General features: G+C 41.0%; 4 protein-coding genes across 5 annotated transcripts in view; 2 read left to right on the forward strand and 2 right to left on the reverse strand.

Moving 5' to 3' along the window:
* The first annotated feature begins 8016 nt into the window (after positions 1–8016).
* Positions 8017–25532, forward strand: LOC127632045 (E3 ubiquitin/ISG15 ligase TRIM25-like). Of its 2 annotated transcripts, none has more exons than XM_052110512.1 (6): positions 8017–8669; positions 12442–12537; positions 12626–12859; positions 13047–13206; positions 13296–13352; positions 24203–25532. In XM_052110512.1, coding segments are annotated over exons 1-6 (1137 nt in total). In that variant the 5' UTR covers positions 8017–8081; the 3' UTR covers positions 24205–25532. The 2 variants fall into 2 exon arrangements, with proteins under 2 accessions (XP_051966472.1, XP_051966471.1); XM_052110511.1 differs by lacking the exon at positions 24203–25532 and adding an exon at positions 21303–23488.
* A 7567-nt stretch (positions 25533–33099) lies between these two features.
* Positions 33100–68859, forward strand: LOC127632043 (mediator of RNA polymerase II transcription subunit 17). Its single transcript, XM_052110509.1, has 13 exons — positions 33100–33175; positions 39485–39741; positions 39830–39993; positions 40310–40529; positions 59360–59496; positions 59604–59685; positions 59850–60002; positions 61926–62056; positions 62156–62340; positions 62615–62752; positions 66541–66658; positions 66745–66904; positions 68421–68859. Exons 2-13 carry the CDS (start codon positions 39507–39509, stop codon positions 68627–68629), a joined length of 1932 nt encoding a protein of 643 aa, XP_051966469.1. The 5' UTR covers positions 33100–33175; positions 39485–39506; the 3' UTR covers positions 68630–68859.
* Positions 68860–68990: 131 nt separating this feature from the next.
* LOC127632049 (V-set and transmembrane domain-containing protein 5) lies at positions 68991–78442 on the reverse strand. The gene is made up of 4 exons (XM_052110514.1): positions 78178–78442; positions 72124–72450; positions 71703–71846; positions 68991–70548 (listed from the first exon to the last, which is right to left on the reverse strand). The coding sequence occupies exons 1-4, from the start codon at positions 78248–78250 to the stop codon at positions 70517–70519; spliced, it is 576 nt and encodes a 191-aa protein (XP_051966474.1). The 5' UTR covers positions 78251–78442; the 3' UTR covers positions 68991–70516.
* A 17120-nt stretch (positions 78443–95562) lies between these two features.
* The window catches only part of mfrp (membrane frizzled-related protein), a 79436-nt gene continuing 30819 nt past the window's right edge, over positions 95563–144179 (reverse strand). Inside the window, exons 5-13 of the mRNA XM_052110510.1 lie at positions 131882–132101; positions 116483–116613; positions 115902–116027; positions 115730–115806; positions 100443–100591; positions 98207–98337; positions 97947–98081; positions 96415–96542; positions 95563–96299 (exon numbers count right to left, since the gene is read on the reverse strand). Of these exons, the coding sequence (XP_051966470.1) occupies positions 96075–96299; positions 96415–96542; positions 97947–98081; positions 98207–98337; positions 100443–100591; positions 115730–115806; positions 115902–116027; positions 116483–116613; positions 131882–132101 (1322 nt within the window). The 3' untranslated portion in view covers positions 95563–96074. The remainder of the gene's footprint in view (positions 96300–96414; positions 96543–97946; positions 98082–98206; positions 98338–100442; positions 100592–115729; positions 115807–115901; positions 116028–116482; positions 116614–131881; positions 132102–144179) is intronic.

Here is a 144179-nt window from a genome sequence, read left to right on the forward strand (position 1 = left end):
GGTGATGTCATCATCCAATGCCGGAGAGCTCGAGGGACCGGACGGTAGGCTGTTAAGAGGACCGCACTAATCCCGAGCTCGGAGGAAGCAGGCAAGCGTGCCGGGGAGGCGGGAGGTTTTCGAGGGGATTTACCCGGCGAAAGCATCCCGTTATTCTCCCCAGATCGTTCTCCATCGCCCGCGGCGCCTGCCTCAATCCCGTAGGAAGGAGGCGAGGAGCGGGGGGCGGCTGAAATGGCTCTCTCTCACTACAAGAGAAAACAGAGATCGCAACGCTGCCGCGGTTATGTTCTCACACTGAAAACATAAGCCATTGGAGAGAATGCTCATCCCGAGCTCGGACGGAAACAAGCAAGCATGCCGGGGAGGCGGGGGGTTTCGAGGGGGTTCACCCGGCGAAACGGAGCCCGTCACTATCCGTAGATCGTTTTCATCGCCCGCGGTGCCTGCCTCAATCCCGTAGGAAGGAGGCGAGGCACGGGGGGGCGGCTGAAGCGGCTTTTTCTCACTACAAGAAAAAGCCTACGACTGCAATGCTGTCATGGCTATGTTCTCGTACTGAAAACATAGACCATTCATAAAAACGCTGCCTGCGTATGATCGCAACCCAGGAATGCAAGGCAGATTTTATGGCCGTCAGAGGTGGGGAGAATCAACGCATCCAGAAACTACACAGAGGCGGAAAATCGTCTTTAAAAAGACGCGTCCTGAGAAGGACGTTCAATGCCGCTGTGTTTTGCTCTTTCGAGTTGTCTGTGCTGTCGAAGCGCCCAGGGGCAAGAATGCACAGCCATGCACGAATGAGAAAGCCACTGTTATGCGCCGTCAAATCCAACAGCATGCAGAGCGTCAGAGGATTAAACAGGAACTTGATGTGTAACTCGCAGCAGACTGCATGCACGACCATCGGCTCCGAAGAAATTTTCTGAATGAACTCCCGTATTTGCGCCGCTTAAATACCCGTATGTCCGGGGCGGGACATGCAAATACTGGGTACCAACTCTCACTGGCCTTTTTTCATAGTTCAGAGGTGAATATCGGCGCTCAAGAGAGACCCCTAGTGTCGCTTCTCTGACACAACGTGGAGAGAGCGACAGAAGGGGAACCTTTCGTTTAAATCTAAAATTATCGTTTAAATAAATTTTTTGTCAAAAACATTCTTTGGAAAACGAAAAGCACACCCAAGCAAGTAAAAAAAAGACTCCCCAGTAAAGCAATTACTTAGTTTACTCATTTTAAACTATATCGTGCACTACACAAAAATAACTAATATTAGCATATACTGTATATTCATGTTGTTTAGTCAGAGGGGAACTGGCCCCCACAGTGAGTCTGGTTTCTCACAAGGTTATTTTTCTCCATTAATCAACATCTTATGGAGTTTTGTGTTCCTCGCCACAGTCGCTTTCAGCTTGCTCACTGGGGTTATTAATACAATTATTATTTAATTGTTTAATTATTTTACACAATTTACAATCATATTTAATCAAACTACACAATGGTGACTCTATAGATATTACAGTTTCATTTCCTGTAAAGCTGCTTTGAAACGATGTGTGTTGTGAAAAGCGCTACACAAATAAATATGACTTTAAAAACGACTGGACATGAGTGTAACATAAAAATCATGGAAAAATGCACCCAATAATTAGATCCAGTATCACAAATGACAGTGACTCATCAATCACGACACGAAACTGATCAGATACCTCTTGACCTCGCTGCCTCTGGACAATAATTTACACATAAATAATGTGAATTGAAAATACACAGTAAAGAGTAGAAATACGATTTATTACTTAGACCCATCGAACCAATTAGAGACGAGATCTGTACCATAAGCCCCGCCTTACATATGTTTATGACCAATCAGAGCTCACCGACGGTTGCTGTCAGCAATATTGTCAGACAAGCGCTTGTTTGGACAGTTTTAATTCAAACATGTTGAATTGCTGTTGCTGGGGCAAATGTCAACACACTCAAGGTACCTTGACAGAATACGAGTGGTCACATTTTATCCTTTTCCGAAACCTAAAGCTTTCCTTGACAAGTGCTTGTTATGGATTAAACTGTGTGGCAGACTGCATTCACAGCTCAACATATCTAACGTCAGTAGTAACACCTACATCTGTTGAAAGTTAAGATTGTTTAATCTAATTTCATTCATGCATTTGTTGTACTACTCGTAGTAGTGACGTTTCAAAGGGGCCATTCACACAGAACGCATTCATGAGCTGAAAACAGCTTGACAGAACAGAACGCAGGGGAAGCACTTTTTATTTTATTGGTTTTTTTATTATCTACAACGGGCGCATCCATTGATGCAACGCTTCAGGCTGTCTACATTGGACACGTCAAATCAAGTGTTCTAAACCTTTATTTGTCTTGCTGGCAGAATGGAACATCTGTGTATGGAGCCAAATATCTGCCAAAACTAAACAAAGAAATTTTGCAAATAAACGCAATCCACTTCGTAAAGGAAAACTCGACTGTCAAACAAACAGAAAACGATGTGCAAATACAAAAAGGCCATTTGAGAGAAAATGAAGGGAGTTCCCAGATAGCAAACCGAAACAACGTAGAATTGAGTTCTCTCGGCACCGAAACAACGTTGATCTCTGGCGTTGATTCAGCATCTTTTCATGATCGCTAGCATGAGAATCCCCAGCTGATGTTCGAATAATTCTCGGAAGTGAGTAAAGAACATGTTGACTTACTGGGTAACTGGACTTCCTTGTCTCCAGATTGAGCCGACATATGCGATCTTCTATCGGTCAGTGGGAAATCGGCTGGGCTGTATCTCAAATGCCAGAAAATATTGGAGAAGGAAGCATTACACTCATCTGTGGAACCACGACAGTACATCAGTGTAACCAGAGGGTTGGTTTGCGATGGGACTGAAGGAGGATCAGATGTGGAAGCCCCTGGTGTGAGATTCATTCTCGCGTGGTGCCGCTGCGGTTCCAGCTCTGTCGTTTGATGCGGGAGTGGAAGAGGTTAGTGCCCATAACACAGAATCTAAGGTGTATTGAATTTGTTGCAACATATCCCCATGGCTTTGTAACAGCTGTTCGTGAGCAGTGAGCGCTGGCTGTGATGTATCGGGTCCTGCTGGGTCCATTTAAACTGTCTAGTCTTCTGTCAGGAATGAAGACCGTGATGGTCAGAATTGGTAACCCATCTGCAAAAATCTTTGATGCAGATCAGCAAGAAGGAAAATAACAAGGAACATGTGAAATAACACCACACACTGAAATAGAAATAATGATAATGATAATGTGTTCTGTGTGAAGAGCATCATGGTCTGAATACATAGAGACGAGACTAGACAATGTGTGTTTGAACTAAAGGAGGGTATGTATAGAGTCCTTAATGACGATGATACTGGACACAGGTGTAGCTGATAATTGAATGATTATGGAGTTAGAATGTTGGCGAGTTAGAGCGGGTGATGGTGGATGATGTGGAGACCGACGGGGGTGTGAAAACTGAAAAGCGCTCTATGTCTATTACAGTTTTTTGCAATAATGTCAGAGAAATACTTTGACCTTAGACTTAGATACTTTCACTGCCTTCTGATATTTAAACAAATAATCACTTAATATGTCATAAAACACCTGAAGATTGTCTTTTTTCAGTTTTTGTTCTGATGTTCTACAGACCTGTGACAGAGTGACCGTGTGGTATCATTCACCCATATCTCATCCACAAATAAAAAATCCAAGCTATGAGAGGTGAGAAAATCATTCAGAATAAATGTCTTATTTACCAGTGATCTAGCATTAATCTGAGCCATCCTGATCAACATCGGATCATTGGCGGGCTGTGATGCATGACACAGTGGACGAACATTCCCTCCAACTCAACAGAGATGAGTTGACTTAAGTATGGAGAATTGGACTGATGGGGTTGGAGGCAAAATCCATTGGTATGGTACTTTAAGGGAATGCAATGACATGAAGCGGTCACAAACCAACTCTCGAACAAGAAAACCCAGACGAGGCTGAAACACAGATCAAGATGCCAGGCAAAACATTAGTTTGACGGCTATGCCTCCTTGTTTTCTTCATCTTCTGGGATGTTTTCTCCAGAGAAGAGTACACGGCAGTCAGCGAAGGCATGCAAGTATATCTGCCAGAAAAAGAGGGGGACAAAAGTGTGGTCCGCTCAGATCTTCGTTTTGAATGTTGAGGAGCATTTGTCGATCATACACCAGCATTGTATATTATTTTTAATTATAAGACACATAAAAAAACATAAAAAAAGCAAGCCAGGCAGCAGGCGGCAAGTCACACACACCAGCGCCATCTTGTCCAGATTACCTTCAAGTCACTAGTCATACCATGCTAGCTCTAACTAAATATGAGGATAACATATGATGAATTGTGAGATTTATATAGCTGGCAAAGTCATTGTTGAACACTGTCCATTTTTTCTCTTAAAGGATCACAACATCCCATGTTTCAGCACAATTGAGTTCTCACCACATTTTCAAAAGACGCAGCCAGTGCATGCCTCCCAACCCTTACAAAAAGTTCACTGCAAATTTGCCACAAACTTGCCGCAAATTCTCCATAGTTAATTTTCACAAGAAAATTAGCTTTGAGGGAAACTTGCGGTATATTGTCCATTGTTGGCAAAGGTTGTCTACCGGTGAAGAGCTGCAAACTTCTGGCAAACATTTATGGCAAAACACAAGCTCATTTGCATGTGAAAATAACAAGCTACAAATCTGCAGCAAGTTTGTGAATAGTTAAGATTATTTTGTAAGGGAACACTCCTGATTTTACAGGGCTTCAGGTATCTTCAAATACAGCTTGACATAAAGAAAATGAGTCAGTCAGTTTGTGAGTCTTTTTTAACGGTTTATTAAAAGAATCGGTTCACACGAGTCATTTGTTTGTCAGACTACACTGGCTGCTGTGTCTGTTTTGATTCACTACAACGAATCGGTTCATAAGAGTCATTTGTGTGTGAATTAGAATACACGCGCTGGAAGTTGTTGTGTTCTGCCTGTGAGGACAAAGTCATTTGTACGAATTTTGTCTTTTTATCTCCCCAACATTCAGTTGAGACTGTAAAGGACATTCACAACTCAGGAAATATGATTTATTTTGCCGTGGGGCTGTAGATTCTGCAGTTGGGGGGCACCACTGCTGGAAAACAGTGCAAGAATGTGCCGTTTCACATGAAGCCGAGAAGTGCAGCTTCTGTTTCGTGATGTTTTTGAACAAGGCTGTGCTTGAACGTTACATCATCCATCTGCAGCACTGGCGCAGGCACACTTTGGTCAGACTGGAAGAAATATGATTTAAGCGTCTACATGCCAGTATAAAGCGATAAAAGTAGGAGTACTCCACATATCTTACTGTGATTATCATTTCTCAGATTATTAGCATAATCACAATATTCTGTTTACCCCCCTCCCCATAATCAAATCCCACCCATCACATTTCAAGCCTTCATTCAGATAATTATTGCATTCAGCGCCTTTACTATATTAAACATTAACCTCTTGTTTTGAGCACAAGCCTAAAAGGAAATACTCAAAAAACTATTCTAAATACAGAATAGTAATCATTATAAAATAAACATTATCTTGTACATATATTTTATACTTCCAATCATGATTGAGTTAATATAGCAGTGTGTGTTCAATCATATAATGGGACAGAAAGCAGATTATTGGCAGGTGAAGATGATAGCAGGTGTACAGCTCTTCTGCAATTACAGCTACAGAACTGTCAATAATCATATACAAATACCAGAGACTGCATGGAAATAATAGACAAACCATATATTTTTTATTCATCTATTTATTTACAATAAGTCTCAGCAGTCAACTGATTCATTTTATGCTTGATACATATTTTATCCTACTATGGGATGGGATGGAGAGTACCTGTCATATATTTTGACAAAGAAATGAAATTGTGCACCTTCTAACTTATGAAAGAATTACAGCATGTCAGCAGATCATATCACATAATTTAGTATAAAATGGACATAAATAATATTTAACATTTCAACAAATTAACATTTCGATAAATGTGTTAACCGTTGGACTAAATTTTCTATTGGATGTTGTTCTCTGAAGCCTGCTAAACCAAATCATATGGAGATTACATCAAGACATGCGTCTTTATAACAATTTCATAACTCTTGATTATTTTATTTTTTTTCTCCCCAATTTGGAATGCCCAATTCCCAATGTGCTGTAAGTCCACATGGTGGCTAGTGACTCACCTTAATCCGGGAGGTGGAGGACAAATCTCAGATGCCTCCATGTCTGAGACCGTCAATCCACACATCTTTTCACGTGGCTTGAGCGCATTACCGCAGAGATGTAACGCGTGTTAAAGCTTCATGCTATCCTCTGCAGCATCCACGCACAACTCACCACGAGTGTGAACCACATTTCAGTGACCACGAGGAGGTTACCCCATGTGACTCTACCCTCCCTAGCAACTGGGCCAATTTGGTTGCTGAGGAGACCTGGCTGGAGTCACTCAGCACACACTGGATTCAAACTTGCAACCCCAGGAGTGATAGTCAGTGTCTTTACTCGCTGAGAAATTACTCAGACAGTAAAATTTCTATTGTGAAACACTGGCTATTAGTATTAGACCTTTCTTATGATGCATATGTGACTGGGTCTGTGTGTAAGAATTCACTATGAGAGCAGGTGGATTGTCTCTCAAGGCTTCCTCTTTTATTGGACCTGGGACAATACAGTGGTTCAATGTTGCTCAGTCATCAACAGCGAGAGATATGAGGCTCTGCACATCTCACAGCTTCACATTTTGATAGTGATCATATAGCGTTCAGAAATACACAAATAAAATAAGTATTTAAAAATAAAATACAAAAATTTGCATCTTTTATTCCCTCATTACTGTTATAGCAATATAGAAACATATTCTAATACAAGGCATCAAAACACAGTGAATGACCATCATTTTATATGTAGTTTTTCTATAAAAGGAAAAATAGAAAAGAAGAAAGATACAACCCTGCGACTGTAATGACGCAGTCATGAGCACAGCACGTGCAGAGCAATCTACATGTGCTCATTAGCTCTATTTTGATTACATTGGGAATTTCTTAACACAGAACATGTATACACTTCATAAAAACACATACCTGGGATACACATACATCTTGAATTTATCTCTGCACATATTACATATTTGACCCGACTGACAGGATCAGAATGATCACAGATTAATCAGATACATTCTTGTGTGACTTAAACGTCGAACTTGTGTCTGCAGATGAACATAATTCATTTTAATAACGGAGCAATCATCAGAGCAACTTACCAACAGCGAGAGATATGAGGCTGTGCTGTGGATCACGTAGCGCCACCCCACTATGTAACCTATGCAAATACATGCAAATATGCTGCCGCATCAACCAATGGCGAGATGTCCCAATCTTAGCATGAATTTAACAGTCATTTGAACACCGTTACACATAGTTAGTCACGAATAAATAAGACTTGAAATGTTAATAACATACAGTTAATGCAAACAATTCCAATCAGAAGATCGCCGGCGATACCTGCCATTGAAGGAGATAACCAGTGAGGTTGAGGTTCACAGTCCTCTTGAACTCTCTTCCAGATTTAATTCCACTTCACCATTGGCTGATTGTGTGTCTAGGACACTGTGATCACAGTCTGATAAACTGAAGGTCCGAGAGTTCTTGACAAACTGAACTATCTTAAGGGATTCTGTGATTGGTACAGTTAAATTGAAATGAATAGGTTTAGAGCAAACTGAATCCATGAAGCTTTACAGCATCAGAACTAATATGCTCTTAAACCTGAACTACATCTGTTGATTTAGTGAAAAACTACAGATGGACATGAGAACTGATTACAAACAGAAATGGCAGTAAGATCCAACGTGAGTCTGACACCTAGTGAACATTATCTGTAAAGACACAAACTTGTTTTGCACACGCCTCTCAAACATTGAACCAGGAAACTGTGTCAACTGATCATTTCAGGGAAACAGAAACTAAAGTGCTGTCGAGCTGTTGTACGTGTCTCTCTGTCTCAGAGTACATGCAGTAAAATGGCAGAATATATTCCAGTGGCTCATGAGCAGTTCTGCTGTTCTATCTGTCTGGATATACTGAAGGATCCAGTGACCATTCCCTGTGGACACAGTTACTGTATGAGCTGTATTACAGACTGCTGGAATCAGGATGATGTGAAGGGAGTCTACAGCTGTCCTCAGTGCAGACACACATTCACTACAAGACCTGTGTTATATAAAAATACCATGCTAGTTGAAATGGTGGAGAAACTGAAGACGATGAAACTCCAAACTGCTGTTCCTGCTCACTGTTACGCTGGAGCTGGAGATGTGGAGTGTGACGTCTGTACTGGAAGAAAACACAAAGCTGTCAAGTCCTGTCTGGAGTGTCTGAACTCTTACTGTCAAAATCACCTTGAACAACATGAGAATCTCTTCCAAGGTAAGAGACACAATCTGATGGACGCTACAGGACGATTCCAGGAGATGATCTGCCGTCAACACAATAAGCTTCTGGAGGTTTTCTGTCGTACTGATCAGAAGTGTATCTGCATGTTGTGCACGATGGATGATCACAGAAATCACGACACCGTATCAGCTTCTGCCGAGAGGACTAAGAAGCAGGTATGAATTGTATAGGGTGTAGTTCTAGCATCTACCAGCAGGTGTTAACAGGGTCCTGCTAACCCACAATTCCTGACCCCCTGGTTCCAACTGCAGGATGCCCCACATTATTGACAGATAACATGAGCTCCACTGCCTGCACTTTATTGGTAGTTGTTGCATGGGGTCCCTGCTCATATTTACATAAAGTTATTCTTAAATGCTCAAATTTTCATTTTCATTTCGCCGGTTAGCCAATCATTTTTATCTGGACCTCCAACTAATTTTGATAAAATCGCATCGCGGTCTAATAATCAAAGCACTCTCTGTGCAAAACTCAGCAGTGGGTGCAACAGGATTCACTGGTCGTCTGGTCACAGCTGCTGACCAGAGCTCATGTGTTTAATGCTTTTCTGGCCATAGTTCAGTTACACTGCCTTCCAAAACAAGAAAATGCACCGTTAAAGTGAACAAATCTAATCGTGTCTTATTCCATCAAATGTTTTCATGCAAATGTCTTAGCTGAGGAGTGCAGTAAAACCTTTAGATTTAAAAAAATAAATACAGTATGTTATCACAGTGGATGTTACGGACATTATGTCAGCTCATTTGCACAATCTAAAGGCCGAAGTTCACTTCTGTAGTCTGTTGCTCATCTGAATGTGAACATGATTATGAACATGTTTATGGCCAGATCTTAAAAACTGTTAAATGAATACTCCTGACTAATTTAATGTAATAAATGCACAGCAATAAACTCGCAGTGAAGTTTCTTGACGACTGCGCAGTTCTATTGGGTGTTCTGATGTATTTCCTGCTGAAACAGGAAGGGGGGGGGGCAAGACATATCGAATGGCTTTTCCCTTTTAAAAAAATAGCAAAAAGTCTTTAGTTCACATTGCAGCCTCAGGAAATGCCACACACACACACACACACACACACACACACACACACACACACACACACACACACAGACACACACACACACACAGACACACACAAACAGACACACACATACACACACAACGACACACACACACACATACACACACACAAACAGACACACATAGACACAGACACACACACATACACACACACACAGACACACATAGACACAGACACACACATACACACACACACACACAGACACACACAAACAGACACACATAGACACAGACACACACACACACACATACTTTTCCACTGTACTGCTCACACTGTCGGTTGGATGGGTAACTGGATCGGTCTGCTTTTCCACTGACTGAAGAACTGAATGATGATCTAACGGACAACATTAATACAAAACCAGCTCACAAATGCACACATCACAGCGCAGTCTTTGCTTATGATGAGGCTGAAGTTGTTGTGCAAGTCCAATGCAGATGAATGACAAACATGTAATGACCACAAAAGAAAATCATTATTTTGAATCATAATCAAATCACTTTATTGTCACATGACCATGTACACAAGTGCAACAGTGGGTGAAAGTCTTGTGTGTAGTTCCGAGCAACATAGCAGTCATGACAGGGACCAATTTACAATAAACAACAGAGTTACAAAACACAATTTACATATCAAATGTACACAAAATTACACAATGCAATAATAATATACAATGTACAGTAAAAAATACACACAATATAGAATGCATATACAATAAAAAATAAAGAGTATATATACAGTAGTTGTATTGTGAAGAGAATGTAATTATGACAGTCCAGTGTGAGATATAAGATTAATAAAGTGCAGGGCTAATTACTGATCCTGATAGATCAAGTGTTCAACAGTCTGACTGCTTGGGGGAAGAAGTTGTCATGTAGTCGGCTGGTGCGGGTCCTGATGCTGCGATACCGCCTGCCTGATGGTAGCAGTGAGAGCAGACCATGACTCGGTTGGCTGGAGTCTCTGATGATCCTCCGAGCTTTTTTCACACACTACCTGTTATAGATATCCTGGAGGGAGGGAAGCTCACCTCCGATGATGTTTCTGGCAGTTCGCACCACCCTTTGCAGGTCTTTGCGGTTGTGGGCGGTGCTATTGCCGAACCAGGCAGTGATGCAGCCAGTCAGGATGCTCTCTACAGTGCTGGTGTAGAACCGTGTGAGGATGTGGTGGTTCATTCCAAACTTCCTCAGCCGTCTCAGGAATAAGAGGCGCTGGCGAGCCTTCTTCACAACGGCCTCAGTGTGGACGGACCATGTGAGTTCCTCAGTAATGTGGACACCGAGTAACTTGAAGCTGCTGACTCTCTCCACCTGTGCTCCATTGATGGTGATGGGCTGTGTTCTCCGTCTTTCCTCCTGAAGTCCACTACAAGCTCCTTGGTTTTACTGACGTTGAGGGAGAGGTTGTGCTCCTGACACCAGCGTGTCAGAGTGTGCACCTCCTCTCTGTAATAAGTTCAGGTTCGGGTTTCATTTTAAAGCCAGTGAAGACCTCTATGGCACAGTTACGTGACGTCATTATGTTTTAAGATGATCAGTTTTGATTGGTGCAGCATCAGTTGTTCCAGCTCTTATGATTGGTCATGATTTAATTGGCCCCGCCCCCACCCAGCACTGGTAGTCTGTTCTCTCACATCTTGAGTTTTGCTGCAGGATTATCACAAAAGTAGTTGCAAAAGTCAAGGCCGGAAGATTTGAAGTTGCAGTGGCAGATTTGAGAGGTTTTAATGCTGATATGTGGTTGAATTCAAAACAGGTTTTTGATTATTTCTAGTGCAGATTTTAACATTCAACTTCAGATTTTTATTTTACAAGTTTTCACATCATTTCTGTTAATGTAAATTTCAACTTAAGAATATAAATATTTATTGTACAAGTTCTAAAATTAAAATCTACAAGCTCAAGAAGCTTAAAATCAAGTTTTGCAACTGATTTATCTTCATAATAAATTCACCACATCTGAAAACATTTTATGGCTTATTATCACTTATTTTGGTGAGGTAAGTGTCTTATTTTGGTGAGGTAAGTGTTTTATTTTGGTGAGGTAAGTGTTTTATTTTGGTGAGGTAAGTGTCTTATTTTGGTGAGGTAAATGTTTTATTTTGGTGAGGTAAGTGTTTTATTTTGGTGAAGTAAGTGTCTTATTTTGGTGAGGTAAGTGTTTTATTTTGGTGAGGTGAGTGTTTTATTTTGGTGAAGTAAGTGTTTTATTTTGGTGAGGTGAGTGTTTTATTTTGGTGAGGTGAGTGTTTTAATTTGGTGAGGTAAGTGTTTTATTTTGGTGAGGTAAATGTTTTATTTTGGTGAAGTAAGTGTTTTATTTTGGTGAGGTGAGTGTTTTATTTTGGTGAGGTGAGTGTCTTATTTTGGTGAGGTAAGTTTGGTGAGGTAAGTGTTTTAATTTGGTGAGGTAAGTGTCTTATTTTGGTGAGGTAAGTATTTTATTTTGGTGAGGTAAGTGTTTTAATTTGGTGAGGTGAGTGAAAGTGTCTTATTTTGGGCTTGTTTATCCAGACCAGGTTTCTTGTTTCTCTTGCGTGATCTGGCAATATTACAATTGGCATTTCATCCACCCCTCAGCACAGAGTACTGTCATTTTAAAAAGAACGTTATTAACCAATCTTTTATTTTCTTCTAATCAGTAACCTTTTGGAAAGGAGGCAGCTGATCTTCTGAACCAGAACAAAAAAAAACTATTTTCTCAGAACAAACCAAAATGAAATAAAAAATGATTGTTTTTAGTTCCTGTTTGAAATCATGTTTTGTGAAAACTGAAATATAACAATAATGATTTTGTATCATACAGTATAGATCTGAGATTTTAATGCAGTTTGTTTGATCAACAGAGTCACTTGGAGGAAACACAGAAAAAATCCCAACAGAGAATCCAGGAGAGCGAGAAAAAGATGGAGGAGGTGAGAAGAGCTGTGGAGTCTCACAAGGTGAGTTTTGAGAAGAGGAAAGAGAAGTTTGAGACTCACAGACTGTGTGAGGTGTCAGTAAGAGCTGATTGTAATGTGTGTGTAACAGCGCTCAGCACAGACAGCAGTGGAGGACAGTGAGAGGATCTTTACTGAACTGATGAGCTCCATTGAGAGAAGACGCTCTGAGATGATACAGCTGATCAGAGATCAGGAAAAGGCTGCAGTGAGTCGAGCTGAAGGACTCTTGGAGCGACTGGAGCAGGAGATTACTGATCTGAGGAGGAGAGACACTGAGCTGGAGCAGCTTTCACATACACATGATCACATCCAGTTCCTGCAGGTAACACATCTCCTCATTAATATTCATCACACTGAGAACATCAAGAACATCATAGAATAATAGCACATACAGAACAGATACAGTCAAAGTGTTTGATCATTTTCATTGAATCATCACAGTATAAATGTGACTGTAGTGGAGGTGATGAAGCTTTTTGTCTCTGTATTATCATGTTGTTTTTCTGTAGAGTTTTCAGTCTTTCTCTACACCTCCTGGATCTTCAGTCTTACCCAACATCACTGTCAGTTCTCTCCTGTCTTTTGATGAGGTGATCAAATCTGTCTCTCAACTGAAACAACAACTGGAGGATTTCTGCACAGAACACATTGACAAGATATCTGACAGAGGTAAAGTATCAGATATTCATCGAAATAAAACATAATAAATGTACATACAATGTGAAAATGACAGTAACTGTGTCTGTTTATTACCATAGTAACATGCATTGAAATTATCACTGATGAACCCAAGACCAGGAATGACCTTGTACGATGTAAGTCACTATAAAGAATCAAACAACACATGCTACTGTAAGATGAAATATATATGCATATCAATGTGAAATAACACAAGATTAACAGACATTAGAGCAGATTTGGTCTTAAAAATCTGTTCAGCTTTAAAACAGCAGAAAAAAAAACTGAGTTTCATTCTTCAGTCTCAGAATTATAAATTACATTTGAGTTATTATTAAACTTCATAGAATTGCTACAAAACAAGTTCAAATGTACAATAAATATAAGAAAAGTAAACATTTAATATTTATACATTATTGACATGTATCCAATAACACACGATAACAATGTTATTTATTACAGATATGAGTATTGAGAATACAAATATATATTCTTAGTTACAGATGCTAATATATATTATAAGTATGTCATTAAACATTGTTGCTCACCTTCACCCAATGAAACAAACACACACAGAGACATACAGTTCCCTTTACAAAAGGCTTCACTTTGATGTTGCGCTGCTAAGCGCTAGGGGAACAGCTCTTGCTGTGAGCCAAGCTGAAATAATGTGTGAAACACGTCAATGAACATTGACCGGAATTTATAGCCTCGGCTGATGTAATCATTAGATGCACCTGAGGCCAGGCTATAAATGGATACGTCACCAGGTGTCGTCAGAAACTCTTTTTTCAGAGCGATTCTGTTTCTGTGTGTTTCACACACCCTGTCAAAACTTTCTTTCCTCTGTTAGGAGATATAATCAGTTAGACAGTGTGCAGTGAACATTGTTCTTTTCTCTTCTGTTTGGAAAATATTATATATATATATATTTCTAAAAAAAGAGAGAATGACTGAAAGCAAACGGTGCGTGTTCCCCTCTTCTCGCTCTATAGCTGAAGACGGCACACATCAGTTTTTGCTGTTTGTTTGGGGGTAAGAGCACGCTGCTCTCGCGTTGCAGCAGGGTGGGTGCGAGCACTGCAATTTGCTTTAACAGGCAGAGTGCGTCGTGCTCGCCTCGCTTGCTTCCGGGAGTCAGCAGGCTCGTGCATGGATTTGGCTGAGGAGCAAGAGACGGGTTGATCCCTTTCTCACTCTCTCCCCAAACCCAGCTGGTCCTTCACATGATCTCGAGCGCGTTCCGACGCTTCTTCGGATCATGAGGTGGATCGCGATTCTCTTCCCGCCTCCGAGCTTTCCGTCCGCGATAAAAAATCTACGGAGGAATTGCTCGATGTAGTTACTTGTGCGGTTGCCAGATTGGACTGGCCACGCGAAAAAGAGACCCCCAAACGCTCCAAATTAGGGGATAGATTTTATCTTCTAGTCTAAGAAAGGGAACGCCTCATGGGTCCCTTCCCTTTCTTTGATAACCTCCATGAAGAGCTTTTTCGCTCATGGAGAACCCCCCAAAAAAAAATACAAATAAAAAAATATATATATATATATTTTATATATATATATATAAAAAATAAAAATAAATAATATATATATATATAAAATATATATATATATATATATATATATATATATATATATTCTTCCCGTGTTCTCATACCCTCGACGTCATTATATTTGACTATCGTGGGTGCTGAGGCACGGGGGTATTCAGTGATGCCGCCGGTCGAAGAGACGCTTGCGGGCTATCTCTCGCCGGGCTCGGCATCGTCACTTAAAGCCCTCTCTCCCCTCAAAGCCTTGTAGGACAACCTCCACTTTAGTGGGAAGGGCTTATCAAGCAGCAGGTCAGGCTGGTGCTGCTCTGCACACTATGCTGTTTTTCAGGCGTACCAGGCTGACCTCCTGGACGACCTGAGTGTGGGTTCTGCGCTTGACGAGCAAGCCTCAGACCCACCTCGGTCCTGACTGAAGGGAGGCTCAAAAGCAAAGCGTTGCGAGTCGTGCTCCTCCTCCTAGGGATTGGGGACAGTCTCGCCGCCCTCGCCAGCCCCCGAAGCAAGACCTCAGGACTATAAATTATAGTAAGAGAAAACCCTGACGGTCTTGCGCCTAGATTAGGGGGTAGCTCCCCTCGGGATGGGGCGCGTGCTTCACTTCACCCCTCCCGGTACCCCCTCGAAGCCCCTCCATTCCCGCCACCTCTTGGTGTTTCGGGTTGCAGAGGCTTCCGTCAAAATTGGGTGTTTTAAGCTGTTCCTGCATTTTATTCAGGACGCTGAAACACCCGACAACCCCTCAGCAGGAAGTGTTAAAATATAATACCCATCTCAGAGATCCTGGCAGCGTGGAAACTTCTGCCGGATATATTCTTTTCTGTGGGTCTTATAAGGGCGACAGGATTTAATTCTCTCGCCACTTTTCCGTGTTTCAACGGCGTGTTCTCACTACCGTAAACCGGATTTCTTTTTGTGTAAAAAAAAAAAAAAAAAACAACTCAATCTCCTGGTTAAAGGGGCCATGGTATGTGTTCCCCTTCCAGAGAGAGAGTTAGGTTATTACACTAAATACTTCCGTTTCCCGTGGAGGGTGAGGGGTGGCGTCTGGCTTAGATCTTAAAGCTTGAACTACCCGTGGGTGTTCAAGTCCAAGATGATGCCTGTCAAGACGGTCGTGTCTCAAGCCCTACAACTCGTTTGGCTGGTCACCATCGATCTTATGACGCACTTCTATACTTCATTTAGAAGTTCTGCCACAACATGGAAAGTTCCTGAGGTTTACTTCCGGGGGCGAAATCTTCCAGGGTCAGGTTCTTTCACTCAGCCTAGCCCTTTTTACCCGCACATTCACAATGCATGATGTAGCGCTGGCTCCTTGGGACTCCGGGGCATCTGCATTCTGAATTACGTAGACGACTGGCTGATCCTAGCGCAGTTCCAGGAACTGGCAGTTCAGCACAGGGACATCGTCTTAGCTCATCTGTTTCTCTGGGGTTGAGACTCAACGCCAAGAAAAGCGTCCTCTCTCCCACTCAGAACACTGTCTATCGGGGCATCGTATGGAGTTCAATCTCAATGCGGGCACAACTGTCTCCCGCTAGGATTGAGTCCATTCAGATCACCCTGAGCAAAGTCAGGCTAGGTTGCACTGTTATCAGTATCAACGATTTCCAGGTCTTAGGGCGAACGCGTCCACGGTGATCCCTCTGGACCTTCTGCTCATGAGACCGTTTTTGTTGTGGCCAAAAGCCAGGGGATTTCTTCCAAGGGCCAAAACCCCTGGGCTAAATAGGGTTACGCGCCTCAGGCTTCGTTCCCTTTCTATGTGGTTCAGACCCGGTTTTCTGCCTTGGGTCCCACTCTAGGTGCGTCTTGTTGTCGCAGACTGCTCCCTGACGGGCGGGGTAGCAGCCTTAAGTGGTCGTCCAGCTTAAGGGGATAGGAGGGTCGTCAGCTCGGTTGTCACAGTCACTGTCTCGGGTTGATGGCTGTATTTCTGGCCCTGAAATACCTCCTCCTGAGGCTGCCATGTCTTGGTGCGGGTGGACAATACAGCGGTAGCTTCTTACATAAATCATCAAGGAGACCCACGTTCTTGTCAGCTGTATTTCTGACACGTCGGATTCTCCTTTGGGCCCAGGGCAAGCTCCTGTCACTCAGGGCAATTTACTTCCCTGGACGCCTAAATGTGGGAGCAGATTTGCTGTCCAGACAGAACATACCAAGGGGCGAGTGGAAACTCCACCCCGAGGTAGTACAACAAATTTGGGAGAGATTTTACAGAGCAGAAGTGGACCTCTTCGCCTCTCAAGAGACTGCGCAATGTCCCCTCTACTTCTCTCTGAGTCACCCAGCCCCCCCTGGGTCTGGACGCGATGGCGCATACATGGCCCAGAATGTGTTTGTATGCTTTTCCCCCGGTTTCTCTGCTCCCAGGAGTCTTAGCCAGAGTTCGCCAGCAAGGGTCTTGCCTCTTACTGATAGCGCCTCACTGGCCGAACAGGATTTGGTTCTCGGAAATTGTATCTCTCCTCAACGGCTCGCCTTGGGCGATTCCGGACAGGAGGGACCTTCTGTCTCAGGCACAGGGGACGATATTTCATCCCTGGCCCGAATTGTGAAACCTTTCATGTCTGGCCCCTAAGGGTACCAAATGAGGTTCACAGGGTTTTCTCTTGAGATTATCGAGACCATTTCAAGTGCTAGGGCTCCCTCCACTTGGAACTGATCTGGGTAGATTCTACAGGGCAGAAGAGGACCTCTTCGCCTCTGTTGATAGCGCAATGTCTCCTCTACTTCTCCCCGAGTCGCCCAGTCCCCCCCCTCCCCCTTGGGAGGGGCTGAACGTAGTAACGCAAATGCACCTGCATGCGTTTCCTTCTACTAAAGTTCTTATTACAGAACCAGCTAACTGCCAGTTTGTTTCAGTTCTGGATTTTCTGTAGAAAGAACTGTCAGCGGGCACTTGCCTCGCCACTGCCAGGTTCTATGTGGCCACTGCGGTTTGCCACGGCTTGGTGGGCGGGGTGCCCTCAAAGAGGCATCCTCATTATTGCCCGGGCCTACGAGGCGCGCGGTCAAGCTTCGCCAGTAGGTTTCAGGGCGCACTCTACCAGAGGGCTCTCCTCCTCTAAAACCTTGGCTAGAGGTCTCCCTCTGCAGCATGTTTGTGATGCGGCAGGTTGTCCTCTCCGCACACATTCATTGGATTTTTATAGTTTGGATGTTTTGCCACTCCGGGCTCTTATGTCCTTGAGTCGACATCTCAGCCCATGCCTAAACAAGTTTGTGATGCGGCAGGTTGTCCCCTCCGCACACATTCATTGCACCTTTTTAGTTTGGATGTTCTGCACTCCGGGCTCTTATGCCCTTGAGTCGACATCTCAACTCATGCCTGAACAAGTTTGTGATGCGGCAGGCTTGTCCTCTCCGCTCACATTCATCAGTTTTTATGACAAGTTTGTGTTGCGATAGGGTTCTCTTCGCACACATTCATCAAACTTTATGGGCTAGATGCTTTGCTACTCCGGGCTCTTATGCCCTTGAGTCGGCATCTCAGCCCATGCCTAAACAAGTGTGTGATGCGGCAGGTTGTCCTCTCCGCACACATTCATTGCACCTTTTTAGTTTGGATGTTCTGCACTCCGGGCTCTTATGCCCTTGAGTCGACATCTCAGCTCATGCCTGAACAAGTTTGTGATGCGGCAGGCTTGTCCTCTCCGCTCACATTCATCAGTTTTTATGACAAGTTTGTGTTGCGATAGGGTTCTCTTCGCACACATTCATTGAACTTTATGGGCTAGATGCTTTGCTACTCCGGGCTCTTATGCCCTTGAGTCGGCATCTCAGCCCATGCCTAAACAAGTGTGTGATGCGGCAGGTTGTCCTCTCCGCACACATTCATTGGACTTTTTAGTTTGGATGTTCTGCACTCCGGGCTCTTATGCCCTTGAGTCGACATCTCAGCTCATACCTGAACAAGTTTGTGATGCGGCAGGCTGGTCCTCTCCGCTCACATTCATCAGTTTTTATGACAAGTTTGTGGTGCGACAGGGTTCTCTTCGCACACATTCATCAATCTTTATGGGTTAGATGCTTTGCTACTCCGGGCTCTTATGCCCTTGAGTCGACATCTCAGCTCATGCCTGAACAAGTTTGTGATGCGGCAGGCTGGTCCTCTCCGCTCACATTCATCAGTTTTATGACAAGTTTGTGTTGCGACAGGGTTCTCTTCGCACACATTCATCGAACTTTATGGGTTAGATGCTTTGCTACTCCGGGCTCTTATGCCCTTGAGTCGACATCTCAGCTCATGCCTGAACAAGTTTGTGATGCGGCAGGCTGGTCCTCTCCGCTCACATTCATCAGTTTTTATGACAAGTTTGTGTTGCGACAGGGTTCTCTTCGCACACATTCATCGAACTTTATGGGTTAGATGCTTTGCTACTCCGGGCTCTTATGCCCTTGAGTCGACATCTCAGCTCCTGCCTGAACAAGTTTGTGATGCGGCAGGCTGGTCCTCTCCGCTCACATTCATCAGTTTTTATGACAAGTTTGTGTTGCGACAGGGTTCTCTTCGCACACATTCATCGAACTTTATGGGTTAGATGCTTTGCTACTCCGGGCTCTTATGCCCTTGAGTCGACATCTCAGCTCATGCCTGAACAAGTTTGTGATGCGGCAGGCTGGTCCTCTCCGCACACATTCATCAAAATTGAATGGTTTAGATGTTTATGCTACTCCGGGCTCTTATGCCCTTGAGTCGGCATCTCAGCCCATGCCTAAACAAGTGTGTGATGCGGCAGGTTGTCCTCTCCGCACACATTCATTGGACTTTTTTAGTTTGGATGTTCTGCACTCCGGGCTCTTATGCCCTTGAGTCGACATCTCAGCTCATACCTGAACAAGTTTGTGATGCGGCAGGCTGGTCCTCTCCGCTCACATTCATCAGTTTTTATGACAAGTTTGTGGTGCGACAGGGTTCTCTTCGCACACATTCATCAATCTTTATGGGTTAGATGCTTTGCTACTCCGGGCTCTTATGCCCTTGAGTCGACATCTCAGCTCATGCCTGAACAAGTTTGTGATGCGGCAGGCTGGTCCTCTCCGCTCACATTCATCAGTTTTTATGACAAGTTTGTGGTGCGACAGGGTTCTCTTCGCACACATTCATCAATCTTTATGGGTTAGATGCTTTGCTACTCCGGGCTCTTATGCCCTTGAGTCGACATCTCAGCTCATGCCTGAACAAGTTTGTGATGCGGCAGGCTGGTCCTCTCCGCTCACATTCATCAGTTTTTATGACAAGTTTGTGTTGCGACAGGGTTCTCTTCGCACACATTCATCGAACTTTATGGGTTAGATGCTTTGCTACTCCGGGCTCTTATGCCCTTGAGTCGACATCTCAGCTCATGCCTGAACAAGTTTGTGATGCGGCAGGCTGGTCCTCTCCGCTCACATTCATCAGTTTTTATGACAAGTTTGTGTTGCGACAGGGTTCTCTTCGCACACATTCATCGAACTTTATGGGTTAGATGCTTTGCTACTCCGGGCTCTTATGCCCTTGAGTCGACATCTCAGCTCATGCCTGAACAAGTTTGTGATGCGGCAGGCTGGTCCTCTCCGCTCACATTCATCAGTTTTTATGACAAGTTTGTGTTGCGACAGGGTTCTCTTCGCACACATTCATCGAACTTTATGGGTTAGATGCTTTGCTACTCCGGGCTCTTATGCCCTTGAGTCGACATCTCAGCTCCTGCCTGAACAAGTTTGTGATGCGGCAGGCTGGTCCTCTCCGCTCACATTCATCAGTTTTTATGACAAGTTTGTGTTGCGACAGGGTTCTCTTCGCACACATTCATCGAACTTTATGGGTTAGATGCTTTGCTACTCCGGGCTCTTATGCCCTTGAGTCGACATCTCAGCTCATGCCTGAACAAGTTTGTGATGCGGCAGGCTGGTCCTCTCCGCACACATTCATCAAAATTGAATGGTTTAGATGTTTATGCTACTCCGGGCTCTTATGCCCTTGAGTCGACATCTGAAGCTCATGTCTGAGACCTCTCGCGTTTTTGTGAGTACACTGCACAACCGTAGGGGTCCGGACAGCCCCAAGTGCGGCGGCGTGGGTATTGCGTTCCCCTAGCGCTTAGCAGCGCAACATCAAAGTGAAGCCTTTTGTAAAGGGAACGTCTCGGGTTACATGTGTAACCCTTGTTCCCTGAAAAAGGCGGAACGAGATGTTGCGCTGCTAAGCGCTAGGGGAACAGCTCTTGCTGTGAGCCAAGCTGAAATAATGTGTGAAACACGTCAATGAACATTGACCGGAATTTATAGCCTCGGCTGATGTAATGATTAGATGCACCTGAGGCCAGGCTATAAATGGATACGTCACCAGGTGTCGTCAGATACTTCTTTTTGAAGAGCAGTCCTGGGACGTCCCAGTGCGGCAAAGCAGCGCAACATCTCGTTCCGCCTTTTTCAGGGAACAAGGGTTACACATGTAACCCGAGACGTACTGTATATACATGCACACACTGACAAGATTGACTCAATGAAATTAAATGACGTGTGTTTTTATCTCATCAGATTTCCATCAGTTCACAGTGGATCTAAACACAGTGAATAAAAACCTCCATCTGTCTGAAGAGAACAGAGTGATTAAATACACTGACACACTCCAGCGTTATCCTGATCATCCAGATAGATTTGATTATTATCATCAGGTGTTGTGTAGAGAGAGTGTGTGTAGACGCTGTTACTGGGAGATCGAGTGGAGTGGTGGTTTTGGTGTGTTTATATCAGTGTCATATAAGAGCATCAGCAGGAAGGGACGGGGTCTTGAGTGTATGTTTGGACGTAATGATCAGTCCTGGAGTTTGTCCTGTTCTCCCCTCAGTTACTCATTCTCTCACAATAACATAAACACTGATCTCGGTGTCTCCTCCAGATGTTGTAGAATAGGAGTGTATGTGGATCACAGTGCAGGAACTCTGTCCTTCTACAACGTCTCTGACACACTGACCCTCATCCACAGAGTCCACACCACATTCACTCAACCTCTATATCCTGCGTTTTATATTAAATGGGGATCATCAGTGAAACTGTGTGATGTAACAAATTAGAAAAGAAGTTTTCAACTAGTTTCGCTACATGATATCAAGTTTGTACCACACAGTAATAAAATTATTTATTGTACAAAAGAGAAATAAACTCCTTAAAATCAACATTTAACATGTCATATAGGCTGAATATGATTTTAGTTTGTTTGATGGTTTTAGATGGTCTTTAAACAGATCAATTATGATCAACAAAAAAGTTTATCATGATATATATCTTTATTTTCTTTAACTTGTGTAGTTTTGTTGATGGTTTTTGAGGATGAATTTGTGTTAAAAACTGTTTGATTGGACGCACAGCCTTTAACATCAACAACAAAATAAATGGGAAGTGTTTTCTGGTACCTTGATTATTCGAATTATTTTGCTATTGTAACAATGCATTATTATTTTATTATTTAATTAAGAGTTAAGTCTGAGTACTAAACAATGTGATAAATGGATACGTGCAAACAAATTGATTATGATTGTCACATGAACTATATTCACAAATCTAAAATGATCCCAGGAGACATGTCAACATGTCTTGTTCTCTGTGACCTCTTTGATTCTGATGATTAACCCTGTAGCTCGTGCACATGACTGACTGACTTTTGTCATGAACAGACAATGGGTGAAGCTTGAAAAGAGTCGACATGATTTACTTCTCACGAGAAATACAGCGTGATTTATGTCCACTGAAGATCAAGAGATCATCATGAAAAATATGAAGAATTTGAACATTTGCACAACAAGCAACATCGCTACTGCCACAAAAGAAAAAATAACTCAATATAATGTGTAATTTAATTTATATTTACAATAAGAACATACATGCTTGTTCATTTTATAAGCATAACAATCTAAATATTTATCTAAAATATAAAAGCTTTACAATATCATTTTAACCTGTAGATTTGTTCATGTGGAAAGAAACCACTGATGACAAACCGACACAGAATTAATGTAGAATTGATGTCTCTCTCTCTCTCTCTCTCTCTCTCTTGGCATCGAAACGATATTGATTCAGCATCTTTTTGCTCATCGAAGTCACGTTGAATCTACGTCATTCATGCCAATGAAAACTAACATAAACCTGACCTGACGTCGAAACAATGTTGATTTCAGTTCACGTATTTTCTACTTTTGTTTTTAAAATCTCAAATACTTAAAAATGAGTAAATAAGCCATATTTACTATTTATTAAACACACAGCACATTCAGATACTCATTGTTTAATTTCTACAGGATATACATTTACAAATTAAGAATTCTTTGGAGTAAACTTTTTCTACAATATATAAATCTTAATAATGAACTGCATTCACAAATGTATGTATAATAACAAATTACAGGCAATTTAAAGGTAGTTTCAATTTGACAGATTTTAAGTTAGCTCATCAATCAAATTAAAACGATGAGACATGTTCATTGTGTGAAACACAAAAGGAGATATAAGGCAGAATATATCGGGAAGACATGCAGGCTTGAGTGAAGTTTAAGATGCCATTTATTTGATAAATGTAAAACAGAAAGTAATGTCTCTCTCTTTAGCGTAGGCCCCGTCCGGCGGTCCGAGGGATTTGTACCCGGAACCGTCATATCCTGCCGGAGATAGGAGGCAGGGACGAGGAGCCTACCCCCCTGCGGGACAGGGCTCAACTGGTGGTGGTGGGGTGGTGGAGGTTGCCGTGTTAGCACACTGAAACAGCAATGTGATAGATTGTGAGCAGACTTATAAAGCAATGGCTTACATGCGATTGGCTAGGAATTACCCAGCTAATGATGTGATGATGTACAGCTGCTAGTCCTACGCTGCGCTTCCATATCTTTATTTTCTATAAAAGTGAGTGGTTGATTGAAATGCAATATTGTAATATACTGGTTTGACACATACAGAGCCCCTTAAGAGGACAGAGAGGGATGATGATTTTTATAATAAATTTCTTGATTTTGTTCATAGAGGACTTTTGTATGTAGGACATGTTTTGTCCCTTATCTCAAGAATCATTTACTAGTGTAAATGTAATTACTGACATCAAAAAATGAGCATTTTAACTAGTGAAATTGAATTATAGATATCTAAAATGTATTTCATCCATTTGATTAAATGTTAATCTGGCTTGCCATAATGCTGCTGCGATCACACACAATGTTCGGTCACCTCTTTCTCTTTCAGAGTTTGGTATATTGTCAAGAGCTGAATTCTTTGAAGTTTGAACTTTTGAATAAGATGTTTTGATGAAATCGTCCACACAACCGAAGCATATAGTGATCATGGGCTGTCAAGCATTATAAGATTAGCTCATATGACTCATGCGCTACATGACATTGAATAGCACAGCATCAAATATGCCATATGTATTGATTTACACTGTTTAATGTTTACAGAACATGAAGAGGATGTTGATTGTGAGCAACATGATCTTGTCCTGTGGTGGACCCAAAGATACAGCTGCGTACATACGTTAATTCCTTGGGCAACGAGGCTACACCTGGGAGCAGCAGGGCTGCAGCTAGACGCGGCGCATACCGTCGCTGGAAGCAAAGCTTGGGAGGAATATCTGGGGTTTTACACACATGATGACATCATGGTTTAGGGATGCGTTCTGTCATGCATTCCATCCAATAGGAGTGGAGATCGATCCTTCAGAATTTCATACCTACGTGTAAAGTGAGCAAGGCTTGATGGGATCTGTAGTCTGTTTTGGACTCCTTTTGTTTGATTTTGGTGCTGTTTGTGTTATCAGGCTTTATGACTGTATGTAGGCCTGCCTTTGTCTCCTACCAGAGTACATGAGGCCCAACACCACGATGTCCTGGTTATATGGGGTTTTCTATAGGGTTGCTAGGCAGTTCTGAATTGTTGCTAGGGTGTGGCTAGACAGTTACAAAGGTAATTCTTAAATGCCCACTTGATAACTTAAATGTCTCAAGCGAACCCCCATGTCTCTATGGAATTCTGATCCGGAAATATGATCCCTCGGATTTCTTGTTAATGTTAAATCTATGGAATTTTTTTCTCCGGCTGGTTGAAAAATCATACGCTCACCGGGCAAACATTGTACTCCCGATGGCTCAAACTTCATAGCACGTCTCCTTATAAAGACAGCCGATCTGACACCAGTTCATGGGTGTACGAGAAACGGTGCGGGACAGGTTAGGTGCCAAACTTTGACCTTCGTTTAGGGATTCTGCAAAATCCCTAAACCAATTCTTCAGAGATCCTGTAATACACAAGTGCCAATAATAATAACTTTAATTCAACAAAGGACAAATTCATATATAATATTTAAATACGGTTACATGTGTATAAATAAAAATGACACCATGTACATGTCAAAATTAACTTTTCCATTAAAAGGATTTGTATTTCAGGGGCATTTTTATATAAACATACCAATTATACTATGCCATCCTTTTATTCATAAATTTAATTTAGGACTGTCATGATTATGACATTTAACTGACAGACAATAAATTGTCATAATCAAAATTATTTGTTTAAGGGAAATGAATAATTGTTATAAATTCTATTATTTATTAAGCTGTGCTTCGTACACCTCAAGTCATTTTTACATATTCAAATATTTAAATCAAATAGGGATATTTGATGAACATTCATGCAATGTTGGGAGACTCCCTTATCGTGATATATATATTCTCCATTTGAAAACATTAAAACATTTATTTAGCCTATTATTATTGTTGCTGCCGTTGTTTGTTGCCATTATTAAATAGGAATTTAATATCTATATTTTTTACTTTTAAGACTTGCACATTTTTTTAACTCTTTTGGGACCTCTTAATAAATTTGTGAGATTTTTCCTACTTGAGTGAGAGCCCCGATTCATTTTTATTTTTTTTTACATTTTAAATGTGATCGTGACGTTTTAGAAGATGTTAATTTATTTATTTAACTGCTGGAGTCATATGGAGGAAGTTTATGCTGACTGTCTGTGATTATTTGGATGAACACGATGTTCTCGCAATTACCACTTCGGAAGTGGGAAGAAGGATAATTCTAATAGCACATGAAGGCAGGATTTAGACACAGAAAAGTCAATGTGTATTTGACGGTTTACATGTTCCAGATTTTCCTGAAATGATGTAATCTCCTTTTCTGTTACTATGTGCCGCATTTGTAGGTGTAAAATAGATTTGTAACAGTTACTAATATTTGGAGATATTCATGATATTGGTCAATTTTACATCAGCAATATTATAAGGATTATATCATTAATATTTAATACATCACCAGCACTATTTGCCAGTGTACTTTAAAGCAGCTGCCTAATGAATCCCTGCTGACAGAGCACGAATGTTAGCGTTTTACAGCGAGCTGCGTGTCTGTAGCCATCTCATTAACGCTTTCATTAACCCGACAAAGCAATTGAGAGTATTTTGCCCCATGAATATCTATGAGTTTATGCCAAAATTATACTCTAATGGGGCTTTTTCTCGTCTCAACTCGATTCTGCTCCCTTTTTGGGGTTTTTCCACTGTGGATAGTACCTCATACTTTTAGTACCACCTCGGTCGAAGTTCCAAGCGAGCCGAGCCTAAATGTGACGTCAAATCCTGCAGATCACTGATTGGTCAGAGAGAATAGTCACTACCAGCGTCACTGGATTTCCAACACGGGACATCAACCCACTAGTTTTGGTATGATTTAAGGTAGAGCTGTAAAAAAGGCATTCCTTTTAATGCTTAGTGTTATATAAATGCTTATAACTTTTGACCAATAAGTGGCACTGTCACCAAATTGATATGCTATTGTAAGGGCTTGGTAAAAATGCCAAAAACTAAGTTTCATGTCAATGCAGCAAAGATTTCAAGACATACAGCCTCTGAATTGACATCTTGCCATTAAATTCATTGATGAGTTAAACGTGAATGGATTTATCCATCAAAAAGCTTTTCATAACTAAGTTTACACATGCAACATTTTGTGAAAATCGGACTTATGATCTAGGAGGATATCAGAAATGGCAGACAGGAAGTATGGCCAACCATTGGAAATGTTCTATCAACATACTCAGCATGACCAAAGGAAGCCAACACCACAAGTCTCATAACAATAGGCCAAAATATTAAAAAGTTATAAGCAAAACTTTTGAACACTAGGTGGCACTGTCACCAAACGTTTTGCATACCTTAAGGACATGGCCCCAATGACACAAACCAAATTCCATAATGATACGCCAATGTGTTTGTAATATACAGCAATAGAGACAAAATTCTAAATGGCCAATACCCAGGTACATTAGGTAAATTGGGTATCATTTGACTCAGTATGCCCAAAAGGAGTCTAAAGAGACCAGCCTCTTAATTTTAGGCCAAACTTTTCAAAAGCTAAACAAAATTAGAAATTTTTCCATATCTCCTGCCCACTAGGTGGTGCTGTGCCTAAATGGTGCAGGTACCCTCAGGTCATGGTTGTGATGACATTTACCAAGTTTTGTGTCAATAGGCCAAATGTTATGAAGATATAGCCACACATCCATTTTGCCGCGTTCGCAATTGATTTAGTTGAAGTGTTATAGGAGAGCGGTTTTGTATATCATCATAACAAATCATAGTGTCTCTAGATGTTACGTGCAAAATTTCCAGCGAATATGGTCCAAGGGGGAGGTTGAAAAAAAAATGTTTTTTTGGGGGGGAAAATTCAAAAATGGCGGAAATAGAGCAGGTTGAGCTGAAAAACAATGCTAATTAAAAGTAATAGGCCTGACACTTTTTTTTCCCCTCACCAATTTGTCATGCCCAATTCCCTATGCGTTCTAGGTCCTTGTGGTGGCGAAGTGACTTGCCTCCACGTCGGAGACAGTCAATCCGAGCATCTTATCACATGGCTTGTTGAGCGCATTACCGCGGAGACCTAGCATGTGTGGAGACTCATGCTATTCCCAACGAGAGCGAGAACCACGACATAGCGACCACGAGTGGGTTACCCCATGTGACACTACCCACCCTAGCAACAGGGCCAATTGGTTGCTTAGGAAGCCTGACTGGAGTCACTCAGCACACCCTGGATTCGAACTTGCAACGCCAGGTGTGGTAGTCAGCGTCTTTACTTGCTGACCTACCCAGGCCCCCACTTAAGTGAAACTTTGAACTGTTGGTGGCACTTGAGGGTTTGAATTAGAGACCCCAAATTTGGGTCACTTACATTCGAGTGTCCTCTATCAGTGTGCCAAATTTCATAGCTTTTTCATGTAAGGTTCAATGGGCTGCCATAGACTTTCAGTGAAAAAATAATGAGAAGAACATCAACAGATACAATAGGGGCTTCACACCTTCTGTGCTTGGTCCCTAATTAATGTAAAATGCTTGAATATCGAGAGAAAAAATACCAAATATAAAATTATCGGTCAAGTTCTATTCATAACCGTCCAGTCCGCCGAAGAAGCAGGTGTTTAGAATCAAGTTTCGGAAAAAAATAAAAACATTGATAACCGGTGACACCAGTACAAAGTTGGTGTTAAAGGCGAATGATTGGTTGCCGACCTGGCATTTCAGTGACTGGGGTATCAGGAGTGTCCTTTGCCTCAGCTTCAGGTGTACCTTCAGTGTCAAGGGTCACAAAGTCCTCTTCATGACTAGCAGACAGAGAGGGAAGAGGCTCTGGTAGACAATCATGAAAAAGGTTATTTATTTTGTAAACATAACATTTTAAAGATACCCCATCCACTGCCCATCACCCAATCATTGGCCCATGGGTTTATAATGCAATCCAATAAAACACCACCAGAATAAATAACCAGCGATCAATCAAGATCTTCCTGACAAAATCTCAACAAAAATATATCATTATATCCTTCATATACATAACATTTATTGCAGGGCTATATTGTGTTCATATTGTTAGGTCCAGACCCTGGAAATGCCAAGAGTGAAAGTAACCCCTACAACCATCCCATATGCCGTAGAGGGCTCAGTTGCAGGATTTAGCAAATTTTCTGATGTGTAAAGAGGACATGGTATGATATAAAGTCTGGCATTTCCCCACAATAGCATATTGCAGCAGTGCATTTCAAGAAAGATGGAGTTGCTTGAGAGGTGAAAGTAGAGAAGACATAGGCTTGAACTCAACCGAATGTTAGGACGTCTGTACGGGTAACTGTTTACATGGTGCAGAAAGGCATTAAATCAAACCAGTATCAGAAGCTCCAAATGTTTAAGGTTATATGCACTGATTTTAGGTGGTTAAAAATAATTGGAATATAGGCTACCTAATTTATTATAAGTGTTCTGATGCACAGTTAATTAAATGTAAGACATAATCACAAATTGTGTAATTATAATAATTTACTGAGAATTCAGTATAATCAAAACTGAGTTGAAGCAGCCAAATATGAGCAGATCTAGTCTAGGCAATGAGTGAGTAAATGGGAGGGAGTCCTTCTGATAGGCCACAGCTTTACAATTCTATCATGCTGCCTGCAACAGTTGCTCTACTTGGTTGGTTAAACCCAAAGGCCATCAATGATTGTCTACTAGAGCCATTATCTTTTAATTAACTATTTTGATCATTTTCTTAAACCATCTGTTCAGAGGCTTCCATCATATATTAAAGATTGATTTATTCAACAAGATATCAACATTAAAAAAGTTACCCAATGATGTTATTCTGGCCACCTTAGATGTGCAAAGCCTCTACACAAATATCTTCCTTGTAAGAGGTCTTGAGGCTCTTGAGTAATATTTAAGACTGCACTGAGGAAGCACTACAACCCTGTACATTTATTTGTGAGCTGATTTGGTCCTTAAACTGAACTACTTCTCCTTCATTGGAGATTTCTTCCTACAATGTAAAGGAACATTGATGGGTTCTACTTTTGCACTGGAATATGCCTACTCTGTACAGTGTATTGATGAGGCTTACCAAGGTGCATTTAAATTCTAGTTTGATCTTTTACAAAAAAGTGTAAAATAGGGTAAAAGTTACTCTTGTCAGAACACTATTCTTAAACAATGGCCTATTTTGGCCTCTGATCTGGCATAAGCATTAGCATACCCAGCATTTTAAGGATCCTCCCCTCTTTGTCTATAGGATCTCTCTTTCCCCAACTTGGTCCTAACTTATGCAACAAGCTGGTGCAGAGCTAACATTAAGGCAGGTTCTAAACAGAATATTTTATTTCCTCTAAAAGATGGGAATAATCCATCTGGCAATTGTGCCCAGTGCCAAACAACAAAGGAAAATCCTCAATGTGGACTTTGATATGTGTTGTGCTGGTATCCAAGATGATTCTTTTCTTCATCTCTCATGTACAGTTTAGGGTCTATGGTTTGTGGTGCCCCTCACCTGATAACTCTCCATTAGCCGTTTGTTCCGAGATGCTTTTTTCTTATAGATCTTTGGACTTCTGATTTATGATGGCTCAAGCCTGATCCATCTCAAATCCCCATTTACTTTGTGATTAGATTGTATTGTACTATTATAAGGGGCAAGTAAGGCTTCTAATGGCATGCATCACAGTACGCCATTCAGTACTCAAAACCTCAATTCCCAGGAAGTGGAGCCTCTGTCTTCAGAGTCTGCACATAGACTTACAGTCTATTGGCGTGCACAGATGTGTTGGTACTGCCAGTGACTGGAAAGTGATTGGTTATTTCTGCCTATCCAATGTTGAGTTATGTATGCTCTGATGAAGGTGTGTTAGACCGAAAGCTTAATAAACTGATACACTGCATAGATTTAAGTGTGCTGATATCTCTTTTATCAGTTTGGACTAATTGATGCTTCCAGCACCTTAGCAAAAATTAAGCCGGGTGGAGCAGAGGTCATCCTGCTTTATTTCTGTCTCTGAAAATAAAACATGAAAAGAGTGAAAAGACATGGATTGATTTATTAAAGTGCAATTTCAACTTTTATTTTGTATTTATATAGTTATTTATGACTGATATAGTGTATGGATTTGATGACTGTTGTCAAGGCTTCCAGGCTTGGAGACACTTCAAGATGGATTTACTTTCAACATCCTTAATACATGGCATAGTTTCTGTGTTACGGGTTCTCACTAATATATAAGCTATAAAAAACATGAGACTTGATCCACCAGATTTTTCATTTCCCCAGTATCTCCAATATGCCGCATTCGCTCATTCATACTAAACAAAAGCTTGCAGCATAATCCCGCAACCACTAGCGGTGTGACAGAAAAAGACACACCAGACACAACACCAGCATGCCGGCTGTGGCTTTTCACAGCCACATTGTTCCATCTCTGTTACTACCCATGTTCCTGGCGCAGAGGTGGATCAAATCAGACCCCCCTTTCATTTTACCACATTAATATATATAATTTATTATGTATAATAGGCTATAACTGGCTAAACACTTACTTCTCAGGTTTTAGACTTTAATTAGAATTTTAAGGATGACCTAGGAGTTTGGCACAGTAGTGTACATCTGCTGTCAGGAAAGTCAAATCAGTTACTATCTGACCTAATTACAAACTTTCATTCTAATCCTGACAGTCTTTGGAAGGCTGTACATTTCATCAAAAAGGGTAATATCACCTGTGTACATATGTCTGAGTGCTTAATGTCTAAACAAAAAGAGGTCGTTTAGATTTTAACATGCCCCATAATTAGTCACAATCTGCTGGTCAAAGCCCTAAATTAAATTAAAATGCTGAAAAAGGTTCATGTTGTTTTCCAAAGACATATACCGTATTTATACAATGGTCTGTATCCTACACCAACAAAACCAATGTTTTTTAAGATATATAAAGTTGATGAATGGTGTAAAAAGCATGAATTCCCTCTGATGTGTTTGTTTGTGATTGTGGAGTGGTGGTGGCGTAGTGGGCTAAAGCACACAGCTGTTAATCAGAAGGTCGTTGGTTTCTATCCCCACAGCCACCATTGTGTCCTTGAGCAAGGCACTTAACTCCAGGTTGCTCCAGGGGGATTGTCCCTGTAATAAGTGCACTGTAAGTCGCTTTGGATAAAAGCGTCTGACAAATGCATAAATCTAAATGTAATGTAAATGTTTACCAAAATAGGCAGTAAAGGAGCAAAAGGAGGCAATTTATCTTGATGAAAATAATAATAATAATTTATTTTAAGTCTTAAAACTGCAATCCAAATATAAAATTGTTATATGCTACACACAAAAGGAATAGAAATTAGAGGATCCTTAGCATGTTTAATAGTGGTAGGCAAACCTCCAGGCTTACAGAAATGGTTTAACCCTACTACTCAGCAGCCAATGGGAAAGTATAACAATCACCAGTTCAAACTGGACAAGTGGCCAAATGGCTCAGAATCAGGTGAAATCAACATGTTGTCACGTTAACAACGCGTTAACAACACGTGAAAAATGTACGTGTTGTTAACGCTGTGTTAACGAGTTGTCACATATGTAAGAAGTCACATATTTTTGAACTGGATGGCTTTCCATATCACACTGTTGTAATTCACTTGCGCGCTGTGTTTATGCGCTTGCGCTGTTTTGTCCAACATGTAACGGAACACTATCACAGCAAACACATTTAGAACCAATACCTGACTTATACTCGATATAATAATAAGTATATAGGAATGAGTTCCACACGACTGGATGCTGCAAAATTTCATAATAGCATACGAGTTATCTGAATGATTTACACGGTCAACATCAGCACAGATTGCTGAAAGACTTTTGTTTGATTAGCTGCATGTCAACAGTCTCTAAACGTTTCTCACACCTGCTGTTGCGTAACTTCCTCTATTCAAAACGTGCGCTGGAACGATCAAATCCAATATATTCGTTAAAAAATAAACCTATAGATTAAAAGCAAAGATAACTTAACACTCAAATTGAAAAATGCTTCCTAAATCTTTATAAAATGGTTAAATAAAACGGATTCTCCTGTAATCAAAAAGACTGTGATTGGTGCATACTCATCAACGCTGAGGAAAGTTACAGACATCACGTGTCAATGGCCCTGCTTCAGTAGCGTTCGGGATAATAATTTATACTCGAACAAACGACACCGGATACTTCAATAAACATTTAATTTAAATTAAATAGCCAAAAATTTAAATAGGAGAATAATTTATTATTATTATTTAAACTCATTAATCTTGACCAATCAGAGACAAGGTTTGAGCAGACAACTCCCGCCCATTTTACTCACTTTTTGTTGAATTACATTAATTTGTACTTATATTGGTACAGATAATATTATTACTGTAAAAACATTACACAAAAAGCTTATAAAATTAAGGAGGATTCCCTTTTGTCTCATTTCAACTTTGACCTCCTTGCATGCAGCGCCAGTTCTCGCGTGATTTGCGCAGTTATCGTTCAGTAGCAGTGAGCTGAGGCTCGAGAACTACAGCAGAAAGACATAAATAACAACACTACATGTGAGTATACAGCAGAACCTTTAATCTTTAATATCATCTCTCAGAATGACATCCTGCGCGTAACATTTTAGTGTTTGAGAGTCAGAGAGCTGCACAAATCATTAGCAGCATTGAATCAATGGATGTGTCTCTAAACCCAGTGAGCTGCCTATCTAGACAGCATTTCGGGGCATCGTTATGTTAAACCTATCAAGCTGCCTATCTAGACAGCATTTTTGTACATCTTATTCTTAAAACTTAGTGAGCTGCCTATCTAGACAGCATTTTTGAACATCTTATTCTTAAAACCTAGTGAGCTGCCTATCTAGACAGCGTTTTTGAACATCTTATTCTTAAAACTTAGTGAGCTGCCTATACAGACAGCGTTTTTGAACATCTTATTCTTAAAACCTAGTGAGCTGCCTATCTAGACAGCATTTTTGAACGTTCTTAAAACCTAGTGAGCTGCCTATCTAGACAGCGTTTTTGAACATCTTATTCTTAGAAACTAGTGAGCTGCCTATCTAGACAGCATTTTGAACATATTCTTAATACCTAGTGAGCTGCCTATCCAGACAGCGTTTTTGAACATATTCTTAAAACCTAGTGAGCTGCCTATCCAGACAGCATTTTAACATCTTATTCTTAAAAGTTAGTGAGCTGCCTATCTAGACAGCATTTTTGAACGTTCTTAATACCTAGTGAGCTGCCTATCCAGACAGCGTTTTTGAACATATTCTTAAAACCTAGTAAGCTGCCTATCCAGACAGCATTTTAACATCTTATTCTTAAAAGTTAGTGAGCTGCCTATCTAGACAGCATTTTTGAATGTTCTTAATACCTAGTGAGCTGCCTGTCTAGACAGCATTTTTGAACGTTCTTAATACCTAGTGAGCTGCCTATCCAGACAGCGTTTTTGAACATATTCTTAAAACCTAGTGAGCTGCCTATCTAGACAGCGTTTTGAACATTCTTAAAACCTAGTGAGCTGCCTATACAACCAATAGTACAACCAAGTAGACGCGCATATTTTCAGAACTCACCAACTTCCTCGCTCAATTTCCTCCAAGCGATGTCTTTTTTGTCTGGTCTCTGTACATTCCGGGTGCCCACACACCGCTACAACAATTTTTTTTCATACATTTTTCCAGATTTCTTGTGCTAATACGCATTACTATGAAGTCGCCTCTAGATGCTGCTCTCTTACTGTATAATGACAGCGCACCCTTCCCAGCCGCTCCAGCACCAGACACAACGGGACACAATGGGGGAAATTATCTGTGTTGATTTGTGCCAATAACCGATAGTTCCAGTAATGGTTATTGGTGCCAATTAATCGGCAAAACCAATATATCGGTTGACCTCTATTCACAACTACGCATCATGCGAATTAAGTGATTTTGCGTGTTCGAGACTCGTCTATTCGCAACTTTGCATTGGCTTTGTATGTAATCACGCAACCCAAAACGCTTGCTTCGCGTTGTATGTGAACGCACCATAAGATGTTTAAAAAATTTTGTCTAGATGGGTAGCTCACAAGGTTTTATATAGACAGCATTGAGACACATCTCAAATCAAATCACTTTATTGTCACTCAACCATATACACAAGAGCAACAGTGGGTGAAAGTCTTGTGTGCAGTTCCAAGCAACATAGCAGTCATGACAGTGATGAGACATACATTTACACACAATTTACAAAACTAATATACACAAAATTACTCAACACAGTATACAAATAATAATATACAATGTACAGTATACAATACACACTATATGGAATATACAGTAGAATAAAAATAGTATATAAAATATACAGTAGGTTGTATAGTGATTGTATTGATAGTCAGTTGCCAGTGTGTTAAGAGTGAATGTAATTTATGACAGTCCAGTGTGAGATAATAAGATTAATAAAGTGCAGCGCTGATGTATATTGATCGTGAGCAATCAAGAGTTCAAAAGTCTGATCATGAAGCTGTCATGAAGTCGGCTGATGCGGGTCCTGATGCTGCGATACCGCCCGCCTGATGGTAGCAGTGAGAGCAGCCCATGACTCGGGTGGCCGGAGTCTCCGATGATCCTCCGAGCTTTTTTCACACACTGCCTGTTATAGATGTCCTGGAGGGAGGGAAGCTCACCTCCGATGATGTTGCTGGCAGTTCGCACCACCCTTTGCAGGGCTTTGCGGTTGTGGGCAGTGCTATTGCGGTACCAGGCGGTGATGCAGCCAGTCAGGATGCTGGTGTTGAAATGTGTGAGGATGTGGTGGTTCATTCCAAACTTCCTCAGCCGTCTCAGGAAGAAGAGGCGCTAGTGAGCCTTCTTCACAACGGCCTCAGTGTACTTACTGACATTGAGGGAGAGGTTGTGCTCCTGACACCAGTGTGTCAGAGTGTGCACCTCCTCTCTGTAGGCTGTTTCATCATTGTCAGTGATCAGACCTACCACCGTCATATCGTCAGCAAACTTAATGATGGCAATGGAGCTATGTGTTGCCACACAGTCATGTGTGTATAGGGAATACAGGAGTGGGCTGAGAACACAGCCCTGCGGGGCTCCAGTGTTGAGGAGATGTTGCTGCCCATTCTAACCACCTGACATCTGCCTGACAGGAAGTCCAGGATCCTGCACAGCGAGCTGTTTAAGCCCAGAGCCTGGAGTTTCTCATCAAGCTTGGAGGCAACTATGGTGTTGATTGCTGAGCTGTAGTCTACAAACAGCATTCTCACATATGTGTTCCTTTATTCCAGGTGGGAGAGAGCAGTGTGTATTGTAGATGCAATGGCATCATCAGTGGAGCGGTTGTTACGCTATGCAAACTGCAGTGAATACAGTGATGAGGGCAACACTAATCTCTGATTAGTCTCTCAAAGCATTTGCTAATGATGGGGGCCAAAGCAACAGGACACCATTCATTTAAGCAAGTGATTTTGGATTGCTTTGGTACAGGAACATGACTATATAATGCATATGGGGACCACAGACAAGGAGAGGGAAAGGTTGAAAATGTCCGTAAAAACACCAGCCATGCTCCGGCATGTCCGCTCGGTGCAAGGACAACACTGCAGGTTCAATGGCTGAGTCTGGAATCTCCACAGACATCCAGTCCCTCGTCTCTTGTTGGAAAGAGATCCGCGCTCTCAGCTCACAGAGCTTATTGTCCAGAGACTGAACATATGCCAGTGGAATACTGGGTAGCGCAATATAACTGCAATATTGTGTTATATTGTGTGCTCGCAACAGAGCAGCCATACTCAACGCCATCTTGAACTCAGCTCAAACCCATCTTAGTCTTAAAACCTAGTGAGCTGCCTATCTACATTTACATTTATTCATTTGGCAGACGCTTTTATCCAAAGCGACTTACAAAAGAGGAAGAACATCAGCGAATCATCTTAGGGAGACAGTGGTACAAAAAGTGCCATATTACAAAGTTTCACTATCATCAGAATAGTATACAAAACAGATTTAAGTGCAACAAGAAATGTAAATAATTTTTTTTATTTTTTTTTTATTTTTTTTTTTTAGTGACCAGTTAAGTGCTTTTGGAAAAGATGTGTTTTTAGCCGTTTTTTTGAAGATAGAGAGTGAGTTAGCTTCCCGGATTGAGTTGGGAAGGTCATTCCACCACTGTGGTATGATGAAACTGAAAGTCCGGGAAAGTGTTTTGGTGCCTCTTTGTTTTGGTACGACAAGGCGACGTTCCTTAGCCGACCGCAGGCTTCTGGTGGGAACGTAGCTCTGCATAAATGTTTTTAGGTATGCTGGAGCAGACCCAGTGACTGTTTTATATGCCAGCATCAGGGCCTTGAATTTAATACGTGTATGAACCGGGAGCCAGTGGAGAGAGACAAAGAGTGGTGTAACATGTGCTCTCTTAGGTTCATTAAAGACCAGACGTGCTGCTGCATTCTGGATCATTTGCAGGGGTCTAATAGCACATGCAGGAAGGTCTGCAATGAGAGCGTTACAGTAGTCCAGTCTAGTTATGACAAGGGACTGAACGAGCAGTTGTGTGGCATGTACAGAGAGGAAGGGTCTTATATTCCTGATATTCTAGAGTGTAAGTCTACATGATCTTGCAGTTTTTGAAATGTGGTCTGTGAAATTTAGCTCATCATCAATGGTTACCCCTAGATTTCTGACCGTTTTGGACGGCAAAACTGTAGTTGGACCCAGCTGCACGGTGATGTTGTGTTCAACAGCCGGGTTGGCTGGAAAGACAAGGAGTTCGGTCTTGGCAGGGTTGAGTTGAGTTGAAGGTGGTGTTCCTTCATCCAGGCTGAGATGTCTGCCAGACAGGCAGCGATTCGAGCGGTCACTGTGGTGTCATTGGGCTGGAAAGACAAGTAGAGTTGCGTGTCATCAGCGTAGCAGTGGTAAGAGAAACCATGTGACTGAATGATGGGTCCCAGTGATGTTGTGTATATGGAGAAGAGAAGTGGCCCAAGCACTGATCCCTAAGGTACCCCAGTAAGTAACTGGTGTGGCTTGGATACTTCCCCTCTCCATGCTACCTCAAAGGAACTTTCTGAGAGATAAGAGTTGAACCAGTCAAGCACAGTTCCAGTGATACCCAGTTTAGAGAGGGTGGAGAGTAGGATCTGATGGTTGACTGTGTCAAAGGCAGCAGAAAGGTCCAGCAGAATCAGAACGGATGATCTGGATTCAGCTTTCGCCTGTCTCAGCGACTCGATGACACAGCAGGGCAGTCTCAGTGGAGTGTCCACTTTTGAAGCCTGACTGATTGTCATCTAGCAGCTTGTTCTGTGAGAGATAGGCGGAGATCTGATTGAAAACTGCCCTTTCAAGTGTTTTTTCCATGAATGGGATGAGAGAGACTGGTCTGTAGTGTTCTATCTGTGTGGGGTTAAGTGCAGGTTTTTTCAGCAGTGGGGTTACTCGAGCCTGCTTAAATGTAGTGGGAAACGTGCCTGCAAGAAGGGATGTGTTAATTATGTGTGTAAGTGTCGGTAGGATGGACGGAGAGATGGCCTGGAGAAGGTGTGATGGAATGGGGTCAAGGGAACAGGTTGTGGGGTGGTTGGAGAGGAGGAGTTTTGAGACCTCAGTGTCAGTTAAAGGAGAGAACATAGGGAAAGAATGGTTGCATACAGGAGCCAGGTGTTTGACAGGGTGTGGTGCTGTGAATGTATTGCTGATGGCTGTAACCTTATCAGTAAAAAATGTGGCGAATATATCTGCTGTCAGTGATGTGTCAGGTGGTGGAGGGGGAGGGCAGAGAAGTGTGTTGGATGTGTCAGGTGGTGGAGGGGGAGGGCAGAGAAGTGTGTTAAATGTTCTAAACAAGCTACGAGTGTCTGTGGTGCTGTTGATCTTGGTCTGGTAATATGAAGTTTTTGCAGTTATAACGTTATTTGAAAAAGTTGCAAGCAGAAGCTGATATTTACCTAGATCAGCTGGATTTATTGTGGGAAGAGAGGCAGAGACATCAGTGGAAGGGTGAGAGGGAACGGAGGTTACGGCGAAAGGAAACCAAAGGTGGGGTCGGTTTTACAATGGATGGGAGAATCATGTTGAATTGAACAAAGTAGTGATCAGAGACATGTAAAGGTGTAACAAGAATATTAGAGGTGGTACAGTTACGTGTAAAAATGAGGTCCAGCTGGTTGCCCGACCTGTGAGTTGCTGTGGTGTGTAGTCTTTCCAAGTCAAATGAGGCCAGTAGAGTCTTCAGTTCAATGGCCTGGGGTTTGTCTTGGTGTATGTTGAAATCACCAAGAACCACAAGTGGCCTGCCATCCTCTGGCAAGGAGGACAGCAGGACATCCAATTCCTCAAGAAAGCTTGTCAGCTGACCTGGGGGGCGATAGATGACAAGACAACAACATGTAATTTTGTGGGTTGCATTGTAGTAATGGCATGGAATTCAAAAGATGTATTGTTACATAGTGAAGCCTGTGGTGAAAAAGTCCAGTTATTATGAATGAGCAAACCTGTTCCCCCACCCCTACCAGTATGTTGAGGGGTGTGGGAGAAGGAGAAGTTGTTGGAGAGAGCAGCAGGTGTTGCTGTATCCTCAGGACGTATCCATGTCTCTGTCAGTGCCAGGATGCTGAGGGTGGACTGCGTGGCGAAAGCTGGAATGAATGCGGCTTTGTTCACAGCAGACTGGCAGTTCCAGAGTCCTACTGAGAACGAGAGTGGAGCAGGTGTTGAAGTGCAAAGCGGCCGTAGGTTGTGTGGGTTGCGTTTTGTCTTGCATCTGTATCTTGTGAACGGTCTACAACAGATAACAGGGATGTGCTTGAAGGCATATCTAGACAGCATTTAGGGTGACTGAATGTTTGTTGTCTTTGTCATTTCACAGTAGTAGTCCCGGTGTCTTCAGTATGATGTCGGGTGGTCCAGCAGTTTGTGTGAGCATTGAGTCGTCCTGTGAGCGGCAGGTACAGGAAGTGTCTCTGGATGGGTTGGAGACGTATGTCCCGCCACTGTCCATGTCTCAGAATCTGGCTAAGCTCGCTCAGAGGATCGACTTCGGCCAGAGCTCAGATTCGGATGAAGAGCGCACTGAAGGAGAGAGAAGGGATGAGTGGAGCAAACTGGAACCAGAGGAGGACGAGGGTATGTATGTTCGACACAAACCCTGTTATGTCACTGGTGCTTATTCTTCAAACAGGCCTGAAACATTATAGCTGCTCTCTGCTGACAGGTACAGTGAAGTTCCAGCCATCGCTGTGGCCGTGGGACTCTGTGCGTAACAACCTACGTAGTGCGCTAACAGAGATGTGTGTGCTGCATGACGTCCTCTGCGTGGTCAAAGAGAAGAAGTATATGGCGCTCGACCCAGTGTCCCAGGACCCCACTATGGCAAAGGTAATTTAAAACACAACCTACATCAACACAGCGCTTGCATTAAACTCACTGCTATGAAAAGCAAGGCTGTGTTTCAGGAGGAGAGTAGTCCTCCACAATCAACTGCAAACTCATTTACAGGTCTGGCTTTGTTGAAACACCTAGTGTGCACGATGGATAACATTTCGGTCCTACATAATTTTCTCTTTGATTTTCCCATTTCGTTCTGAAATGCATCATACAGTGGAAGTAAAATGGGTTGCAAATGCCCTTTTGAGGTGACTTGAAAAACTTACGTTTAATGTGTGTGTGTGCGTGTGTGTGTGTGTGTGTTTAGACTCTGCAGGTTTTCCAGTTGATCAGTAAGAAAAAGTCCTTGGCCACTGCAGCCCAGCTGCTTCTTAAAGGTGCAGAGAAACTGACCAAGTCAGTGGCAGAAAACCTAGAGCAGCGCAGACAGAGAGACTTTAACTCCGAACTGCTGCGTCTGCGCTCGCAGTGGAAGCTGCGGAAAGTCGGAGACAAAATCTTGGGAGATCTCAGTTACCGCAGCGCTGGTAATGCACTAATTTTTGTAATTCATCAGTGTGACATGCAAAACTCGAGTCTTACACCAAAGGCCTTTGCACACCAAAAGTGAATTTTCACCGCAATTTTATTAATGGATTCCATTCACACCAGGAGCGAACATTGGCGCACCTACAAAGCAAGTTTTATATATATATATTAGGGCTGCATAATTAATCGAAATAAAATCGAGTCTAGTCTATATTAAATTAGAGCATTGTTACGGTGTTTTCAGAACGGTTCTGTGCTCCACATCTCCCTCTCATGCTTAGAGTAACAGAAGTGCTCGGAGTTCGGTTCCGTTTGTTTACGTGTGCTAAACGCTTTATTTACACTAAACAGGCACGTCCTGCGTGAAGCGTTTTTTATTATTATCTGCTGTAGCAGCAAGGCAAAGATATCATAATAATATCGCAGAATACAAGATGGGGTATATCTTTATTAAATGATTGCTGGGAAAACAGCCTTAACAGTAACACTTGTAGTCCTTCCTGTTGAGTCCAGGAAAATCTCTTCCATTCTCCTGCCATTTGTTTAACTCACGAGAGAGTGTGTCGCCCTTATTACACTCCCCGCGGAAACAAGTGAAAGCGGAACTAATATTCTATCGGGAAGACTTGAGTGAAGTTTAAGATGCCATTTATTTGATAAATGTAAAACAGGAAGTAATGTCTCTCTCTTTGGCGTAGGCCCCGTCCAGCGGTCCGAGGGAGTTATACCCGGAACCGTCATGTCCTGCCGGAGATAGGAGGCAGGGGCGAGGAGCCTACCCCCGTGCGGGACAGGGCTCAACTGGTGGTGGTGGGGTGGTGGAGGTTGCCGTGTTAGCACACTGAAACAGCAATGGGATAGATTGTGAGCAGACTTATAAAGCAATGGCTTATATGCGCTTGGCTAGGAATTACCCAGCTAATGATGTGATGATGTACAGCTGCTAGTCTTCCCGCTAGAACTACGCTGTGCTTCCATTTCTATCGGGAAGACACGCAGGCTTGAGTGAAGTTTAAGATGCCATTTATTTGATAAATGTAAAACAGGAAGTAATGTCTCTCTCTTTGGCATAGTCCCCGTCCGGCGGTCCGAGGGAGTTGTACCCGGAACCGTCATGTCCAGCCGGAGATAGGAGGCAGTGGCGAGGAGCCTACCCCCAAAAAGAGAGAAAGTAGTATACTACCCCCAAAAGAGATGATCCAGTTTGGTACAAATCAGGTCTTGTGTTGGGCGTTCATTCTGGAGGAGAAAATAAGAGATGTGAGCATCAGAATTGACATGACATTTGCGATATCTCTGGTATGGTTGTGTGAAGCCTTTGCAATAGGAAAGGTTTTAATTTTTTTGGGGTGTGATTTTGGGCTCTCCGTCAAAGGCCCCTGGTTGTGCAGAATCTGCCTAAGGCGAGCAGCGTGATATGCGGCCCTACGTTAGGCCGGTGGTGCTATGCAGTATCTTTGTTGAAAGACGACATTTGATATGAAAACCCTCCGACGAGGGAAGAGTTGTTTGAGGTATCTTTGCCGAAGGTGGACAACGTGCGTAAAGCCATACGATAATGGTGACGTTGCGTGCAGTCCCTTCGTTGAAAGATATTTGATATGAAAACCCTCCGACGAGGGAAGAGTTGTTTGAGGCATCTTTGCCGAAGGTGGGCAACGTGCGTAAAGCCATACGATAATGGTGACGTTGCGTGTAGTCCCTTCGTTGAAAGACATTTGATATGAAAACCCTCCGACGAGGGAAGAGTAGTCTGAGATTTCTTTGCCGAAGGTGGACAACGTGTGTAAAGCCATACGATAATGGCAACGTTGTGTGCAGTCCCTTCGTTGAAAGATATTTGATATGAAAACCCTCCGACGAGGGAAGAGTTGTTTGAGGCATATCTTTGCCGAAGGTGGGCAACATGCGTAAAGCCATACGATAATGGTGACGTTGTGTGTAGTCCCTTCGTTGAAAGACATTTGATATGAAAACCCTCCGACGAGGGAAGAGTAGTTTGAGATATCTTTGCCGAAGGTGGGCAACGTGTGTAAGCCATACGATAATGGCGACGTTGCGTGCAGTCCCATCGTTGAAAGATGACATTTGATATGAGAACCCTCTGACAAGGAAGAGTTGTTTGGGCATCTTTACTGAGAGGTGGGCAACGTGCGTAAAGCCATATGATAATGGCAATGTTGTCGTGCAATACCCTGTTGAAGGATATCCCATTATGGTGCCAGCTTTCCAGCGGCTGACTTTTGCAATACCCATGTAAGGAACCATGTTGAGATTATGGAAGCCTTGGCAAGGGGGGTAGACATAGTTATGCGCTATCCTTGCGAACAGTGGGCGTGCTTGAGTTGAATCGGATGTGCTGGGAGAGAGCTACCAACCACCACCAGATATGCATGAGAGCTTATGGCTGATGGAGAGTTGAGCTTGTTTGATGATTTGGGTTAGGTTGACCATTTCGGGTACGATTGGGGAGATCGGCGGCCGAGCATCTTCATTGTGGATTCCAGTATACCTCGAAGGGTGCCAGTAGGTGCCAGTTTGTGGAACTCCTGCGAAACGAGGGAGGGAGACAGAGATTACATTGAAAACCCAGGGATGTGTCTGGCTGGGATAATGAAGTTGCAGGAAATGCTCTGCCATGTCAGACGTCTCATAAGGAACATGATGGTTCGAGGGGGACCAGCCTTTATTGATTTATAGTGACGACTGCGGAATTGTCGCATAACTACGATGCGTTTGCGTATCTGAAGGAAACCCATATGACGCTGGCCGTGATGGTGGGTGTGGAATAATAAAGGTCTCTTTTAACTTCTCTTGTTGATGTAGCTTGCTGTAGCATCACAAAATGCAGCTGCTCTGGGAATGTATATTCTATTCCTGTACTCAAACATATATGTTACCCCATATAGGGTAAAGAACCATTTCATTGGAGGGTATAGTGGAATGTTGTTTTGCTGGACCATATAATGAAGTGCTATACAAATAAACGTGGAAGGATTTGATAGCTTGAGTCTCTGTGTCATATCTTCCCTCAGCTGAGCCGCATCGAGACAGGGATTGCAGATCAAGAAAATGTATTAAATACATTAAATGACGAAATTACCTAACGATGGGATTCATTTCGAGAGCGGTTGGAGCGTAGGAAGCTATATTGAAAAAGTATAATTCTGTCAATTTTCCTGTGAACCATGATCCTAGAAAGTAACCCCTGAGTCCTGTGGAGGGAGCCGCATCCATGAATTGGCACATTTCATCTGGAGATTCGCGGCAGCCATCATCAGGGCTTAAAGTATTCCGGCACCGTGCCGGATCTCCGGCGTGCGGCCATGACGGAAAAAAACCAAAATAATATTTGGGAACCTGCGCATGCGGTTTAATATTTTCGAGTCAATTTATTTCAACTACCAATCATATGAGAGGAACTCTCATTACGTTACAAGCCTATCAGAAGCAGAGAAGGGCGGGTCCTGGCAACACAGTATGATTGACACCCATACGTCAATGTCACGTTAGCGTTGTCGGTGAAATGGAGCACAAGTTTATGAAGCCTGGGGATGATGTCCTAGCAATAGATAAAGGACTCAAAAATAAATGGCGCTGGGTGTGGATTGAAGAAAGTAGAGATAGCGAGCCTTTTGGCAGTTGGTGCCAGAAACTGAGAGAGCCCGGGGCTTGTTTCTGCATGATTTGCTCGAGGAAGCTACTGTATGCCAGCAGCGGTAAGAAAGTGCTTGCTCGTCATGATTTAGACTCCGGTCATAGAGCCGCTGCCCGTGCACTCAAACTTACCACGACACACCATTGTCTATGACTGACCGTGTCTGCGATTTTAAAAATACGTGTGTGCACATTTATAGCAGAACATGATTTGTCATTCAAAATTTCGCAGCCACTGGTCACCCTGTGTAGAAAACTAGCAGAAGACAAAATCAACATGCGAGTTACATGAACACTCCATCTTCTGGTCCAAATATCTTAAAAAGAAAGAGTTTGCAGGACTTTGCTTACAACCCGAAAAAAGAAAAAAAAAAGTGATAATGGCCTTTATTTTCACTTCTAATCTTCAGTTTAGCAGATCAGTTCTTTAGCACTTTGAGCACTTGTTATTTAAGCACTTTAAGCACTTGTTATTGTTCAGAAGAAAACACTTTATTTGACATAGTACTTTTAAATAAATGGTGCAAAGCATAATCATCGAAGAGAAGTGAATCTGTCCATCTCAGTCTCAGTTTACCAGTTTAAGCTGTTGGTACTGTATTTTTGATATTATCGTCAATATGTGCAGTTTCTCTTCAAACACCCCCCACCCCCCAAAAAAAAAAGTTCAGGATCAAGATTTTTTCTCACTTTAACCCCTGCATCATCGATTGATAGGTAGGAGAGGTTGTCTACGGCATGAGCTAGTGTGGGGAGGCGGGAAACGAAGGAGTGGCCTTGAGGAATGATAAGCATGGCAAAATTGAGGTGGCCTGGTAGGGACTGGAGATTGCTTATGAGGCCCAAACTGACCAGAGAACGACATGTAAATAGACCTGATCCTGTCGTGTTTCTTTAGGCAGGAAGATTGCATGTTTAGAGAATGGAGCGTGATGCCTAGAAATTCAAGAGATGTGGCCCCTTTTTTTTTTTTTTTTCCTCTTTCTTCCTTCCTCGAGCTGGAGCAAATAGAGTGAGAAGAATCATGTCTCCGCTTCATAAGAGTTTTGTTGTTGGCTGTAAAAGTGAACATGGGAGTCTCATGTACTCCCAGCGTGCAAATCATTTTACACCGGACTGCTTTGTGAATGTGTCAATACAAATCTGGATCTTCAAAATGTGATTATCAAGCATGGATCAGTACCAACTCTTCGAGTCCCAGCTTTACGTCCTAAATATGCAAGTATCGCGCTTTATATTTTGTGAATATTAGCAAATCTCCTTTCCGAATGTGCTTGATAGCTGATTCCACGGCTAATGCGCTAAGGTTACCATTGTCTCTGACTGCATTCGTGGAGACCGGAGATACATATATATTCATACGTATATGGCTGAACTCCGGTATTTACACTGTCAATCATATTGGTTCTGATTTGTTGCGGGGGCTGAAAAGGCACGGCCCTCTTCCGGAAAGGGGGCGGGGAGTGGCAGCTCATTTGCATTTAAAGAGACATGCACAAAATCAGTGTGTTTTGATTCCACCCTAAAGATACATTTATAACATGGTATAGTAAATGATCCGTGGGGTATTTTGAGCTGAGACTTTGCAGATGCATTCTGGAGACGTCTGGGACTTATTAGGTCTCCTTTAATGGTAACAGATTATATTAATGAGCTTGATTCGGCACAGGATTTATCCAGTAATTGACAGACCTACTTACCTGCTACTAAAATGTAATGTACCTGACCATGCGCATTAGAAGGGAACGGCTCATATCGAGATGCTTTGATACTTAAAAGTAGTGTAGTTGGGCTGACATGACTGTTAGAATCTGGGCTTTGAAATTTGGAACATGGACAAAGCCCCGAGTGCTTGAAGATCCCCGGAGTCAGAGGTGCGTTGTCGTGCTTGCGATGAGAATGTGGAAGTACGTATAGAGTAAGAAAATGCTGCGTTTTTGGATCGGCATTAATGCGCCCTTGGAGGCGCTCGGTGAACATCACTCGAAATGTTGTGCCGAACAAAATAAGTTGTTTATTTCACCAAGGACCCTTACACAAGGCTTTGGTGAAAGCTATATTAACCTGTTGTTACACATTTGTTCACACTCGGGAGTGACGTCACTCTGCTTACATTTAATGAATAATTTACCATCTATATATGTAATTAATGTGAACCAATTATACTTCTTTTCAAAGGTCTGAGGGTTCAACGTTGATATCCGATCTCTGTTGCGTGATAGCAATCCTCCAGAAACAGCAATTTGTTTATATAAAAACATGTTCAGCACAAAATGGTTCCATTACTATAGATTCATAGTTCTCCAACTTTAAAAAATAAAAACATATATTAATTCTGAAACTTGTGAAATAAAGCCCAAAGTGTCTTCTTTCGAATGATACTACAACTGTGTCCATACTCCAAAGGCTCCAGTAAATACAATCATTTAGGTTCAGGGTGTTATTTTCATGGTTTGTACTGAAAAAGGGGGGCGCACATCGACGGGTTAAACTGTGATGCCGTGTTCCCTCGGAATGCCCACATCATGGACTTGGTCTTTCCTAGTGTCGTGGAATATCGCGATGAATCTCTCTAAGTTGTAAGAAAACTCTCGGAGTCTTGAGTTCCAGATGCCAAAATTGTAGTTTATTGAACACCAACAAACATGAGACCGGCCAGCTGTCCGTTCTGACTGTCTTAGTCCAAAACCTCCTCTTCTATACAGTTTGTTATCTGGCATTACCTCATTTCTGTGCCCCTTTGTTATTTTTGTAACCAATGGATACTATTTGCCACCATTATCTCACAGAGCCTTTTGATATCTTTTTACTGGTAGAAACTTGGCTTTAGTCTATCTTCAAGGTCCTTAGTCTCATTATTTTGTTACAGCTGGGTGCTCTTTGTGGCCTCTGCAGCATCAACACTTTTAGTAACCTCATATGCTCTCTCCTGGGTCACACAAAGGCCAGGAAACTCATATAAGTATTTTGATATATAAGAAACATACTGAGAATATTGAAAAATATACTATATATTCCCACCTCTGAGACTTAAAAAGTCTCACACTCTATTTCCCTCAAACCAGAGTGCAGTCACACAAGCTAGCCTGTCCCATTTCATCATGTAGCCAAAGTAGGCCACTCAGTCCACTATCCAATGCCATTTTTATGGGGCTGCACTCTGCAGAACTTGGGACCAAACCTCTCCATCCACACTTAACTAGGAAGCGCTGTTCCTGGGGGTGGGTGACAAAAATCAACTCATTTGTAATAAGCATGTGCATGCAAATATGAAGCCTTGCGTGATGTAGAGCACAATTGATTATCCATTGAGTAGAAGATATATATATATATGCTTTAACAAAACACTATTAAAAGTAACATAGTAATATTTATCCTTCGTTGCCAGAGGAACTCACAGACAATTCCGTAGCCTGAGCGCTATCTGGTGGTGTGTTGGAGCAGACAGCTGGTTTTTAAACCACCAGTTGAGTCTATTTGCTCTTGCAGCCAAGCACTGAGGTGCTCGTCGCTCCTGTCTTCAAATATAGCTCTTATATGTCTTCTCTTGGCAATAACTTCACATATACATTATATGGAACCATAATCATCAAAAATGCTACTTCTATTTGGTTAGATACAGTGTACTAAAGATATACTTCACCAATAAGTAATAAGTAATTGGTTACATTGATAATAGGGGAATATGTCAAAAATAACAAACAAAACACCCTCTAACTCCTTTCTTGAGATGCTACCTATTTTGTTATGTAAAATGAAAGTACAATAGTCTTGCTGTCTCCTTACTATCAAAAAACATGAGAAAAGTGTTCAAAAATAAAATTCCCCTTACATTGTTATTTTCTTGATTGCTTCTCAGTAAATCTCATCAAGTTCATCCAATCCTGGCCCAATGGTATATTGTCTGGTTGCTACACTTGTTTGTGCTTGTCATCATTGATACGGCTACCATTTGCTTAGCCTCCGTTCTAGTCATAATTGATCTCAGAATGGGTATAATACAACATAATAATAATAATGCAAATAGGGTCAGTCCCATAACTACTATTATACCTATTTTCATTAGCCCCAACTTCCATGAACCAAAAAGATCATCAAACCATTGCCCAAACCGCTGATCTCTCCCTACATTAGATTTAACTTCCTTTCTCAGGTCATGCAGTTTCCTCATCGCCTGGGTAAAAGTTCCTTCTGGGGATGTATTATTTGGTATGTATGTATATACAGCAATCTAAATCTAAACCTAATCACATTATTATTAAAAAACATTTCATCATCTAAATGCCATATTACTGCACAATTGCCCTTAAATTGTCCTACATTCGCTTTTCCTTTAGTTTTGTTAAAGCATTCATACTCCAGTTGATCGATTTATTTTATATGATAATGTGCTTTCTTTTTTCTCATTATCCACACGTACGTCTAATTTTCTGCCTTGATCTCCCCACCCTATCATCTTATACTATTTATCATATTCGGATGACCCAAGAATGCCAAACATTCTGCTGGGCAGAACACTGTTTTCCCTGTTTTACCACAATTTTTTGGCATAATACTCAGCGCTAATGCTTATAATCATACTGATTTGGGACTACTACAAATTTTTTCAATGGAGTGGGTGAGCACATTACACAGTTTGTCATTTTTGCTTGCTTAGCTGTATATCTGGCCCATTTATACCAGTCATTTTGATTTGCATATTGTAATAGTTCCTCTGTTCCTGCTGACTCTATGGGTTCCATATCATTTTCTAAATTTATTGGCTTTTTCAGTCTTTGGGTGATTATTTTGACAGGTGTCTTTTGAGGCGGATTCTTCGGTTTGTTCTGCTTAGCCAAATTGCTTATCCAGATTCTTTGTTTTTCGGGTTCACCTTTGTTTAGTGATCCAGGCATTCGCTTCTTTCTGATTTCTCGTGCTATGTTATCTAGTCTCTGCTCATTCGGGGGAATAATATTGAAGGTCTGAGATGTCAATTGTAGGAAATTCATCATACCATAGTCGTTGTGACAGTCCTTCACCTGGAGAGTGTGGGCCTTCCTTGATCGCCTGTCCGGTAGGCCCTGTATAGGAGGCAATACCTGTCCCAAATATGTTAGTAACAGCATCATCAACACGAATACCTCCTTGAGCTTCCATTCTTTCTCCATGTGCCACAACTCTTCCTCGAACAACTGCGCTTGTTGGCCTGTTTCATTTCCTTCAGTTGCTTCTGAATCTGTTTCAGCAGGACGATCACTTTCTTCTTGTCTTTCTCCTTCTTCACCTTCTTGGTCCTGTTCTTCTGTGACATGTCCTTCCGTCTCACTTTCTATGCTTTCCTGCTCTACTGCGGCACTTCAATCCCGTTTTCTGCCGCAGCGTGCTCTTCCCCTACTTTCGCTTGTCCTTCTACTTCCTCTTCTCTTTCCTCAGATTCTGTAGCCGGTTCCTGCTGATCTTCTTCTTCCTCGGGTTCTTAGTTTTGTGCTTGCTGCTCTTCTTTGTCTGAATCTTGCCTCGTATTCATCGTTGGGAAGTCCATATTCATAGTTTCTTCAATACAGTCCGTCAAGTGCTCTGTACTTTCTTAATTCACATTCTGGAGTATTTCGTTTTAGGTCAGCTTCATTGGAAAGGCCATCCAAGATCCCCAAGGCTGATTGTAGGGAACCCACTCTGCAGTATGCTTTCTTAGAATTGTTCATCTGGTGATCCTGGTCCTTCTTGGGACGTTTCTCTGGTAGGCCCTGTATTGGGGCAACACTTGTCCCAAGTATGTCAGTAATAACATCCATATTAATATGTCTTTCTTATTCATTGGTATTGTAGGCCGCAATTGTTTTCCACCTTCTCTCCTTCAGCGGGTCATCCTGTCCTAACTTGCTTCAATGATGGCAACAGTATGACTGTTTCATTTTATATGCATAAAGAACACTGTAATCACCTCATATGGTTACATGTTTTATATTAACTAACAATCATTACTCTCTGCATTCATTTGATTAATATATTAAATGATTTCCCTTATTAGAGTCATTTGCTACACACACATTTGTTGCATCTCATTTCTAGCACTAAATAACACATGGGTCCTCTGCCTCCTCCAGGCAGGAGCCAGGCATAGCCTGACTTTGTTCCAATTAAAAACATTAGATCATCCCTTTAGTATCTATACACAACATTTTTCATGGTCATTCACAGAAAGGGTCATTCACAAAAAGGCTATAATTCTCCACAGAGGAGGTAAACTACCACAGGTGTTCCTTATCTTAAAACTCCCTACTCATTCACTTATCACATACATTTCATTTCCTCCTGTTTCCCAAGGACTCTCAATGTCTGTATCACATTAATTAATTTTCCCTGCAAGCTAAGCTGTTTTTCATAGTTTCAGACTATATCAGAGTAATTCAGAGTATTAAATCAATAAAAGAATGATCAAATATATAACATATCATTGGAGGAATCAATTTCCTCCCAGTTTGGTCTTTCTGTTGCATTGGGCCATTTACATTGATCAGTACTTCATCTGGTTTTTTATTTAATCAATGGTAACACACAATATTGTATTATTCCCCTCTCACAAATTGTTGTTTCAATTATTATACCAATTGTTGCCAACCCTGCACCCTATTTCTTAATTAATTCCATTTATATTGTTACAAACAAACAAGATAAGCAATCTTAATCTTTAGTCACCACCTTGTATCTTTTCCATTCCTCATTACTTTTAAAATGTACATGAGTTCAATTAAATCATAAGTAAAAGTAATATATCATCTTCCAGTCTAAATTCATTATCTTATAAACATTCCCCATGTTTGTTTAATACTTCTATAAAAAGTCAAGCACTCCTTTGTCTGCAACGGTTCTCAAAACTTTACCACCAAAATCAATCTATAAATAATCCTCTACACAGGGTATGATCCCCTGATAACACAGTGACAGAATGCTTAAAATGCAGTCGGGTTCAGTGGAACTTTCAATTTTTTTTTTTTTTGGGCAGGTCTCTTCTAGACCTCCCCTTTTGATGCTTCTAATCTAAGAGCATTCATCCACTTCCTTAAAACCCTTTCAAACCTTCTTGGGCGGTGACGCCATTGTCAAGTCTTACTCGTCATTGGGTCGTCAACTCTTGCCCCTGGTCTTGATACTGCTCAGTCCTCAATCCTTAATAATTTGGCATCAGTAAACAGATATTATCTTTTTCAGGGAGTATCACCAGAGAACCGACACAGCCAATGGAACATCTACAAATGCTTAAATATGGAGACAATTCAAAACATGGTTAAATCCAAAAAAGCATTATTAAAAATTCATCAATCTATTAAAATTGTCCAAAGTAAAAGTAAAATATGCTAAAATTGAACTCATTTATAGATAATTAATTTCCATTCAGATTTTATTTCTGCTACTTTAGCAAATGTTACACAAAACTATGTATCATGGTGGGGCCTAACATCAGATCAGAGCCTCTCACGCTTCTAGAAAGCTTAATTTAAAAACATCACCTTAATTCAATAATGGTCTCTAGATAGTTTTTGAACCTACATTTATTCTTTCAGATGAATTTTCAACTTAATCTGTTGTCTTCAATATAAACCCTTAACTTTAGATTGCCCTCTGAATATATAAAATCTTTAATCATTGATGAAGAGAGCTGTTTGAACTCCTTCATATCACTCTATCTAACATTATTGTCAAGGCACATCATTCTACATATAAAAAATAAAATCAAACCAAAATAAAATGAAATAAAACACTTATGAATATTTCTTCAAATTCTGCTCTTGTGTTTCTGTTTCAAGCAGACACTTATCAATTTTAGACTGAGAGTAAGAAGGGGGGGGGGGGCATTCCACTCCTTCACACTGTTTCTAATCTCATTACAGTTATTTCTTATTTTTTCATTTTACAATCTCACAATAATATATTTAATTTATTCTTCAACAGTAGAAAGTGATATTTATAATAACTGATTATAGTAACTGCTTTCAAACTTTCTCATTGCACACCAACAAAAAACTACTCTCAACTTACTTCCTTCTGTCCATTCAAACAACATACAAATAACCTTCTAATCTTTAATAAAACAGAACACAATGTATTTTTTGACATTCTCTATATAATCAATTCAACTTATTTTTAGACTTCTGTTCATGCAGAGCTTTACATTTACAACACCTATCTTATTATTCATATATTATAATCCCTTTTTATTGTTAAGTAATAATTTGTTATTACTACTTTCTCCATTTCTTACACTTTCTCAGGTGAAGGAACTTCCATTCTATCTAATAAAATAATATAAATCAAGTTTTTAAACTAACAGAAAAGTAAAAGTTTAAACATAATAAAGTATTAAAGACAAACATATCTAAAAACATATCTCTTTTCTTGTGTTTTGAAATAATTGCTCAGTAAGATGCACTACGTACTTTTAATTTGTCATGACTCTTACATTATTTATTTTTTATTTTTTATCCAAATGTTTCATCATCTTTTAACAGTTATCATTATTATACCTCTAAAATTACACTTTCATGTATTAACTATGGCAAACTAAAATAGTAGTAATAGAAATAGACACTCAATCAGCACTTTGTAGCACACACTAAACTCTTTTTTTTTTTTTTTTTTTATTATGAGGGTACTCTCTGGAAAATTTGGGGGAGTAACCAATCCAATAGGTAACTCTATAACTTTGCCACATGTTTGTAATATTTACTCTTCAAATCAATAAATCAGTGGTTAGCTGCTGGATTTAAATTTAGACCCTCAGAACAATTTAGACACGGGCACTGAACCCCATTGATGGCATTCTGGAAAATCATAAAGTGATCGTATAGGACTGAAATAAACTTTTCCAGAGAAATTTGAATCCACATTATAAATGGCACATCAATAATGATTACCAGCAGTAATGAGTGCAGGAGGATATATCAGATCAGTCACATCATTTTCAGTCTTCTTTGTGTCCTGATTTCCTCCTGCAGCATTAGTAACTTCTATAAAATCATCTTTCTCAGCCGTCTGCAATGGTGAGAAACTGGTTCCAGAATGAGTTAGTGAAACAACATACACATAATGATGACAAAAGAAACAGAATAGACACATAAATATTAAGTTATTAACATTCATATTTGAGGAAGTTATGATGTTCAATTTAATCTTAACCTTTCTCCATGGGCTTCACCCGCCCCCAAGACCAATGTTTAAATGATCCAAATCATTCTTAAATTTATTTTCCTTTAATTTTAGTCTCAAATGCAGCTTCTCAGTGTACCTATGATCAACCAAGACCTATTCTGTGTATACCAAACAAAAAATAAATAAAATAAAAATAAAATATCTATCTATCTGCTATCTATCTTTTTCTAAAGTCGGGGCCCCTTTCTGTCTGTCTGAAGACATCAAGAGAGGCCTGTTTCCCCTCAAAGTCATCCTCAATGTCTTCATCAGACAGTCCCTAACAAAAATAAAAAATCTCTGCCTATCTTTTGTTGGTTGATCAAGTTTACACCGATAACGCTGCACTCACATTTAAATTGTTCTCCAGACATTTTTAAAATCATAGAAAAATCAAAAACAACTTTCTTGTGTTTAATTTAATAATGTTAAAATAGTATTCTCTCATAAACTGGACCAGACAGAACATAAAATGGACACATGAATGTGAAGTTTTCACATTTAAGGTTTAACTGCATAAGATACAAAATATAATTTTCTTATTATTTATTTTATCATCATATCATTGGCCCTCTTTTGCCATTTGCTTTAATATAACAACCCTTATCTTAAATACAACCTTGGTTTAAAATCCAATTACTTATTTGACTTTAGTTTAACACAATACACTCGACTCAAAGCTTTATTGTTTGTCCAGATAATGTGATTTCCCAAATACAATTCAATCGCTTTAAAGTGATCACTTTTTTATAATCGAAATATTCTTACTCATCACTTTGATATGAAAGGAGATATGATCTGACACATGTCCATTCAACAGCTGCTCCCTCTCAGTTTAGTAAATCTTACATCAGGCTTCATTCATGGGATGAAAAGAACAGCCCAAGAATAAACATTGTCCAGTCAGCTAAGAGTTAACTTTTTGATTTCATGCACATTTTTGTTTTACAGCTATTTGTTTGTTTATACTGTATTATATTTATCCTTATACACACACACACACACACACACACACACACACACACTTACACAGACATACACATATATTTTTATCATTGGTTTTCATTCTACAATCATAATATTTAAAGTGCCCTCTTTGTTTTTAATCATCAGATCTCTTCTGCCTCTTATACTGATGAAAATAGTCTAAATAGATTTTCTTTTATGTAAATTTCATACATACTCCTCATTAGTTATGCAGCAAAGGATCAACCTCTCTATCTGGATGGATATTTATAGGGCTCATATAACATTTCCATACGCAATCACACTTCAGTCATACTTCCCATACTTTCAAACACAGATACTCTCACAAACACAGAAACTTTCACACTTTTTACAAACACAAGGCCTTTATAAACACAGAGCTCTCAAACAATACTATACTAAAACAAACCTATTACTTCTGCCCCTCCTTTTGCTCTCCTCTTTTTATCCCTCTCTCTCTCCTTTATTTCCATAAAAAAACACTCATTATTTACAGTGGTTGATTGCTATATCTGTTAATTATTTTTATATTAAAACTCATGTACTCACAGAGGTCACATCCATTTTGGGTCTCTGTTCAAGACAATTTCTACATTGGTGCTAATTCTCCTTTACTCTCCCTATTAAAAATCACCTTAACATTTTTGACTGTATTTAATTTGTTCATAACTCCAGAAATGATCACTCATTCCCTGTGATTCTATTATTCATCTTTTTAATTCTGTATCTTTTCTTCTCTCAGTTAGTCTCCTCTCAAATTCAGTAACAGCTTATTTCCACATTATGATTTCTGTTTCAGGAGGAAAACTGAGACAAGGAAAAAAAAAGTCTTGTTCTATTTCTCTGTGCATGCTCACAGCCCTCCCCTTACAGCTCCCATTTCTCGCTCTAGCAGCCCCTCCCCTACAGCTCTTCACAGCACTCAGTCTCTAGCGTACTGTATGAGAGAGAAATGTTACCTGCTGCAATTTCTTTCCAGTCAACAAACGGCAATTCTTGTTCTATTTCTCCTAAATTCACCACTTCAGTTAAGGTTCTCATTAACTCCTTTTTTACAGTTAATTTTCTCTTCTGCCCTGCGTAATCTATGTACTCTGATTCTTTCCAAAAATGATCGCTTCCCTTTGACACTATCAGTTTATTCTCCAATTCTCTCTCCCACTCTTCAGATCTGCATTGATCTCCAACTTTACAAAACTTGCTTGTCTCTGCATTTTTCTCTAGTCTTGTTCACTGTAATGGAAAACATTTTGCCTTTTCTTTATCTTTTTCCCAATTATTCTATTTTTTTCTCTTCTTAATCTTCCCTTCCCCTCACTCACAGAGCTGTCCGTTCAGCTGACCAGTGAGCAGAGCAAGGCAGGGAGTTATCAGAGAAGCGGGTGCCATTTTTCTTCTTTATACTTTTTCAAGAATTGTTTTATTCAATTCACTGTTTCAATTAGTTTTCCACTTTTGCTCTCATTTAGCATTTCCTTAGTGCACCTGATTCTCTGTATTATTCTGCCTTTGCACACAATACATCATCAACATTGCAATCATGTATTTGAATAAACACAAGAACAGCACAATTAAAGCACACATGCACCAACAACATAGTTAGTCATGCACATTATTCATTATCTCAAACATGCACATAGTTCAACAATTCCCCGTTTTCTGCACAGTCCGGGTTCCGTCAAACACTGCAATAAATAACTTAATCTAACACCTGGAGGAATTTTGCGCAAATTTTCACTTCTCCACCCGTGTTAGGATTTTCACCTGTACAGGATTTTCAGCCACTCTTCTGGCAAAACCTTGAATAAATGCACCTAACTGGGAATTTTCACGCGCCGTCGCTTCTCGACTCACCCCAGGCTTTTTCTACCTTCTTTAATACACTAACTTAAACAATCCCACCCCCATTTTTTGAAATCTGGAACTCGCCTCTATTTTAGCCAATTAGTTCGAATTATTCTATGTTCGGACTGGCAAAAGTCTTAGGGAAGCCACTTACTGGGACTCGCTACCACAGATCACACAAAAACACCTTAAGCAAAGATGCTTACCTCAGTTTCTGGCGCCGGTGTTTCTGTGCGATTCGTGCAAGCCGTCCCACCAGCGACCTCTGCCCCCTTGACCTCAATGCCAGCCCCACGTTGGGCGCCAAAGATATGTCGTGGAATATCGCGATGAATCTCTCTAAGTTGTAAGAAAACTCTCGGAGTCTTGAGTTCCAGATGCCAAAATTGTAGTTTATTGAACACCAACAAACATGAGACCGGCCAGCTGTCCGTTCTGACTGTCTTAGTCCAAAACCTCCTCTTCTATACAGTTTGTTATCTGGCATTACCTCATTTCTGTGCCCCTTTGTTATTTTTGTAACCAATGGATACTATTTGCCACCATTATCTCACAGAGCCTTTTGATATCTTTTTACTGGTAGAAACTTGGCTTTAGTCTATCTTCAAGGTCCTTAGTCTCATTATTTTGTTACAGCTGGGTGCTCTTTGTGGCCTCTGCAGCATCAACACTTTTAGTAACCTCATATGCTCTCTCCTGGGTCACACAAATGCCAGGAAACTCATATAAGTATTTTGATATATAAGAAACATACTAGAATATTGAAAAATATACTATACTAGTAAGTAGGGCATAGGGATGATATTGTATTGGAACGCACCCATTACGTGATTTGGGTGAAGGCGACCAGAAAAACGGGGATATCTTACTGAATGGAGTAATGGGACCCCGTACAATAAACACTGACTGTACATGATGATATGCCTGAATTATTATCTTAATTCCCTGATGGGGAACGCTCGGGCATGCGCATGAATGGCATGTGAATGAAACTTGACCAAGTTGCCCTCATGAGATTGCTCAATTGCCTGCCATTACAATGAGAGTGAATGCGCTGTTGACATGAAATACTGGCTTTTGATATTGATGCGGATGCATTATGATGAACAGACAGCATTGCCACTTTATAATGAACAGGCAGCATGGCAACGGAAGGCCTAGACCCATGACTAAATCTGAGTGCATTTGATGGATATGAAAATGACTTAGCACATTTCTGATGGAAACCAGCTGCTGCCTGAGCCGATGATTTTGACGGACTTGGCGTGGAGTGCGCTCCTTCCGTGCCGGGTCGTGCAATCCGATTGAGAGCGATCTCCTAAATGAATGAGATATGGGTGAAGATAAGGTTTGCTGGTTGTTTACTCCCCTTGGGTTTGTTGTTGGCAGAAGTTGAGATTAAGTGATGATGTCGCTGGAAAGGGGCTTCCAGAGATGCTCTGTGCACTGGTTCTCCTGTGGCCTGGAGAGGTTGAAACGTGTCTATTTGCCATCTTAGCACACCGAAACAGCAATGTGATAGATTGTGAGCAGACTTATAAAGCAATGGCTTACATGCGATTGGCTAGGAGTTACCCAGCTAATGACGTGATGATGTACAGCTGCTAGTCTTCGCGATAGAACTACACTACACTTTCAATTCCTAACAACAAAATGAAAAGGAAGGAACGTACATATAATAAATCTATATAAAATATTTAGTTACTATAATATAATGCATTGCTAAATTAAATATAATAAAATAATGAATAAAAATTATTAAATTAAATGGTGACAAACTAATAAAAATCTTCACTTTAAATGTAATTACGCCAATGTGTTTTCAGTTCAACTTCAGTTTGACATTAAACCTCATTATTTAGGATATCTTATATACAGTAAAGAATAGTTTGTAATAGATGTAATAGTTATAAGCCTACTAGTTTTTTTAAGGCCTAGAATAAAGAGTTACATTTATATTTAAAAAATTATATTTTGTTTATACTGAATTATTTAATCAACCAACATTATTTTTGACAGCAAACACTAGGCAACAACTGGTTTTACCAATAGGGAAATATAGTTAACAGTGACATTGAGCAGAAAGTTTACATATAACCAGTTTTTACAGCTGCTGATAAAAGTTCAATGATCAGCATCGATTGATGAGATGAAAATTGGAGATCGGTATCGGATGTTAAAATCCTGAATGGAGCATCCCTAATATTCAAGTTAACTGTGTTTCAAAAACTAATGATGATGATTATTGGGCTGAGATCCTGTCACAAAATGGACAAAAACACGTACACGGTGGATGGTAACATTTGAATATGAAGAAGACTTTGTTTCACTGTTTATATATTTATTTGTTTGTGGTTGAACTGAAAAAAGGTCTCAATTTCAAATGTGATCAAATGTGAAAACCCCAGCAGCCTTTTTGCAGTTGAACATGTGAAAAACATCACCATCATAATCGCAGTTCAGAGTTCAAAAATAATCGCAATGTGACTTTTTGTCCAAATTGTGCAGCCCTAATATATATATATATTATGGTGAGTGTGTGCATTTTTCTTTCTTCACCAGCCAATGAAATACGAGTTGTTGGTCCCCCTTTCAGGAGCCGCTGCAGTTACCAAACCCAGCACAATTGGTGGCACTAAAGCACAGAAAGCTGTTTTGACCACCGACATGAAGTAACTCAAGGAAGACATTCTGAGCGAGCTAATAATTATTAAAAAATTTTTAAACTTAGTGTTTAGAATTTGTGCTGGACACATACAAACACTGTTGGATGCTGTTAGCAAGCAAAGAAATGATAATAAATATTGAGAGAGTGAAAATTATTTTAACAAGACTTTACTTTCTAGACATTCACAGTGATGTAAGTGATGAAGAGACAACATTTAAATTAATTTCTTAAAGTTTGACCAAAAGAATCCACACATATTTTTACATGGTTAAAATGCCTCAAAATGAAATGTGTGTGTATATATATATATATATATATATATATATATATATATATATATATATATATACACACACACTGTTTAATGTATATACAGTGTATATGGCAAATATTGACCCTTAATGAAGAGGTTGATGGAGAAGTTTATGATGCTAGTCTAGATAAATGTTTACATAGATGAATGTTTCTAATGTTTGTTTTATATTTTGTGTTCACATGTAGGGTCACTGTTCCCCCATCATGGCACATTTGAGGTTATAAAGAACACCGATATCGACCTGGATAAGAAAGTTCCAGATGATTACTGTCCTCTCAATGTGCAGATCCCCAGTGATCTGGAAGGCTCTGCTTATATCAAGGTCAAATTCAAGAATGTCTGATGGAAATGTAATGTAGAGCTCTTGTATGAATCATTTTTCACATGAATTAACAGAAAACATCTGGATGTTTCTCTGGATGTCTGCAGGTGTCCATTCAGAAACAGTCACCTGATTTAGGAGATCTCGGCACAGTGAATCTCTTCAGAAGACAACCCAAAGCCAAACCAGGTATATCCAGCTAGTTACTGAATCCGCTTCAGTAAGCCAATACCTGAATGTCCATGTACCAATTCAATTAACTGCTATTAGGTTCAAACAATATGCAAATTCCCCATTTTCACCGTTGTCTCAGCTGTAGTTCCTCTGTGTTCATGTCTCTTTTTCTTTGTCAGGTTCTCAGATGTGGCATTTAAAGCTAGAAGCCGCTCAGAACGTGCTGCTGTGTAAGGAGATTTTTGCTCAGCTCTCACGTGAAGCTGTTCAGATCAAATCCCAGATTCCTCACATTGTCGTCAAGAATCAGATCATCTCGCAACCGTTTCCTGGTATACACATGCACATTATGCTTCAGAAAAGACTGTGGAAAACCATGTTTTTTGATTTATGTGCCATTAGCTGCACCAAATATAATTATATCAGGGGATTGAACAGTCAGACATGAGAACATGCCTCTGAAGGGTCTTGCATTTTTGTGTGTTTTCTGGTCAGATAAAACTAATTCTATGGCAAGTGCTTTTAACATTTATTCCTTAAAGCTTACTAGCATCTATTTTTATGTTACTTGTACTATGTAACTTGTACTTATTCTCATTGTAAGTATTCCAGTAGTGACTAGTACCTTGTTTTACATTTTACTAGTACTTATTCATTAGATTTGCTACCAGTCGTATAGTGACTAGAAGTATTCTATTGTTACTGGATACAAATTGCTAAGTTTTGTTCAGATATCAGCTATTCACTTCTGACAGTTACAATAGTTTTTTGAAGAATGGCTATTGTATAATTCAATATAAAAATCTTACTAGTAGAATTTAAAATCTTACTGGTAACAATTGGAATACACACTAGTCTAGTGTAATAAATAAGTACTAGTAAAGTTGGAATAGATAATTGTAGTGTCTATTGGAAGACGTGTTAGTATCTAATGAATAAGTACTAGTAAAACTGCAATGTATTATAGTGTTTATTGGATTAAGGGCTTATTCACAAGATATTAGCTCTTATTCCAATAGTAACTGTTAGATAATTTTGTCATCCAATGTATTTAATTTATTTTGTTGATCTGCTATCCCCGTCTCCATACGGCTCAGCTGAGGGAAGAAATGACACAGACCATGGTATCATGGTATGGTATCAAATCCCTCTTCAACATTTATTTGTTCAGCATTCTGTTATATGGTCCAGAAAACCACATTCCACTGGACCCTCACCAATGAAATAGTTATTTACCTTATATGGGGGTGACATACATTTGAGCTACGTGTGAAACGTGAGAGTAGAGAGAAAAAACATATTCCTTAGAACATCTTCTGAACAGGGAGCAGCTGCAGCTACCCAACAAAAGAAGTTTAAAAGAGGCCTTCATTATTCCACATTACATCACCAGAGAAGTTGTTGAGAAGCATGAATTATTTCACAGCAACTAGTATATTTTCCAGTTTACTGGTACTTATTTATTAGCCCCTACTAGTGTTTATTCCAGTTGTTACTAGTAAAATTACTTATCTCATTAGTAACAGCTATTGTTTTTGTTGTTGTTTTTTTTACAAATGTAATGACTAGTTAGACTTGCTATAGTAAAGTTCAATTAAAATTTACAATGTTACTAGTAGCAATTAGAATAGACACTAGTGTCTGATAAATAAGTACTAGTTCAACTGGGTGTCTATTGGAATACTTGAACCATAAAAATAGATACAGTACTTAGTTTTAAGGAATACGTGTTAAAATGGCTTGCCATACAAATTACCTGATTTGCCTTAATGATCAGCACTATGCATGGAGGAATAAGTGTGTGGCTTTAAACACCATCCTAACTGTGAAGCATAGGGGTGGCAGCATCATGTTTAGAGGTGTGTTGCACTTAAAAAAAATTGTTTGCTTCATGAGGTAAGAGTATGTAGAAACATGAAACAACACTTCAAGACATCAGCTTGAATGTTAAAACTTTCAGCAGGACAACGATCATAAGTATACCTCCAATGTTGTTACAAAATGGCATAAAGACAGCAAATTGAAACGAGAGGCCATCACAAATGTATTTTGATTGTCCAAAAACCTGACAGAGTTGCAGCAGGTCTGCTGGGAGAAATGGGAAAATGTTTAAAAGGCAGTGCCACCAAGTGTTTGTAAACTTTTGACCCAATGAAAATCTGATTTAGTTCATTAAAGCTGGTACTGCTGGGGCATAGAGAGAGGATCATTATTTTAGATTGGTGTTATAGTGTGTGTTTATGTTTACCCCTCAGGTCTACAGCTGTCCATCTCTCTCTGTCACTCAACTGGAGATAAAAAACACCAGAGAACATCCCCAGACAAGAGCAAACCAGACGACCACCTGTATGTGTTAGAGCACAACCTGCACCAGCTCACACGAGAGGTACTCGCACACGTCAGAGATGGACACGGGCTTGTGGACTGTTATGTTACCATGTCGGAGTGATATCTTTTGTCTGTGTATGTTGGATATGTGTTCTAGTTCCACAAGCAGACGCTGAGTTCATTGGTGATGCCTCATCCAGCCAGCGCTCCGTTCGGACACAAGCGCTTGCGCTTAGCAGGACCGATGGCGTATGATAAAGCAGAGATCAGCTCCCTGCAGCAGAGTGAAGGACTGCTGGAGAAAATCATCAAACAAGCCAAACACATCTTCCTCAGAAGCAGGTACATTATACACTTGACTGAATTGATGTTTTTCATGATCTTAAAAACCTTTTGATATAAAGAAGTGTTTGTATTGTGGACAAATCTAAATTAAACTGATGAGTTGGCGTGGATAGTGAAGGGAAAGCAGCCAACAGGTGTCAAGCATACATGGAACTCTTTCAGTACTGTTGATAAAGCATGTAACGATGAATCTCATGAAGCCACTAGAGGGCCGACTAGCAGAATGAAATAAATAGATGTGTAAACGTCTCTCTCTGTCTTCGATCGTCAGGACGGCACGGACCATCGACAGTTTGGCGAGTCGCATTGAGGACCCTCAGATTCAGGCTCACTGGTCCAACATTAACGATGTGTATGAGTCCAGCGTCAAAGTGCTCATCACTTCACAAGGATACGAGCAGATCTGCAAGTATGACAGGATTCTGACATTAAAACTCTGAAATTACTGTTAGCCCTAACTGATGAACATCAGATCATCACACCAGCAAAATGTCTGTGGAGAAACACACAAAAATAAGACATTTCCTGGGAAAAATACACCATGAACTGTTCTTATTGTCACTTTCCCAAATTGTAGCTTGTACTAATATGTTTTCTTTTGATGTCTTTGTTTATAGTAAACAAATTGGTAATTTTTCTCAGAATTACTTCCGTACTATTTTATGTACAAATTTCTGTGTAAAACATTCAGAAACCATTCTTGCAAAAATTGTTGCATCCAATTCCATGGTGCAACTTATGAAGTTCTACGTTAAAAGTTCGGAAACCGTTCTTGCGTAAATTGTTCCATTAATTTGATGTGGTACAAATGCCAAATTTCTATGTAAAAAATGTTTGGAAAGCCATTTTTACATAAATTGTTGCATCCAATTCCATGGTACAGAATATGAATTTCTATGTAAAACATTCGAAAGCAATTATTATGTAAATTGTAACCTCAGTTTACAGATTTTTGTGTAAATCCTTTGTAAAGCCATTTTTGCATACATTTTTGGGTTCATTTCCACGGGACACCATCAGAGTATGTGAGTGGAGTGGAGCAGCAACAATTTCCCGCTCCTCACTCGCACCACGCTCCTGGATTAGAGAAACCCCGCTCCGTGTTTCGCTCCATGGCAAAATTAGCACCTAACTTCCTCTCCACTGTAAAGTTATTGCAGTATGCTTTTAATATCACAACCTTCCATGCAGAAAATGTATTAAATGAAAAATAAATAGTAGAAGAAAAGCTACAATGTGCTTTATTAGAACACTAACATTAGCCCGAGACTAAATTAAATCATTTTTATAGATTACTTTTGAAACATATCGGCAGCATTCTCTGGGTTTCATCATTTCAATAAATGGCTAGATGCAAAAAAAACAAACAAAAAAATATTACATTAAATATATGAATTACCAATCGAAAAACATTATAAATTACCAGAACAAAAAATATTAAAATTAATAAATTACCAAAAAGCAAACAAACAAACAAAAAACATGAATAGGCCTATGTATTATTGCCTATTATTTTCTATTATTGCACTTATTTTAATTAACATTGTCCTATAATTCTGTGAACGAAAAAAAAATGTCTACTCTTTTTTTTTTTTTTTTTAATCATAACTAGATAAGACTGTCAAAACTATGTTTAATGTAGTTCACTTACAGAAATACTAGCGTTTAAAATGTACGATTTTAAATCTTTCTCTATTCGCATTTGCTGAGCTTCTTCATCATCAAATGTACACTCACCTAAAGGATTATTAGGAACACCTGTTCAATTTCTCATTAATGCAATTATCTAATCAACCAATCACATGGCAGTTGCTTCAATGCATTTAGGGGTGTGGTCCTGGTCAAGACAATCTCCTGAACTCCAAACTGAATGTCAGAATGGGAAAGAAAGGTGATTTAAGCAATTTTGAGCGTGGCATGGTTGTTGGTGCCAGACGGGCCGGTCTGAGTATTTCACAATCTGCTCAGTTACTGGGATTTTCACGCACAACCATTTCTAGGGTTTACAAAGAATAGTGTGAAAAGGAAAAACATCCAGTATGCGGCAGTCCTGTGGGCTTAAAATGCCTTGTTGATGCTAGAGGTCAGAGGAGAATGGGCCGACTGATTCAAGCTGATAGAAGAGCAACTTTGCCTGAAATAACCACTCGCTACAACCGAGGTATGCAGCAAAGCATTTGTGAAGCCACAACACGCACAACCTTGAGGCGGATGGGCTACAACAGCAGAAGACCCCACCGGGTACCACTCATCTCCACTACAAATAGGAAAAAGAGGCTACAATTTGCAAGAGCTCACCAAAATTGGACAGTTGAAGACTGGAAAAATGTTGCCTGGTCTGATGAGTCTCGATTTCTGTTGAGACATTCAGATGGTAGAGTCAGAATTTAGCGTAAACAGAATGAGAACATGGATCCATCATGCCTTGTTACCACTGTGCAGGCTGGTGGTGGTGGTGTAATGGTGTGGGGGATGTTTTCTTGGCACACTTTAGGCCCCTTAGTGCCAATTGGGCATCGCTTAAATGCCACGGCCTACCTGAGCATTGTTTCTGACCATGTCCATCCCTTTATGGCCCCCATGTACCCATCCTCTGATGGCTACTTCCAGCAGGATAATGCACCATGTCACAAAGCTCGAATCATTTCAGATTGGTTTCTTGAACATGACAATGAGTTCACTGTACTAAAATGGCCCCCACAGTCACCAGATCTCAACCCAATAGAGCATCTTTGGGATGTGGTGGAACGGGAGCTTCGTGCCCTGGATGTGCATCCCACAAATCTCCATCAACTGCAAGATGCTATCCTATCAATATGGGCCAACATTTCTAAAGAATGCTTTCAGCACCTTGTTGAATCAATGCCACGTAGAATTAAGGCAGTTCTGAAGGCGAAAGGGGGTCAAACACAGTATTAGTATGGTGTTCCTAATAATCCTTTAGGTGAGTGTATAATGCATACATTTACATTTACATTTACATTTATGCATTTAGCAGATGCTTTTATCCAAAGCGCCTTACAGTGCTCTTATACAGGGACAATCCCCCCGGAGCAACCTGGAGTTAAGTGCCTTACTCAAGGACACAATGGTGGTGACTGTAGGGATCGAACCAGCAACCGTCTGATTACCAGATTACCAGTTATTTGCTTTAGACCACTACACCACCACCACTCCATTATGCATAAATTATCCTACGGCTCTAAAATATATTTAGATGGTAATCGATTAAAGTCAAACTACGCATTAGTTTGTAGGTTAGTGCAGTTGGTGTTTTACATCGTTTAAAGGACATAATAACCTAGAGTTAAGATTGTGATGCATTAGATTAAAATATTGATATGACTATTAAAAATATTTAATAGGAGATATCTGTATTACTGACCTTTTAGATTTTCTCTCCACGTGTGAACGGATTATCATCGTGTTTTTTGACAGTTGACGTAAGAATAATGAGAGGAGACACAAGCATGTAGTTAAGTCAAGCTTATCTCAATAACAGGGAGCGTGAAAACAGAAGGTGAAAGTAACCTTCACACTTGAGGTCAAACATTACCAAGTGCCGCTAGATTTTAAATTAGTATTTATTTTTATCACATTCTTTCTGGTTATATCAGAAATTCCATCTTTCCTTCATGCAAATAGTGTTTAACACTGCTAACACGTGGTGAATTATTGCATTAAGGGCCGTTAACGGGTGTTTTGCCCGTGATGGAGCATTAGTGGAGCGCTCTTGGAGCGAAAGAAAACAATGACCCGCTCCTCGCTGCAATGTTTGTAAAATGTTTGTACAACCATTCTTGCATAAATTGGTGCGTTCTGTTCAGTGCATCAATTTACAAATTTCAGTGTAATTCATTTGTAAAGCCATACTTGGGTAAATTGTTGGACACATTCCGAATTTCTTTATAAAAATTTATGGGAAGCCATTCTTATGTATGTTAAATTCAGTTCAATGCAAGAATGTATTCATTTCTTTGTAAATTGCTTATAAAACCATTTAAATGTGTCAGTTTACAAATGATGAAAATGTTTGTAAATTTACATTTTAATATTGTGTGACGATTTACACACAAATCTTTTCTACCAATGTAAAAACTAGTAAAAATGCCTTGCTACTGTTCTCTCCTCTCACATAACGTCCTCAACCATTGGACCTGTGAATGAGAGAAATATAACAAACCTCTTCCTCTTCAGATCAATCCAGCTGCAGTTAAATATTGGAGTGGAGCAGATCAGAGTTGTGCACAGAGACGGACGCGTCATCACGCTATCACACCAAGAGCAGGAGCTGCAGGACTTCCTGCTGTCACAGGTACTGATGCTCATGCACACACACCACCGTTTCAAACTCAAAGAGAAAAGAGAAGTTGCACTGAGTGTGTGTGTTTGTTTGTGCAGATGTCGCAGCATCAGGTGCATGCCGTGCAGCAGTTGGCTAAAGTCATGGGTTGGCATGTGTTGAGTTTCAGTAATCACGTGGGTCTTGGCCCCATCGAGAGCATCGGGAACGCCTCGGCCATCACTGTCGCGTCTCCAAATGGCGACTACGCCATCTCAGGTACACGCAACACATCTGGTATCGGAGTCCTTAGCGGGACCTAAACAAGCACTTCTCGATTAAAGGAATGTTCCTGAGTTAAATGCAACTTAAGGTCTATGTACAGCATCAGTGACCTGCTGTCAATTCTCACAGACAATACATTTCCATTCGTCCATCCACAAAAACAAAGGAAAAATGGTTGAGCTGTAATTCACTTACATTCCAAATCTGTGGTGAAAGACATTGCACTGGGATAAACATTCAAATGCACACTGTTTAAAATGTGTAACCACAAGATTGTATTGTTAACATGAAATAGAAAGAGAATAACAGACTAACTAGTAGTTCTAGTGCTTCCAACACTCTAAAGGCCCCAGCACACTCATGGAGAAGTTTTTCTTTGCTCTTTGCTCAGAGCTTGAAGCAGTCGAGCAACGACATACTGTTTGCGAACATTCAGACAATGGCCACACCGCTGTGGGAGGCGTTTAGAGGAACATTTAATATGAGGATGCACAAGACTACATGTTAATCATCAAATAATATGACATTTAAATGTGTTATCAATGACTTCATGCCTCATTCGATGAGTAGACTTAACACGAGATCAGTAAAAGATGCTGTTTTAACCATTCGATGATGATTTAAAATAATATACAGTATATACACCGATCAGCTACAACATTAAAACCACCTGCCTTATATTGTGTAGGTCCGCCTCGCGCCACCAAAACAGCACCAACCCGCATCTCAGAATAGCATTCAGAGGTGATATTCTTCTCACCACAATTTTACATAACGGTTATCTGAGTTACTGTAGACTTTATCATATTTTTGGCACCATTCAGAGACTGTTGTGTGTGAAAATCCCAGAAATACTCAAACCAGCCCGTCTGGCACCAACAATCATGCTACAGTCCAATTCACTGACATCACATTTTTCTCCATTCTGAAGGTTGACGTGAGCATTAACTGAAGCTCCTGACCCATATCTGCATGATTTTATACACTGCACTGGCTGATTTGATAATCACATGGATGATTGTTGGTGCCTGATGGGCTGGTTTGAGTATTTATGTCAGCCTTGATGTAGGTGGAGCTCCAGGTCACACCTACCGATGATATGGACTAATCGCAGTACAAAGGTCCCGGTATGAAGTTCTCCCATGAGTTTATGCTGGCAAGCTGTTTTGAACCACCAAAACGAATGCAAAAAAATCTTCATTTTGGCAAGATTTTGTTCATTTTCTTCATTCTTCAATTTCCATTGAAGTATATCAGGGCCTTATTGCTGACCCTGTAGATGTCTATTGTAAATGCATCACTTTAAACAATGTATTTTTTATTGATTTATTTTTACTGAGGGACGAGTCTAATTGATTATCTGTGGGAAACAACAACAAGTCACAGATGCTGTATGTACTGTATGCATTAAACCTGAAACATTGCTTTAAAACTTTAGTCATCATGCCTTGGAAAAACTAACCAATCAGCTATCAGAATATGACCCGTCTTCCTTTCTGTCTGCCTGTAGTGCGTAACGGTCCAGAGAGCGGCTGTAAGGTTCTGGTCCAGTTCTCTCGCAGTCAGGCTAAAGATCTGCCCAAGAGTGACGTGGTGCAGGATGCTAAATGGACTCACTTGAGGGGCCCGCATAAAGAAGTGCACTGGGGCCGAATGGAGGGAAGAAACTTTGTTTATAAAATGGAGCTGCTCATGGCCGCACTGACACCGTGCCCCTGATTATAGAATTACTGTAACCGGATGCTTCTGTTGTTCCATTTCTTCTCTCAATGCTTCTCACTCCTTCATGGGGCGTCAGTTCATTTGAATGAGAAACATTTTCCGTATTATTCATTTGACACCAGCACTGCTAACACTGAGGGATGTCATCTGTAAATGAGTCCTGAGATGCTCCTAATCTTCAAACATGGAATTGGCATGTCATTTTTCTAGGAAACATTTTTGGAAATAAATATTTGTACTTTCAACACCATGTTTCCCACTTCTTCTTTTTTTGAATGGCAAGCATGCAAGTATAGGAAGTTTGTCCACACATAAGGATTTGTAGTCATAAAGGATGAATCTAAATAAAAAATCAAGACCAATTAATCAGAATTTAATGAGTTTTGCCATCATGGATCATGCAATCAACAAAATAAAAAGTTTGTAGACATTTATGTAAAGTCTGGGAAATGAGCAAAATCTTACATTTAGTGGAAAAGTCATGGGAATTTTTTAAAAGTGAATTTAAATTTGTCTAGTTACGTTCTGCTAAAAATATTTGGCTAGATATTGCTTTTACCCCGTTGCGCCACATTCAAATTATGATTTTTTTTTGTCCTTTAGAAGTTTTTCAGTAAAATTATAATTGGGTAAATTTCTTAAAAGGATTATTACCTGACAAACCAACAGATTTAAACCCAGCAATATGGACAATATATATGAATAACAAAATGTTAATAGTTGTGTTAACTCTTTACAGTAATCTTGAGAAAATGATAAATTACCAAACATTTTCACATCATGCATAGCACATATGTACACAACTCAAACACTGGTTTCTTATAGACACTGTGGCAGTGTCAAAGTACAGCACACTACATTTTATAAAGCCATAAAAGCAACTTAACACCCATACTATCCCTGGACATCCAAGAACTCCCCCAAAACAGACACTTCAGTATTTACAGGAATCAATATGACATTGTTGTAGTTAAACATGCCACATCATTTTCATACACACAACTGAACTGTCCTGTAACTAGAAGCTGTTATGTGTCAGTCATAAAGAAGTGTGCCATAAATAACATATTCAAATAAATGAACTTTGCAACTGTACTGTGTTCTTGATTGCTTTATGTGATATAGCAGATGAATAGAAAATAACCCAGATTGGGCTATTACAAAAATAAATGAACAGATTTACTTTCTTAATATTTAAATCAATGTTCAGAAAGTTTTCAGTGCTTGCTGTTGTCAATGGAGCTCCCTTGTTTTCATTCACGAAAAATGTCTATAAAATGGAAGCCCTGATTTGCTAATGGTTTGCATGAATAGACGCATTTGAAAGCCTGAAAGCACTCGTGAAAAAATAGCTGATTTACAACCGAACATGGTTATTGCTCTTATTTAATTCTTATCGCCAAAGAGCCGGGATTTTATGACTGTATTCTATTTTATAAGCAAATTCTGTAATGTAATTACATTTATGATAAATGTCTATACTATAAAATAATAAAATGGTATTAAGTGAGATCCGTATTGAGTTTGCTCCTTCATTGTGCTTTGTTTTCTTATCGGTTTGATTCATATGTGATCAGGGAACATTGGAAGTTCAAGAGTTTCTAAGAGTCTGGGGCCCGGGGCCTTCATGTGCCTCACATCCAGCCCTCAACACATGGATACACAATGGGTTTTATTCTTGTCCTCAAGTGTCCATGTGCATTCATATCATCTGGAATATTATGAAAGAGATGCAAGACTGACTTTGTGATGTGAAGTTCTTCACCGAAAGTAAGAAATTCATCACTTGTCCTCTGAACACAAGTCTGTTCATCTCAGACATTCACCTTTAATTCAGAAAACAATTGCTTCCTGTATTAGATGCTGTGTGCATGTTTGTGCTCTTCACAGCCGTTGTAGTTCAGTGTCATCATACTCTAAAATATAAAAAAAGAAAAGAAATGCCCAGTAAATCCTGACTACAGTATACATGTATAAATCTCAGAATATAGTTGTTAATCTGAATATATAAATCTGAATATAGAGTTATAAATATTGAACATATACTAATTAATACCAATATATAAATGTGAATATATAGTTGTAAATCTTAATATATAAATCTGAATATACAGTTATAAATCTAATAATATATTTATAAATACTGAACATATAGTAATTCATCTGAATATATAAATCTGAACATATAGTAATTAATCTGAATATATAAATCTGAATATACTGTTTTAAATCCAAATATATAGTTAAAAATCAGAATATAGAGTTATAAATGATTGATTGAAATTATATTTAAAAATGTGTAATGTTTTGCATAGTTTACTTTTTCACTTACTATTTCAATGGTATTGTTTTATACATCTTACTATATTTTCTTTGTTTTACTTACTATTTGCATTTGTTATCATAATGTTTGACCTCCATCGCTTTTAAACGTACTCTCAATATAATTTTTGTTTGTGTCATCTTGGACTTACACGGACACCCAGCAGCTTGGTTGCAGCATCATTCAAAATCAACAGTTACAAATGCTATTACAGAAATGCACTATTTACAGTGAGCCATGATTATTTTAATCCATGTGTGTAAGTGTCCCATATAACAAGACAGTTCCTGAGATTAAGCAAGTAGTATTTAGCTGATCATGTGATCCTAACATGGCAGCCATATTGAATTAATTTTGAAAACAATTTATTTCTGAGGAGTAAAAAACATTTTAATGAGGAAAAAATGACTAAGTGTATCTTTAGGATAAGAAATACAAAGAACAAAACTATTTTTTTTATTTACTTATTTTATATTGTTTATTGATATATTTAAAGTTATGTTTTTCTCCCCATCATTTATTTTGGTTTCCCTCTTTGGTTTTCTCCTTACTACTGTAGTAGAAGTGTCAATCCTACATCTCTTTTCCAGCCCAAACTTTGCTGTAACATTTCTATATTACTGTCTTCTTCCGCTTGTGTTGAAATATTCCTTATCTGTTAGTTTGCTTTTGATAAAATTGTCTGCGTAAATCAATACAATGTAAATGGTTTCAATTCTTCAGTGTAAAGCAAATGTAATAAGTTACCAGGCATATGTCTCTTTTCTCTCCAGGCCTTGATGTGGCGGGACAGTTTATTCGAGAGCCACATACACAGCATGAGAAATGCAGCCAGAATCCCCAACACAATGACAGATACAACCAAATACTGTATATCCTCATACTGCACCTCTGAAACATAAATAGAACATTTAATCAATGCAAGAATTATATATATATAAAGAGAGAGAGATACAGTCTAGCTGTTACACTTTTTACTCCTGTAAATATTAGGTTTATTTTTTTTAAAGCCAAATTCTGTATAGACAACCACCTTAATTTAATGGCTACCAAAAAAAGCTATTAAATGTTTCCATTGTTATTACCCAAAACAAAAGTTGCAGTTGCACACTTTGACCAATAGCAGGGCATGTTTTTACATGTGCAGGTGACCAGGGAAAAAACATACCTTTTACATTCAGTACCAGACCTGCATCTTTGCAGTTCCCAGATGGTTCTGTAACAGTAATGATATAATAGCCAGAGTCTTGAAGCCGTAAGTCCGATATCGTGAGAGAACCGTTGGGATGAGTTTGCACTCTTCCCTCGTAGACTTGTGCGACATTTGCAGAGTCACCGAGCATCCAAACGGCGATGCTCTGTTGCTCGCTTACAGATCTGAAATTCCATGTGACTGTTGGAATATCAATGAATGTGATATTCACGGAGAAATGCACTCTGCCCTGAACTGGTGCCGTGACAGTTTTCCTTTGGACTTGAATGGTGATCGCCTGAGCTTCAGAGACAGTACACAGAGAACAGTTAAAATACTTTCTTTTTTCACTGTTTAATGTTCAAACTCAATTTTAAGTAATCCATTGGCCGACTTCATAAAGAGTGTAAACATTGTGATACTTTTAAATCATTGCTCTGTTTGATGGAGTGGCCAGACATGTTAACTTCAGACTCGATCAATGCCATGAGTTTGAAACTGTTTGGCTAAACAATGAAAGATGGGAGAGTGTTTGGGAAACCTGTTTGAACATTATTTATGCTAATATATTTAATGCTGCTAGTGGCACTGACCACGTTTACATGCACTTAAGAAAACGGTTTATTCTTGTGTTTAAGCAGAAAGTGGCATTCTGAAACATCACGTAAACAAGAACACTGATTTCCTTACACCGATAAAGGAATTAAGAGAAAGTGGTTTAACACACCTAGGTTTCTCTCGGAGAACGCGGCTTAATGTGGCCATGTAAATACATAAGTGGCATTCTGATGGGTGTTTGAAGAGTGCGCATGCAAGGAACAGACCGGGGGACAAACGTGATAAGATGGAGCCCAACAACAACATAGCGGAAAGAGTTCAACATTTCTAGGAGTAGAGCGGGAGAATCACATATACAATAAACTATAGCCTACCCATTTATACACACAAATGTAAAATATTGACTTTCTCTAATGTCCTCATATGTTGGTACATTGGGGGAATCCCGGAGTTTTAAGTAAGAGGGAAACCCCCAATAATGCATTGCAATTCAGCTGCATGTCATGGCAGTAAGTTAAGGAAACCAACACAGCAACAACTCTGGAATATTGGAAATAAAGTGAATCAACAGAGAGTAAAAAAAAGTCTTCCTCGTATGCCATGTGTGTTATTTACACAAGCGTCACTGGAAAATGACGTTGCTGTGGAGAACGAGCGCATGTATATGGGAGTAAGGAGTGCATTAAATGGAAACACTGTTTTCTTGCATTAACCCGCTTTGTTGTGTCCATGTAACCGTGGTCACTGACTTTACAAGCATCCCTTTAGGGGGTGTGCCTTGTGTCCAGGGTTGGGAAGGTTACCCTCCTGAGACCCGAGCGTGACTGCTGTGTGCATTTTCCAATTCCTTTTTGCTTTGTAAGTAGTAGCACCTAATAAACAAGCCAAAAAAAATAAATAAATAAAAAATCTAGAAAAAATAGTTTTCCTACAAATGTATGTCCACACATGTGGACAGTGGGACTAAGTTGTTAAATTGTAACTAATACAAAGCTATAGAAAGTTTTTTTTCTCATTAAATTTATTAAAAAAATGTGTTTACTATGTTTCCAAATCTGATTAAAAGTAATGTCCAGTGTCATCCAATCACTGCCAACCATGTTCAAATAAAATGATCCATTATAAATGGTGAATCTATGTACTGATTATCATTGTCCCATGTGTGTCAAACATGTTGAGTGGTCCAAACATCATCTGCAGCCTGAAACCGAACTTTTGGTCGATTTTTGGAGTGAATGCACTTAGCTGCATAGAAAGCTATAGTATGCACCCTTGCTCCCTATTAAGTGACTGACCTCCAGTGTGCTGTCTGTCTGCACTGGTCTCAGAACAGTTTGAAATGTGCCTTATTTAATCATCCTAAATCATATAAATCCTCTGAAAGCAACATTTTTGGATTAACCCATTGAATGCACTAATTATTACTAATGCTGTACATATAGTTAAAGACAAATAATATGAATTGAGACCTGAATTTTTTCTGTCTAGTTTGACCTTTGATATTAGGGTAAAGATGTACTATATAAAAATCCTTGTATATAAACAAGATCAGTTTATTTAAATAGCAACACTGCTATAACACACACATTTGGTATGTCAGAGAATGTATTTTTAACCTCATGCGACCCCATGTCCACATGTGTGGATGTTGTATTTTGGCTTTGCTATATGCAATGCAATGCAATGCATAATTTAAATTAATTTAAACTTACCATGTGGGCATCATGTTTATCAGCGCTCTTAATAGAACTGCATTGTACAGTGATAACAACATAAAAATAAAACAACATTTATATTACAATTAAGCAAAATGACCCACAGATGTGTTAATGTTTTTTAAACTTTTGAGGGAATAAGTTCCCATTTTCCACATATGTGGACTTCATGTTTATCAGTGCGCTGACACGCTAAAAATACACTTGAAAGTGCATTTTCACAGTCTCTCACAGAACAAGCTGCTGGATGACAATCAGTCAGGCTTCAAAAGTGGACACTCCACCGAGACTGCCCTGCTGTCTGTCACAGAGTCGCTGAGGCAGGTGAAAGCTGAATCCAAATCATCCGTTCTGATTCTGCTGGACCTTTCTGCAGCCTTCGACACAGACAACCATCAGATCCTTCTGTCCACCCTCTCTACTCTGGGCATCAGAGGAACTGTGCTTGACTGGTTGACCTCCTATCTCTCAGATAGGTCCTTCAAGGTAGCCTGGAGAGGTGAGGTATCCAAGCCACATAAGTTACTTACTGGGGTACCTCAGGGATCAGTGCTTGGGCCACTTCTCCATATACACAACATCACTGGGACCCATCATTCAGTCACATGGTTTATCTTACCATTGCTACACTGATGACACGCAACTCAAGTGTCAGAGTGGTGGTGGTGTAATGGTCTAAAGCACATAACTGGTAAACTGGTAATCAGAAGGTCGCTGGTATGATCCCCACAGCCACCACCATTGTGTCCTTGAGCAAGGCACTTAACTCCAGGTTGCTCCAGGGGGATTGTCCCTGTAATAAGTGCACTGTAAGTCGCTTTGGATAAAAGCGTCTGCCAAATGCATAAATGTAACTCTGCTTGTCTTTTCAGCCCAACGACACCACAGTGACTGCCCGAATCGCTGCCTGTCTGGCAGACATCTCGGCCTGGATGAAGGAACACCACCTGCAACTCAACCCAGCCAAGACCGAACTCCTCGTCTTTCCAGCCAACCCTGCTGTTGAACACATCACCGTGCAGCTGGGTTCAACTACAGTATCGCCTTCCAAAACGGTCAGAAATCTAGGGGCAACCATCGATAACAAGCTAAATTTCACAGACCACATCTCAAAGACTGCAAGATCATGTAGATTTACACTCTACATTATCAGGAAAATAAGACCTTTCCTCTCTGAACATACCACACAACTGCTTGTTTAGTCACTTGTCATAACTAGACTGGACTACTGTAACGCTCTCATTGCAGGCCTTCCTGCATGTGCATTTAGACCTCTGCAAATGATCCAGAATGCAGCAGCACGTCTGGTCTTTAATGAACCAAAGAGAGTGCATGTTACACCACTCTTTGTCTCTCTCCACTGGCTGCCGGTTGATGCACGTATTAAATTCAAGGCTCTGATGCTGGCATACAAAACAGTCACTGGGACTGCTCTAGCATACCTAAAATCATTTATGTAGATCTACACTCCCGTCAGAAGCCTGTGATCGGCTAAGGAAAGTCGCCTTGTTGTAGCAACACAAAGAGGCACCAAAGCACTTTCCCAGACTCTCAGTTTCATCATACCACGTTGGTGGAATGACCTTCCCAACTCCATCCATGAAGCTGACTCACTCTCTTCGTCTTTAAAAAACAGCTAAAAACACATCTTTTCCACGAGCACTTAACCAGTCACTAACAAAAAAAAAAAAAAAAAATTCATGTTGCACTTAAATCTGTTTCGAATGCTATTCTGATGTTAGTGAAACTTTGTAGTATGGCACTTTTCGTACAAATGTCTCCTTAAGATGATTCGCTTATGTTTTCCTCTTTTGTAAGTCGCTTTGGATAAAAGCATCTGCCAAATGAATAAATGTAAATGTAAATAAAATGTAATATAAAATGATTAGCACCTCTAAATCTGAAGCCATGGTTCTCAGCAGGAAACCGATGGAGTGCGTACTCCAGGTAGGGAAGGAGGTATTGCCCCAAGTGAAGGAGTTCAAGTACCTCGGGGTCTTGTTCACGAGTGAGGGGACAATGGAGCGGGAGGTTGGCCGGAGAATCGGGGCAGCGGGGGCGGTATTGCACTCGCTCTATCGCACTGTTGTCACGAAAAGAGAGCTGAGCCGAAAGGCAAAGCTCTCGATCTACCAGTCAATTTTTGTTCCTACCCTCAACTATGATCATGAAGGCTGGGTCATGACCGAAAGAACTAGGTCGCGAGTACAAGCGGCCGAAATGGGCTTCCTCAGAAGGGTGGCGGGCTTCTCCCTTAGAGATAGGGTAAAGAGATTAAATAATAAAAATAAAAAAAGATCTAAAATCCACTAGTTATTTTTTAAAAACTGCTTCCGTCGTCCGTCTCTAGAGCCTATGTATGTTGAATTAATCGTGAATTAAACAGAGAATTTTCTACAACCCCAATTCCTAAAAAGTTGAAACAGTATGAAAAATGCTAATAAAAGCAAAGAGGAGTGATTTGTAAATTATATTCACCCTTTGCAATATTGAAAGCACAACAACTACACAATGTGAATTTCATTGTTTTTTTAATGTAATTTCAAAGCAAATGATTGCAACACACTCCAAAAATTTGGGGCAGTTGAGTGTTTACCACTGTGAAACATCACCATTTCTTCTAATAACACTTATTAAGCATTTAGGCACTGAAGACACAAGTTTGTCGAGTTTAGAAAGTGGAATTTCCCCCATTCATCCATTATGCAGGTCTTTACCTGCACAATTCCCCCGCAACGGAATGCAGAGCTTATTGAAAAAAATCCCGCTCTGTCTATGGGACACCATAAATAGACATTATATGTATGCACTCTTTCTTTGAAATAATTGATGCTTTGATATTTTTATGTTTTGCAATGACATTTGGGACCACTGTAAACAATATTCTACAAAACCAGCGATATTTTGCTGATTGCTTTATGGAAGTACATAAAAGAGTAAAAACATGCAGCAGTTAAACTGTCGTTCATATGCCAGTACTTCCAAGACTTGTTAATAATTACATTTGTTTAAGCCAAGAACAAGCTGGTGGAGTTTACATGATAAATAAGCCTTTCATACTTCAATGTCCCTCAGAAACTTATGACATAAACTTTCACATTTGGGTATCAGGATCAGTGGTACATAGATGCAATATGCATATATATATATATACAGTGTGTGTGTGTGTGTTTGTGTGTGTGTAAATGCTCTTCACGATAACAATACAATGTTCTGATCAAGGCCAGAAACATACTTTACATTTGTGAGAGATAATGTGACTCTACTGCCCATTGAAAATGAAGCAGAAACAGGTTTGTCCCGACTGACTCATTTACTGCTGAAACTACAAACACTTCTGGATTTAACACTTGCAAGTCACATACGTGGCAGTTTGTTAGTTGTTCTTGTGAACATGTTTGCGTCTTACGTTTTCACATAACATAATATGAGATATCCGTCCATTTTAATGTTAAAAAAAAGTTTTGAGGATGCATAGCACTTACTGTATACCTAAAAGATTCAGTCATAACACTGTAATAATGATTATCAATAATAATATGTATTAATATGATTCCTTTTTGTTCTCTATAAAATACACATGCCAAGCACACATGTGAACAAATGTTTGCATAGCTATTTAGATGAGGAAAGACTTCTGTTTTTATATAAAGGTCATTATGACTACTATTAACTAACCCACCCACTCCTAAAAGAAGACATTTAGCTCACTTCTGGAAACAATTAAGTCTATATCCACATGCAAACACACACTTACTGTAATGACAGAGACAGAAGATCAAGAGAAGTATCTGTGTTTTCTGAGACAAACGGATCCATACGGGCGTCATTCCTCCATGTATTTCCACACGAGTAATGTGATTCTCTTTACAGCGTGGTCATAACTCTACACTTTCACTCTGTGATTCTCTGCTTTCATTTCTGTCAACACCTCCACTGATTATGTTTTCTCTTCCTCTTTCATTACTCTCTTATCTTTCCATCATTTCCTCTGTCTGTATCTGATCTGTTCATTCAACAGAGAGTCGTTGTACTTGATACTGATCAGACTAGTTCAACAGGCTGTGAACAAACACAATAAACACAGAGACGCCCATACACACATATAGCATGGCTGTGTTCGGCACGTTCCACAGTATATGTTGTATACTTCCAGCTATTTAAAAAAGCAGAGCCGTTTTTAAGTATAAGAGCCAAAGAGTTATAAGCGCCTGCATAGGTCCCCAATCTTTTAAATATATTGTGCACTGTAGAGGGTGAAATGCCCAAAATCCAATTAGTCTTTGGGGAACATTGTTCTCAAAGTGTTGGATTATTTGCTGAAGCATCTCTTGGCAGATCGACAAGTCTTGAACGATCCTTGCTCTTGAAGGACTCAGCTGTTTTTGGACGCCTCTTATACAGTATACGGTTTTATGACACGATTGCCTCACCTGTTTAACATCTCCTGTTTCACATCACCTTGTTTTTAAAATCGAATTGTTATTAGTCTTAAATTGCCCCTGTCTCAACTTTTTTGGAGTGTGTTGCAATCAAATGATTTGAAATTACTCTACATTAAAAAAATATATAATAATAAATTCACAAGGTAAAACATCATGTAATGTTTAGTTGTAGTGCTTTCAGTATCACAGGGTGAATATCATTTACAAATCACTCCTTTTTGGTTTTTTCATACTATCCCAACTTTTGGGGAATTGGAGTTGGGGTTAATTTGATTCTAAACAATTTACAGAAATAGGGAAACACTTCTAAAACACTATCTAAACCTGTTAATTGATATTTCTGAAATAATAGAAAATAGTTTTAAAACTACACAAATATGTCAGAAGTGTAGTATTTGAGGTGATACAGAACACATACAGCCATTCAGTGCCAAAAACGTGATTTCCTTGAGAGCTGTTTATTGCTATATTTGGAATGTCATGTTATTTGAACCTTCTATAGTTTCATTACTACAAAGAAAGGCTCCACTCATAGAAGACAAAAAGCTGTAAATGATACTCAGAATTTTAGTGTAGTGAAACTCAAATGAAAAAAGATGTGTAGTTGTGTTCATGGAGTGGAAGCTCAGATTATTGAGCAGTTTCCACATACTGGAGTGTGGTGGTTGGAGTTCATGCCATCTTCGCTTGCTGAAACAGAAGCAACAATGAGCCATTTAGTGTGTTTATGTGCTTTGTACTTAGAGTAAATCTCAGAAAATGTACTATCAAAAAATACAGAGTGTCCTGGTATGGAGCAAAAAAATCATAGGACCAAATACAGTACATTGTAGGCATTGTGACATTAAATTAATGTCTAATAAACACCCCACCCAACCCCCAGCTCCATTAGATTTAATAGAAAAATTTTACAGAATTTAAATGTTTTATTTTTTTGTATTCTAATTAATAATATAATGACATTGAGAATAACATTATATAAATGTAATTATAGAAAATTAACTCAAAAGTAAAACATCTTATGTGGTCTTAAAAAGAAAAGCCACATTTTCTTCATGAGAAACAAACTTTCTTATAATGTTTTTGGTCCCACTTTATATTAGGTGTCTTTAATTATTATGTACCAAAATTAAAATACAATACAATCTACAGTATTTATTGTTTAACTACATGCTGTTCTTCACAATTCTCTCAAGATTCACATTTGTTTCTACTATGGTTGAGGTACGGGTCATCAACTGTGCAAAAATTGTCAGCACTTGGTCTGGCCATAGATCCTACTAAGGGGTATCATAAAGCAGTCATAGTACACATGTGTCGAACGTGTCCGTCTGCACTCAGGGTCAATGGAGTATGCTCAGAAAAGCAATGCAGTCAACTGGGTGAGATCCGATACAGAATGGGCAGAGACTATTTAGCGTATTAGCCACTTCTATTAAAATTACTGGGAGAAATTGGAATGCCCAACTAAGAAGCTCTAGCACCCAATGGTCAATGGATGAAGAAAGGAAGAGCCAATCATCTTTTAGATACAGAGAACACGCATGTACATAGCTATACAAGCTGGGGTCATGATGAATTGTGTCAGCCCGTAAAATAGAGTCCGCATCTGACGTCATAGCGATTCCATTGGCTCATAGGACATTTAATGAGGTCTATATTCACTGCCTGAGTAAAAATCTATTTCAAAATCCTTTTATGATGTATGTCAATATAACTTTGTAAATATGACATTTAATGACTTCTAAATAATTTGTTATACAATAGTATATTACCATCTATTAAACTATTAAACATTTCTTGTTCTGTGTGCTATTCAGTTCACTTCCATTTGGCAAGCTATCTGCTAAAGAACCACAATATTACCAAATATTTTACATATTTACATACCTTAGAATCTTATATGACCACCAGCAATTATGATGGAAAAACCATTGTGTCCTGAGCGGTTACTCCCTGGGGAAACTATTTCAGGGGCGGACAAAATTTATCAATGACACCAGGAAAATTGTGTGATTTTGTTTTGTGTAATCTGTGATAAAGAAGCTTTAAGATACCAGCTTTGTCAGATTTTACTGCTGATTTGAAATATGCTCTTTGGTCGTAATATTGAGCAATCATTTTTGAGCTTTCTGTCTTCCCCCATTAAAGTAGATAAGAGCAGCACTGTCATGACTGGAAATAGCCTCCCGAGAGAGTTCCAAATATGGCACAGTGGACTGACTTGCTAGAAAGACTTTGGTTTAGGTTAAGGGTTGGGTTAGGTTTAGGGGTAAGTTTTACAGTGCAATTACAGATGTATTAAATGCATGTACTTTGTAAGTATATTCTATCAAATTCTTAGTTAAAGACCCCAAATATAAAGTGGGTAAATTTTTTGTCAGTCATTTTGGGGTGAAATATGATCTGGACATGTTGTCATTTGATCAACCCATTATTTTGATGTTGGTTATTTTGGTGCTATGCATGCCTAGTTAACTTAGAGGTAACACATTTGTATGCTGCCCTCTTAGTAATCTGCAGGTCACACACAAACAAGGTATAGTGTTAACATAATGACATACCTGATTCTTGTTCGTGCATGTTCCACACAGACATCCGATCAGTCAGTTTACTACTTGTGCCAGTAGCAGCACGGCCTCCACGGTACCGATGCTCAGCAGAATTGAAAACAGAACCGCATTCCACATTCGCCCATATTGTTTGATTAAACTGGTAGCTCTCTCTGAACAGAGGAAAAATAAAATCCTCAAAATATCCTCAAACACCTCTAAATTTATAAGGTAAACTTTAGGTTGCATAGATTTCTATTATTAAAACTATGACCCCTGGAGTTGATTTTCTGTTACATTTATCTTTATAAGGCTTATTGTATCATTAAAATTCAATTACATTAATTAATTTCTCCTCTCTTTTAAAAGGGTTTTATAAAGATGAATAAATGACTAATAAGTAATTTACAATGCATTATAAATGCAGTTATAACAACAAGAATAAAATGGATGGCTTTCACAGAATACTTGCCAAGTAATGTGCACTTTCACTGACATGTTTGAATAATTCCATGTTAATAAATATACTTAACTATAATTGTGTTCATCAAATAATGTAACTCTAATTCATGCTTTATTTCACAATGCAGTGATTAATATAAAAGATTAATATATCTTTTATATTAGAAGTGATAGAACACTTCGCAATTTGCACTCATAGAGAGAGAAAAGGCGCGGTTGGCCAGCTGGCTCCCATACAAGTCATGTCATCTGTTCCCATACCGGTGCTGGGATCCTAAGAGCGGTATATAACACCTTTCATTGGGGCGTTGGGGAGGGTTACGTGCAGCCGACCCAGCTGCTTCTAGCACGCAGCAGCCTGCTTGCACCTGGCTCGGCAGACACGTAACATGGATAGTGCATGGCGTTTTGAAGTGGGACCCCTTGTTTCAGTACAATTGACACAACATTGAGTGAGTGACAGAAGGGGAACGTCATGGTTACTGTGGTAACCTCCGTTACCCGATTGAAGGAACAAGATGTTGTGTTCCCTTTGCCACGTCACTATCCCTACCACTGTAATGCGCCGTAACCTTATTCTCGGCTCCTCAGTGAAAACCTGTCTGACATTCGCTCACACGCTCCCCTTTATACCCGTATGTCCGGGGCAGGGCATGCAAATTCTGTCTGCCAACTTGTAAATTCTTCACACTTTAACCCCCCCCACCCCCACCCCCCACAAAGTTAAAGCCATATCTACACCCTTGTACTCACCCCACATCTGTTGCACAGCAGCTTCGATCCAACCTTGCTGCTCGCATCATGAAAGCAGGTAGAAACACCTGACACATGCACATGAAGAACGCAAATCACACACATGCTCACAATGGAGAAAATGGATGGAAACTTTTCTGTCATACAAAAACTCTCAAAGCTTTAAGCCAGACCCAGATGGAATACCCATTTACTTGGTTAAATGTGATAAACAAAACAGAGTTTTCTACACTCTTATTGGTAGCTGAAAGCAGTGGTTTTGATCTGACAGTTTGCAGGTTATGTATGTTGAGTTGTGGACAAACAATAAAATACTATTTAATTGTGTAGTTAAGATGTAGTTTCAAATAAATATGCTTATCAAACTATAAATGGTAGGAGAAAATGGTTTCTATATATTTTGTTGATGATGTGGATGTCAAAGGCTGTGCGTCTAATCAAAAACAAAGCAAATTCATCTTTCAATAAAACAGTGCCCGTCCCCTTTTTCAGCAACCCTTAATCCAGAAGTATTTTTCCCATTCATTTTTTTCCAGAGGCTTTTTGTAAAAGTCTTCATTAAAGCGTTATAAGCAATGAACCAGACCAACCAGCTCTGACGTAGTATTTAAGTGTTTCAAAATTATTGAAATTCGGACAAGACTGTGTATTTACCGTTTGAACTACAATCCCATGAAGCATAATGTGACATAATCAGTCAATTTGTACGTTTGTACGTTAACGTGTCTTTTCTTCTTTTTTTTGTCCTTTATCTTTCTTTCTTTAATCTCATGAGTGAGACATTTATTTTTTTTAAGTGAAGATGATAAGTTTGTGGAAGTTAGTGCTTTTGTTTCTGCTGATTAACTGGGGAAGAGCGGCCGCAGTTTTGGCGTACGGAGGAGTTTTTCCGCAGAACGTGCCTGTGATGACCAGGGAGTTCCTGCTGGGTTTACGTTTAAATGCTGGTCCTGTCAATCCCGCTTGGAATATTCCTGAAGACATAACCCGGCATTCTGAGAATACCCGGGGTCTAAAAAGAAGAATAAGGAGGAAACGCGGGAGCCGCGGTGGACTTCGACGCAGACTAAAGAGAGCTCTAAGGTTTACTCCGCTGCCTGGAATACTCTTAGGCAGTGTACGCTCACTTAGCAATAAACTGGACGAACTGCAGGCCAATGTGAGTTTTATGCACGAATACAGAAATATGCACATGTTGGTGTTCACCGAAACTTGGCTGGATGACTCAATTGATGATAGTAGTCTACGGATCGAGGGTTTTGGTGTACCTATCCGGCTGGACAGAGATAAACACACAACAGGGAAAGAACGCGGTGGAGGTGTGTGTGTTTATATCAAGGAAAGTTGGTGCAACACAGCAATAGTGCGATACAAGATTTGTAATTCGGACATTGAACTTATTGCAGTTTCTGTACGTCCTTTTTATCTTCCTCGTGAGTTCCCTCAATTGTTTTTTATTGTAGTATATATACATCCACGTGCTAAAATTGACGAGGCATTGGAAATGATTAAAGATACCCTGGATAAACTGGACAATTTATCACCAGATGCACCTAAATTTATTTTGGGTGATTTTAACCATTGTATTATGGATAAATATTTAAAGGGCTTTTACCAATATGTTACATGCGCTACTCGTGGTGATAACATTTTGGATAGATGTTATGGCCCGATTCCTGGAGCTTATAAGTCTCTGTCTCTACCTCCTCTTGGATCAGCCGATCATAATATAGTTTTGCTGTCTTCGGTGAATACTCCTATTATAAAGCAAGTGAAAAGAGAATTACGATATGCTAAAGACTGGACCCCCTCTAATATTGAGGTTTTAAAGGGTTGTTTTGATTGCACAGATTGGAGTATGTTTTTGAATACATGTTCTGGTCTGAATGAACAGGTGCTTACTATTTCTAATTATATCACTTTCTGTGTTGATTCTGTTATTCCTACAAAAAAGATTACTTTGTATCCTAATAATAAACCTTGGGTCACGAAGGAGTTAAAGAGTATATTGAATATGAAGAAGAGAGTATTTCTCTCGGGGACTAATGAGGAGAAACAACAGATAAATAGGGAAGTTAAAAAGGCAATAAAAACAGCTAAAAGTAATTATAAAAATAAGATTGAGGGTGTGTTTATGCAAGGTAATCTTAGAGCCGCCTGGAAGGGAATTAAGAGTATGGCTGCCGTAAATACACTGGTAGTGAATCAGCATACTCTAATGGAAAACTATGACACTAATTTCATTTTATCTAATGAGTTTAATTCTTTTTTGCCAGTTTCGATACATTTGCTACAGTTGATGATATGGTAGATTTTAAAGATACTCTGAGTATTTCTAATAATTTTAAACTAAATCCTTTTAATATATTGAGGCAGTTGAAGGCCACACCGCTTAATAAGGCCCCAGGTCCAGATGGGATATGTGATAGAACACTGAATCACTGTGCCGATCAGCTTAGTGGAGTTCTCCATCTACTTTGTCAGTCTTCCTTAGCTCTAGGGTTGGTACCTGATCTGTGGAAAAGCTCAACTATTGTTCCAATACCTAAAATAGCTAAACCAGATTCTTTTAACGACTATCGTCCAATTGCCTTGACCTCTTTGGTCATGAAGGCTTTTGAAAAAGAGATCAAAAAGTATATAATGACAGTTACTAGTTCGGCTTTAGATCCGCTGCAGTTTGCATATCGCGCTGGAAGAGGCGTAGATGATGCAAAACTGTTTCTGTTAAATACTCTTTATCAACATCTGGATAAAAGTAAAGCATTTGCGCGGCTTTTGTTTGTGGACTTCTCGTCAGCATTTAACACTCTGCAACCTGTCATTTTAGGGAAAAAACTTATTAGTCAGTTCAATTTTAATCATGGATTAGTGTCATGGATTATGGACTTTTTAACAGATTAGGGTTAGGGTTAATGGGGTTCTATCAGATATGTTAAACACTTCCATAGGTTCACCACAAGGTTGCGTACTATCTCCAATCTTTTTTATATTATACACTAATGATTGTCAGAGTTTACAAGGTAACAGTTACCTAGTAAAATATGTGGATGATACTGTTCTTCTATCTTTGCTTTCACATTCAGACCAGGATTATGGTCCGGCTCTACACAGATTCATCTCTTGGTGTAAAAGTATGAAACTAGACTTGAATGTCTCAAAGACTAAAGAGTTGGTTATCAATTTTAGTAAGAAAACACTTTCACTTCAACCTGTGATTATTAATGGTACACAGGTGAATGTGGTAGAGGAATACAAGTATTTAGGGACAATTTTTGATAACATGTTGAAGTTCGATAAAAATACTGATGCCATCATCAAAAAATCACACCAAAGATTGTTTGTGTTGAGGAAATTTAATTCTTTTGATGTACAGAGACCCATTCTTAGGTCTTTTTATAATTCATTTGTTGAAAGTATCCTGTCGTTTTCTTTCTTATGTTGGTTTTCTTCATTGTCTATGAAGAACAAAAATCGTCTGCAAGGTATTGTAAACTTGTGCTCAAAAATTATGTGTATTTCTTTACGTAGTTTAACATTTTACTATGAACAGCAAGTTTTGAGGATGGCACAGAAAATAATAGGAGATAGCACACACACTTTGAACCATCATTTCGAGTGGTTGCCCCTTGGGCGGCGTTTAAGGACAGTCAGGTGTCTCACAAACCGTTACAAATTTACTTTTGGCAATTAGTTTATGTAACAAACATAATTGACTATTTTGTTATTAAATTATTTATTTGTAGTTATTATACATTTAAAAACTATTTTATTTATTTTTATTTTGTTTTAAATATATTTTGTTTTTGGATTTTTTTTTTGTTTTTGTTTTTTTTGTTGAATGTGTATTCAGTGTTGTCTGTATATGTGAAGCACCAGGACAGTCTGAATGAATTGCCCCATGGGGATTAATAAAGCTCTAAACTAAAAACTAATCACATAAAAAATTATAAAAATAAATAAAAATATTTATTTAAAGTTGTTGATTCTAAGTGTAGAACCAATATATTTCAAGTATATTTCAAAATATTCTGATATATACAAATATATAAGTAGTTTGAGAGTGTAAGGTGAGCGACTTGAGTGCATCGTGGGAGTGGGCGGTCATGGCAGAGCTCTTTTGGTGTGCTTTGTTTGCTCAGTTCTCTGATTGATGGATCTTTTTATTTTGTATAATGTGTAGTGTAGTTCTTTACCAGAAATTCTGCTATTAAATGTGTTTTTTTTAAACCAAAGATGAAAAAACACACACTGGTGGCTTAAACAGAAGCATATACCATTGATTAACAAACTCAGAGCTCATGGTAAATCTGTTGTTAAAGGGTGATAAGTTATTGTTAAAAAAGAATGGAAAAAATGTATTGGAATTTTACTTCCAGAACCAGATGGTTGCGATCTTTTGGAAGAAGCTTGACAAATTAGCTAGATTCCGTCATGGACATGTTAAGTGAAATGCACTTATCCATGAAAACTGTAATAATCTATTTCAATGGTTGACTAAGGATGTTTTTGTTTACTTCTGTATGATAAATATTTACAGAACTGTGTTGGGTCGCTTTGATGTCCAATTAAATTCTGGGCCTTGAACCAAAACCAGTTCAGGACAACTGGCTCAAATAATTATAAAATTAGCCAAAATCTTTAACAAATTAACATGCAAGAGACAAATGATTTGCAGAACTTTGAGATTGATGTGTATATGAATTTGGTAGAAATATGCAGATTCTGTGTGGGCCTGCTTAAAACCCACCAATATTCCTCCTCCGATGACACTGGGAAAGAACCAGATCTTTTCTGTGATTTCCTGGGTCCTCCACACCTCACCGTTAGCAAAGAACAGCAAGATGTTGGCAACTATGTCAAAGAGCCCGAGTGTAAACAGAAGATCGCTGGTGCTTTGAGTACACTTTCCCGTACACATGATGAACTCATACAAAAATGTTCCTTCACCTGGGTGAGGAGATGTTACTTGGTTGCCAGTTTTGGTAAATGAATACATACATTCAGAAGTGGGTAGAGTAGCCAAAAACTCTCCTCAAGTTAAAGTACAATTACTTAAAAAGAATAATTACTCAAGTAGAAGTAAAAGTACTAACATAAATAATTACTTGATGAAGAGTAAGAAAATTATGGGTTGGGAAATTATGACGTAAAATTAAATTATGGCTGAGCAATCACTTTAAAGGGGTAGTTCACCCAAAAATGAAAATTCTCTCATTATTTACTCACCCTCATGCCATCCCTGATATGTATGACTTCCTTTCTTCAGCAGAACACAAATGTTTATTTTTAGAAAAATATTTTAGTTCTGTAAGTCAGTGTGATGCTCCAAAAACCACATAAAGGAATCATAAAAGTAATCCATATGACTCCTGTAGTTAAATCCATATCTTCAGAAGTAATATGATAGGTGTGTGTGAGAAAAAGATAAATTTTTAAGTACTTTGTTTGCTAGAAGTTCTTCTCCCAGCCCAGCAGGGGGCGATACAATATCTGTGAGTGAAAGTAGAGCCCAGTTACAATATCACAATGAAACAGGGCTGGACTGGGAAGAGAAATTGGCCTGGGATTTAACATAGCAACTGGCTCAAAAGTGCTAGCTGTCCTTTTCTGCATAACGCGGCGCTGTTTTGTGGTCCGTTCTGCATAACGCGGAGCCCCATTTTAGCTTAACGCGCCCCATTCAGCCCATTACGCGGCCGACCCACTGGCCTGCTCGGTTCTCCCGATGGCCAGTCCACCCCTGATCGGCCCCAAAGTGCTTCGGCACACCGGGAAAATGGCTAGTATGCCAGATCACCAGTCCAGTCCAGCCCTGAAATGACAATCACATTACACAGAAAAGATATGACTTGTTTAGATTTTAATTTCATTACTGATGAAGAAAATCAAATTGAAATTCTGCAATTTCCTACTGCTAATATGAAAATTACAACTATTACATTAAAAATACAAATTGTTCTACTCGTAGAGTTCAACATGGGGCACAGAGTGGTACAGAGCGTTGAGAGAGCTGATACTTGCTAAGTGAGGAGTTTTGATAATGCTGATGATGACCAGGGAAGTGTTTCGTATCATGAGACCGGTAAGTTAATGTAAGCACACGTGAGTATCTGTGCGGAAGGTCAGTGACCCCGGTTTAATGGTCAATAACATACCGGACACTCAATATGTGCTTAAACTATAGGGGGACCGAAACTGGAACAAAACAGACTGTTTTTAAGAGTGATTTATACAAATGGGTTTTCTTAGTGTTTGTTTTCTAAACTTCAAAACATAAGCATGTGCTGACTGCATTTGCCACAGATACTTCCATATTTGACTTTTGCAAGGAGATAACTTTTAAAGTTTAAAATCAGTTTGATTTTATTTGATTTATTTCACAAATCCTATCCGGATGAAACCAGTTTTCCCTAAAGGTGAGGTAAATTTGTTTTGCAGATGTACTTGGTCTCTGAGAAATCAAATCCCATCCATTCTATTTTCATAATTCCATTGTAGTAAGATCTATCATGTGTTGTAGGCAGTGGTGTCACAATACCAACATTTCAGTAATCAGTACCTGAGTACCAGTGAAATTTGACAATTCTAAACCAAAACTAATAATTTGTTACAGTAATTAGGTAAACAATGTTTTAAGTTCTTTAAATGTTTGCAATTTTCCAGGACAAGGAAATAACAAATTCAGAAAACAGTGCTTACTTAAAGTTATCCAGCAAAGAGCAATAAATAGTCTTGATTTCTTATTGTTGTTTGATTAATATTAACATGTCTATCAGGCTTGTATGCTTACTTAAGAAATAACTGATTGTGTTTTAATTAATACCTCGCACCAAGACAGGCATTTTGCAGTGTACCATCACACAGTCACACTGGAGCTTATCTGCATTACTCGAAGTGCTCATAGCGCGCACACACACACACAAATTAGCACAGAAAGAGAAAGAATGGAACCTATCAGTGCGCGGTGGCGAATATCCGAAATGTAGGATGGCAAGGATGGGCCTTTACATTCATGAAGAAAGCATACCTGATTGGTTGAAGAAATTATAACCTAACCATACCCATAAACCTAACGCTATCCAATCAGTTATTGTTTTCCTCATAAATATACATGAGTCTTTCCCTGCCATCCTGCGTTTTGGAAATCTGTGTGCAGGGAAGCCGAAATAAGGAAATCTTTGAGATTATCGTTATTTGTGTCATTTGTATTCCTTTCCCTTTTGACCTGTAAACAAGAACAGTGTTTGTCTTGTGATCGACCAGTCGATCGTGATCGATGTAATTAGCAGCCCTGTCCTACACAATCATCTGTTCATTTCTTTGAAAGTGCTTTGATGTTTTTATTTGTTTTATTTTTAAATATACTTGATTATCTTTAGCATTTTGAGAGCATAATGCTAATAAAAAAACTCTTCTCAGAATTTACTAAAATGTAATGACACTAAAAATGCCTCTCTGACAGCTAGATGATAACTAAAATGCTTGTAGTATAGAAAGTCATAAAAATATACAAATATATAAAACTCTTATATTACTACACAGCTCTTTGGAATACTTGATTGTAATTGGGTCAATTGCGCCATCTAGTGGTTGGATATTTCTCAGTAACAATCGCAGATCCATGTATCATTCAAGTATCTGAGCCATCTTTATCACTTCCATCCCAGATCACTGGGCAATCTCTACAAATAAGCTAATAAAATAATTCAGCTCAAATCAATGTTTCATGTGCACTTATTTGTTTATTTGGCAATTAGTCTTGTATAAGATGCATAATGAACAGTCAGACGTTCATTCATTACCAAATAAACAACAACACAACTCTGATGCAAACCGGAGGTTGATTTCAGCTGTTCAAAGATTTTTTTATTCTCACAATATTACATAATTTCAATGCAAATCAATGTTTTATGTCCATGTATTTGCTTATTTGGTTAGTAGCCGTGAAATAAGCAGGATAATGTACAATCAGCCGGACAGTTGGTAACACCAAAAAGCATTAATAACTTAGTTGTCTTCACACAGTATGGCTGGGATAATATAGTAGTAAAATAAAGGTTTTCTTGTCGTAGCCAAGTGTCAAAAAAAAAAAATGTATTCATGATTTTCGGTAACCCTTTATAATAGCTTTCATTAATAAATCATTAACAAACATTGTATAATGCTTAACAGATCATTAGTTAATGTTAATTAAAATGCTTACAAGTGTTATTAAGCTTTCATTCATATATGGCCATTTTTAACATCTACAAATGGTATATAATGATTAACAGATCATTTGTTAATGTACATTTCAAATAAAATCAAATCAAATCACTTTATTGTCACACTACTGTGTACACAAGTGCAACAGTAGGTGAAAGTCTTGTGTGCAGTTCCGAATAACATAGCAGTACCAATTACAATAAACAACATATTTACACAACACAATTTACATAACAAATGTACACATATTACACAACACAATATACAATGTACAGTAAACAATACATACAATATAGAATACACATACAATAAAAATAAAAAATATGGGTAAGGGTATATAAAAATATATATACAGTCAGTCAATGAATTGGGGAGAATATATTGACAGTCCAGTGTGTGATACAAGATGATGATTAATAAAGTGCAGTGCTGATTGTTGATCGTGAGAGATCAAGTGTTCAAAAGTCTGATTGCTTGGGGGAAGAAGCTGTCATGTAGTCGGCTGGTGCGGGTCCTGATGCTGCGATACCGCCTGCCTGATGGTAGCAGTGAGAGCAGCCCATGACTCGGGTGGCTGGAGTCTCTGATGATCCTCCGAGCTTTTTTCACACCGCCTGTTATAGATATCCTGGAGGGAGGGAAGCTCACCTCCGATGATGTGTCTGGCAGTTCGCACCACCCTTTGCAGGTCTTTGCGGTTGTGGGCGGTGCTATTGCCGTACCAGGCGGTGATGCAGCCAGTTCATTCCAAACTTCCTCAGCCGTCTCAGGAAGAAGAGGCGCTGGTGAGCCTTCTTCACAACGGCCTCAGTGTGGACGGACCATGTGAGTTCCTCAGTAATGTGGACACAGAGTAACTTGAAGCTGCTGACTCTCTCCACCGGTGCTCCGTTAACGGTGATGGGGCTGTGTTCTCTGTCTTTCTTCCTGAAGTCCACTACAAGCTCCTTGGTTTTACTGACGTTGAGGGAGAGGTTGTGCTCCTGACACCAGCGTGTCAGAGTGTGCACCTCCTCTCTGTAGGCTCTTTCATCATTGTCAGTGATCAGACCTACCACCGTCGTATCGTCAGCAAACTTAATGATGGCATTGGAGCCATGTGTTGCCACACAGTCATGTGTGTATAGTGAATACAGGAGTGGGCTGAGAACACAGCCCTGCGGGGCTCCAGTGTTGAGGGTCAGTGATGAAGAGATGTTGCTGCCCATTCTAACCACCTGACGTCTGCCTGACAGGAAATCCAGGATCCAGCTGCACAGCGAGCTGTTTAAGCCCAGATTCCGGAGTTTCTCATCAAGCTTGGAGGGGACTATGGTGTTGAATGCTGAGCTGTAGTCTACGAACAGCATTCTCACATATGTGTTCCTTTTTTCCAGATGGGAGAGAGCAGTGTGTATTGTAGATGCAATGGCATCATCAGTGAAGCGGTTGTTGCGGTAGGCAAACTGCAATGGGTCCAAAGAGGTGGACAGAACAGAGCAGATGTAATCTCTGATTAACCTCTCAAAGCATTTGCTGATGATGGGGGTCAGAGCAACAGGACGCCAGTCATTTAAGCAAGTGATTTTGGCTTGCTTAGGTACAGGCACAATGGTTGATGTTTTAAAGCATGTGGGGACTACAGACAGGGAGAGGGACAGATTGAAAATGTCTGTAAAAACACCAGCCAGTTGGTTCACGCACGTTCTGATGACGTGGCCCGGAATGCCGTCTGGACCTGCGGCTTTACGGATGTTCACACGTCGGAAGGATCGGGTTACATCCGCAACAGAGACGGAGATTTGAAAGCTACAAATATATTTAAACATTTTTAAACACATCTTTACAACTCATGTATTAATTGTTTGTTCATATTTTTGCAATGCCCAATTTAAAGTTGAAACTATTTATACAATGTTTATAAAGGCTTACAAATAATTATTTAGTACTTTTATGGGCAGTTGACTTAAGTTGGGGCTTAAGCTACTGTCACAAAGTTTGTGTATAGGCTATGAATCATATGCTTGATACAGACATTAATAACACGTGACAACAATAAAAACAAGACTTACTTTGAGAGCAAAACATTGTGTTTATTATCTCAATAACACCTTTATAGTATAATGTATCCTTAAACAGAGAATATTAATTTAATCATAAATCAAGAAAACAGTGAAACTTTCAAGAGTGTTAGAAAATAATTATCAATTATCAAATAAATGTTTAAAAAATAACTATGTTACCTTACTAATCAAATATAAATATACAGGCCTATGTCTCTGCCTTGTGTAAATCAGATAACAAGTGTTTTTTCTCTTGTAGGAGTTAACAAAATATAAATTGTATTATTCAACACCTGCACACCCTCCCCCACTGAATGGTGAAAACTTCCTTATATTTGAAAGCTATTTGAGTAGCTAATGGTGGATTTCGCTCGTGGATACATTTTCACAGTCACTTGAAAGAGCATGAAAAAAGAAAAGCATACCATCCAAATATTCAGACCTGGAGAGGGACAGCCATTGAGTCCAGAATTACCTGCTCTTGAAACACTGCTTTGTAGGCTGTTAGGCAGAATAACTGCTATTGTTTGTCAATCAGCCGAACACAACCAGACACTAATAGGGCATTCAGAAAAATGTTTTAAGCCTCATAATGGCAACTTTTTCGTACAGAGCTCATGGCACAGTTTGATCCTATAATGAGTGAACACCTTTGAAGAATTTAGAAAACAACAACAACAAAAAAAAACTAAGATCACTATTTTAGTAATGTGATCCAAAAATGAACTCATTGCATTAGTTGGAGAGAAAACGAAGAATGTAATTCTGCTGAAAGTCAAAAAGGCTAAGTACTCTTCTGTAATAACGGACTGTACAGTAGCGGTTCTAGCTTGTATGGCGCCCTGGAGCACAAACATTGAGATAATAAACACAATGTTTTGCTCTCAGAGTAAGTCTTGTTATTATTGTTGTCATGTGTTATTAATGTCTGTATCAAGCATATGATTCATAGCCTATACACAAACTTTGTGACAGTAGCTTAAGCCCCAACTTAAGTCAACTGCCCATAAAAGTACTAAATAATTATTTGTAAGCCTTTATAAACATTGTATAAATAGTTTCAACTTTAAATTGGGCATTGCAAAAATATGAACAAAGAATTAATAAATGAGTTGTAAAGATGTGTAAAGAGTAAAAGCATGTTTACATCAACAAACAAACAGTAAATGTGTGACTTTTATAGACGTTCCATAGGTCCATACATACAAGTGAATGGTGATCAATATTATTTAAGTCCTCTTTTATTATCAATCTTTCACTTTCACATTCTTCTTTTGTTTATGGCGATTCACATTCTTCCTACATATTGCAACCTACCAGACAGGGAGAAAAATGTATAGTAAAAGTGTACTTAATTATTGATCTGTTTCATATATGGTATTTAACTACTGGAGTCATATGGATTACTTTATGCTTTTTATGTGCTTTTTGGAGATTCAAAGTTTAGATCACCATTCACTTGCATTGTATAGACCTACATAGCTGATATATTCTTCTAAAAATCTTCATTTGTGCTCTGCAGAAGAAAGAAAGTCAGACACATCCGGGATGGCATGAGGGTGAGTAAATGATGAGAGTATCTTCCATTCAGAAGTGACCACCCCTAAGCCATATTCCCTTCAAAGACTTTACCATCCACCGTGAGAGCTTCAGAGTGCTGAAAAGAGTGGGGCTCAAATATACTGGTCTTTTGGAACTCACTTTTAGAGTAATTTTTAGCCAGAGGCTGTTTTGCACTAAGTGTAATTAGCACATTCCACACAGCGTGGCTTTTGCACTCAAATGATCAGGTGGAAACTAACTGCAAACTGAATTCTCTAATGTCACAGCAATGGCGTAACGTGATAATGGATGTGCATTTTTTGTGCAGATTGACCCGGTTCAATTCCCCCTTTTGTCCCACATCTCAACATCCTACTTCCTGTCTCCACCCTTAATATTTCTTTTAATACTACTTATAATATTTAATAAATATTTATATAAAAGTTGTATGCCTCGTAGTAATTTGGTCACAGTGACAGTCGGGGAATTGAGAGAAAGGTTTGATCCAGGTAAAATTAACTATGGTTTTACTATAGTAGTATTGTAGTAACCATGTTTTTGGTGGAAGTCGTAGTTTTAATCTTATTATTCATGTCTTTACTACAGTAATAGGGTGTTAATATAGTAACCATGTTCTTGTGATTGCTATGATTTGTAATAGAAAATACCATGGTGATACTGTGGTCACTGCAGTTAAACCATGGTTAAATTTTGTAAGGTAAGTTTAGGGTTAGGTTTAGGAGTAAGGGTGTCTGTGGATGCTCATATACTGTGATGCCTATCTACTGTATGTTAGTATTTAATAAGGAGTGGAACTAGTGTCTAGCACTATTTGCACTTAATGCAAAGAAGATGCTTTTTGTTGCTATTTACACATTGTTTATATAGTCATCTGTTAATTTGATGAGACGTTCTGTTTGGAATGACCTTAAAGCATGGCGATAATGATGGCAATCCCTTAGAAGTGCCCTCTGAAGGCATCATTTAGGCCATTTGTAACAAACAGTACTTTTTGGGGTATTCCTTTAAAGACAAATTTTCTTTGTTCTGGTCACAAAATGTACCAAGATGTTTTTTATTTTATTTTTATTTCTGGGGATAAAAGGCCCCCAGAGGTTTTATAGTGATTTCATGGAGATAACAATAGCTATAGTGCAGAATTGATCAACTAATGCAAATAAATTTGAGACAGCAAGATGCTTTTTTGAGTATCAAATTAAGATAATGCTAATTCAAAATAACCACTTCAGAAAAGGGTGCACCATTTCCTGTTAATTTTTATCACATTTAACATTTCAGTACATCTCAAGTATTCTATAAACTAATAACTGTATTCGGCCCACTTAAGAAAAACACCATTGTACCCTACATATTCATGTGATCATAATGACACATCAAATAGAAGTGATGAGATAATGATGTTCATTTTTAAATAGCCTCCAGTTCAAATATAATGTAAGATTTAGAAATAAACACATCAAACAGCAGAAAAGGATGGGTTATACAGCCATCTTTCTGGTCATATAGCAGCAAAGGGACAGTCCTTGCACCTGGCATTTCAATTACATTTTATTGAGCCTGTTACTTGTGATTATAGATGAGGTTATAGATTGAGTGATTGTGGTGCATCGACCAAAACAGAAGTCTTTTTTAAGGAAGAGAACACACCATGGGATCCAGTGAATCTGGCAAGAGGTGGCAGTTGAAGGGCCAGTTTAAGTTCAAGAGGTTGAGGGCTTGACTGCATTGCTGCTCTGCTGTGACGCAGATGGACTGGCACGGTTGCAGCACGCCACTCTGAGGGCTACAATGAGGCAAAAACATCCCACATACTAGCTGCCGCAGAGATTCAAAACATGCAAACTCCATCAGCACCTGCAAACAAAATCAAAACAAATTTCCCAAATAAAATGCCATTACTTGTGAAATGGGGTTCAAAGAACTTCAAAGGTTGTTCAACATAACTCAGTGACTCAAAAGACTTTCTCACCCAGTACTTATGCAAAATGGATGCAGCCTCTCTCTGATCAGAAATAGACATCCAGATGTTTGGGAAGGAAGTGAGATTATAGCTCAAGCCTCGGCACATCTCAACCTGGATCAGCTCACAAGATGAAGCTGAGAGAAAAAAGTCAGATAGTGTGTGTATTAATAAACTCTGCTGCATACAGTATTCTGACTGCCATCTGCAGTTTTTCACAACCAGTTTTTAAAGTTCACTTTACACAGACAGTGGACTAATGGCAAAATATTGGTCTCATTTAACAGAAAACATCCAAAATTTCAAAAATTTTCTTGTAATAATCCATAAATAATATTGTATATGTTTAAAATGTTAGGATGAACATACATTTTTATCCTTTCTTTGAAGGCATGTGATTCAGGCTCTGTTTGCTCTATGTCCTTGCCAAAAAAGCTAGTTTATTTCACTAGATGACAGCAAGTATTAGGAATTTTCCTCTATCACCTTCCATCACAACATAAAAATCTGAAATGCAGGTGGTGCTCTAACGCAGTTGGACACTCGCCATTTGCTCGTCCATAGACATTCACTCTATTTTGTGATTCCATGCACCTTCTCGACTATTTCATTGAATATTTCGACCTCTGAGTGGACTAGAAGCTAAATCTAGGTGTTGTTGGAAAGTTGAGATCCTCAGCTTTGCATCGATGTATATAATATTTACAGATGATTTACTCATAATACTTGTTCTGCTGGACTACATATTTTGTTCTAGAGATATAACATTGGATTATTTACCCAATCAAGATTACAGACAATTAGAAAATGGCTCATTTTGAAGAAAACAGCCAAAGATAAAAGCTGATGTAGATTTGTGGCTTCTCTGGGCATACAAAGCAGTGATCAGAGAGATGTTTGTCTTTGTTGTCTTACAGAGATCATATTTCATTTAGTGATAAACACTCATATTGTGGTGTTATGACAACAAAATAAAACTGCATTGTCAAAACAAACTGCATTTTTGAGAATGAGAGCTTTTATTTGACACATGCCTTGACTATTTTAGCGCTATTTAAAAAAAAACTTTAATATCAATATTTCTACATCATTACCACAGGGTGGCCGTCAAATGATTTCTGGTTTTAACTTGTTACTGAATGCAACATACTGTAAGTGCCAATGTAATTTTATGAATTTTTCTGTGAAAATGTCAGATTATAAGATTTCACATGTTTTTGTATACAAGGACTTTTACATTTGAAGTGTAAACTTATAACATACCCCTGGCCCTGCAGAGTTTAAGGGGTTAAGAATTAAATGAGTTCGTTAACTTCGAGTTTTGCTGTTGGTTCTTTATGTGCATAAGATTAACCTACCCTATCCGTACTCCAGTAAACTTTATTTCTATATATCTGTGAACATTTCTTAACCATTTACCAATTTCAATAGGGGGGAAAACATTGTAAAATGTAAGAGAATTAAAAGTGACACTGCAAGAAATATAATCTCAAGCAAGACTCAAGTGATTTTAAATGCATGGTTTATTGAAGCATTCTCACTGAAAGTAGGGTAGGTAGAGTTCATGCAGTCTTGCTCATCTGCACCATCTGCGCAGTCACTCCATCCATCACACAGCCAGTTCTGGTGCAGACACTCTCCAGTGTCACAGGCAAACTGCGATGGACTGCATGTTCCTTACGAGTACAAAACATCACGCAGTGCAGCCTTACCAACAGGCAGTTTCAAAACATTGACACTTCACCACATTTACTTCATACATTTCAGAGATAAAAGCAGAGTGTAACAATGTGCTTCTCACTTTCTGAAAGAAATATGGCTTTATATGTTGCATAAAAGCCACTGTCAGCAACACCTTCATCAGCCACAAACAGAACAGTCATAACAGGTCCAGAAGAGGTCAGATCAGGAGGAAGAGTGGACCCACAGTATCTAATGCAGAGAGTCATACTTGCAAAACACTGCAGCATAATGAAAGATATTTTCTAATGCATAAATGTAAGAATCAATTACTACTAACCAATGTTGTCATTGTTAGAAAAGGATGATGTGAAAACATGTCTAAAGTTTGCCAAAGGTCATAATAGTGACCACGTTTTGTAGCAGGAAAGGTGTGGCATGGGGGGCGTGGTCATATGCGGAGAGACGGAGAGCAGTAAGGCTTGTCACCTGGGTCGTGATTATCTCTTAACACCTGTTTCTCATTATAGTGATGGTGGAGAGAGACCAGAAAAGGCACGCCAGAGCGTCAGAGAGGGAGAGTGACCAGAGAGCACAACATCAGAGAGTGTTATTATTAATAGTGTTTTCATTTATTTAAAAACTATTTTCTTTGTTATCGATGGATACCGTAGATTGTTTGTTAAGGAATAAAAGGACTGACCTTGAACCTGCTTTGTTGCCTCCTGGAAACGCCACCACGTAGTCCTCTGCCGGCTGGATGGCCTCCCCCAGCGATGCTGGGTGGTTGCACTGGACCCACTCGGACATGCTTCGGGGAAGTTGGGAGTTGCTCCAGTACCACCAGATTGATGACTTCCACGCTGCCGCAGGTTCCCCCCAAAAGCAACAACTTCTGGCAGGAATCACGGAGCTGCTGCGCAAAAGAGAACCAGGGGCCATGATTCCCGAAGCTCAGGGACCAGAAAAGCTGCCGACTCTGCTCCAGGGTCCGAGTGTTGCTGTGCCGTTGCTGTGCTGCTAGCTGAGCCTCCCCGAAGAGTAAGGGCAGGCGGGCAACCCACTGATCGGGAGGCCACCTCCAAACCTCTGCTGTCATCTCGAACAGGTCGAGGAAGGCCTCCGTATCATCGTTTGGCCCCATCTTCATTAGGGCCACCGGTGGGGTAGGCTCAAGGGAGGTCGCAGCACCGGCTCCCTCTCTGTCGACCAGGGTCTGGAGCACTTGCCGATCCTCCGCTCGTGCTTGGAGCATGACTTGAAAGCATTGTTCCTGCTCCAGGCATACATTTACATTTACATTTATGCATTTGGCAGACGCTTTTATCCAAAGCGACTTACAGTGCACTTATTACAGGGACAATCCCCCCGGAGCAACCTGGAGTTAAGTGCCTTGTTCAAGGACACAATGGTGGTGGCTGTGGGGCTCAAACCAGTGACCTTCAGATTAACAGATATGTGCTTTAGACCACTACACCACCACCACTCGTGCACCACCATACCTCCATGAGGCTTGATGCTGGTTCTGCAGGATGCTGGTGAGGGTCTTGAAGACTATGCCCAGCGGTGAGGACTCCATAATGGTGTTATCCTCCAATGCCAGGTTTCGGCACCACTGTAAAAGGATCTTATTTCGTGGGCAACGGAGGATTTTATTCCTTAAATATACAATCGACGGTAACCATCGATAACAAAGAAAATAGTTTTTAAATAAATGAAAACACTCTCAATTATAACACTCTTGGTTCGGGACTGTCATGCTCTCTGGTCACTCTCCCCTCTCTGATGCTCTAGCATGCCTTTTCAGGTCTCCTTCAACCATCACTATAATGAGAGACGAGAGAGGTGTTAAGAGATAATTCCGACCCAGGTGACAAGCCTTACCGTTCTCCCTCTCCCGCAGGCCAACACATGACCACACCCCCCTTGCCACAAAAGTGTTTTCTGAAAAAACAACAGATTTTTTTCTTTTAGCTAAAATTAAAACTTGAACTGAATTGGGCTTGGGTTTACCCAAAAGTGCTCTGTTTTGGTATTACATTATGAGATGCTACAGAGTACACAGAACTAATTTCAGTCATTTTCATGTCCAGGTGACATTTCTTTTTTCTTTTTTTATATTTTATGGTCCAGATTTGGTGAGAGATTTCAATGCTGAGATTTACCCTGATATGTCACTATAACCTGCATCGATGCACTCAAAATCCTAAATTAGACAAAGAAATCGTTCTTTTTCTCAATATCTAGAAGTGAAGCACACAGATGCTGCTGTGATTATGAGTGATTGTGATGGAAAGCAAACTATTTAGATTAAGTGATCAATGTTATAAAAGAGTTAAGAGTAGGATTGTTCTTACCTCCCTAGAACAGTGTTGCCACCCATGTTTGCACTGTCATAAACCTCCAAGTAGTCAAACTCACATACATCCTGTGTTTCCAGACTGAAGTTCTTAAAACTTAGTCTTATAACTTGTCCAGTTTGCACGGATATTTGCCACGTGCACAGCTGTAAGAGAGAGTGCTCAAGCATTAGGCTGAGGTAAAGATAAAAATGAATAAATACAGATTTAATAGTGATAATGATTAATTAAATCATTAATAGTTAAGAGTTGGTAAAAGTTAATTGCTGTTATGTCAAATGACATTTAAGGTTTAACACTTTACCAAATCTTTCTGTCCTACAGCATGTTACATGTATGAAACAAAATACATGACATCTCTGTAGTTCCATACAATGTGTGAATGGTGATTTTGGTAACCTCACAGAAGTAATCCAAAAGACTCCACTATTCCTTTAAGAATAGGGCTGCTTTTAACAACATTCAGTTTCAGTTTAATTTGATGTAGATGTACATGGTACGGATCAAAGTGCTGCAATTCTCCACCATTATATGTAGGAAACAGTGTGTGTGAGCTAAGAATTAAATTAAACTGTCCTTATTCTTCATTATTATGTAAGGAAATTTATAATGGAATTAGTCACATTCGACAACCATTATAAATTAGATAAATGATAAATAACTAGATTATTTGTCTGAATAAAATTCCACCATTAAAATCGTAAAACAACGTCTCGTTGTATCTGCTCACAATTTCTATTGTAAGGAATTAGCTTTAATAAGGGAATTATGATTAATTCATTTATTGGAGTAATATTATTCTCATGGCTTACCGAAAATAATATTACACATATTTAGGTACAGATTTGAAGTGAAATCTTTTAAAAAATACCACAGTCAAAATATCTTTGAATACAGACAACCTTTATTGCTATTGAAATAAAATGAACTTTATAAGTCTGTTGACAATGCCTTAAGAACCATATATATTTCTTTGAGTCTAAATCAGTTTGCAATTACCCAAAGTATTTAACTAATACACCAGCACTTTGAGCAAAAGTCTGGAGATGGAGTTTGGAGTCATTGCATTTCCTTGCGTTGTGTTTCTTGTGTTGCTTGGTTCTTTGGCTGTTTGTCAAAAGTTCGTTCCATCGATGTCTTGGACTCCGTTATGATTGCGGATAGTTATTGTCTGGATGGCTGATGAAGTGGGCTTTGAAGCGAGGCCTTCTGCAAGGAAGACTTGCGACTCCCATTGGGTGTGTAAACTGTAGAGCAGAGAGTGAGAGACTTCCTCTGGACTTTTGTCCCAATGATTAGGAACAAGCAAGAGAGGCGAATAGAGGAGACCAAGCGGTCACAAGGTGTTACTTGGCCATTTGGTCTTACAGAGGGTTTAAGTTTGTGGAACAAAGAACGATCTTCTTTATTGGTCAGCACTGTCATTATAAACCCTAGTTTGAGATTAAGCAGGCATGAGAGAGACGTCTCCTTTAGGAATTTAGGTGCCATGAATTTGTTTTTATGACTCTCTAATGGCTCGGTGGGGGATCTCTCTGATCGGTGGAACCCAATTCTCTGACTATTCCCCACATCGATGACTGCCCCATCACCTAAAACACAAAAATTCTAGGGCAAAATGAAACCTAAGTGTCCACCATGTCACAAACAAAATTCTGAAACCTTCAACCAGAATTTCTGGATCTAAATACACCACCAAAAACATGGGCCATGTCTCCATCCTCTGACTGGCATCACCAGCAGGAAGGGTGTGCCTTTAAGACAAGGCCTATACACCCTAGAGGGGGTCCAATAAAATCTATGTAAAATCTTGAATTTCATATGACACACCCTTGCATCTCTGGATGCAGACTTGATGTTTTTAATAATCCTTGCCCACACTCCCTCCTCCAATACCAAGTCCATCCACCAGACTCTGAATTAGCAGTGAGTAATACACTGATGCCTCATGACCTTTTCCAAAAGTAGTAATAACCTTTCCCAGTGAATCTGCAGCTTTAGGGGGCTGTATGCTACTCCCAAAAATAGTACAGATTAGGTGGTGCAGTTGTAAATACCTATAAAACTGAGATCTGGGGATCCCAAAATGTTGAACCAAATTTTCAAAAGATCTCAACACCCCATTCTCATATAGGTCACCATGTGTATTAACCTCAATCCTCTCTGACCAACAGAAAGGGGACTTATAAATACATAATTTTGGGTTCAGCCATATGCTTGAGGCAACATTTAAATAAATGTCTGAGTTAAACACTTTGGAGACTTTTGTCCATTCCGAGTGCAAATACGAGTTAACAGGTTGTAACTTCTCTGATTTGTTTGATAGAGAGGCTTTGCAATGGTGAAATAGGGGCAGAAACCAAACCATGGAGGGCTCTCTCAGGTGGATGTGACCAATAAGCCGAATGTCTGAGACCGAATGCACAATAATAAAACTAATCTTGGGTAGGCCTAGCCCACCTTTGTCGATAGGCCTATGTAACTTATTGAAATGTAAACTGGGACATTTAACATTCCAAATGAATGACTTTGGTATGTTATCAAAATGCTTGAAATAAGAGAGAAGGAACATCTACAGGGAGAGATTGTAGCAGGTAGATGAACTTTGGAATACAATTCATTTTAATAACATTAAACTTCCCAGTCATAGATACATTTAATGAAGTCCAATTGCCCACATCGCACAAAAACTTTTTGATTAGGGGATCAAAATTAGCTGGGACTAAAATGCCCAAATACTTAATAACCTGTTTGGGCAACTGGAAGTGCCTGGCTGAAAAGCCATTACTAGGCAGTACTCTGTCAGAGCCAAAGTTTCGGATATAGACCAATTAACTCCTGAGACCTTAGAAAAGGAAATAATAATAATAATTCTGTGGAGGCAAGGGATAGATCTATTGGGGTCACAGACGAATAATAAAATATCATCTGCGTAATGCAAAAGTTTATGCGCAACACCTCCTGCCACCACCCTTAGAAAATGTTGCCCTAGGGGCTTGCACACTTTTGTTTCACTATGATCAAAGACTGAGTCCATCAAAAGATTAAAGTCTCCTCCCAATATTATATTATGAGGGTTGCCAGAGGCTTCAATCCTTTCAAGATCTATAAAAAGCCCTGATCATCAGCGTTAGGTGCGTAAATATTAGCCAAAATCAACCTTTGCCCCTGAATTTCTGTTAAAACTATGACTCTTCCTAATTCATCTTTAATCTGTTTGAGACATTTAAATTATAGATGCTTATTTATCAATGTAATGACCCCCCTGCTCTTACTTGAGCCAGCACTAAAGAAAACAGATCCACCCCATATCTTCCCAAAATGTTCAGCTTCATGCGGGAGAGATGTGTTTCCTTAAAAAACACTATATCGTATTTCCTATGTTTAAGAAAAGAAAAAGCCTTCCTTCTTTTTATGGGGTGCCCCAACCCATTCACATTCCACGTGGAGAGAGATAATCCACTCATGTTAACATTTGACATATTAGAAAAAAAAGATTGTGTGTCAATAATAAAATTGTAAAGACCACATTCCAACATTAGTGCAACAATCAAACCCCGAACTTCCCCCAGAACCAAACAAACAGAAAAAAGAAAAACATATTCATTAAACCAGCGCACAAAAGCGCCAACCGGCATCCATCCCTCTAAACTAAAAAAGTACATTGGCAACTTTGCCGTTGGATTGCTCAAGTCCGGTGCTTCTTTACAAATTTTGTGAGACCGAATTACAGAAAATGTAATAAAATAAAATCCAGCCAATAGGCAAAATAAATACAAAGAACTTGTAGATTCAACTGTATTGAAGGTGTGTTCCTCCACAAAACAAATTCCAGCCGCTAGCGGAACCAGCACACACAAAAACACAAATTCAGTTTTTGAATTTGCCGTTCAGTTTCCATGGACAGACAAAGAATGTCCAGTGAGCTGTTTCATGAGTGTAGCAGATGACCTAACCCTTCCATCTCTCAATGTCCCTGATTCTTGTAACCAACTCAGAGAATTTAGTTTCCATTGCAGTAATCAATTGACAGCAAGATCCAGTCAGCAACAACTTTCGTCAGCATCACAGACATGCTCACCAGATGGCTTCGAATTTCTACTGCCACGCCTTCCAAACCAAGTCCCCTCCAACATTTACATTTATGCATTTGGCAGATGCTTTGATCCAAAGCAACTTACGGTGCACATATTACAGGGACAATCCCCCCGGAGGAACCTGGAGCAACCTTGCTCAAGGGCCCAACAGTGGCATCTTGGTGGTGTTGGGGCTTGAACCCCCAACCTTCTGGTCAGTAACCCTGAGCCTCAACCACTGAGCCACCACTGCCCCAGGCACTGCTCCGAGGCACCATCTTGAGCATGTAAGTGTCTTTTAATATCTCCAGAGCCCAAGGATTTTGAATTCTTTGCCATGTTGAATTCAAAGAACAGATATGTAGCAGGGTGTATCGAATATCACCAGTTTATGACATAAAAATAATTAAAAACTAGCAATTTGCGCAGAGCTCGCCATTTACACTTCTGCTCCTCACATGGCGTCATGTGACTCTGCTTTTATTTATTAGGTGGTGTCATAGCTTTCACAAAAGCTACTCTGCTACATCATACATCACATTGGTGTTTACTATCTCCAGTTCCCCAGCTGTCGCTCACTTCGACATTGTGTCGAGTGAAGCGACACTATGGGACTTTCTTGAAGGCCTCGTTTACCTCTGAACTTGAGAAAAGGCCAATGATAATTTGGCAGATAGAATTTGCATGTTCCTCCCCAGGACATATGGGTATAAAGGGAGGGAATCGTGCAGCTGTTCAATCAGATTTCTCCTTCGGAGCCGAGCGGTTGTGCAATAAGCGAGCTGAGATCACTTCGGTTCCACTTACCTCTGTAGAGCATCTGCTGTAGGATCTATGGTGCATATCAGCAGCTTTTTCCTTCTCTGCACGGCAGTGCAGCTTTGCGGGTTGCTTCAACTGTACTTCTAAAAGAGAATATTTCTAAAAGATTTTATTTTCATAAAAAAGAGCAATACACCACTGCCGTTGAACGTCCTTTTTAGGGCGCGTCTTTGTAAAGATGCCCCTCCGCCCCTGTGTAGTTCCTGGATGTGGTCACTCTGCTCCTGACAGTCACATACGTTGCCTTGTGTGTCTGGGCTGCGATCACACTGAGGCGGTGTTTGTGGATGTTCATGTTCTCACTGCAAGAACTTAACCATGGCAACGCTATGGTCGCAGCTTTCCTTGGAACGCCACTCCAGCCGCCCCAGCGTCGCTCCTTCCCACGGGATTGAGGACAACCCGGCTGGCAATGGAGGCGATTTGTGGATGGCAGTGGGCTTAGTTTTGCCATGCTACATCTGCTCACTAAGGGCGTCCCAAAAATTCCTGAGATGGACGACCCAGGGAACGAGACATTTGCTCCATAGCTGGTAAACAGACCACTCCGTCCCCCAATGTTTGACATTATTTACTTTGCCACACCCCCTTCGGGCTGCGGTACCCACATTCTAAATTAAAGAGTGATTTCCTCATTTCCTGGGTCATCTGGCCCACAATTGCCTCGCTGCTAAGCCTCGCCAGGTATGTCAAAAGTGATTGTCCCTCTAGTGCCCCTCACACAGAGCTTGGACACGTGGCTTTCACTTACCAACACATTGCGCTGGCTGGCCAGGACCATCCGACTCGGCCACGCAATTCAGTTCGCTAGGCCCCCGCCCCCTTTTGGCAGCATCTGTTTTACCTCAGTGCACAGCGAAGATGCCATTGGTTTGATTTGATTGAAGTGGAGGAGGCAGACCCAGCCTTTTTGTTGCTGTGTCCGTTGCGTGCTTTGTGTACCTATGTGGACTGCATGCAGAGCTTTAGATGTTCTGAGCAGCACTTTTTCTGCTTTGGTGGACAGTGGAAAGGGAATGCTGTCTCCAAACAGAGGCTTTCCCACTGGGTCGTTGACGCCATCGACCTTGGCCTGTCACACCCAGGCCGTGCACGCCCCCTTGCGGATTCGAGCACACTCCACAAGAAGTGTGGCATCCTCGTGGGCACTGGCTAACGGCATCACCCTAGCAGACATTTGCAGAGCAGCGGGCTGCACAACACCCAATACCTTTATGAGATTTTACAATCTCAGGGTTGAGTCGGTCTCGTCCCGTTTTCTCTCAGGTCCGAGCACGTAGAACTCGCGAATGCAGAACGTCTGACTGGGTGTTTCCGCTTGCACATAGCACCTTTTCCCTCCACTGAGGTGATCACGTGCACTCTTTTCCCCCAGGAGAGTCCACTAGATTCACGCTCCCTTGATGTTCTTCCTCCCTAGCCCTCTGGTCCGCGAATTCAGCGGAGGGATTCCCCGACCAGACCCACTATGGGTACTAAAATTACTCTGTACTGGAATAGGTGCTCCACAGGATGGGCCTTTGTGGATTAATCCCCCTGTGTGTATTTTCCACGGTACGTCCCCTTACTGGCAGACCCACAACTCCTCCCACAACTCAACAGATAGGATCTACCACCACGCCATTTCCACATGAAAACCCATGTGACCAGCCTGGGCAGGTGGTGGTCTATGTGGGGTCTTTTCCCAATGAAAGAATAGGAGTTGGAAAAGAATGCGTTCCCCAATGCTTGTGATAGCATTAAGATGGCCCCAGCCGCTTTTACTCTATGCGAGAAACATAGAGAGAGAAAAGGAGTAGCTGGCGCGGCCTGTTCCCATGCTTGGCACATCACTTTGTTCTCTCCCTCCTGGATGCCGGGAACCTAAAAAGTTTCTAACGATTTTTTATGGGGCGTTGGGGAAGGGTACGTGCAGTCTGATGCAGCCTGTTGCTTTGGCACGCAACTTCCTGCCCGCACCTGCGTCAGCAGCTGTATACACGGTTCTGCGCATGGCGTGACTGAATCAGGACTCCTAGTGTCGCTTCACTCAACACAACTTCGAAGTGTGCAACAGACGGGGAACGTCCAGGTTACTGTTGTAACCTCCATTCCCTGATGGAGGGAACGAGACGTTGTGTCCCCCTGGACGATGCTGAACCGAGCCACTGTAACTGCCAAAACTTATTCTCGGCTGCTCAATGCAAAACCTGAATGAACAGATGCACGATTCCCTCCCTTTATACCCGTATGTCTGGGGGAGGGACATGCATATTCTGTCTGCCAAATTCTCCTTGGCCTTTTCTCAAGTTCAGAGATAACCAAGGCCTTCAAGAAAGTCCCCTAGTGTCGCTTCACTCGACACAACATCTCGTTCCCTCAATCAGGGAACAGAGGTTACAAAAGTAACCTAGACCTTTTGAATCAGAACAAAAGATGAATCTCTCTTTTGAGTTGGTTCCTTATAATGAATTGGTCACACGTGATAGCAAAGTAGTCTGAATCGGTTCGCGATTCAATCTGAATGACTCAGAAAGCTGCTGAATCTTATGGTGCGCGAATATTAATCTTACTTTTGCTTGATATTATACAAACATATTCATGTATCCACATTTATGTACTCAACTCTAATCAGAATATAATCATTTACTTCATATTCATGAAACCAGCTTATATAGCATTATCATTGTATTAAGACTCTATGTATTCCTTGTATGTCCATCCTTGTATTCCTGTGTTGTATACATGTTACCAGGCACAAGCATTATATGTTCAGTGTGTGCGGGTTAGAAGATTAATTCATGCTTGTTCTCTGTCCTTGTAAATGGGTTGTTAAATGGTTTGTGCTTTCTGTGCCCAACATTCCTGTGAGAAACTGGAGCGCCGTTTTGGACAAAGTATATACATTTTAAACTCTTCGTATATTAACTTGTTGCCCTTTTGACCTGATGAGGTTTTCAGAGCTGAATTCAGAGAGCTTGGTGCTAACTTTATAGATGTTATTGTTTCAAGCAATGTGCAGACGGGAGTCTTGCACATACAGGATAAGACACACGTGTGTTAGGGCTGATTTTTCCGCACGGTGCGTCAACATACAAGGCCACCGAAGTGGGTCATAACAATATGTCCTGACGCCTTTGAGTTAACTTCAAACCATGCAAGAGGGTATAAAGACCTTAAACTTAACTTGTGGTGGTCAGCTCTCTGGCTCTCTGCATCTGACTTCCAACTTTGAGGCCTCATCTTACTATCTGTACTTTAACTTATTTCATTGAATTACTTAGTTCAGTAGACAAAGATGAAACATACTGTAGTATTGTTGGACTAATTCCAGGACTTAGTCCTTGGATATATTCTTAAGATATATCTACTTAACATTAAAGAACCAAACGGACATTTTCTTTATTATTACATTTATTCTCATATTTTCATATCTTATTCATTTTACTAATTTCTGTACAAATAAAACGTCTAGGTTACGTATGTAACCTCAGTTCCCCGATGGAGGGAACGAGACGTTGTGTCAGAGAACGACACTAGGGGTCTCTCTTGAGCGCCGATATTCACCTCTGTACTATGAAAAAAGGCCAATGAGAGTTGGCAGCCAGTATTTGCATGTCCCGCCCCCGGACATACGGGTATTTAAGCGGCGCAAATACGGGAGTTCATTCAGGATTTTTCTGAGGAGCCGGAAATGGTCCGGCCACAACAGGGGCTTGGCTCAGCGACGTGGCAAGGGGGACACAACGTCTCGTTCCCTCCATCGGGGAACTGAGGTTACATACGTAACCTAGACGTTCCCCTTCTGTCGCTCTCTTACGTTGTGTCAGAGAACGACACTAGGGGTCCACTTAAAAGCGCCATGCGCTGAGCCGTGTACGTGATCCGCTGATACAGGAGCGAGCAGGTATTCCTACGTGCAGAACGACCAACTGTATCAGCCGCACGTACCCTTCCCCAATGCCCCATTTAAGCCATCAGGATTCCTTATCGTTACCCCGGAGGGGGGGATCAAGGTGACGGCTGCCAACATGGGAACGGGCCAGCCTGGCTGGGCCTCTTTTCTCTCTATGTTTCTCGCATAGAGCAACTACGGCCGGGGCCCTTACACGCATTGAGGGAAGGGGGTCTTAGCCCTTGGTAGGGCGGGGAAGACCCTGCGGAGGCCACACCTACCCGGAGGGGAGGCAAATTTGAGTGGCACATACATCGCATGGCCTATACCTAGGCCTTATGCGGAACAGTAGTGCGGTGGTAGCACCAGCCTCAAAGAGGGGGGAGCATACAGCACGGCACCTGAGGCAGCTGTGACTGCCTAAGGGAAACACGGTGTCAACTCACGTGAGGGGACAGAACCATGGTTTTACACACAGGGGGAGTCCGAGCAGGAGGCCTTACCTGTGGGGCCCCTATACCAGTACAGGGTAGCTAGCGGTACCCGCAGTGGTTTGGGTCGGCGAGTCCCTCCGCAGAACTGCGACCCGCAAGGGCTAGGGGAGGCGCCAACCAGTGTCCCAAGCCTGGGATCTCCTGGGAAGAAGGCGCACTGTTTCCCCTGGTTAGGGGGAAGGGCGCTGGGTGCAAGCGATCCACCCGGTCAGATCGTCGGCGTGTCACCGAGTTCTACGGGCTCGGTACCTGAGAGAACACAGGACGAAACTGACTCAACTCGGAGATTGTAGAATCTCGCAAAAGTGTTAGGTGTTGCCCAGCCCGCAGCTCTACAAATGTCTGCTAGGGCAGTGCCCCTAGCCAGTGCCCATGAGGACGCCACACTCCTGGTGGAGTGGGCTCGGACCCGCAAAGGGGGGGGTACAGCCTGGGTGTGATAAGCCAGGGAAATGGCATCGACAACCCAGTGGGCGAGTCTCTGCTTGGAGACAGCGTTCCCTTTCTGCTGTCCCCCAAAGCAGACGAAGAGCTGCTCAGAGCGTCTGGTGCTCTGTGTGCGGTCCAGGTAAATACGTAAGGCACGTACCGGACACAGCAGTGAGAGGGCTGGGTCTGCCTCCTCCCGGGGCAGCGCTTGCAGGTTCACCACTTGATCCCTGAAGGGTGTGGTAGGAACCTTGGGCACGTAGCCCGGTCGCGGTCTTAGGATCATGAAAGTGTCTGCCGGACCGAACTCCAGGCAGGCGTCGCTAACAGAGAACGCATGCAGGTCCCCGACCCTCTTGATGGAGGCGAGCGCGATCAGCAGGGCCGTCTTGAGAGAGAGGGCCCTGAGTCCAACTGAGTCAAGCGGCTCGAAGGGGGGTCTCCGGAGTCCCATCAGGACGACCGAGAGATCCCAGGAGGGAAATAGGTTAGGCCGGGAGGGAATCATCCTCCGGGCACCTTTTAGGAACCTGACGATTAAGTCGTGCTTGCCAAGAGACTTGCCGTCTACCGTGTCATGGTGGGCCGCGATAGCAGCAACATACACCTTGAGGGTGGAGGGGGACAGCCTCCTCTCCAGCCTCTCCTGAAGAAACACGAGCACTGACCTAACTGCGCACTTCTGCGGGTCTTCGGCTCGGGAAGAACACCAGCTCGCGAACAGACGCCACTTCAGGGCGTAAAGATGCCTGGTCGAAGGGGCTCTGGCTTGGTTAATAGTGTCTATGACGGCTAAAGGTAGGCTGGCTAGACCCTCCGCGTCCCGTCCAGGGACCAGACGTGGAGTTTCCAGAGGTCTGGGCGCGGGTGCCAGAGCGTGCCCCGTCCCTGAGAAAGAAGGTCCTTCCTCAGGGGAATTCGCCAGGGAGGGGCTGTCATAAGGAGCGTGAGATCCAAAAACCACGTCCGGTTGGGCCAGTAGGGGGCCACCAGAGTGACTTGCTCCTTGTCCTCCCTGACCTTGCATAGCACCTGTGCAAGAAGGCTCACTGGGGGAAAAGCGTACTTGCGCAGCCCCACGGGCCAGCTGTGTGCCAGAGCATCTGTCCCCAGGGGAGCTTCTGTGAGGGCATACCAGAGCGGACAGTGGGAGGTTTCCTGGGAGGCAAACAGGTCTACCTGGGCCTTGCCGAACCTGTCCCAAATCAGCTGGACCGATTGGGGGTGGAGCCTCCACTCTCCGCCAGGCAAGGTTTGTCTTGACAGCGCGTCCGCTATCACATTGAGTTTGCCGGGGATGTGAGTGGCGCGCAGCGACTCCAGTCCAGCTGACTCCAAAGGAGGAGACGACGGGCGAGCTGTGACATGTGGGGGAAGCGTACTCCGCCTTGGCGGTTTATGTAAGCCACCACCGTGGTGCTGTCTGTCCTGACCAGGACATGTTTGCCACGAATCATCGGAAGAAATTTCTTCAGGGCAAGACGAACGGCCAGCAGCTCTAGGCAGTTGATGTGCCAGCGCAGTGGGCCTTGGTTCCACCGGCCTGCGGCTGCGCGCCCGTTGCACACGGCGCCCCAACCCAATTTGGAGGCGTCGGTTGTAACCAGAACGCGACGGGACACCTGCTGCAAGGGTACCCCTGCCCGAAGAAAGCAGAGGTCTATCCAGGGTTTGAAGGTTTGGAGGCAGGCAGTGGTAATTTCCACGCCGTGCGTGCCGTGGCGCCATGCTCGTCTCGGGACTCGAGTCTGGAGCCAATGCTGAAGTGGTCTCATATGCATCAACCCTAGTGGAGCGACCGCCGCGGAGGATGCCATATGCCCCAGGAGCTGTTGGAAACGCTTCAACGGGACCACGGTGCCTGGCTTGAAGGAAGCGAGGCATTCCAGCACTGACTGAGCACGTTCGTTGGAGAGACGTGCTGTCATTGAGACTGAGTCTAACTCCAAACCGAGAAAAGAGATGCTCTGGACTGGGGTGAGCTTGCTCTTCTCCCAGTTGACCTGAAGCCCCAAGCGGCGGAGGTGCTCGAGCACCTGGTCTCTGTGTGCGCATAGTAATTCCTGCGAGGGGGCCAGAATAAGCCAATCGTCGAGGTAATTGAGTATGCGTATGCCCGCTCCTCGTAGCGGGGCAAGAGCCGCCTCTGCGACCTTCGTGAAGACGCGAGGGGACAGAGACAGGCCGAAGGGGAGGACCTTGTACTGATACGCCTGGCCGTCGAATGCGAACCGTAGAAAGGGTCGGTGTCGAGGGCGAATTGAGACGTGAAAGTACGCGTCCTACAGGTCTACCGCTGCGAACCAATCTAGATGCCGAACGCCAGATAGAATTTGTTTCTGGGTGAGCATTTTGAACGGGAGTTTGGACAGGGTCCGATTGAAAACTCGCAGGTCCAAGATCGGTCGTATGCCACCGCCTTTCTTGGGTACAACGAAGTAAGGGCTGTAGAAACCCTTCTTCGTTTCGGTTGGAGGGACAGGCTCTATCGCGTCCTTGATTAGAAGGGAGGCGATTTCCTCGCGCAGGGAGAGGGCATGTTCGCCGTGCACTGCGGAGGAACGAACGCCCAGGAAGGGGGGCGGAGACCTGGCAAACTGAATTGCGTAACCGAGTCGAATGGTCCGGTGCAGCCAGCGTGACGAGCTGGGCAGAGAAAGTCATGCCTCTGCGCTCTGTGCTAGCGGCACCAAGGGGACAAGTATTTTGGACGTACCCGGCGGGGCTTCGCAGCGGTGCGGAACAGGTAACGCAGCGTCGGGAGGCTCTGTGGCGTCCCGAGGCTCTGGTGCTGAGAATAAGCTCAAAGCACTTACCTTGTTCCGCGCACCCGGCAGGGGGCGGGTTCGTGACAGAGGAGGAGGTCTGATGTCGGCGTCCTCTGGACTCGTCTGAACCGGCCGGCCGGGGAACAGTCGTGGAGCTGAGGGCGGGAGCACCGCATCCTGGGCGCCGGGACTGTTGAGGCCTGAAACAAAAGTGCCGTGAGAACGGCATTTGCGGGCCATGTGACCCAGAGGTAAAGGAAATAGCTCTTTTATTGAGAATTTGGGTACCGCAGCCCCCGTCAGGGGGGTGCGGCAAATGAAAAAAACACAAGATTCTCCTCCCGGCCCTCCACCGGGGGACGGAGCGGTCTCACCATCTCCGGAGCTAACTTCTCGTCCTCTGGGTCCGCTGTCTCAGGGACGTTTGGGAGCCTTCCGGGTCCTCGACGGGGTCCGTGAGGCAGGGGGCGTACGCTTCCTGCGGTTTGCTCAACGCTGGGGCTGAGAGCTGGGCCCAGGTTGGGGCGGAGCAGAAGATCTTCTGGCCGCAGGAGGACGCCCTCGGCGAGCAGATGGGGCCTGGGCCGTGGCAGCAGGCTTGCGGCGCGGCATGATGTGAGAAATGGCCTCCGTCTGCTTCTTCACCAGGGAGAACTGCTGGGCAAAGTCCTCCACGGTGTCGCCGAAGAGGCCGAACTGGGAGACAGGGGCGTTGAGGAAGCGAGTCTTGTCGGCTTCACGCATCTCGACCAAGTCCAGCCACTGCTGACGTTCCTGGACCACCAGAGTGGCCATCGCCTGCCCGAATGCCCGCGCTGTGACCTTCGTCGCTCTCAGGGCGAGGTCGGTCGCTGAGCGCAGTTCCTGCAGCGTGTCGGGATCAGGGCCACCCCCGTGCATGTTGCGGAGTGCCTTGGCTTGGTGGACCTGCAGGAGAGCCATGGCATGCAGGGCGGAAGCGGCGCGTCCGGTAGCGCTGTAGGCCTTCGCGGTGAGCGAGGATGTTGCTCTACAGGACCGGGAAAGGAGTACAGGGCGGCCCCGCCAGGTGGTAGTGCTTCCGGGGCATAGGTGGATCGCAACAGCTCTATCCACCTGGGGGATCTCCGTGTACCCATGGCGCGCTCCGCCGTCGAGGGTGGCGAGGGCGGATGAGCAGGTGGCACGACGAGTGGAGAGGGGTGCTCTCCACGAAGACGTCAGCTCATCATGCACCTCCGGGAAGAAAGGTACTGGGGGGGGGCGAGGCTGTGAGCGGCGCCCCACGCCCAAAAACCAATCATCTAGCCGTGATGGCTGCGGGGAGGATGGAGGGTTCCAATCCAGGCCCACGCTATTGGCTGCCCGGGAAAGCATATCGGACATCTGCGCGTCGGCCTCCTGCTGGGTGTGCAAGCCCGAAGGCGGCAGCCCAGAGGAGCCCTCAGCGTCAGAGCCCACGCCCTCCGATGTCGTGGCGAACTCATCTGCTTCCATCGCCTGAGGGTAGGCAGACTGGCTGTGAGGCGAGTCGCCGCCACCTCGAGCGAAGACGGGAGTCAACGAGCGTGCCGGGGCGCGGGTGGTCCGAGGGGGCGTACCCGGCGGAGCTGCACCCGCTGCCATCCCCAAATCGCCTCCATCGCCAGCCGCATCGTCCTCAATCCCGTGGGAAGAAGGAGCGACACGGGGGGCAGCTGGAGTGGCTAAGCCGCGACCGCAACGTTGTCATGGTCATGTTCTCGCAGTGAGAGCATGAACCATCCACAAACGCAGCCTCGGTGTGATCACTGCCCAGACACACGAGACAACACCTGTGGCCGTCGGAAGCGGAGAGTACTCTACCGCATCCAGGAACAACACAGGGGCGGAAGGGCATCTTTAAAAAGACGCGTCCTTAAAAGGACGTTCACGGCGCTGTGTTTTGCTCTTTTAGAGGAAATTACTCTTTTAAATAAAATCACTCTTTTATGAATGAAAGACTCGTGAGAGATCTTTCTATCTGCAACTGTCGATGCGCTCAGGGGCAGGAAGTGCACAGCCGTGCAACCAGGAGAAAGCCGCTGTTGTGCGCCGTAGAATCCAACAGCATGCAGCAGAGGATAGCAGGAACTCGGTGTGTAGTCACGCAGCAAACTGCAAACACGACCATCGGCTCCGAAGAAATTTTCTGAATGAACTCCCGTATTTGCGCCGCTTAAATACCCGTATGTCCGGGGGCGGGACATGCAAATACTGGCTGCCAACTCTCATTGGCCTTTTTTCATAGTACAGAGGTGAATATCGGCGCTCAAGAGAGACCCCTAGTGTCGTTCTCTGACACAACGTAAGAGAGCGACAGAAGGGGAATGTGTTATTCCTTCTACAAATCATCTGATTTATTGAAGTCATTTTCCATCTGCTGGATCTCACTGTATCAGTGTCCAATGAAATGATGAAGTTCTTTATACATGGGTTTGTGTATGTAGCATGTATGAATATGATTTTACAAATTTTTTACAACAACATAAATTTTATATTGCACCATACTGTATACTTGTATACTGTTCCACTATATTACCATGGCTTAGATAAACATCATGTGAATAAGTCTTTTAGATGCTTTGTCAATGATAGTATGCTCTGTGCATCTGGTTGGAAAAAATGTAGCAAGTTACTTTTGACCTGTAGCTTGTAGTGTAACTTGCTACGTTCTCTCAAGCATAACTTTTAACATAGTTTGACAAATTGTTCTGTTGAGTAGTTAGTAGCTTAGCTAGCTAAACGTTTTGAGTAGCCTGCCCAGCACTTCTCAAACTGAATACCAGGGTAGCAACTGGGAACAGTAATGGAGATGGTTTACCTGTTGATGTGGGTAAGGCTTTGGATGGTTTGGACTGGAGAAAGATCCATATTCTCCTGTCAGTTTCCCCCCACACACTTGAAAAAAGGGATTTAATGCATCATGGATGGCAAGTGGAAAAAGCTAGAAATAAACTTTAATAGTTTTTATTAATTGTGTTCAGTAATGTAACCTTTGTGCTTCTGGCTGCAGTTCACTTCATCTGAGTGGTCCTTACAGTTTGGCTGGCTGTCACAAATGGAAACAGGAAGTAAACAACGACCATTGTCACACACAAACTCCTCTCGGGAACAGCTTTCTGATTGCAAACAGACAGACAAGTCATCTTCAGTACATATATACACATGTTTCCTATAAAGAACACACCATGTTACGTATTCTACTAATCCATGATCAGAATATCATATATATTTTACACCCAAAAGACGACAAGCATTGCTGGCCAAGACACTTGCATCTAAAGGTAAAATTGTGCATATATGTACCACAGGTGACACTTGAAACCACATTTCAAGCAGGTGCGTGATGGTATATGTTGGAGTGTTTATTTGCTGCATGCCCGCGATCTCTGGTGGCTGATCTCCAAAAGTCCTAGCACTATCATTGGTATTAATCTACCCCCCGCCCCCCATCCCAGTGTCTGGGACCCTGAAAGCTACCCCCCCACCCCTTATGGGCAGCCCTGAGCCTGTGTATCATGCTATTACAGTAACATAAACATAATGATAATATGTTCATGTAAGTTATACTTACTCTGTCCTGGTAACACAGAATGGTATTGTGCAATAAACCCATTTCCCCCAATGCTGCCATCAGAGCGAAATGACACCCACACAGTACTGCTGTTTGTATTCACTGTAGGTGGTGCTACGTTGCCACAATATCTGGGAAGAAGTGAATCTTAATTAAAGGTTCATGAAACCCTAAAACACATTGGTTACTGATACACATTAATATATTACTGAAATGGGAAACGATGACAATAAAACCTAACATTCACTACAGAAACCGTACTCTCCACCACAATGTTGAATGTTTTTGTCTCCTCCTAACACAAAAACTCTGGTATACAAATTGTCTCCTAGTTTCCCAGCGTTCATGTGCAACTTCCAAGTAGAAAAGCATATGAAGATAGTATGAGAAACTAGATAGGTACATTTCCTGAAGAAAATGTGAGTGGTGCTTGTCGTGGCAAAACTCGTCAAACAGCATGTTGTAACTTGAAAATAACAAAAATTATGGTCATAAATAAACCAACCCAGAAATGTGTACGATGTTCTGGTGCAGAAATATGTGATTTGTTACTCGGTTGCTAGGGTAAGCCCGTGTGGTTGCTATGCAGTTACCAAGGTAATACAATACATGGCTCCTTTCCATCCTGAGTGAAATAAGTCAACCCGGAAGTCTGTAGTGTGTTCTGGTGCAGAGATATGTGATATGTTGCTCGGTTGCTAGGGTAACTCCATCTGGTTGCTAGGCAGTTACCATAGTGATACTAATCAAGTCTCCTGGCCATCCTGATTAAAATAAATCAACCCGGAAGTCTCTATGTTTTTGTGATGCAGAGATATGTGATTTTTTTACTCGGTTGCTAGGGTAAGCCCATCTGGTTGCTAGGCAGATACCATAGTGATACTAATCAAGTGTCCTTGCCATCCTTATTGAAATAAGTCAACCCGGAAGTCTCTACGTTTTTCTGATGCAGAGATATGTGATTTGTTACTCGGTTGCTAGGGTAAGCCCATCTGGTTGCTAGGCAGTTACCATAGTGATACTAATGAAGTCTCCTTGCCATCCTGATTGAAATAAGTCAACCCGAAGTCTCTATGTTTTTGTGATGCAGAGATATGTGATTTTTTACTCGGTTGCTAGGGTAACCCCATCTGGTTGCTAGGCAGATACCATAGTGATACTAATCAAGTGTCCTTGCCATCCTTATTGAAATAAGTCAACCCGAAGTCTCTACGTTTTTCTGATGCAGAGATATGTGATTTGTTACTCGGTTGCTAGGGTAAGCCCATCTGGTTGCTAGGCAGTTACCATAGTGATTCTAATGAAGTCTCCTTGCCATCCTGATTGAAGTAAGTCAACCCGGAAGTCTCTATGTTTTTGTGATGCAGAGATATGTGATTTGTTACTCGGTTGCTAGGGTAAGCCCATCTGGTTGCTAGGCAGTTAGCATAGTGATACTAATGAAGTGTCCTTGCCATCCTGATTGAAATAAGTCAACCCCGAAGTCTCTACGTTTTTCTGATGCAGAGATATGTGATTTGTTACTCGGTTGCTAGGGTAACCCCATCTGGTTGCTAGGCAGTTAACATAGTGATACTTATCAAGTCTCCTTGCCATCCTGATTGAAATAAATCAACCCAGAAGTCTCTCTGATTTTCTGGTGCAGAGATATAGTTACTGCTAAACGGTTGCTAGGGTACGCTGTGTAGTTGCTAGGGAGTGGCTTGGCAGCTGCCAATCATGAATCTCCAAAGGCTGCTTGTCAGTATGAATGATATAAACCAACTCCCATGCCTCTGTGACATTCAGAATGGAAGATATCCCTCTATGGATTTTGGTTGTTAAGGTGCTCGACAATGGTTGCTAGGGAGGGGCTAGGAAGTGTTGAAGTGATGCATGATTGGCTGTTTGCTGTCCCGAGTCAAACGAGACCACCCTTGTGTTTCTATGACACTTCTATCCGGAGATATCCCTTTGATCTTTTTCAATAGAAGTCTATGGGACTTGTTGCTAAGGTGCTCTTAATGGTTGCTAGGGCGTGGCTTGATAGCTTCACAATGATCCAGAGAGACTGATTGGTTGTCTGAGTAAAATGAGCCCACCCCCTCGTCTCTATGACACTGTGATCCAGAGCTATGTTCAATACAAATCCCTATGCCTTTTCATTTCATGGGCCGTCCTACACCATTATAAGTCAATTGGGGCATTTTTGGGCAGCTCCTGCCCCCAGGGGTGCAACTTTTACCCCATATTGAGGTATGCTCTTACAGAGCCTGCCAGCCTCTTCAAATGTGGCAAATCACACGTTTCTACTGAAATCCTCGCTTGGAGCTGTGACGCGTCAAAGTTTGTCTCAATGTTAAGTCTATGGGATTTTTCGGCCGCTTTTTTGCCCCTGGGGCAAATACCGTACTCCGATACGCTTATAAAAGTCATAGCACACGTGTCCTCAATAGGCCGTTCGATTTGATACCTCATTCGTGGGTCTACGCCAAACGGTGCGGGACGAGTTAGGTGCCGAAGTTTTGTTAAGAGATATAATAAAAACTAGAAAAAGTTCGTCGAGACAAACTTTAAGTTGGCTTGTGAAAGTTTGGACCAGAAAGTTTGAAGAAGTTTAAAGTAGTTTGAAGTTTAAAGTAGTTTGAAGTTTAAAGTAGTTTGAAGTTTAAAGTAGTTTGTAGTTTAAATTAGTTTAAAGTTTAAAGTAGTTTGTAGTTTAAACGAGTTTAAAGTTTAAAGTAGTTTGAAGTTTAAAGTAGTTTATAGTTTAAACGAGTTTAAAGTTTAAATTAGTTTAAAGTTTAAAGTAGTTTGTAGTTTAAAGTAGTTTAAAGTTTAACTTAGTTGCTAGATAGACAGATAGATAGATAGACACTCAGATAGATAGTTAGATAGAGAGATAGATAGATAGATATTTACCCTCAGATAGATAGATAGATATAGATAGATAGATATTTACCCTCAGATAGATAGATAAATAGATAGAGAGAGAGAGATAGATATTTACCCTCAGATAGATAGATAGATAGATATATATTGACCCTCAGATAGATAGATAGATAGACAGACAGATAGATGCTAAGCACGCTTTTAGAATTTTTTAGCACTTCGCTAGGCGTATGCTAGCACTTTTTAGCATTTTTTAGCACTTCGCTAGGCGATGCTAGCATGTGTTAAGCATGATGCTAACACGTTTTTAGCATGCTTTAGCACTTGGCTGAGCGATGCTAGCATGTGTTAGCATGATGCTAAGCACATTTTTAGCATGATTTAAGACTTCGCTAGGCGATGCTAAGCATGTGTTAAGCATGATGCTAAGACGCTTTTTGCATTTTTAAGCACTTCGCTAGGCGATGCTAGCATGTGTTAGCATGATGCTAGCACGCTTTTAGCATTTTTAAGCACTTCGCTAGGCGATGCTAAGCATGTGTTAGCATGATGCTAGCAAGTTTTTAGCCTTTTAACACTTCGTTAGGCGATGCTAAGCATGTGTTAAGCATGATGCTATGCACGCTTTTAGCATTTTTAGCACTTCGCTAGGCGATGCTAAGCATGTGTTAAGCATGATGCTAAGACGCTTTTAGCATGTTTTAACACTTCGCTAGGCGATGCTAACATGTGTTAGCATGATGCTATTACGTTTTTAGCATGTTTTAAGCACTTTGCTAGGCGATGCTAAGCATGTGTTAAGCATGATGCTAACGACGCTTTTACCATGTTTTAACGACTTCGCTAGGCGATGCTAGCATGTGTTAAGCATGATGCTAAGACGTTTTTAGCATGTTTTAGCGACTTCGCTAGGCGATGTTAGCATGTGTTAAGCATGATGCTAAGACGCTTTTAGCATGTTTTAAGCACTTCGCTAGGTGATGCTAGCGACGTTTTTAGCATGTTTTAAGCACTTCGCTAGGCGATGTTAGCATGTGTTAAGCATGATGCTAGCGACGTTTTAGCATTTTTAGCACTTCGCTAGGCGATGCTAAGACGCTTTTAGCATGTTTTAAGCACTTCGCTAGGCGATGCTAGCACGCTTTTAGCATGTTTTAGCACTTCGCTAGGCGATTTTAGCATGATGCTAAGCACATTTTTAGCTTGTTTTAGCACTTCGCTAGTCAATGCTAAGCATGTGTTAGCATGATGCTAGCACGCTTTTAGCATGTTTTAGCGTGTGGCTATGAAGATTTTAGGTCATTACTTTTTGGCTGGTTGATAAAAGAAATCCTCTGAGGGAGAGAGAGAGGGAGAGATGCAGGGCTGACAGGCCCTTTTTGTCTGTGTGTGTGAAAATGTCAGTTGGAATTTGAATTTCTGAACATTCCGCAATGTTAAGTCAATGGGAGTTTTTTCCGAGTTTGATCGTCATTTTTAGGAAAACCGTAAGTCCGATCAGTTAGAAAAGATATAGCACACTATTCTGGATTAGTCTGAAGGTCTGTGCCGAGTTTGGTGCCTGTAGCTTAAAAGCTCTAGGAGGAGTAGCGTATAGAAATTTCTGAGTAAGAAGAATAATAATAACTAGATGGGTACATTTCCTGAAGAAAATGTGAGTGGTGCTTGCCGTGGCAAAACTCGTCAAATAGCCTGCTTGAAAAGAACAGAAATTGTGGTCATAAATAAATCAACCCAGAAGTCTGTATAATTTTCTGGTGCAGAAATATGTGATTTGTTACTAGGTTGCTAGGGTAAGCCCATGTGGTTGCTATGCAGTTAGCAAGGTAATACAATACATGGCTCCTTTCCATCCTGAGTGAAATAAGTCAACCCAAAAATCTGTACTGTTTTCTGGTGCAGAGATATGTGATTTTTTACTCGGTTGCTAGGGTAACCCCATGTGGTTGCTAGGCAGTTACCATAGTGATACTTATCAAGTCTCCTTGCTATCCAGAGTAAAATCAGTCAACCAGGAAGTCTCTACGATGTTCTGATCCAGAGATATGTGATTTGTTATTTGGTTGCTAGGGTAACCCCTCCTTGTTGCTAGGCAGTTACCATAGTGATACTAATGAAGTGTCCTTGCCATCCTGATTGAAATAAGTCAACCCGGAAGTCTCTACGTTTTTCTGATGCAGAGATATGTGATTTGTTACTCGGTTGCTAGGGTAACCCCATCTGGTTGCTAGGCAGTTAACATAGTGATACTTATCAAGTGTCCTTGCCATCCTGATTGAAATAAATCAACCCAGAAGTCTCTCTGATTTTCTGGTGCAGAGATATAGTTACTGCTAAACGGTTGCTAGGGTACTCTGTGTAGTTGCTAGGGAGTGGCTTGGCAGCTGCCAATCATGAATCTCCAAAGGCTGCTTGTCAGTATGAATGATATAAACCAACTCCCATGCCTCTGTGACATTCAGAATGGAAGATATCCCTCTATGGATTTTGGTTGTTAAGGTGCTCGACAATGGTTGCTAGGGAGGGGCTAGGAAGTGTTGAAGTGATGCATGATTGGCTGTTTGCTGTCCCGAGTCAAACGAGACCACCCTTGTGTTTCTATGACACTTCTATCCGGAGATATCCCTTTGATCTTTTTCAATAGAAGTCTATGGGACTTGTTGCTAAGGTGCTCTTAATGGTTGCTAGGGCGTGGCTTGATAGCTTCACAATGATCCAGAGAGACTGATTGGTTGTCTGAGTAAAATGAGCCCACCCCCTCGTCTCTATGACACTGTGATCCAGAGCTATGTTCAATACAAATCCCTATGCCTTTTCATTTCATGGGCCGTCCTACACCATTATAAGTCAATTGGGGCATTTTTGGGCAGCTCCTGCCCCCCAGGGGTGCAACTTTTACCCCATATTGAGGTATGCTCTTACAGAGCCTGCCAGCCTCTTCAAATGTGGCAAATCACACGTTTCTACGAAATCCTCGCTTGGAGCTGTGACGCGTCAAAGTTTGTCTCAATGTTAAGTCTATGGGATTTTTCGGCCGCTTTTTTGCCCCTGGGGCAAATACCGTACTCCGATCGCTTATAAAAGTCATAGCACACGTGTCCTCAATAGGCCGTTCGATTTGATACCTCATTCGTGGGTCTACGCCAAACGGTGCGGGACGAGTTAGGTGCCGAAGTTTTGTTAAGAGATATAATAAAAATAACTAGATGGGTACATTTCCTGAAGAAAATGTGAGTGGTGCTTGCCGTGGCAAAACTCGTCAAACAGCATGTTGTAACTGGAAAAGAAAAAAATTATGGTCATAAATAAATCAGCCCAGAAGTCTGTACGATTTTCTGGTGCAGAAATATGTGATTTTTTACTCGGTTGCTAGGGTAAGCCCATGTGGTTGCTATGCAGTTACCAAGGTAATACAATACATGGCTCCTTTCCATCCTGAGTGAAATAAGTCAACCCGGAAGTCTGTAGTGTTTTCTGGTGCAGAGATATGTGATTTGTTACTCGGTTGCTAGGGTAACCCCATCTGGTTGCTAGGCAGTTACCATATTGATACTAATGAAGTGTCCTTGCCATCCTGGTTGAAATAAATCAACCCAGAAGTCTGTACTGTTTTCTGGTGCCGAGATATGTGATTTGTTTCTCGGTTGCTAGGGTAACCCCATCTGGTTGCTAGGCAGTTACCATAGTGATAGTAATCAAGTGTCCTTGCGATGCTGAGTGAAATAAATCAACCCGGAAGTCTGTACTCTTTTCTGGTGCCGAGATATGTGATTTGTTTCTCGGTTGCTATGGTAACCCCATCTGGTTGCTAGGCAGTTACCATAGTGATAGTAATCAAGTGTCCTTGCGATCCTGAGTGAAATAAATCAACCCGGAAGTCAGTACTATTTTGTGGTGCAGAGATATGTGATTTGTTACTCGGTTGCTAGGGTAACCCCATCTGGTTGCTAGGCAGTTACCATAGTGATAGTAATCAAGTGTCCTTGCGATGCTGAGTGAAATAAATCAACCCGGAAGTCTGTACTCTTTTGTGGTGCCGAGATATGTGATTTGTTTCTCGGTTGCTAGGGTAACCCCATCTGGTTGCTAGGCAGTTACCATAGTGATAGTAATCAAGTGTCCTTGCCATCCTGATTGAAATAAATCAACCCGGAAGTCTGTACTCTTTTCTGGTGCCGAGATATGTGATTTGTTTCTCGGTTGCTAGGGTAACCCCATCTGGTTGCTAGGCAGTTAACATAGTGATAGTAATCAAGTGTCCTTGCCATCCTGATTGAAATAAATCAACCCGGAAGTCTGTACTCTTTTCTGGTGCCGAGATATGTGATTTGTTTCTCGGTTGCTAGGGTAACCCCATCTGGTTGCTAGGCAGTTACCATAGTGATAGTAATCAAGTGTCCTTGCCATCCTGATTGAAATAAATCAACCCGGAAGTCTGTACTCTTTTCTGGTGCCGAGATATGTGATTTGTTTCTCGGTTGCTAGGGTAACCCCATCTGGTTGCTAGGCAGTTAACATAGTGATACTTATCAAGTCTCCTTGCCATCCTGATTGAAATAAGTCAACCCGGAAGTCTCTATGTTTTTGTGATGCAGAGATATGTGATTTGTTACTCGGTTGCTAGGGTAAGCCCATCTGGTTGCTAGGCAGATACCATAGTGATACTAATCAAGTGTCCTTGCCATCCTGATTGAAATAAGTCAACCCGGAAGTCTCTACGTTTTTCTGATGCAGAGATATGTGATTTGTTACTCGGTTGCTAGGGTAAGCTCATCTGGTTGCTAGGCAGTTACCATAGTGATACTAATGAAGTGTCCTTGCCATCCTGATTGAAATAAGTCAACCCGGAAGTCTCTATGTTTTTGTGATGCAGAGATATGTGATTTGTTACTCGGTTGCTAGGGTAAGCCCATCTGGTTGCTAGGCAGTTACCATAGTGATACTAATGAAGTGTCCTTTCCATCCTGATTGAAATAAGTCAACCCGGAAGTCTCTACGTTTTTCTGATGCAGAGATATGTGATTTGTTACTCGGTTGCTAGGGTAACCCCATCTGGTTGCTAGGCAGTTACCATAGTGATACTAATCAAGTCTCCTTGCCATCCTGATTGAAATAAATCAACCCAGAAGTCTCTCTGATTTTGTGGTGCAGAGATATAGTTACTGCTAAACGGTTGCTAGGGTACTCTGTTTAGTTGCTAGGGAGTGGCTTGGCAGCTGCCAATCATGAATCTCCAAAGGCTGCTTGTCAGTATGAATGATATAAACCAACTCCCATGCCTCTGTGACATTCAGAATGGAAGATATCCCTCTATGGATTTTGGTTGTTAAGGTGCTCGACAATGGTTGCTAGGGAGGGGCTAGGAAGTGTTGATTTGATGCATGATTGGCTGTTTGCTGTCCCGAGTCAAACGAGACCACCCTTGTGTTTCTATGACACTTCTATCCGGAGATATCCCTTTGATCTGTTTCAATAGAAGTCTATGGGACTTGTTGCTAAGGTGCTCTTAATGGTTGCTAGGGCGTGGCTTGATAGCTTCACAATGATCCTGAGAGACTGATTGGTCGTCTGAGTAAAATGAGCCCACCCCCTGGTCTCTATGACACTGTGATCCAGAGCTATGTTCAATACAAATCCCTATGCCTTTTCATTTCATGGGCCGTCCTACACCATTATAAGTCAATTGGGGCATTTTTGGGCAGCTCCTGCCCCCAGGGGTGCAACTTTTACCCCATATTGAGGTATGCTCTTACAGAGCCTGCCAGCCTCTTCAAATGTGGCAAATCACACGTTTCTGCGAAATCCTCGCTCGGAGCTGTGACGCCTCAAAGTTTGTCACAATGTTAAGTCTATGGGATTTTTCGGCCGCTTTTTTGCCCCTGGGGCAAATACCGTACCCCCGATCGCTTATAAAAGTCATAGCACACGTGTCCTTAATAGGCCGTTCGATTTGACACCTCATTTGTGGGTCTACGCCAAACGGTGCGGGACGAGTTAGGTGCCGAAGTTTTGTACGGAGATAGAATAATAATAAAAAGAAGAAAAATAAAAATAAAAATAAGTATGTGAGATTACAATAGTGATGCTTTGCAAGCACCACTAATAAAAAGTATAATAAGTATGTGAGATTACAATAGTGATGCTTTGCAAGCACCACTAATAATAAGTATGTGAGATTACAATAGTGATGCTTTGCAAGCACCACTAATAATAAGTATGTGAGATTACAATAGTGATGCTTTGCAAGCACCACTAATAATAAGTATGTGAGATTACAATAGTGATGCTTTGCAAGCACCACTAACTAGATAGGTACATTTCCTGAAGAAAATGTGAGTGGTGCTTGCCGTGGCAAAACTCGTGAAATAGCATGCTTGAAAAGAACAAAAATTATGGTCATAAATAAATCAACCCAGAAGTCTCTACGTTTTTCTGATGCAGAGATATGTGATTTGTTACTCGGTTGCTAGGGTAAACCCATCTGGTTGCTAGGCAGTTACCATAGTGATAGTAATGAAGTCTCCTTGCCATCCTTATTGAAATAAGTCAACCCGGAAGTCTGTACTATTTTCTGGTGCAGAGATATGTGATTTGTTACTCGGTTGCTAGGGTAACCCCATGTGGTTGCTAGGCAGTTACCATAGTGATACTTATCAAGTCTCCTTGCTATCCAGAGTAAAATCAGTCAACCAGGAAGTCTCTACGATGTTCTGATCCAGAGATATGTGATTTGTTATTTGGTTGCTAGGGTAACCCCTCCTTGTTGCTAGGAAGTTACCATAGTGATACTTATGAAGTGTCCTTGCCATCCTGAGTGAAATAAACCAACCCAGAAGTCTCTACGTTTTTCTGATGCAGAGATATGTGATTTGTTAATTGGTTGCTAGGGTAACCCCATCTGGTTGCTAGGCAGTTACCATATTGATACTAATGAAGTGTCCTTGCCATCCTGGTTGAAATAAATCAACCCGGAAGTCTGTACTCTTTTCTGGTGCCGAGATCTGTGATTTGTTTCTCGGTTGCTAGGGTAACCCCATCTGGTTGCTAGGCAGTTACCATAGTGATAGTAATCAAGTGTCCTTGCGATCCTGAGTGAAATAAATCAACCCGGAAGTCAGTACTATTTTCTGGTGCAGAGATATGTGATTTGTTACTCGGTTGCTAGGGTAACCCCATCTGGTTGCTAGGCAGTTACCATAGTGATAGTAATCAAGTGTCCTTGCCATCCTGATTGAAATAAGTCAACCCAGAAGTATGTACGTTTTTCTGATGCAGAGATATGTGATTTGTTACTCGGTTGCTAGGGTAACCCCATGTGGTTGCTAGGCAGTTACCATATTGATACTAATGAAGTGTCCTTGCCATCCTGGTTGAAATAAATCAACCTGGAAGTCTGTACTCTTTTCTGGTGCCGAGATATGTGATGTGTTTCTCGGTTGCTAGGGTAACCCCATCTGGTTGCTAGGCAGTTACCATAGTGATAGTAATCAAGTGTCCTTGCCATCCTGAGTGAAATAAATCAACCCGGAAGTCAGTACTATTTTGTGGTGCAGAGATATGTGATTTGTTACTCGGTTGCTAGGGTAACCCCATCTGGTTGCTAGGCAGTAATCATAGTGATAGTAATCAAGTGTCCTTGCCATCCTGATTGAAATAAGTCAACCCGGAAGTCTCTACGTTTTTCTGATGCAGAGATATGTGATTTGTTATTTGGTTGCTAGGGTAACCCCATCTGGTTGCTAGGCAGTTACCATAGTGATAGTAATCAAGTGTCCTTGCCATCCTGATTGAAATAAGTCAACCCAGAAGTATCTACGTTTTTCTGATGCAGAGATATGTGATTTGTTACTCGGTTGCTAGGGTAACCCCATGTGGTTGCTAGGCAGTTACCATATTGATACTAATGAAGTGTCCTTGCCATCCTGGTTGAAATAAATCAACCTGGAAGTCTGTACTCTTTTCTGGTGCCGAGATATGTGATGTGTTTCTCGGTTGCTAGGGTAACCCCATCTGGTTGCTAGGCAGTTACCATAGTGATAGTAATCAAGTGTCCTTGCCATCCTGAGTGAAATAAATCAACCCGGAAGTCAGTACTATTTTCTGGTGCAGAGATATGTGATGTGTTACTCGGTTGCTAGGGTAACCCCATGTGGTTGCTAGGCAGTAATCATAGTGATAGTAATCAAGTGTCCTTGCCATCCTGATTGAAATAAGTCAACCCGGAAGTCTCTACGTTTTTCTGATGCAGAGATATGTGATTTGTTACTCGGTTGCTAGGGTAACCCCATCTGGTTGCTAGGCAGTTACCATAGTGATAGTAATGAAGTGTCCTTGCCATCCTGAGTGAAATAAATCAACCCGGAAGTCAGTACTATTTTCTGGTGCAGAGATATGTGATTTGTTACTCGGTTGCTAGGGTAACCCCATCTGGTTGCTAGGCAGTAATCATAGTGATAGTAATCAAGTGTCCTTGCCATCCTGATTGAAATAAGTCAACCCGGAAGTCTCTACGTTTTTCTGATGCAGAGATATGTGATTTGTTACTCGGTTGCTAGGGTAACCCCATCTGGTTGCTAGGCAGTTACCTTAGTGATACTAATGAAGTGTCCTTGCCATCCTGATTGAAATAAATCAACCCAGAAGTTTCTCTGATTTTCTGGTGCAGAGATATAGTTACTGCTAAAGGGTTGCTAGGGTACTCTGTTTAGTTGCTAGGGAGTGGCTTGGCAGCTGCCAATCATTAATCTCCAACGGCTGCTTGTCAGTATGAATGATATAAACCAACTCCCATGCCTCTGTGACATTCAGAATGGAAGATATCCTCTATGGATTTTGGTTGCTAAGGTGCTCGACAATGGTTGCTAGGGAGGGGCTAGGAAGTGTTGAGGTGATTCATGATTGGCTGTTTGCTGCCCCGAGTGAAACGAGACCACCCTTGTGTTTCTATGAAACTTCTATCCGGAGATATCCCTTTGATGTCTTTCATTAGAAGTGTATGGGACTTGTTGCTAAGGTGCTCTAAATTGTTGCTAGGGCGTGGCTTGATAGATTCAAAATGATCCTGAGATACTGATTGGTCGTCTGAGTAAAATGAGCCCGCCCCATTGTCTCTATGACACTGTGATCCAGAGCTATGTTGAATACAAATCCCAATGCCATTTCATTTCATGGGCCGTCCTACACCATTGTAAGTCAATTGGGGCATTTTTGGGCAGCTCCTGCCCCCAGGGGTGCAACTTTTACCCCATTTTGAGGTATGCTCTTACAGAGCCTGCCAGCCTCTTCAAATGTGGCAAATCACACGTTTCTGCGAAATCCTCGCTCGGAGCTGTGACGCGTCAAAGTTTGTCGCAATGTTAAGTCTATGGGATTTTTCGGCCGCTTTTTTGCCCCTGGGGCAATTACCGTACCCCGATCGCTTATAAAAGTCATAGCACACGTGTCCTCAATAGGCCGTTCGATTTGACACCTCATTCGTGGGTCTACGCCAAACGGTGCGGGACGAGTTAGGTGCCGAAGTTTTGTACGGAGATAGAATAATAAAAAGTATAAAAATAAAAATAAGTATGTGAGATTACAATAGTGATGCTTTGCAAGCACCACTAAAAATAAAAAGTATAATAATAAGTATGTGAGATTACAATAGTGATGCTTTGCAAGCACCACTAATAATAAGTATGTGAGATTACAATAGTGATGCTTTGCAAGCACCACTAATAAAAATAAAAATAATAAGTATGTGAGATTACAATAGTGATGCTTTGCAAGCACCACTAATAATAAGTATGTGAGATTACAATAGTGATGCTTTGCAAGCACCACTAATAAAAATAATAAGTATGTGAGATTACAATAGTGATGCTTTGCAAGCACCACTAATAAGTATGTGAGATTACAATAGTGATGCTTTGCAAGCACCACTAATAATAATAAGTTTAAATAGGATTTCAGTAAGTTGGCTTTCACAAGCCAACTTAATAAGTTTAAATAGGATTTCAGTAAGTTGGCTTTCACAAGCCAACTTAATAATAACTAGAAAAAAAAGTTCGTCGAGACAAACTTTAAGTTGCCTTGTGAAAGTTTGGACCAGAAAGTTTGAAGAAGTTTAAAGTAGTTTGAAGTTTAAATTATTTTAAATTAGTTTAAAGTAGTTTATAGTTTAAAGTAGTTTGAAGTTTAAAGTAGTTTATAGTTTAAATTAGTTTAAAGTTTAAATTAGTTTATAATTTAAAGTAGTTTGAAGTTTAAAGTAGTTTGAAGTTTAAAGTAGTTTGAAGTTTAAAGTAGTTTGAAGTTTAAAGTAGTTTAAAGTAGTTTGTAGTTTAAAGTAGTTTCAAGTTTAACTTAGTTGCTAGATAGATAGACACGTTTTTAGCATGTTTTAGCACTTTGCTAGGCGATGCTAGCATGTGTTAGCATGATGCTAGCACGTTTTTAGCATGTTTTAGCACTTCGCTAGGCGATGCTAGCATGTGTTAACATGATGCTAGCACGTTTTTAGCATTTTTAGCACTTCGCTAGGCGATGCTAAGCATGTGTTAAGCATGATGCTAAGACGTTTTAAGCATGTTTTAAGCACTTCGCTAGGCGATGCTAAGCATGTGTTAAGCATGATGCTTAGCACGTTTTTAGCATGTTTTAAGACTTCGCTAGGCGATGCTTAGCATGTGTTAACATGATGCTATAGACGCTTTTAGCATTTTTTAGCACTTCGCTAGGCGATGCTAGCATGTGTTAAGCATGATGCTAAGCACGTTTTTAAGCATGTTTTAACACTTCGCTAGGCGATGCTAGCATGTGTTAGCATGATGCTATAGCACATTTTTAGCATTTTTTAGCACTTCGCTAGGCGATGCTTAGACGCTTTTAGCATGTTTTAACACTTCGCTAGGCGATGCTAAGCATGTGTTAAGCATGATGCTTAGACGCTTTTAGCATGTTTTAAGCACTTCGCTAGGCGATGCTAGCATGTGTTAACATGATGCTAAGCATGTTTTTAGCATTTTTAAGCACTCGCTAGGCGATGCTAAGACGCTTTTAAGCATGATTTAGCCCTTCAGCTAGGCGATGCTAGCTTGTGTTAGCATGATGCTAAGACGCTTTTAGCATGTTTTAGCACTTCGCTAGGCGATTTTAGCATGATGCTAGCACATTTTTAGCTTGTTTTAACACTTCGCTAGTCAATGCTAAGCATGTGTTAAGCATGATGCTAAGCATGTTTTTAGCATGTTTTAGCGTGTGGCTATGAAGATTTTAGGTCATTACTTTTTGGCTGCTTGATAAATAAATCCTCTGAGGGAGAGAGAGAGGGACAGATGCAGGGCTGACAGGCCCTTTTTGTCTGTGTGTGTGAAAATGTCAGTTGGGATTTAAATTTCTGAACATTCCGCAATGTTAAGTCAATGGGAGTTTTTTCCGAGTTTGATCGTCATTTTTAGGAAAACCGTAAGTCCGATCAGTTAGAAAAGATATAGCAACTCGAGTCAGAACAGTTTGAGTGTCTGAGCCGAGTTTGGAGTATGTGGAGTTAAAGCTCTAGGAGGAGTTAGATATAGAAATTTCATCGCTAAGAAGAATAAGCGGAATAATAATAAGTTTAAGTAGGATTTCAGTAAGTTGGCTTTCACAAGCCAACTTAATAATAAAAATAAAAAGTATAATAAGTATGTGAGATTACAATAGTGATGCTTTGCAAGCACCACTAACAATGGTGATGTTCTGACTCATAAAAGATGCTCATTTATCGCCACCTACTGGAGCACATATGTATTGTCATTGGGATAAATCAAATCTCTGTACTGTGGTCATTACTCTAGTTTGGAACGCCAAGCACACAAGTGGAGTGATACAAACAGTAAAGTTTACCAGTACTGTTGGACTCCTATATCAATACTCTTGAAATCTCATCCAATCAGAAAAAAGTAATTTAATTTGGATTACTGTGCATATGCACAAGACTAATCAGTAGATATGGGATTTAGCGGCCAGCAGTGGGGAGTGAAGTATAGTAGCCTATAGAGAGCTGCTTGGAAAACAGTAACCTGCTAGAACACAATTATTTTTCATTAAGAGAGACGGATGGTCACTGAAGTTCAAGGATTCTCCACAGCGGCCTAAATGGACAATGTTGTCAGGACTTCTCCCCCTATGTCATACTTTATTTATGTTCTGATTATTAACCATTAATATGACTTAAATTTGGTTTCAAATGTGGTTTCAAGCCTATTAGTTTGAGGAAAATTGCCCAGATCTTCTTCTGACATTTCGGTTTTCAGAAAGTTAAGTCTATGCCTATGCTGTTGCGAAATCATCATTTGGTGGCACTCGAGGAAGGTTCATTCTTAAATGTGAATTGTGGAGAGAGTTCAGTGTTAATTTTATTTGTGTGATGTGTATCAATATTTTTAAGAATAATTGCATGTAAAATAATGGCACACTTATTAAGACTACTACTAAATATTCTAAAAATGCTAAATAGTGCTGAATGACAGCCTAGTGGGTCTCGGTGTAAATGAAGTGTGGGCAAACCTTGTCACAGCAGAGGTCTTCTCTGTCTGCTCTCTAACCTCTAACCAATCAAACAAGCAAGGAGAAGGACCCTCGATAGCCAGAGATGACACATGGATCTGCACGAGGTAAGGAGGAGACACCCTGATCACCCACACACAGTGAGAATCTGGAGGGTACAGGTCAGGGTGGTTTGGAGAGCTGAGAGTGCCCTCAGAATCCGTCAACATGCCACCACATTCTGACAGAGCAGAAAAAAAACTTACAACCAATAACACAACAAATAACGTTTAAATGAATTACATTAACTTGTAACAGGGTAATTCACAACATGTGTGCACCATTCAGAATTGAATTCATAATGTCAATTCACATCCATTGCAATTCCTGAATTTGAATGGAATTTTAAATGAGTTAGTAAAAAGAATCAACTTTATTGCCAAGTGTTCTCACGTACACAAGGATTTTTTTTTTTTTGTGATAGAAAAAGAAAGTGCACACAGAACATTACAGTGAGACAAAGAATATAAAACAAGGTAAGATGTAAATAGACATACAAATAACAGGACATGAATGGCGTATGAACATGTACAAGTGGTAATGCATGTGCAAGGTAAGGGTATGTAAAGATATTGAATTAAATATGTGAATTTACATATGTATATGAGATATGCGTTTACATTAATGCATTATGGGGGAGTCCTGAGGCAGTTTAATAGTTCATGTAGAAAATGGCCTGAGGGTAGAAACTGTTCTTGTGCCTGGATGTCCTGGCACTCAGTGCTCTGAGCGCTGGCCAGAGGGCAACAGGTCAAAGAGAGAGTGGCCAGGGTGGGTGGGGTCCAGAGTGATTCTACCTGCACATTTCCTCACTCCTGAAGTCTACTATCTTCTCCACTGTTTTGAGCGTGTTCAGTTCCAGTTTGTTGTGACTGCTCCCGACAGCCAGCTGCTCAACCTCCCGTCTGTATGCAGACTCGTCACCATTGATGATGAGGCCGATGACTGTCATCTGCAAACTTCAGGAGCTTGACAGTGGGGTCCTTTTCAATGTAGTCATTCTTGTACAGGGAGAAGAACAGTGGAGAGAACGCATCCCTGAGGAGCACTAATGCCAATAGTGAGGGTCCCGGATGTGAGTTGCCCCAGTCTCACTAGCTGCTGACTATCTGTCAGAAAGCTGGTGATCCATCGACATATTAGGGTGGGCACAGAGAGCTGGGTCAGTTTGGTTGAGAGAAGATAAAGCATGATGTTATTGAAGGCTGAACTGAAGTCCACATATAGGATCCTAGCATAAGTCCCAGGTCTGTCGAGGTTTTGCAGGATATAATAGTCCCATATTGACAGCATCATCCACAGACCTGTTTGCTCAGTAAGCAAACTGAAGGGGGTCTAGCAGGGGTCCAGTGATGTCCTTCTGCAAGGTAGGCAAAAACCAGTCTCTAAAATGACGTCATGACAACAAACGTGAGAGTGACAGGTCTGTAGTCATTAAGTGATTTTTTTTTGGGAACTTCACACTGCAGGTGTGAGACTGGGGTTTTTCAAACCTGCTTGATGCTTTTCAGGCCTTTCCACACAGATGTAGGATTGTTGGCTGAAAACTGTATTTTAAGCTTTTCTGAGTAGTTTCCTTTAGCCACTCTGATTTCCTTAGTCAGTGTGTTTCTGGCCTGATTATACAATATTTTATCCCCTTTTCTATAAGCATCATCTTTGGCATGGCAAAACTGTAAACCATGGTTTATCGTTACAAATGACTTGCTCGTATCATCTGATCATGGCTGCATTTTTCTTCTAGTGCTTTCAGATCTTGGTGTTGCCATCAAAACCATAGATCACAAAATGTTCTTGAATAGGATTGAGAATTATGTTGGCATTACGTTTGTGGGCTACTACTTAGCAGGCCGCTACCACGTTGTCTGTATAAATGAGATATTCAAATCAAACAAAAGTTAAGTATAGAGAGCCACAGGGATCAGGCCTCTGTTTTTCTCCATGTATATGCTTCCACTGGGAGATATTATATTATCAGGAATCGTGGAATAAGTTTCCTCTGTTATGCTGATGATACCCAACTTTATATTTCTTCAAAACCGTTTAAATTTGACAATTCTCCAAAGATTGGATGGCCAGAAATTTCCTTCTACTCAACTCTGACAAAACAGAGATACAAATTATTGGACAAAAAACTATCATTTATACTGTAATAAACAAAAAAATATAAATTGACTCTCGATGGATGTAGTGTTACATCATCTTCTACAGCGAAGACCTTAGGTGTTCCAATCTGTCCTTTGAAAATCAAATTGCCAATGTTTGTAGAACAGCATTCTTCCACCTCAGATATACTGCTAAGTTATGACAAATGCTCTCTGTTGCTGATGCTGAAAAACGAATTCATGCATTCATGACCTCAAGACTAGATTATTGTAATGCATTACTGGGAGGATGTCCAGCAAGATCAATAAATAAACTTCAATTGGTTCAAAATGCAGCAGCCAGAGTGCTGACGAGAACCAAGAAATCATGTTAGCCCTATTGTGTCATCGTTACATTGGTGTTGGGGCTTTGTTCAGGAGCGTGTTTGGTTTTTAGCAATAATTATTAAAGATAATTAATAATTATTAAAATCAATATAACATTGATTAGAATCAACACTAGCTTATTAATTCTTCAAATCAACAATCATCAAAGACAACTATTAATTATTAAAATCAATAGAAAATGTATTAGAATCAACATTAGCTTATTAATCCTTTAAATCAACAGCTATCAAAGATAATTATTAATGATCAAAATCAATGGAATATTAATAAGGATTATTAATGCCGGGACACCACCCTGGAATCAGGGACTAATAACCAGACTGTATAACAGTATCAATATAGGATTGTTCTCTTAGGGAAGTCAACGTCAGGAGAACATTGACATTCAAAAGGAAAACAATGAAGGCTTAAATCCGAGCACTGACATCCCCTACCAGCCATTGGCACAGATGCATGCAGAATAATACCAAAACACTTCTCTTTAAAGTATAACTACCTTTATTGATGCAGTAATATCAATTAATAATCAATACAATGCAGTTGATAAACTTCCGACTTCCAACTACAAACTAAACAGTAACATGATTATGTATGGTAACAATAATAACTTTAATATATGAGAGGAGGGTAGAGATGTGTGTGTGTGAATGGGTTTATGTGTGTGTGTGTGTGTGTGTATGTGTGAGCGTGTATTTATCACTTTGTGGGGACCAAATGTCCCCATAAGGATAGTAAAACCCGAAATTTTTGACCTTGTGGGGACATTTTGTCGGTCCCCATGAGGAAAACAGCTTATAAATCATACTAAATTATGTTTTTTGAAAATGTAAAAATGCAGAAAGTTTTCTGTGAGGGTTAGGTTTAGGGGTAGGGTTAGGTTTAGGGGATAGAATATAAAGTTTGTACAGTATAAAAACCATTATGTCTATGGAAAGTCCTCATAAAACATGGAAACACAACAAGTGTGTGTGTGTGTGTGTGTGTGTGTGTGTGTGTGTGTGTGTGTGTGTGTGTGTGTGTGTGTGTGTGTGTGTGTGTAAGGAGAGAAGGAGTGCACAAAATGGCAGATGTGGCTCTCAAGAAATGTTTGTCACTTGGGCTCTATCGCCAAGTTATCTGTTTGCCAAATGTGTGTGCAGGTATGTTTGTGAGGGGTCGTGTGTGCATTTAGTATGAGAGAGAGAGAACAGGATAACGGCACTGAGGCCGGTTTAGCGATCGTGGGAGAGACAGCAACCATTAGTTTTATCACTCAGAGACGCGGTGAGCAGTTTGTAATCCATCCGCCACAGTTGTTGGTTCTTTAAATGGATAAACGTGTGTAAACTTCGGAAACATGTGCCGGTCTCATCCGCAATGGTGCAAATGCACAAACAGCCCAACGCGGTTGGATGGCAACACAGCAAATCTCATTCGTGGTAAGAGTAAGTTAAAGTAATACTTTGAGTATTATTAGCATCAATGAGCAGACTGTCTGTAAACTGTACAAGCACTAATCTCTGCCCTATCTCTTACTTGAGTCATGTGAGGACGTGGGTAGAATGTGTGTTTGTCCGTCATTTGACTCTGACTCAGTTCCTCAAAGCTCGGGTGATGACAGGAGGCCATTTCCTCACTTTGTTGGTGGGCGGTATGACGGCTGATTCTCGGCAGGTTGGCGGAGATATCAGTGGCATCGACTCGGTTGAAGGAGGAAGAGAAATCTTCTTTCTTCACTTCTGCAGGCAAAAGGGTGAGACGCGGATTGCTCGGTGGTCTCCTTCAGATCCGTTAGCGTGCTCGGTGGAACACGGAGAATCTCAGCTGATCCAGCGATATGGATATTGTATTGCCAAAGTTCAGGTATGTACGTTACTTCTTTTGGCAGCGAGGCTACACCTGGGAGCAGCAAGGCTGCAACTAGACACGGCAAATACTGTCGCTGGAAACAAGCTTAGGAGGAATCTCCAGAGTTTTATACTCTTGATGACTTCATGGTTGAGGGATGCATTCTGTCATGCATTTCATCCAAAATTTCACACCTAGGCGCAAAGTGAGAAATGCTTGATGGGATCTGTAGTCTGTTTGGACTCCCTTTGTTTGATTTTGGTGCCGTTTGTGTTATCAGGCTTTGAGTGTTCCTATAGGCCTCAGTCAGGCTTTATGACAGTGTGTAGGCCTGCCTTCGTCTCCTGTCTGAGCACCTGAGACCCAATGTTGACTTTGAATGGTCTAGCACTGTAGTACTTATGTGACATTCTACCACGCTACATTCCATCATGTTGGTTATGATCACAAAATTCAGGCCTGTTATAGTTCCTAAAATATCAAAATCCACATAAGGAGAAAGATCATTTTCTTATTTGGCTCCTAAACTACGGAAAAGTCCCCCTAACACTGTTCTGGATGCAGACACACTCACTCAGTTTAAGTCTAGACTAAAGTCATCTATTTAGCCAGGCATATCCCTAATTTATCCATCAACTCACAATTAAGCTGCTTTAGTTAGGTCTGCCAGAACCAGAAACATTAATCATCCTCTAAAATTCTGCAAAAGATTTTATGGCATCCATGTTATTCTATTTGTTTCCCTATCTCAATATGAATCCCGAGGTTACCAGAGTTGGACAGATCCTATTTGTCTCTGAGTGATGATGACTAAATGCAGCTGATGCCAGCCAAACATCACTTCAGTCTTTGCCTGCATCACCTTGGTCTAATGATGGACTATACTCTTAAAATGGAATACATGTGAATTTCTGCAGTTAATCCAGGCTTAATCCAGGAACTTCAAAGACATTTGTCATTGTAGGAACTCCAAGTTCGGAGATGGAAGGGAGGAGATGGAAAGCAATGATGCAGTCAAGTAAGGCTATTTATTTCTCTGCCTTCAACACTCTGTGTGCACTCTTCTCAGAGCTTTTCTCAGTTCAATCAGATCAGTGTCACACAAACTTTGTCAACATAAACTTCTCTGAGACTTCAACTTCACAGTACATATAAACTTCAATCTAAACTCTACAGCTTCACAATAAACATTTAATAAGACACGCCAGTCACTGGTCACTCGTGTTGTTCTCTCTCTCTCTCTCTCTGGCGGTGGCGTGGCCGTTTATATGCAGCTCTCCCCATGCTCACTGGAATTAGAGACAGGTGTTAGACATAATTTAGCTCAGGTGTAAGTACCCTTACCGCTTCCTCTCTCCCCAGATGGATGCTGGACCACGCCCCCGCTCCTAGTCATTAATATTACAGTTCATAAAAAATCTTTGTATAAACACTGGCCCTTAACACTTACATAGTTTACTCATTTTTAACCATGACCTGCACTGCCCATAAATAACTAATATTGGCATTATATTTATGCTGGTTAGCCAGAGGGGAACTGGCTCCCACAGTGAGCTTGGTTTCTCCCAACGTAATTTTTCTCCTTTAACCAGAATTTTATGTAGTTTTTGTGTTCCTTGCAACAGTCGCCTTCGGCTTGCTCACTGGGGTTCTAAATTAAATTATTTAAATTGTTTATTTTTATACATAATTTACAATCATATTTAATCAAACTACACAATGATGACTCAAATAATTTATAGATATTACTCTTTTCATTTCTGTTAATGCATGATTTTCTGTGTTGTGAAAAGCACTAAACAAATAAAAATTACTTGACTTGACTATTGAACGATAAAAATGCACCTAGTAGGGATGCACATATTCTCACAGAAATGTATATGTGGTGTCACAGTATCTGTGAACTCATACAGGTCTGTGGCTGCAGCTTGAAAAACACTCCAATCAGTACATGCAATCTCCAATCTTCATTATCCCACTATTTACAGTCCTTACAACAGGCTTAGCTGATTTTAGTTTCTGCATGTAGGTTGGGAGAAGATTAACCAAACAGTGATCAGAGAGTTCTTAAGCTGCACGTGGGACAGAGCTATATGCATTCTTTACAGTTTTTGAAGTGATCAAGTATATTTCTGTCTCTGGTGGGGCATGCAATGTGTTGTTTGTATTTTGGCAGTTCATGGGTGAGTTCACGGCTTTATTAAAATCTCCCAGAATAATAAAAATGAGTCCAGGTGTTGTTGTTCCATGTCTGTGATGCGATTAGCCAGCTGTTGCAATGCTGCGTTGTGGACATTTTTTTTATCAAGTTGAATATATATGAATCAAGTATAATCAATGTTAATATAGCCATTTTATTCTACAATTATTTATGATGGTCAAGCATGTATCTTACTGTCTGTGGCATATGTAGGAGTTGAATGTGCTCACATATGGTAAAACTGAGTTTCCAGTTTTGACACTAGAGAAAATATATGGTCAGGCCCCTCCACAGAAGTTTCCAATCCACGTCTTAAAAAAATTGACTGGAGTCACAGAAAAAAATTATAGATAATAGTGACATGTATGGAATATATTAGCCATGCCTTGGTAGATCATATATAAGTGGGAAGAAACCCAGTTGCTGGAGTTGATTTGCAGACTAACTATATAATATCTCTGATAATAAAGTCTATCTTCAGGCATCAAACCCCAAGACTTGAGAGTGACTTTTCACAGAGGTAGCAGATGCCATGAAAATATTGGCGACCCCGGCAGGACTGGAAAGGAACAGAAGAGTGGAAGACCACAGCGGGCTGGCTGGACAAGAAACACAAAGAGGTGGCCACCTAAAGGTAAGCATTTTTTGCTTATATAATTAGTTTGTGTTGCTTGCCAGAGTTTGCCCATGGTTTTAAGGACATTCAAAAAGCTCCTCCAAAATTAAAGAGCAAAAAGAATAAAAAGTTTCTGATTCCAGAAGAAATAATTGCATGCAATGATCTGTTTTGACTGTTAAGAGGGCCTTGATGGATAGCAGTAAATAAAATCAGATATAGTATAAAGAAGGCCTAGGTATAAGCCCTGTGGATAATGCTCTTTTGTATTGAGGAAGTGAATCACAGAGGTTTTGACTGGATAGGCAAAAATCCTGCAGGGCATTGCTTTTCACTGTGTTGAGGAAGGGTATCAGTGAGAATGTCACTCAGCGGAGTGTAGAATAGGAAAAGTGTATGTGGATGTGTAATTATCTTTGTCAGTGTCTGCGTGAGTATATCTGTGACTGTGACTGTAAGATAAAATAATCTTGTGGATAGTGGGTGCCTCCTGGACAGTCACGTGAGTGTGACTAAACAGAGGGGCACAGTTATTGTCACACTTGAGAGGAGTGGATGTGTGTATGAACCTTAAATAATAAAGGGGCAAAGGATGAGAGTATGAGCCCTAAATAATAGAGGGAGTAAGAAAGAGTATTAGCCCTAAAAAAGGGGAAAAGTATGTATGAGAATACCTGAGAGAAATCTGCCTTTAGATTGTTATGAACAGGTACAGACAGCATTAGAAAAAATGAAAGTACAGCATGAGGAAGAAACAGTATGTGAAGAAGAACTGTTAGGGCAAGTGAGAAAAGAAGAAGAGGAGATTGAAGCACAAGTAATAGAAGCACGAATAGATAGAAAAATGAGAGAAACAGGAAAATGTATAAGAGACAGATAAATTGATGAGGAAAAGAAGTAGACTATTGGACAGTAGAGAGAGAGAAAGTGAAGAGGAGTCATCATTTGTTGGAGGAAGGTGGGCACAGGGAAGAGTAAGAGGACGGATTAGACCACTGGCACAGCAACTCCCCATTTTAATTAATGGTATGCAGGTACAATTTGTGCCTTGGGCTATACAGTACCTTGAGGGGCTGGTCACTCACCTCCCTGATATCCACAAGGGGGCTAGGAAATGGATTAGAGTGTTTGAAGACCAAACAATGGGTAGACTTTTAGCTGTGGAGTACATTAAAGCACTCCTGGCAAAAATTGTAGGAGGAACAAAGATGGAAGAAATCCTTCAAGCATCTGATCTGGACAGAGCTGTGGACTCTTATTACATGTATGGAACTGTTTTTGATAATTACCGTCCAGCAGTGTGGCAGGCAATGCGTGCTGAGTATCCAACCAGTGTGGACCCTAAGGCATTAAAGTGGGAACAGCTGGGGGAAACAGAAAACCCAATCACATATGTCCAGATCCAACTGAAAAGATGGAAACTGCAAGAAACTGAAGGTAATCCAGAAGGAGACCCATTAATGTCTACATTGTTTGGAAACAGCCCTTTCAAGGTCCATCTCAAGGCCCAGTATACCCTTGGGGAGGTCCAATTCAAGGATATTAGGGATGAGTCAGCTTCCAATTTTAACAACCAATGCTGATCAAGAACCTATGCTTCAGGTTAAAATAGAGGGAAAAACCACACCCATGCTAGTAGACACAGGAGCATGTGTGAATTCAAATTATGCCTCACATCTCCCCTTGTCTGGAAAATTTGCAAAGACAATACGATTCTTGGGACAAATACAGCTAATTCCTATGGCCGCTCCAGTTTGTCTACAAACTAAAAACAAAAGTGCAACAATACCTATCCTGGTATCAAATCAGATTCTAGTTAATTTGTTAGGGAGAGGTGCATTATTTAAATTGGGACTTAAATTTGGTGTTCTCCAAAAGGAGTATATATAGACATACAGGAAATAGGTACTCAAATGATGATTTCTGAGCCAAGAGCAAATGTGTACTGGATAGGACAGATAGAAAATGACGTGAGACAGACAATTAATAAATGGTGGAAGTTTATTGAAGCACAGATTCCTGAAGCACAGTTGCCAAAATCAGAATTTCACTATATGATGATATATGATTCTGAGAGAGATGCATAAATAGAAAAGAAATGGCATCTATCCTGCTCTCAAATGTTTGCTCCCTGGACAATAATCTGGACTACATTCGACTCCAGCAGACTACGCAGCATGAGTTTAGAGACTGCTGCGTCTTTGTTTTCACGGAGAAGTGGCTCAGTCAGTGACAGAGTTCCGGAAGCCGCCATTCAGCTAGACGGGTTCGTTTCATTTCGTGCCGACAGAAATGCAGCAATGTGCGGTAAGACTCGCGGTGGTGGCTTGTGTGTTTGTGTGTCAACACGGAATGGTGCAAGAACTCTGTGCTAGTCTCTAGCTACTGCTCATCACTGTTGGAGCTTGCAGACCTTTTTATTTACCATGGGAATTCACCACTGTCATAATAACCAGAGTTTACATTCCCCCCAGCGCTAATGCTAAGGAAGCGCTTGGTGAACCGTATGGGGCTATTAGCGAATTGCAGAACGCTCACTCTGACGGACTGTTTATTGTCGCCGGAGATTTCAACCATGCAAATCTCAAGACAGTGCTCCCTAAATTCCATCAATATGTGGACTTTGCAATGAGAGGGGCGAACATGCTTGATCTTGTTTACACAAACATCCCAGGCGCATACCGGGCGGAGCCCCGCCCCACCTCGGCTACTCAGACCACATCTCTGTTATGCTAATAATTTGTGCTCGTTAGGCGCACAAAACCGCTTCAGAAGCAGGTGAAAACCTGGCCAGCAGGAGCCATCTCTGCTCTTCAGGACTGTTTTGAGTGTACTGACTGGCACATGTTCAGGGAGGCTGCAACATATGGCGACTCTACCAACTTGGAGGAATACACAGCATCAGTGATCAGCTACATCAGCAAGTGCATTGATGATGTCACTTTCTCCAAGAAAATCACCACACGCTCCAACCAGAAGCCGTGGATGACTGCGGAGGTGCGTGCGCTGCAGAGGACCCGAGACTCCGCCTTCAGAGCAGGCGAGAAGGCGGCCCTAAGAACATTAAGGGCCAAACTGTCCCGGGCCATCAGAGAGGCAAAGCGTGCACCCGCCCAGAGAATCCACAGTCATTTCCAGGACAGCGGCGACACGCAGCGCATGTGGCAGGGCATCAAGGCCATCACCAACTACAAGATCAGTTGCCTGTGACAAAGATGCCAGGTGCTCTTTCTTACCACGGCCGATGTGAGAAAAACTCTACGTAGAGTCAACCCACGGAAGGCTGCTGGACCAGACAACATTCATGGCAGAGTGCTTAGAGGATGTGCAGACCAGCTGGCAGATGTTCTTACCAACATCTTCAACATCTCTCTGAGCAGCGCCGTTGTTCCAACATGCTGACACTACCATCGTCCCCATGCCAAAGAAGTCTTCAGTGTCCTGCCTCAATGACTACTGTCCTTTTGCACTCACACCCATCATCATGAAGTGCTTTGAGAGGCTCGTCATGAGGCACATTAAGACCCAGCTGCCTCCTCACTAGACCCACTGCAGTTTGCGTATCGTCACAACCATTCAACAGACGACGCCATTGCCACCACTCTCCATCTGGAGGTGCAACGGCTAACGGACTGCCAACAACTTGTCTCTGAATGTGGACAAAACAAAAGAGATGGTTGTTGACTTCAGGAGAGCACATAGTGAACACTCTCCGCTGAACATCGACGGCTCCTCTGTGGAGATCATCAAGAGCACCAAATTCCTTGGTGTTCACCTGGCGGAGAACCTCACCTGGTCCCTCAACACCAGCTCTATTACCAAGAAAGCCCAGCAGCGTCCCTACTTTCTTCGAAGGCTGAGAAAAGCACATCTCCCACCCCCCATCCTCACTACTTTCTATAGAGGGACTATTGAGAGCATACTGAGCAGCTGCATCACTGCCTGGTTTGAAACGTTTCGGAAAGCCCTGCAGAGGATAGTGAGAACAGCTGAGAAGATCATAGGGGTCTCTCTTCCCTTCATCAAAGACATTTACATAAAACACTGCATCCGCAAAGCAACCAGCATTGTGGATGATCCCACACACCCCTCACACAAACTCTTCACCCTGCTGCCGTCTGGCAAGAGGTACCGAAGCATTCGGGCCCTCATGGCCAGACTGTGTAACAGCTTCTTCCTCCAAGCCATCAGACTCCTCAATACACAGGGACTGGACTGACACACACACACACACACACCTGTTCACCATCCAACTTTTGCACATGTCCAGAGTTGCACTTTAATTCATTGTCACTTTACCTGGCTGCTACCTCAATAACTGCTATGTCCATAGAACACTATTTCATAGTATGTTATGTTTAAATTTAGCATTTTAGAAAATGTCATCTTTTTGCACTATTCATTACAAATGTGTACTGGTTGGCGCTGCACTGTCTCTCACTGTGCCTATTGTCCTGTTCCTTTTAGTAATTTATTGTATTGTCCTGTACTTTTTGCACACGTTTGCACATGCACTTTAAGTAGAAATGTTATTTAGTCTGTGTAGTCTCATGTGGTTCTGTGTTTGTCCTATGTTGATTTATGTAGCACCATGGTCCTGGAGGAACTTTGTCTCATTTCGCCGTGTTCTGTACTAACTGTATATGGTTGAACGGCAATAAAAACCACTTGACTTGACTTGATATGTAGAGAAAATTGGAAAACAATAGATTTAGGACCAATGATGAAAAAGGCTAAACAGTGCTAATGGGAACCAACAGTAAATCCATAGATTTTTCATTCTGCTGACAAAATTTACATCAGAATTTTGGGTGGGACTATAATGATGGGTACTCATCAGGAAGTAGTCATTAATAAAAACATACAAACGCAGATGATAACAACACACAAATTGGTAGAGACTATTGATGCTGAACTGTTTAAGGAAGTGGAGCGTCAGGTACCAACTGAGTTATGGTCTCAGCATGACACAGATGTAGGAATGGTAAATTCAGCCAGCCCAATAAGCTTACAACTTAAGACAGGTGCATGCCTGCCAAGAAAATAGCAGTACCCTTTGCCAGACTGAGGCTGAAACAGGCATAAAAGACACTATTGAAGGTCTAGTGAGAGCAGGAGTATTAA

The sequence above is a fragment of the Xyrauchen texanus genome, chromosome 38 (genome assembly GCF_025860055.1).
Source record: "Xyrauchen texanus isolate HMW12.3.18 chromosome 38, RBS_HiC_50CHRs, whole genome shotgun sequence".
Classification (NCBI taxonomy): domain Eukaryota; kingdom Metazoa; phylum Chordata; class Actinopteri; order Cypriniformes; family Catostomidae; genus Xyrauchen; species Xyrauchen texanus.

What these genes read in the sequence shown, in the direction of transcription:
- LOC127632049 (XM_052110514.1), bottom strand. Translation starts at nt 78,250, where the DNA reads ATGACGCCCGTATGGATCCGTTTGTCTCAGAAAACACAGATACTTCTC. An exon ending in CTTCTGTCTCTGTCATTACA is followed by an intron (nt 72,451 to 78,177) that starts GTAAGTGTGTGT and finishes CTGTCTCTGAAG; the next exon opens with CTCAGGCGATCACCATTCAA. An exon ending in TCTGGTACTGAATGTAAAAG is followed by an intron (nt 71,847 to 72,123) that starts GTATGTTTTTTC and finishes TTTATGTTTCAG; the next exon opens with AGGTGCAGTATGAGGATATA.
- LOC127632045 (XM_052110511.1), top strand. Translation starts at nt 8,082, where the DNA reads ATGGCAGAATATATTCCAGTGGCTCATGAGCAGTTCTGCTGTTCTATC. An exon ending in CCGAGAGGACTAAGAAGCAG is followed by an intron (nt 8,670 to 12,441) that starts GTATGAATTGTA and finishes TTTGATCAACAG; the next exon opens with AGTCACTTGGAGGAAACACA. An exon ending in ATCACATCCAGTTCCTGCAG is followed by an intron (nt 12,860 to 13,046) that starts GTAACACATCTC and finishes GTTTTTCTGTAG; the next exon opens with AGTTTTCAGTCTTTCTCTAC.
- LOC127632043 (XM_052110509.1), top strand. Translation starts at nt 39,507, where the DNA reads ATGATGTCGGGTGGTCCAGCAGTTTGTGTGAGCATTGAGTCGTCCTGT. An exon ending in AGGACCCCACTATGGCAAAG is followed by an intron (nt 39,994 to 40,309) that starts GTAATTTAAAAC and finishes GTGTGTGTTTAG; the next exon opens with ACTCTGCAGGTTTTCCAGTT. An exon ending in GGATACGAGCAGATCTGCAA is followed by an intron (nt 62,753 to 66,540) that starts GTATGACAGGAT and finishes CTTCCTCTTCAG; the next exon opens with ATCAATCCAGCTGCAGTTAA.